This window comes from Netta rufina (genome assembly GCF_964035555.1).
Source record: "Netta rufina genome assembly, chromosome: 9".
In the NCBI taxonomy this organism is placed as follows: Eukaryota; Metazoa; Chordata; class Aves; order Anseriformes; family Anatidae; genus Netta; species Netta rufina.
This window is the reverse complement of record NC_140132.1, coordinates 17,960,203-18,103,464: the sequence shown is the minus strand read 5'-3', so window position 1 is coordinate 18,103,464 and position 143,262 is coordinate 17,960,203. Positions and strand designations below refer to the sequence as shown.

The window sequence follows — 143,262 nt, the reverse complement described above, 5'->3', positions numbered from 1 at the left end:
CTCGGCTCGGCGGCGGCCGGGCCGAACGGGGCCGAGTGGAACCGAACGGGGCCGAGCGGAGCCGAACGGAGCCGAAAAGAGCCGAGCGCAGCCGCGGCCATGCAGGCCTTCCTGAAGGGCCCCTCCGCCATCAGCACCAAGCCCCCGGCCGCCAGGGACAGGGGCGCGGCGGGGAGCAGCGGCGAGGGCAAGAAGCCCCGGCCCGTGCCCTGGGTGGAGAAATAGTAAGGGAGAAATAGTAAGGGCCGGGGGGGACCCGGGGTGACGCCTCAAGGGCTCTCTCTCCTCAGGAGAAGGCTTTTGGGTCGAAAAGTGGCAAAATATTGCCCTGAAACACGGTTGGGATTCTAAGAATGAGCTCTGGCCGCTGTTCACGGTCGGCAGAGACAAACGGCTTCCTGAGAGGAGGCAGGGCAGGGGCACCGGGCGGGTTTCCTGTCAGGGATTTTGGCCCCAGCTGTAATTCTTTGGTATCAGTGTCATCGGAAAGGGAAATGGCTGTTTTGTGTGCTTTTTTTTCCCTCTATTCCATCTTTTCTTTCTGTTCCATAACGAATTGCGTTTCGTGTCTCTGTATTCAGTCGCCCCAAAAACGTGGATGAAGTCGCCTTCCAGGATGAAGTGGTCGCTGTGCTGAAAAAGTCCTTGGAAGGCGCCGATGTGAGTGCGGTGATAACGGCTGCCACGGCATAGAAACCAGCCAGTGCTGAGGAAAACTGCCTGCCCTTCGCTGGTGGGGCAGTGATAACGCTTCCAGACTAGCCAAGGGACTTCCTGGTATTGTGTTGGGAGCAGTGTCGTGTTTCGGATGTTCCCAGTCTCCAGGTCTCACTGTAAAGTTCTCAGCTTTACATTGCAGTTTGGAATTTTTCTGCAAAAGCTTAATTGGAAAACATCCTGGTAATAATTTCGAGTCTGGAGGAGCCTTTGTTTTCTAGACACTGTTATTCAGCCAGTACTCCAGACGTTCCTGAGTTTTCAGAGTTCTATGGAGGAAGCCTTTTGCTTGCATTGAACTCTGATGCACAATATGCACTTGTAGCCTCTGCTATTCAAAAGTTTTACCTTGAGACAATTTGCTCTGCAATTCTGGTTTGACTAGTTTGAGACTGTTTGATCCGAAAATGTTCATTTAATCAGAATGTGCAAAGACTTAAGTGCTTTGTGTTGGAGTGTAGGGAGCTAAAGTGAGCTGTTATGAAAAACAGGGGAAGACTTTTATGATTTGTTTAGTTCATGCCTCCAGATTTAATTTACTTCAGGAATGTTGTTGTAACGTGACCTTGTCACATGATGTTGTAGTGTTAGAAATACAGGTTTCAGCAGCAACACTTCTGTGTTTTAGTATCTGTAGGTCTGGTAATTAGTAAGGAACTATTGACAGCTAGAGAGAGCTGAGGTACTCCCACCTATTCTGTCTGGACCTATCTGTCTTGTACCATCACTTAGGTGATGGGTTGTCAAGTTCTATTTTGAGCAGCAGCTATTTAAAACCATGCAGCTTCTGGATCAGCCGTGTTTCTCAGATGATGAACCTTGTGCTGACTTTTTGCCTCCTGAGTTGAAAAAGACAAATTATAACTTGTCTGTAAGGTGCTTACAGGCTTTGTATTTCACCATAGCTACCCAAACTCTGCAAGTCATTTGAGAAAAAAGTCATGCAAGTAGTTCAAAATATTTGATGCTTTTAAAATGTAGATATTTTTGTTAGTTCTTGAAAGATCTCATTATGTCAGAAGCAAAAGTTTAATTTAAGGAATGAAGTGCCTGACACTTGTTTCAGGAGTTCTCACTGACTTCGGAGATCTGTTGAAATCAAAGAAACAGCTGTGACAAAACACATGACACAAACTTACAGCATTGTTTAAACTTTATTGTTGGAACTGGAGAGGCAGTTCTATACTAAGTGTCTTGTAAGTATTTGTGAGCCTTGGTTTGGGAGCTTCTAAATAGGGCACGTCTTCTAAAAACCATGACGTATCTCTCTTATAAATTGGAAAGACCAGAGTCCAGGTGATTTTGAAATGGAGAAATTGATTTCTGCCTGCCAGGACTGTTGATTTAATGTTGCTTTTTGCAAAGAAACTGACATGTTACAGTACTCTTTAACTTTCAGTTACTTGATTATATCTTACAGAGAAGAGAGTTAGGGGTAGGATTACGATTCCAATTTATATCCTCACTTGTACTGAAATTTCTAGAAAAGGACTTGGCGTTTATGCTATATGTAGTAACTGCCATAAATGTGGTGATGCCTGCAGGTATCCTGCTTATCCATTTTTTCAAGCTTGCTGGGGGTAACAGATCAGGTTACCGTCTGTTAAAAATACTACCTCAGTTACATGAAGGATTAGGCTGTGCTTGTTGAAAAAGCAGTGTAAATACTGGTGATAACTTCAGTGAGAAGTGAGCATAAAAGGGGTTGAAACAGTAATAAAGTATGGATTTAATGAAATTAGGAAGCATAGATTCTTATTAAAGCTTCTTACCTGCTAACGCATGTTTTGTGATTTAGCACAGAGGCATGAAACTAGGAGTGCTGCAAACACACAGCTCCACAAAACATCTACTCTTACAGTATGCTAACCTAACATAGTTGGTGAATTATCAGCTGTCACTTAGTAAGCATTTCTTCACAGAAATCCTTAAAAAGACACAGGGAGGCAATAATATTGTGGTGTCTAATTAAACTTGGAAAAAAACATGTGTTAATGTTGAATACTGTTTACTTATTAACCAGGGAACCAACTAACAAACGATCAGCAGATAGAGGGCAAAACTTGTAATGGTTTTATTTACTATAAAATACTGAAATTCTACTGCTCATACTTTTCCAGTGCCTACACAGTTGCATCTGTTCTGTGTCTTATCTTAGTTGCTAAAATGGAATACTGTTGCCAAAAAGGCCTGTCTCTTTTATTTTCTGACTGTGGATCATGTGCTCCTGCAGTTCTTGCTGCTCTTTAGATATCTTTGGTTTTGCTGTTCCAATTCTGTCTGCATTGCTTGCTATATCAAGCATAAAATTCTTTAATCTAACTTTAGTTGACTATTAAAAAGTAGAACGCTTATTAGGGGATGAAAATAAATCAGACAGAGATGCTTGTCTTTTTACTGTTGTTTGGAGGGGACTCATGGATTCTTGTTCTAAGAATGTAGAACTGGAACATCTACTGTCAAAGGCAGCTGTTCTAAAATGCAACTGGATAAGTGATAAGAGGGACTACATGGAATACTAGTATAGAAAGTTATTACTCTTATGCTTCTTGTTTTCATCCAAATTTTAGTCGTGACTAATTTGCAGAAATTTGGTTTTACGCCAACTTAGTTCTCTGTCCCTGTTGTTGCACTGATATATTTATGGAGATCAGTGATGCTCCCTCTCAGCTCTTGTTTTGCTGAGCTAACTTTTAAAAAAGTAATTTGTTATAAATAAGCCCTCCATTCTTCTGGTCACCTTTCCCAATTTAGATTCATCATCCTTGACTGAGGATGACCTGAACTGTATGTGGCTTTCTAGGTGGAGTCTTGCTAGCCCCTTGTTAGTATTAATAATTGTGCATTTGTATTGAAAGTGAACTTCTTAGGACTGCTGTGTTACAGTGGTCAGGAACACAGGAACACTTCCCTGACTGACAGACAAAACCAAGGCAGCTTTTATTTTATTTCCAGCTGAAGAATTCCAGACATCTAGCAGATACTTTTATTTAACTGTCTCTCAAATTGTGAGCTTTTATGCTTTGTGCTTTTAACTGTTATTCTATAATTCTTACTACAGTCTTTGCTGTGCTTCTTTCATCTACCCGTGTTGGTATGTTTTGATAATGCATTCCTGGTTTTCATGCTAAGGTTATTAATGAAAATATTCAAGAGACCAGTTAACCTAATCTCTTTGAGAAATGCCACTGGTTTCCTCCTTTGAAAAATTCTTGGGTGGATGTAGAAAACTATTTGCCAGTGCTATGCATTCCTGTCAGGTTTTGCAAGCATCTCTCTGATTACTCTCAGGATATGTCTGCATTGTGCTCACTGCAATATTGTGCTGACATTCACAACCTACCTTGTACTTATTGCAGTGGAGTTAAGGCAGCAGAGAATGCTCTGAATGGCTAGCAAAGGCACAGCTGAGAAGGTATGAGGTAGTTAACCTATGACACATTTCATTGCAGCTGCACTGCTGGTAGCATGCAGACTGTCTGAAGGGCATCCTTGGATAAATTTGCATGTCACTGCAGTCATATCTATAACAGTGAGTTCTGTAGGCTTTAGTAATCTTGGACTTGACCTGGAGGCAATATATCAAAATAAAATATGACTTCAAAGTGTCTATTTTGATAGAAGGTGTGATGGTGCCACCAAATAACAGCTTGTTCGTGCAGTCTTATAAACAGCAACTGTTTATCCTCCTTTAGAGCACCGCGGGCAGTGACCTAGAATTTGATATTGTTTTGCAGGAGGAGTGTATAGTTTCTATCAGGTGCTCAGATTTTCAGTAGGTTTTCCTGTTTTGTTTTGTGGTTTTTTTTTGTTTTTTTTTAATGCTGCCTTGCTGTTCCAGCTTCCCAATTTGTTGTTCTATGGCCCACCTGGAACTGGAAAGACTTCCACTATTTTAGCAGCTGCCAGAGAACTCTATGGGTAAGCTGGAATTGAAGTTCTTTGGTATAAGCAACTATCATGTGTCTTCTAATTGTGTGCCTGTGGTTGTTGCCTTTTCTTATGTAACTTCTGGAAACTTTCTCATACTTTTAAATTCTTTTTCAGGAATAGCTTCATGTTCTAGTTCAGGTCTAAAATGAAATATATTTCTTGTTTGACCCTCATAAATCCCTGATTGCTGTTACCAACAACGCTACCTTGAGGCTAGCAGCCATGTAACCCTGTGTCTTTGTAACTATGTGTTCCTAGCAGAAAAGAGCAGCAAAATAAATGGCTTGTGCATGCCTTACTGAACTTTGTAAAGGAATTCCAATTTTGATAGTATATTCAGTAAGCTGTTAGCTAAACACAGATCTTGAGGCACTTCACAAAATGTCTGTGTCATAATCTTTCTGTTATGCACCATTAAGTAATATCAGACTGAAATTTAGTATGTTATAGTTGTACATTCTCTCTGTGTACATTCACCAACTGAATTCTAACATCTGCATGGATTTGAGTAGTGCCTTCAGAGTAGGCAATAAGCAAAAAATGGATGAGAAGGTGGTTTGATGGTGTGATCTCATCTGATGTTGACTCTGGTACCTTTTCCCTCCCTTGTCTTTAATATTTGTCTCATGTAGTTTTTTGGAGAGGATAACTTCTAGCCAACTCCATGTTCTGTACCCATCTGAATTCTAGGAATTTAAATTCCCCTGTATTTAATTTTTATTTTTAAATCAGAGGTGCTACTACTACTTCTATTATATTTTGTAGATATTTACTTTCTGGTAGTGTTGCAGTGGCAGACCACTGCCAGTTACCACATCTGGGGATTTAACTGTTTACTCTACATTGCTAACAGCTTATAAGCAGAAGGGCACATAATATAGTGCTCTGAGCTTACAAACCCAGCTTCCTACTTTTTCCTTGCAACAGGTGTAATTTTATGCTTTGTTGTTTTCTTCAGTGTGGGAGTCAATTGTAGAAATAGCTAGTGGAAATTCATACCTAACATTTAATTATCTCAACTGTATTTCAACAAAGCATGTTTTTCAGTAATGCTAGCAAAAATAATACCTGCAGTTCAGAAAGGCCCTCTGGCCTATATACTTTATAACATACCATTACAAGCATTAACAGCTAATATGTTGTAATAACAATTTTGCAGTCCTGAATTATTCCGACAAAGAGTCCTCGAGTTAAATGCCTCCGATGAGCGTGGAATACAAGTGATCCGGGAAAAAGTGAAGGCTTTTGCTCAGCTAACAGCATCTGGAAGTCGTTCAGAGTAAGTGCTGAATCCAGGCTGGATCTGTTGGATGGACTTTCTTGCTTAGGACAAAGTATGTGATTATAAAATTAACCTAAATAATAACAATTCTAATACAAAAGATGGGTCAGCACTGGTCTGAAGTTTGTAACAAATGCAGTGCTTTGGCTAGGCTTTGAGTTCATGTTGTTTCATATTGAGAGTTTGAGTAACTTTTACTAGTGCTGTTAATGTTACACAGGCAAACAAACTGAGCCTTCTGGAATTACTGATATGTTGTTGTCTTTGCAAAGGTTGTCTGACAACCACAGAAAATTTTCTTTGGGTAAGTTGTGGTGGAAGTTACTTCTCTTGTACCTCTAGTTCCGTAGAATCATTGAACAGCTTGCGTTGGAAGGGACCTTAAAGATAATCTTGTTCCAATCCTCTGCCTTGCACAGTGACACTTCCCACTAGACCAGGTTGCAGCTAAGATTGCTCAGTTTGCAGCATCTCGTGCAAGATGGGTGCTACTTTATAAGATGCTGAAGAGTCTGGTATTAGGTGAGAAGCCCTGTAAAGGGAAAGTCGTGTGTGGTAAAAAATGGATTGAGGAAAGTATCAAGAAGAAACTGCATGCCAGGACTACATGGCAAGAGATAGTCTTGTGTCCTGAAATTAGGCTGTTGTAATGTTCTTTGAAGTTCAGGTAAGCAGGAAGCCTGAAAAAAAGAAGTGCTGTGTTATTAGAAGAAATTTAAAGCATGAGTACATATTTTAGAGGAATTCTGCAGTGTTCAGGTACCAGTCTTTCTATGGGAACTCAGTTTGCTTTCCTTGCCCTTTACAAATACTAGTCCTTTAACTAAAAAAGATCATAAATATTTGAATGTTTGAATTTGTTCTATTTGTTATGTAAAAATATTGAGTAACATGTGACTCACCATTTGCAGTGATATTTTTAACTTGATCTAAAGAATGCACGTCTCCTTGTCTTTCAGTGGCAAGGCTTGTCCTCCTTTTAAGATTGTAATCCTGGATGAAGCAGACTCTATGACTTCAGCAGCCCAGGCAGCCTTAAGACGCACAATGGAAAAAGAATCTAAAACAACACGTTTCTGCCTTATTTGTAACTACATCAGCAGGTATGTGAAGAACCTGTTACTTTTTTCGGACTTGTTGCTCTTCCTGTTCAGTGCTTCTTTTTATTTTGTTTAGGTTTCTACTTTTGGTTTTTAGTGTTGCAGTCTTAAGGTTATGTTACCCTTGCCTATTGCAATAACTTCATCTGTATGAATGTGGCTGTGTAATCATTTGGCAAGCACTTATTTTTCTTTCTTTCAGAATAATTGAACCTTTAACGTCTCGATGCTCCAAATTCCGCTTCAAACCTTTGTCAGACAAAATCCAGCAGCAGAGGCTATTGGACGTTTCTGAGAAGGAAAATGTGAAAATCAGTAGTGAGGTACCTGAGTGGCTGCCAAGTAATTTTATTGCTTAATCCGGTGCATAATTGCATTGCAGTGAAAGGGACTAAGTCAGCATACTTTTCCAGACTTTTCAATTGCTCTATATACAGTATATAAAATCATTTGGATAATATTCTCCTTACGCAGGTGGGGATGAAATTGTAAAAGTCTTCCTAAAATCAGAGAAATATCTACTGGAGCAAATTAGAGAATAACTGTAGGGCTTTTTGTTCTGAACTCAGTGTACTTGCATTAAATCAGTATTTTGTTCTGAAATTGCCAGCACGTATATTGCAGCACTTGCAACTTTATATAATTCATAATGTATCCAGTGCTCATTCTTCCTGGATTACATTTCCAGCTGACCCAAGATTTGGTTATCACCGTGAGGTTTTAAGGCTGGTAGACATATAATGACAAAATAGGTATGCTATTAGAGAATTTTTATTCCTTTGTATTGTTCAAGTACAAAAGAAAGTTCAGAACTTGTACTTCAGCATATAAAAAGAGGCTGAGATAGAACTTGGTGTAATTTACTCCACTGAATATAACTTTGCCCCCATCTGAATCCACTGCCTCACTCGTCAGAGAGTAACTTAAAAGCTATGTGGGTAATACAAGTTACCACAGTTACAATACAAATACAAGTGTGGGTAAAATGGTGTGGATCATAGCACAGTTGTGCACTGCTGTCCCAAGTCTCATTTCAGCTATGAGACCAAGTAACTTGAGAACTGTTCGGTGACACATTTGTAACGTGAAATCCTAGTCCTGAGAGCTGCGGTTTGCATTAGACCTGAGGTAGCATTTATATTAGCAGAAAGGTTGCATTGTAACTTGGGCATTGTGTCTGTCTCTGACCATCTGCTTCAGGCATTACCTGATGTTCTAAAATCAGTTTGCTGAGAAAGTTGTGCTTTCACTGGTAGTTAAAATCCAGTATACACATTGCATTTTCTCACATTCTCTTTTAGGCAGTCTCTTACCTTGTTAAAGTGTCAGAAGGGGACTTGAGAAAAGCCATTACTTTTCTTCAAAGTGCCACTCGCTTAATGGGAGGGAAGGAGATCACAGAGAACATAGTCACTGAAATTGCTGGGGTAAGTAATGCTTTACAGCCTCTCCTGTAACAAGTCTGAAAAGTGTTTGTGTACTAAGTATAGTTGCTACCTTTATCTGCCTTTGGTCAAGGTTTGATTACAAATAAATGGTTTTATGCTTGTTACCATTGCTAGTAGGGTACTAACACAGTCTCACAGGTTTTTAAAGACTGATGGAGCTGAGGAACTGGACAAGTAAATGGGCTTTAGGGAAGGACATTCTTCCCTTGAAGGTGTTACCGTCACAGCCAATTTTAAGTGTTGAAAGGTTTTCACTTGAATGGAGTGGAAATAGAGGCAATTGCTACAGTCCATGTTTCATAAAGAAGCTTTGAAATCAAACTGTCCACAGACACTCAACTGACAGGAACGATGATGAGTAGAGGGGTGAGAATTTCAGCAGTACTTCCCTGCTCTGAGCTAAACAATGGCATCTGTCAACTTTTTTTTCTTCTGATCTATTGACTGATCTTGTTGCATTGGGTGCCTTTTTTTTAAATTATGTCCCTGGTTTTATCACTGCAGAGAAAATTAATTTGCTGTTTTGCTTAGGCACAGCATGGCACAGAAAGCATTGCCTATTTAAATTAATTCCTCCAGTTAGTGTCCCAAATAAGTGATAGTGAATTTTGATTTGTGAATGTGACTTCTACAATTCACTGTCATAATATAGCTCTTTAATATCACCAATGTAAGACAAATATTAAAGCCTAACTCTCAGTTGTATTAAAAAAAAAAAAAAAAAAAAAAAAGCTGGTCTGTCTTAGTCTCTTGAGAGTGGTTCCCGTCGTTGAGGAATGAAATACTGATTTGACTTCAGTTGTGACTGACTTTTAAGTATACAAAGTTGAAAGTAAGCAATGTAATTTGTTACAGATCATCCCTAAAGAAACAATGGATGGACTGCTGTCTGCCTGCCAGAGCGGTTCATTCGAGAGACTGGAAACAGTGGCAAAGGTACAGTCCCCTTAGTGCTTCAGCCTGAGAGTTTTTCTAGGTCACTGCCCTGTGGATTGTTTGTTACTGCGTTGCAGCTGAGGAACACGTGGCCTCAGGTCAGTTGGGAGGCCCCTTTCACTAAGCCTGTCTTTTGCCAGTCAGTCGGTATGCTGCTGATCTTTCCCTTCTGAGGGAGAGTTATGAAAGCTACAAGTAAGATTTGCTACCAGTGTGACTGATTTTCTCCTGAGCTATACTGCTGTCATGTGGAGATGTTACACTGAAATAAGCTGAGAATTACTAGTGAGACACTTAGCACAGAACATTAAAATTGCATCTTCTGGTCTCAGGACTAGTCACCTTCTTAGTTACACAGAGACCGTGTTAGATGAGAAGGGTCTGCATGAAACTGTAAAAGGGCATGGGTGTATCTTGTGCACTAGATTGCATTTTTTTATTTTCATAAATTTCTGTCTACTTAAATGGCTTCATGGAATACTCTCCCCAATATTTACTGTTACTGGGCACTACTGATTAAGAAAATGAACAAACCCCAGCTATTTTTAATTTGCCACGGTTTTTATTTTTATTATAAAAGTTTGGCCTTGCAGTGCTCTGTATGTCTGTAACTAGTCACTACCAGATGAAGAAGATAAATCACAGTTGGCTGCACTTTAAAATGTGAAGGCTGTGAAGCTGCGCCACGTGATTCTGTGGATGCTAAGCTTTCCTAATTTTAGAGTGAGATTGGGCAGGTTCACTGGAGGTGGCTAACTGCTTAAAATGTCTCTAGCTAACAAAATCCCTCAGACATAAATTGTCAGAAGCTGGGAGAATATTGAGGCAAACTTACTGCTGTATGTCTGCCATGTTCTCCTGGTCTTCCCTAGGTGCTTGCTTTGGGTCACTATCAGGCTGGACTTTATGGAAACCACCGATTTGCCCTCTAACACTCAGAGTTCCATAAAAGGTTCCAGGACGGTCTTTCAGTTTAGACAGAATTTTTCAGATTGTTTTTCCTCGTTGTGGTGTTTCTGCTGCTGAATTCCTTCCCTTTTCTTCTACCCTGCCACAGAACCTCATAAATGAAGGGTATGCTGTCGGTCAGCTTGTAAACCAGCTTCATGATATTGTTGTGGAGAGCGACGATTTCAGTGACAAGCAAAAATCTATCATAGTTGAGAAGCTTGCAGTAAGTCTGTAGCTTGAGTTCTCTTTAATAATTTATCTTTTCCAGTCTCCATTGGTTAATTTATTTTCTTTCTCTCTGTACTTTACTCTGGTTTTTCATTCTATTTCCTGTTATAATTTAAATTTCTCAATTTCTGTTCTGAGAAACTTCCTGAGAAGGAACTGAGATCTAGTCAAACTAAATGATTTGCCATATTATTCTAATGATACTCAAGCAGGTTTGTGGGTGGGCTTTTTTTGATACAAATGGGGAGGGAAAATTAAGATGGGTGTATGAGTGCTGGAGAGGCTGGTGCTGATTAAACAGCTGCAAACTTTTGTGATGTGGTGAGCTGTCTCACTCCTGTGGTATGAGACAGCGGGCTCCAGCAGCACCATTTTTAAAGGGTTTTAACTTCTCTCCATCTGCAGGAAGTGGACAAATGCCTGGCAGACGGTGCTGATGAATACTTGCAGTTGATGAGTCTCTGTGCCCTCGTGATGCAGCAGCTGACACAGAACATCTAAACCTAACTCCTCCAGCAGGAGCTGGCAGCAGCTTGGAGCTGTTTCAGGGGTGGCTGTACTTCTGGTAGCAGGGCCCCATGTACCCTTTTTGTATAGTTTTTGCAATAAAATTACTGCTCAGCAGATGAAAATGCTCATGCTGGAGTACTTTTGTTTTCATGTAAGTTCATAAATGACAGGTTTAGTCACTTCCTAGTGAAAGGGTAGGTCAGTGGTAGGCACGCTGGGGTGTAGTGGTACTTTGTCAAAGCCAGGAATCTGCCTCCAGCCCTTTATGCTCAGCACTTAGGTTACTGTACAGAAATCCCAGGTCCCTTGCAACTACAAGAGCTGAAGCCCTCCCATTTAAGAGGAAATCCAGGCCCCAAGCACTGACATACATTCACTCCCTTAGTAAGCAACACCCCCCTCCCCCAAGAACCATTTACAATTTAAGTGAATATAGAAGTATTTTATTGAACATTCAAACTTCATTAAGACATGTGCAATATGGCAAATTTTACTGGGTTTAACCCTAACTAAGACAATAGTATGATTGCTTGCTTGCTGGGGCTTAGCAACAGGGTCCAGATCACACTTACCACTAATTAAATACTTTATTGAATAAATACATATCAAACAAATGCATTTTAATGCTCTTATAAAAGTTTAGATTTTGAAAGGCCTTTCCAATTCAATCTGAAGTATAAGTACATACAATAAAGGAAGGTAGGCTAGTTTAACATAATTGGCTGATTTTATACAGCACTTATATCTTTTAGTCCATAAGTAAATTATTAAATGATAAAGAACATCTAATACAACCACTTCTATGGAACTAGGAAATAAATTTCTAATAAAGAAAAAATTTACAGACCCCATGACTTTCCACCCAACCCCAACAGTCTAACCCTAAAGTGGATAAAGCCAGTGGCTTTCCCCACAAGAGCTCACGACAAAAAGTCGCTTCGCTTATCAAAAATCTGTATTTCTGATCCGTTATGAGCATTGAGACAAGATTCAATATATCCCCAAAGAAAGAAGCACAATGCACGTTGTGAATCGCCTATTCAGCAACAGCGAGCACTGCATTCAAACCATCTCCTCCCCAGGGATTAAATGAGATCAGCCACATTCATGGGCATCTCCTCCACTGTAGTATTGTAGAATGTCTCAATGTCTCGCAGAATCCTCTTGTCCTCTTCAGTGACAAAATTTATAGCCACGCCTTTCCTGCCAAAGCGACCACCTCGGCCAATTCTGCAGAGAACAGAGAACACATTTACACACAAGTTAACTACTCAATTCACTTTTTAAATACTTTAAGTGATCCACTCATTAACTGCTGATCTTTTATCTGCCAGCGGCCAGTTACGCCGTGTACACGACTAGCTGCTAACCATTGTCACATCTGGTTAAGAAAAACTAGCAGTTAGTGCCAACAGTACAGAAGAAGTGTCCATCCTATGGAGAGTAGCAGAGCAGAAAAGGTTACTCTTTTGGCTGCAAAATAAGATCTTTATTTAATGGTTGGTACTGTGGTATGAAGCCCTATCTGTCTCCCTCCCCTCCGTGAGGATTAAAACCCCATACCACATGCATCCAGTCCCAAGCACATGGCATATAAAGGTAACATCTTCCAAAAAGATCAGGCTGTTCCTGCATTAATCCAATTGCATCCAGTAGCATGGAACAGCACATGATTTCTCAATTAAAATTCTGTAAAACTGTTTCCAGTGGGAAAACTTAGTATTTTTGTACAAACAAGCTCACTGTTTGGAAACACAAAAGGCTGTCAAACACTATCGATTACAATTTAGTTACACCCACCATCAGTTCTACCTTCCTGCAACTGCACAACGCAGCACCTAGTCATTACGAGCTAAACACACAAAAATGGCTCACAAAACTTAGCAAATAATCATGACAAAAGAAATATATAAATACCGACTCGCTCTTTATTCAAACTGTGCCGCTTACGAATCCACGTCCTAAATTACGTCAACGCCGTTTCTGAGCACCATCTTGTGTCATCAACTGCTGCTATCGACTCCTGTATTTTTTTACATCAAGTAACAAAGCACAGTTTACTTAATTTAGGGACAGTCACTAAAGGCAGTTAACTAAACCTAGGGAAAAAAAACGCAGTTGCTACCAGAAGACACACACCACAGAGGAAAGAATGCCACTGTGAAAGGAGCCACCAAGAGCAAACAAGGCACATACAACACGAACACAGACTTCAAGGAATGAAGACAGTTTTGTACTGCTAGTTTGAAAGCATTAAGGGCCAGTGACTGAGCAGCAGCACCTGAAGATTAGCTGGGACCTACAGAGCCAGCTAACAACCCTGCTTTCAAGATGCTATGCCAGTAATAACTTCCAATAATAGCTTCTGTCATCACACTCTGCAACCTAGAGAAAAATGTAGTTCAGCAGCTGGCAGTTTCCCTAGATCTCAGCAATGCGTGGTTTAGCCACTGCTGAACACTTTAACCATCTAAGTTTTCCCACTGCTTTTTTTTTTTAATTGTCTGAAAGTTCTGCTCCTCCCTCATTTCAGGACCATATTTATGCAAGTCAGGGCTTTTTGTTAAGCCAAAGAGTTTACTTTCTGCTAGTTTTTGTTGTTAGCAGTTACTATATACATGGATGGATAACACTCCCATCAACAAAAATGACTAACAGTGAAATAGGTGAGGCTCTGTGCTGATTTCTGTTGAGAACACGGCACTCGGTGTAATATACTGACTAGAGGGCAGAGTGAACTAACCTGTGAATGTAGTTTTCACGATTGGTCGGCAGGTCATAATTTATAACCAAAGAAACTTGCTGCACATCAATGCCACGAGCCTGGAAAGCAATATGGAAGCTTTAATGATTGTCACAGACCTTTGGTTGCATTTTTTGTATCTCCTGATTTTGTTGACTAATTTGTTAGTGACGAACTACAACTGTGTAGTCCATAGTGGAGCATAGTCTTTACTCTTCCAAAAGGCTCCAAATAGTTCAGGCTACAAGAACCTTCACCGAGTTACGAAGCTTTTGGCACCAGATTAAAACAAGGGCATGTTCACTAAGAGATGGTACTCACCAGCAAGTCAGTAGTGATCAAGACACGGCTTGATCCTGATCTAAACTCTCTCATGATAACATCCCGCTCCTTCTGGTCCATGTCACCATGCTGTAGAGTTAAAGAGTTGAAATTATTACAGTTCTAGTTATTACAGTTCTAGTATTCCAGACTAGACTATGCTCTCTGAACAAAAGGATGTATGAAACCCAGCGTCCCTACCTGCTGTGGGAACGAAGCAGGTAGGGATAGAAGGAAACATTTTTTTTTTTAGCAGGGGGAACGATAATACAGCACCACACAGCTATATCATAACTTTTCCTGCTTTAACTTAAGCGTAGCTCATTATGGATCGTTGTATGTACACATCATTGCAGAAGTTATGTGTAAGTATCAATTCTTACCAGAGCTGAGACAGTGAAGTCTCTGGCATGCATTTTCTCTGTAAGCCAGTCCACTTTTCTCCTTGTATTCAGGAAGATAACAGCCTGTGTAATGGTCAGGGTCTCATACAGATCACAGAGAGTATCCAGCTTCCACTCCTGAACAGAACAAAAATAACAGGAATAAAAACTGAGGTCATGGTCAAATTAGGACACGCCCTAACATGCATTTATAATTAACATAACCAGAGAAACTGGAGGAATACTTGTGGTAAAGTTTCTGCATGAACTGTTGCACCAAATCTTAGGACACAGGACACTGGACATTAAGAAAGAGGTCCACCCTAGTCGTTTTCGATCCAGTGCATCGTTTTTCTTCTTCTTGCATGTACTCTACTAGCATTATTGCAGAAACCAAAGCTGAGCCTCAGTTTCTGCAATTTTAGCACAGTGCTTTAACAAGAAGGTAGGAAAAAAAATCAAGTTTAACTCTCCTAACCAGAAGCACAACTCATACCAACCTCTCTTTCAACATTAATGTAGAATTGCTTGATACCCTCCAGTGTCAGTTCTTCCTTCTTCACCAGAATACGAATGGGATCTCTCATGAACTTTTTGGTCACTTCCAACACATCCATTGGCATCGTAGCCGACAGCAGCACAACCTAGAGAACATTTACTCCATGTCAGCATGTACAACAGGTATTAGTTTCAGGTTCATCACCCTCAGAACATTGAAATCAACCTTTAAATCAGTGACTATCATCACCATTATCTTAAAACACAGGTCCTGACCTTCTGCAAAGCCAAGGCAGACAGGACAGCATACAACAGCTTTAATTTAGACAAGGACAGAAACTAAGTTGTCAGTTACTTGTGACCAAGTCTGAAGCCACCATTTCAATCATGCCTTTTTTTTTTTTTTTTTACCTGGATGTTTGTGCTCAATTTCTGGAAAATCTCGTAAATTTGATCCTTAAATCCTCGGCTCAACATTTCATCAGCTTCATCCAGAACAAACATTTTGATCCATTTAGGTGCTAAGAAAAAAAGTAGAACATTGCATGAAGTTTCAAGAATACATTAAGTACTTTTGCTAATGTTACTCTCCCTTGGGACTGGGTAGTCCCATACCATCTGTCTATGGTGACAGCAAATCCATTACTTCAACTCTTTCCAGAGGTGAAATTTACACTAATGATTTCTCATCAAAAGCAAAGTTCAACTCATACTTACAAAGGTAGCGTCTGTTTAACATATCAAACACACGCCCCGGAGTTCCAACCACAATGTGTGGAGCTTCAGCCTGAAGCTTCTGCATTTCATTGCGAACATTTGTGCCACCAATACAAGCATGGCATGTTGCTCCCATATAGTCTCCAAGGGCCAGAATTACCTTTTGAATCTAGGAGATAAAAGCCATCCATTAGCAACAGCTACTGCTACCATCAGTCCTTTATCACTGTTGCTTATGGACTATGGGCTAGACAAGGATTACACATCACTAATGACTACAGAAGACTTGCTACTGATTTTGCCCAACTGCTTGTTAAATATTTAAATTGGTCTTCAGGTCACCCTTACTAGTTAGTTAACAAGCAACTCTCTTCCTAGCTCAGTAGATGCATGGAAGGCCTGCAAAGCAAACTCGGACTTTGTACTGTGAATACATCCATGTAAATGACTTGCAGGAAGCTCCTACGGAGTGTAGAAGCGTGCTGCTATATGCCAGGCTTTTAAGTCTCATCTCACGAATGTCTTCAGAGTAAAAGACTGACTGTACCATCAGTCAGAGGATAAAAGCCAGCATTACTGATTTATATTAGTGCTAAAAATAAAGTATCCTACAAGCTTTGTTCAGGCACTTCCACTTACTAAAATAGAACACTAAGCCTTGAGGGTGAAGTAAGCATGCAATGTAACATTAAGTTGAAAAGACATCACGGATTACAAGAACAAAAAAGTGACTACATGCGCACTGCAGTTTCCACGTTGCACAACTGCACGCAAGTTCAAATAGCTTCCAAAGTCTTGGTTTCCACTCAGAACACTGTACTTGAGTAAGGTGTTTTTGTTTTTTTTTTTTTTGGTTTTTTTTTTGAGATGCTCCCTCAGAACTACACGCAGCATAGGGGCTGATTCCTTCAACTCTGCCCCAGCACACCCTCCATATGCAGCGCAATTTGACTTTTTAAGCAGGCAGAGAACTTATGGGACAGAAGCCAGTTTCATTTCCCCATTACTCAACATAAAGAGGGTTCTGAATGGATATTGCTTACAGCCCCTTAAGAAGTCGGTTTATCGTCTCACAGTTGTGAAACCTGAAACCTATGCAACACACAAGTAGCTTTTGTTTTTTAGCTACACTATCAATACCTGTTGAGCCAGTTCTCTGGTAGGGGCCAATACTAGTGCTTGGGTCTCCTTGAGATCAATCTCCAACTGCTGCAGGATGGAAATAGCAAATGTGGCTGTCTTGCCAGTACCTGACTGAGCTTGAGCAATCACATCATACCCTAAAAAAAGTAGGATACACATTTACTGATCCCACATAGGCCATTCATATTTTGTTTTATTGTATTCCTTTTGAAATAAGTGATCAGCATTAAAAAGTTCTCTCCATTTCAGGTCAGCCCCGAAAGATGGTGTACCATCATCTCACTTGTTCAATAAAGATTAACAACAGGCATCAATATAAAAAACTATTAACATATGCTTTTTTTTTTTTTAATATTTCCCTTGTTATCTGATATTAGTAATAGCACATGAACTGTTTGCATACCTTTGATGCATGGAATAATAGCTCTCTGCTGAATAGCTGAAGGCTTTTCAAAACCATAAGCATAAATGCCCCTTAGAAGGGATTCTTTTAAATTCATATCATCAAAATTGTCAACAATCTCATTCCAATTGCTCTGCAATGAAGAAAAAAATATGTTATTGCATGCACCATCCCTCCGCATCAGCGCTCAAGTCCTTCCACGAGGTCATGTGCTCACCTCAATGACACCATCGGGCTCCATTCCCTCGGGGCCGCCATGGTCTCTGCCAGGGAAGAGAACAAGCGGTTGGTTAGCACAACATGCAGAAGAGAAGGGAGCTCACCCCCTGGGCTGCCAAGAGCTGCATCCACACGCCGGACCCCGTGACAGATCATTCCAGCAGGTGCTCTGATGCTCTGCCAACGGCCTAAGCCTGCTGCTCTCCCCACCACCCGCGATCCACAGCTCACCTCCCGCAGCCCGTAACGTGATACGAGACAATCCGGGACGATCCGAGCCCTCGCACCCCGCCGCATTTCAGGCTGGTGTGGGGAGGGGTGCAGCGAAGCCAGGCCCCCGCCCGCCCCCCTTTGCAGCGCCCCCCTCCCGAGGCAGCCGCGCGGGGAAATGGCGGCGCCGCAGCGCCGGGCGGGAGCGGGGGGGGGGGCCCTGCGGTTCTTCCCCCCCCTCCTCCCGCGTCACCAAGTCTCGCGAGAGCTCCACCCCTGGGGTTGCGCAAAGCGGGCGGAGGAAGGCGCCGGGCGAGCGCCCAGAGGGCCGCACCCCCCCCCCTTCCCTTTCGTCTTTTCCCTCCCTCTGAGGGAAAAAAATGGTCTCGCCCGCCGCAGGGCCCTCAGGGTTTGGGGCGAGCCCATGGCAGAATCACGGGAGGGGTGGCGTTTATTAATAAAAAAAAAAGGAAGAAAAAGCGTAACAAAGCGCTCCTCTGTTGTGATTATAAGGCGGCGCGGTTAGGTTAAAGGAAATAAAAATAGCCCTTTTTCGGGATGTGTGGTTGCTAAGGAAATCTACAGCGAGAACGCGAACCCTGAGGGAAAGAACTAGATCCCTCGTGAAGTCAGGGGGAGGCGGGATGGAAGCGTCTAGAAGCTGTGGGGGCAGGGCACCGGGCGCCGTCTCGCCGCAGAGCGCTCGTTGGAGCGCCCCCCTCAACGATCCCCTGCGTTTCTTCCCCCCCTGCGCCTCCGCTCTGGCCATGGAGCTTCCTGACAGGGGAAAAAAAAGGCTCGGGGCCTCTGCCCGCCGCGCCATACCTGCTATAGTCCGCGGAGCCGCCTGACATGTTCCGATCACGAGCGCTGTCCTCAACTGAAAAGGCAAAGCTTCCGCGGCGGCCGCTTTATATACCCGCCCCGCGGCCGGACTCGTTGCGCCTCGCTCTGCGCATGGATATACGCCTCACGCCGCAGCCAAAACCCCACGAATCCCCCCCAAACTGAGGCCCCTTCGCTAGAGATCCCCCTGAACGCGCTGCCTGAGGTGCTCCGAGGGGGTCCTTGAGCCCCGCGGAGCCGCGAAGCCGGCAGAGGCAGGGACTACTTTTTCTCCCCCTCTCCTCAGAGCGCGGCAGGATATTGCAGCAGTGGTGGGGTGACGGCGCCGCACTCCTTCCTCCCGCTCCGCCTCCCCCCCCCCCTTCGCACGGGGTTTCCCATCTCGGCCCCTGCTGCAGCGCCGAAAAGCGGGGGGGGGGCGCGGAGCCGGGCTGAGGGGCGGCGAGCGGGGCCGGTGCGGTTCCTCACCACTGCGGTGTTATTTTTAAATAAAAACCATAATAGCCATGATAAAAAACGTGTCTTTTTTTTTTTTTTTTTGTAAATCTGCATGGAAATGGGCGTGATGCGGGGGTGGGGGGCTTTCTTGGGCTCTCTTCTTGCTCCCCACGCACAGAAGCGCCCCCCGCCCACACCGTTGTGCCAAGAGAGCCCCAAATTCTCCCTTTTCGCCCGCTGAGGGGTGGTGGTGGTGGGGATGGGGTGAGGTTGGGTGGGGGCCTCGCCGCAGGATGGGGGCAGCGCCGGGGGGAGCGGGAGCTGCGGCGGGAAGGGCCGGGAGGTGAGGAAGGCAAAATGGTGGCGCTGAGGTAACGTGAGGCAGGGCGGCGGGGCCTCCTCTGCCGGGCTCTGAGGGGATAAATCCATCCCGGGGGGTTAAAAGTGGATTATATATATATTTTTTTAAATGGGATGAAGGCTTCTTTGGTGAGTATTTGTGGGGATTGAGCTGGATGGGTCCACAGGGCACTGCTCGAAATGCGGCACAGCGACCCGCAGCCATTCCCCACATAGCCTTGCCCCTGAAAAACTTGTCAAGAGTTGGAGGTCAGCACAACCCAAAGGAAGGCAGCGAGGAAAATATCCCTCTGCTAACTGGTTCGATGGAATCAGGGATCCTGCCCATTGCTTCCGTACTGTTTTAACGGAAAAAAATAGGTTTCAATACACTTACCAGGTTCTGCGATAATATGTTCATTGATATTTCTAATGTAGGCAAATAAAGTAAGTTGTAAGCAATAATTTGTACCAACTGTAATGGGTTTTACATGAGTCACTTCTAGAATTCGTTTCCATAGTGATTATATATGAACAAATGGAGTCGGTGCTTGAAAAACTCGACCCCTTTCCTTGTCTAGAACATTGTAAATTGTCTAGAAATGTCTAGAATATCTGTAAAGATAATCTCCGAGAGACTAAATTACATTAGCTCTTCCCATGGTAGCATCAGCTGGGGCAACATTATCTGTAAAAATAACACCGCACTTGCCAATATCCAAGCGAAATTATATAAACGCAGCTTTGCTGTTGACCCACCATAAAAATCGCAAGTTTTGCCCCTCTCACACTGGACGGAAAGGACTGAGGGATGTAAAGGACTGAGGATATTGCTTGGTTTTGCAATTGTGGCAGCCCCGTGACAGTGGCTGGAGACCTTCCTACATGACAGCAGTTTGCCTGGCCCCATAAACGTCTGGTTGTAAAAGCACCAGGATGGGCTGCAGAAAGGGCCCGAAAAACTTAGGGCTAGCACAGTTAAATTTCCCATTAAAAATGACTTTCAGTCTACACTGAAGAACTAATACTACTGAGTATTTTTATTAAGAACTCAGCAGTTATTAAAAAACCCGTAGAATGTAGATACTTTAAAATATTTTATTAGGCCTTACTTTCTTTGCAAAACTGAGTGAAAAAGATTTATTGGCATCTGGGAAACTTAGGAAGGCAATCCATCATCTTCCACAGATTTTAAATGCCTTTTTAATAAACATTTAAACCATCATCTCAGATACCTGATTTATCTTTTCCTGTAGACAAATTAGCATCAGATTACTTCAGATTAGTTACGTATTCAAACCACTTTGAACATTCTGTTTTGACAGAAGTTAATTTTAAAATAACAAGGTTTTCACAGCTTTCTTTAAGGACAATTATGGAAAATTAAGGATAAACTCTGATTTGCTACAAGTCTTGTTTTATTCCACTTGACATTAGGTGTGGTCTCCAAACTTCATCCCATTTGAAAATAAAATGAAGAAAATGGTTTTTGACCATTAGCTTCAATCAAGGGACACATTTTAAAATTGTTTTTGTTATTTAATATCTGTAGTAACAGCATCTGGGAGTCTCTCAATCCAGTGCCAAGATTTCTTTATTCAATAATTCATATGAATGTTCAACATGAAATTCATATGAATGTTCAACATCAGCAAGTATGGAGAAAGGAATCCAGTGTTTCCTCTAGTGAAAATCATTGACTCATTTCACGAAATGAAAAGAGGAAGGACTTCTGTTTCATTAACTTCAGATAAGCAAAGCTGAACCTGTCCTCTTTGTGTGAGACACTACAGTAAAAATCCAGGATTAACAGACCTGGTCTAACTGTACCAAAGGAAAATTTTTGGACATTGTATACTCTTAAAGGCTGTGTTCCTGAACACACTGTTTGAGAAATACCTCTTTGATTATAGTAGGGCAAACAGCCAATTTGCTTGTGATCTCGTATCTAGTTTGTGTATTTTTAGCCTGGTGGTAGCCATGCTCTGCCTGGGTTCTAACCATGAAGTGTCATAAATGTGTCCGAAGGTCAGATTTTGTCACTGACAAAATCTTGGATTGATGCTGGGATTTGTCGTATCCCTTGGCGTTAATTTTATTAAGCTTTCTAGAACAGTCTCAATTGAAAGCTTGCTCCTCAAGGACCAGGTTCATGTTATCATCAGGCAGAAGTGATACCAAAAAGATGCTAGTTTAGTCTGTGCTACTATTATTAGGATCCATGGCCACATTTATGCTTGCACACTTCAGTAGAAGACAAAAAACAATCTTGGTGAATCATGAGATCTTTGGTGGGAATGAGCATAATAATTATGCATTTATTAATATGGGGTAACAGATGGACTAGCTGGTTTAGCAGCTGGGTTTCCAGTCATTATTCATGCAGATCGAAGTAAAGAGTGATGTATCTAAAGACAGCAGTAGGAGTCAACACCTCCTGAAACTGAGCTCTAGTTGAGCAGTCCCTGCTCGTCAGTGTTCTGGCAAAGACAATGTCGCAGTTTGCATTAGGAAATTTCAGAAATCTCCTTTTAGAAATCTCATACCATGATCTGAGCATACCATGAAACTGCCATGTATTTCACGGGAAACGTGGAAGACCCCAAGTTCCTCTCCTGCACTGAACTCTAGTCGTTGCTAGAGTTCATACCATGTATTTCGTGATTCCCACAACTAGTGGGGCAGAGAAAGTGACTGTGGACAGAGTTTATTCAGTGTAGGCTGTGCTGAGGATCAAGATGACTTGTTAGGGTGTTGTTAGCAAGAAGTAATGTTTTTCAATTCATCATTCCCAAAGGATCCTGCCTAAACAAAAGCATGCTTCCTCGGATGTAGGAGTGGATAACAGAGATTCTGGAAAGTCTCCAGTGGAGAGAGAAGGTTTGAATTCCAGGAGACCCGTGCTTGTTATTTAACTGCAGTCACAGGGCTTTATTAATGCTAACTTGTGCGTATTTTTCCGTCATTCCACTGAAATTACAATCTGAACAAATTAAATAACAGCAGTTTATAAGATGCAGTGATTTTAATGTTCTGAAAAAGGCCTGGTTTGTATTCTTTAGTATCTTGGGGTAATTTGAAATCCCCATTTTGGTGACGTTAGCACATTAGGCTGCTAGGTTTGCTTTGTCATCCTTTTAAAAAGTCATTTTACAACTTTGTTCTGTTCTGACAGATATTTCTATTCTTTGTAGCTGTAATCAGACTTTTGTTGTGAAATCTCCAGGATGCCCATGCCGAGTGAATTGAAAGTACTTCCAGACACGGAATTTTCTCTCCTAGTCAAAGCTTTCGGCCAATAAGGAACACTGTCAAAAACACTTAACTGAATTAGGAGCCAAGCACTATGGAAAGCCAGTGGGATTTAGGCAGCTTTAGTCCATTTATCTGTCCCACCCAGAGGACGCTGGGTGGCCAGGACCTTTTGCTGACCAGCTGACTCAGTTGTCTGCAACGTGCGCACGGCGGTTTGTGGCTTGTGTTCCCTAATTGCTTCAAGCACAAGTCTCCAAGGGGTGTTCCTGCTTCGGATTTGTATGCTTTGTTTCTTATCCTCAGTCCTCTCGTTGCCAGTAATGTTACTGAGTATTCCCAACTCAAATACTTGAAACAGAAAAATAGATTTTTCTATGTTTTTCTCAGTCATTCAGGCCTCTGCATGCTGTGAAATGTGATGTTCATAGTTCCAGGTCTTGAATTCTGTTCTTGAGCAAGTGATTACATTATTCCTTACTGTTGTTAAGGCTTGTAGTCATGCCCGGGACGTGGCATCAGCTTAACTCTGTTCTCTGGTTATGTAGAGGACTCCCAGGGTGACCACAAGCATGGCATTCTAGCAATAAAATTGAACAGGTAATATTTATTAGGGACTTCCCGTTGACTTTTATTGGAACGAGAAGTTTGCACTTCATTTTTTTCCTCTGTAAAGTGCAGTGACAGTATTTGCCTCAGAGGTTACATGTGGGCAAACGTTTGAAAAATGTGGAGATAGGTAACGGGAAGAGGCTCACACAGTCTTTGATAGAAGCTGCGTGCATTCTTTCGGGGTAAAGTTTGTTCTTTCTCCTGCAAAAGCAAAGAAAGCTAGACAGATTAACAGGTGGCAGCTGCTGATAACCTCCTGGCAGAGTCCTGTGGTTACATTTGTTTTTTAAGGCAATTGGAAGGCGTCTGCACTACCATGAAATAGTGCGTGTCATATACTTCTGTGAGACAGTCTGCAAACAGAACTGTTTTAATTTCTGAGGAAAAGGTAAATTTAACAATATGTGTTTTTATAAAGAAAACATATTTTCTTCTGCTACTGGTAAACCATCCATGTAAATTATTTATTCTCATGGTTCAATGTGGAATCCACTGATGATGCTTGAGATTTTTAATCTCTGAGCTGATCTCTGCCATTTCACTTTTGAAACACCCACTACAGGCTGAGCGATGCTCTGTATTTAATTCTGAGTACCTTTCCTCATCGATTTAAAACCCAACACAAAACAGAGTGCTTTTTATGTTCTTACAAGGAGGAACTAATGCATGCAAGCTAAGAGAAAAACTCCAAAATGCCCAAGCAGTTCCTTGATTTTACAGGGCTATATTCCCAGGATCAGAATTTGTAGGTAGACGTCCGCGTGCTCTGTGCCCTGTTTAATGAAGTCGTCATATGACTCTCTTTCCCCATGCTGATTTCTGCCTTGAAACATCAGGCACGCTGCTCTTCAGAAGGATGGCACCGTGCTGCAAATTACAAGGGCCCATCTCAGATCCGTGACAGCAAAATGGCTAGGTGGGGAGCTGATACAGCATCGCACAGAAAGCTGTGCTGTGAGCATCTTACAGCCTTTTGTTGTCAGAATATTTAAAATGCGTACATCTTTGAACAGCAAGAGCAAGATATCACAGAAATCACTTCGTTATTATTTAACAGAAGCCCTTTCTGTTCATACCCAGCCCTGTGTGTTTGCTGAAGTCTCTGTCTCCTTCTGTAGCAGAGCATTTTAACCTCCAAAATGGAGCATTTTGCAGTCTGTAGAGCTTGTTACAACATGTAAACGTTAACAACAAAGATAAATAGACTGTCATTAATAAAATGAGCTATGTAGTTAGAGGTAGGGCCTCAAGGCAAACCTTTATTTCGACAAACTGATAGTTTTCTACAGAGCTTTAATGTTTTTAAGAAAATGGAACCTATGCATTTCTGCAGGTAACCATAGCTCAGATTCCCTGAGCTTTATTTCTGTCAGCAGTACTGGATTAATATGGAATTGTAGATGAGTAGTTTCAGCTTTGTGCCCTTATTTCATCTGCCTTTAAAATGAGAATTATAATCTCCTGTTTTAGAAGTATCCCTTAGACTGTAAACTGTTTAAGGCTGAGGCAGATTGCTCTGTGTGCTGTGCTTCAGCCCTACAGCGCAGTCATTCTGGGTGGGGAGCTGAGGTTCCACCCGGCTGAAAGTTTAAAAAAAATAAGTTAAACATTGATATTTGTTTATTCAATTTTGTTTTGTTAATCCTTCTGAGATTTTCTGGAAGACAAGTGTAAATATTCCAAGGTCTTTAACAATATTACAGATGCATGGTATTGTCATAATTGCATCTGAAATGTGTGCCTAGGAGGGTAAGGTTGCCAAGCGGGCTGCCAAGGAACTATCTAGTAACTTTTCCACTCTGTTCTGTGCGGTTTCTTTGTAGGGTTGTGAAGCATCTGTAGGCCAGTCCTTAATTCTAGTTGTTTGTGCTGTAACCCATTGCAGAATGCTATTACATTTTATTTTGTGTGCTGATTGAATACCACCAGATACAGCAAAAATCAACATGTAAGGTGCAATTCATTCTTTTATTTTCAGGCTGTGCCCAAGAACAGCTGCCCAGATTCTCCCAGGATCCACGGATGCAGGCACAGGCAGGATGCAGGTGATCACGTTATTTTAGCTCGGAATTACTGTGGTGTTTCTTGTACTAATCCAGGGCATGCAGTTCAGCATTTCTGTCACAGCCGTTGGCAGTGACCAGAAACCTTTGTTCTTTGCACAGCAGGAGACAGAAAGGAGAGCTCATGTTGAATTACAGAAATATATTGATTTCTTTATTCCTTGCGTGTCTGAAAAGTGATTAAGTTATAATTTACTAGCATTTTGTAATAAGAAAAGAAAATACAAGTGCTGCTATTCAAAGTCATTTTATCTTGTGCTAGATACTTTAAGAGCTTTTGGCAATAATTGTTTCTGAGTCTTATGCAGTTGTTTGTTTTTTTTTTCTAACATATTCAGCCTTTATTTGTAGCACATTTTGCTGATTAATTTAAAAGAGAGAAAGTTAGGAAAATCCTAATTTCAAAGCAAGTGGATGTTATAGCTATTCCATAACCACTCAGTTACTGGTGCTTTTAATTTGCTTGCTCGTTTGTCTTCTGTAGCTTGTGTTAACCATTTCCAAATATATTCTCGTATATACTTTTACATGGATTGCAAGACTACAGGATCTTGCATAACATTATTCCTTTTGCTTTAGCAGGGATTTAACAAGCAAACCAATGATTTTCATTTATGTGTTATTAATAAAAAAAGACTCAGTTACAAAATATTTACAGCATTCTGGACTTCATTTGGATAAAATGTTTTGTGTTTTTTAAACTTAGATTTTTTTCTCTTTTTTTTTTCACAATTCTGTCAAAAAAAAGCTGAGTATCACAGAGATGAATTTACATAGCTTATCTTTATTACACAAAAGGAGTTGTCTGGTTTCCTTTACTATTATTCATTTGCATTGAATTCAGCTCTTTGAGGAATACAACTTTGTACCCTTGGGAACATATTTTTTCTAAAATCAATCAGATCAGAATTGTGTTTGTTAATTTACCTCACATTGGAATTGTCTTTGTTAATTTAGTGGCCAAAACAAACTGCATATCTTTATGCAGAAGGAGAGAGAGAGAGAAAAGTGAGAAGCATCAAGGACTGCTGCCTCAGAGCTGCTGTTGCCATAGAGCTACTAACGAGAAAAAAACTGCAGCATGGATTTCTTCTGCTGCTGAAGGTAAGATGAGGGCACAGCAAAGGCTGTAGGAGGGAGGGGGAAGGGAGGCAGAGGGAGGGAGAAGAGGAAGAAAGTCTGCGTCCTTGCTGTCTAAAAAAGGAAATTCAGTTTCAGTGTACATGAGCAGAACTGCTGGTGCAGAAGAACAAAGCTATCTCAGTTGTTTAGGGTAGCAAGAGTGATGAGCAAGCAAGCGCATTCCCTTGCTTTCAGGAGGAAATGCTGCAAAGAAAGGAGAGAGGAGTGATTATCAGTTAGAAAATACTGCTGCTTCAAGATACCTGCTTTTTGACACTGCTTTGGCATTAATATTGTTCCCCTGGGTAAAGACAGCCGTAAAAAAAATAAAAATCAGGTAGATAAGGAAGAAGAAAAACTAGTGCTGAAAAATTTCAGCATACACTTAGGAATTCTCTCTGTATTAAAACATGTCAGTTGTTACATTCAGCTGTGCAGTACTGTGAGGCCTTTCAAAGTGCAAGTGCAATTATATTTTCTAAGGTGAGATTCTTATGATAAATTGATATTTTATCAATCTTTAATTCTGAATGCAGAACTGACACCAGACCTGCTTTCTGTGGAAACTTTTGAACAGGGTGAGATATGTAGGCCAAGACTCTCCATGCTTTCTCTAGAATTATCTACAAAACACTCATCCCAAAAGCTGCTGCTGCTGTTTCTACATTTGTTTAGCCTGTCACATCTTGCAGCTTTTTGCTTTCATTTTAGTGTTCATTCTCTCAGTCTCTTTCTGAGATAACTTAACCAATGTGCCCTGCCCAGCAAACCCTGCACACCTGCCATGTTTGCATAGCAGGACCTTAGAGGGATACTAAAGGCAGCAATAACACTGAGTGTCTCAGTTATGTTGAAAATAGTATGTTGATATTGCTCAGCCAACTGATTGCTGTATTACTGGGTATGCTTGGATACAGCAGCCTTTCCTTTGCAATTTTTTATTTTTGTACTTATTGCCACTTATCAAATGTTTGACCATTTCTCCTGGAATTTTGTTTGAAGGTTGAGTTAGAGTGAATTTCTCTGATAGCAGCCTGTTAGCTTGATCAAGATTCATCAGTTCAGGTTGTAAATAAATAAAAGTACAATTGGGATTCTGAATTTTGTTAGCAGTACAGTATCTCACTGTGAAATTGTTATTCCTTGAGATTATAGCATTTATACATGGCATTTCTCAGCTGTGAATGACACTAGGATAGCTATATTGATCATGAATACATCAGTTGCCATTTCAAAGGTATGTCATGAGGAATTGGATGTGTAAGTGTATTTTTTTTGGAGTCAGACTCATTTTGTGAGTCACACTCATTTTGTCAGTGTCATAAGCTGCAGACAGCTTATCTGCAGTCTTTGGAACCATTCTTTTTACTTACTGTAGTCCCCACTGCAGTCAGTGGTTGATGACATCCTGTTCAGTTTTGCATAGGTCTCTTGAGCCAGCACACAAAAGTCAAGGCTTAATCCATGATTGTGGTAATCCAGGTGACAAGGGTTTAGTCATCTTCTGCTCCAAACAGTTGCTCATATCTTATATCTGGAGTGAATAATTTTGTATATGTCTGAGTTCCACAGAGCATTAGGCTCTGCATTTCAGGAAAGTTCACTCACCTTGTGGACCAAATCAGTTTGGGTTCTTCAGAGATCTGAGATGATGCTTCAGCCAAGTATGACCCCATATAATAACCCTGTGTGTTGGGTAACTATTCAAGAAGGAATGGATGATCCTTATACAGATAAAATTTAGTTGTTGTAGATAAATATTAGTGGAAAGTTATTGTTGCAGTCTTAGATCAACTTAATGTAGGTTGCGTTGGCAAAAACAGGTAGCCAGAAGCAGTCATGTTGCTAATTGACAGATTATTCTCATATGTTGCAGGTAATTATTTCTTGCACATAGTTTGTATATTTATTGCCACCATCAACTGGAACCAAAGTACGTATTTACACTGAAAAAGAGAAGAGCTACAGCAGCGCTGCTACACACATGTTGTGGCTGATCAGCTGTGTCCAGTGTGCAAAACGAAGCGCAGGTGCATTACAACTGCCTTCTTGAAGCTACTCCTGTGCTAGACAATGTAAACTACAACTAACCAATCTATCAGCTCTAGAGGAAGTTTCAAAGTCTTCTTGGTTGTCTTTTGGTAGAAAAGGGACTTTATCTAAAGGTAACCCAAACAAAGGGTTGTTTATAAGTCTGTTAATCTGTCTGCACATTTGTACGGAACTCTGAGGAAAAAGGAGATCTTGTACTTTGTGCTTGTTTTTCTGCTTCTTCAATTTGGTTTATTTTGTGGGAATGGTCAAGAGAAGAAGGAAGTATGACAAAACATTGCCCAGAACACTCTAATTTCTGTATTTGAGCCAGGAAAAAAAAGCAATTAAGCCACTAGTGCCTCTGTGATTATTGCCAGGGCCTGCACCAGTTCCCAAAACATTTCTAAATGCATGAGCTGTTTTTGAGGGTTAATGCTGCCCATAATCACCTTTTTCTGTTGTGCAAGGAGGTCCTGCACTATTCGGTGTCCAACTCCCTTTCAAGTAATAGTGTTTCTACACCAAAGGCACTAGCTGAGCGCTCCAAGGCTTGATTTTTAGACATGCTGAGCACTTACAAAGCTATTTGAAGTTAATGGGAGTACTGGTTTCTCAGCACAATTTAAAATTAGGCCTATGTGCTTAAACAAGATTTTTCAGTTTGGGGGAATTCAGACTGATTATTTAAACAGTCTTATGACAGCTAGACACCTTCTGGAACTGATTCTTCTTTTTCTTTATGGAACATTTTGTCAATACTGGATTGATTCCTGGGAAGTTGTGTTATGTTGCATTATATCCCTTGATTATTGTTATTACTATTTTTGGTAAACATTACTACTACTTTAGTTAATACACAGCTAGTGGAACAGCTGGCACATAGGAATGAAGTGAATTCAGATATAGTAGATTTACTTTTCTGTGATGCTTTATGGGATTAATCTTTTTTTCCTGTTAAGTTGAATGGCAACTTTGAATTCACTTCTGCTGAAATGCTTAAGGGTTAGAGAGAAATAATGTTCCTTTATCATTTAAATTTCTTTACATGTCTCTGGTGGATTTTTCAAGGTACTGAACAGTAGTGTTTTGGGCATGTAAATAAAAATATTTCTTTAACTGTGCTATGGATCCCATGTTTTGTTGATGGCCATTACATTTCAGTAGTACTCCATTGTTATCTACCCCAACTGTTTGTTTTTTTCCTGTGGTAGTCCAAGTTTAATTTAAAAATGCCCTCCCTGGGTAAAAGGTATACCCTCACTCGTTCCCTGCCTGACTCAGTTTTGTTTGTTCACTCCCTTGTTTTTTGTTCACACAACTATTGTTTCATTTCAAGGGAAGTGGTGTACTAGGTCTCCCTTAATGAGTGTTTGCAGTGGAACATGGAGGGTCATCCACCGTATTTGTACAGTGACATCTCATAAAAGATGTTTTGGGTATCAGTTTTACAACAAATGTACTTCTTTTGCATGCATCTGGATTCTGTCAGGAATTCTTTGTGACTCACTTTGAACTGAAACAGCAAGGTTGGTAGTTCACGGTGTGAAACCATCAGTTTAATATCTGGTCTTGAAATCACAGCTCAGCAATGTGTGATCTGGTATTCGTGGCAGAATGGATCACAAGATCAGGTTTCTGTGATCTGTTATTACATACTGAGACGAGTTACTCCTTTAGAGCTTATGTTTGAGTTTTCACTGAGCAGCAGATTGAAACCAGTTCAGTAGCAGCAGTAATTTTAGTATTCATTGTAGCAAGATGCCTTACCCAATTAGGAAAACTTCCACTCTTTCCTCCTTAAAGCAGCCTTCCGCTTACTTTAGAATGCAGTAGAAACATTGCTATTAATTACATTTTACCAAGACAACTTTGCTTAAAGCATAATTAAAGCTGGGGAAGCTGAATTATACAAATCTCGTTTTTGTAAACACGGCAGAATCTAGAGTTGTGTGTGAGTAGCTGGTTGTGGAACTGAAAATATCTGTCTCCATATATATATATATATGTATATTTTAAGAATACTTGAGGAATCTGAACTTCAGATTTGGTATGGCTCTGTCTATACATCAGTGACCATGTCATGTTGCCATTCCTAATTGTCTACCCACTTGGACCCATTTTATCCTCAGAGCTGTAATTTCTGAACTGGGAGCAATTATCTTGCTGGCTGGGAGACTTAAGAAAAAAATGAAAGAAGTAGGTTCTTACATCTCATCACATTCCAGTATTCACTGTTAATTCCCACAATTTTCTATTGTTAGGTGCCTGCACATCTCTCTCCCCTGGCTAGTTACACGATGGGAACATAGCATTAGAGGATGACTGGAATTGCAGATTGTGATTAAAAGGTCACGTCTGAATTGTAGCAAAACCCCAGCAGGCCACTGAAAGTAAAGCTGGGATTTTTTCTTGTTGGTTAAAATACGTATTTTTGTCTCATTGCCGCAGATGGAATGAACAAGAGAGAAGAGAGTAGCAAAATGGCCATCAGGTGGCTCTGGTTCTCAGCAGTATCACAAACAGACTTAATTCAGACATATTTTCACACCCTAGACTCCCATGTCCAGTTGTTTATATCAGGCACAATGCGTTTTTTCTGATGCAGGACTAGCTGTTATTTTTAATTTTTATATTCATGAAATTACAGCACAATTCATACACCTTGCAGACGATAAGTGACTGGCGAGCTTTTTATGCGCATTTGATTGAGCTTAATGTTTAATCCTGGTAGCACAGATGTGGTGTTTGATTTGCAGTGTTACTAACACAGAAGAGACGCTGAATGTTGAGCCGTTCCTGGCAAGCACAAAACCCTAATTTGGGGATCGCATTTGGGGATCAGGGGCTTTACTGCAGCAGAAAATCTGCCATCTGCTGGCCGAGGAGAAAAGCACTTGTTAAGCGTTGGAGTGCACTGGATGAAGAGAGCTCCAGTGACAGCAACAGTAGGAGAAACTGGTAGTTTTGCAGAGCTTCTCAGCAGCAGGTCTGAAACAAGCCGGGTCAGTAATTTTCTGACAGCATATTTTTCCATTAGAAAGTACTGTTCTGTCACAATTGAAACCTTCTGTGGGAGCATGTCAGTGAGAATTGGAATGTTCCATCCTCAAACTGTCAGAACATACTGTTTCAAAATGTTTAGACTTGTGCACTGATTTTAGTCCAGAATGATTTTTTTTTTTCAAGTAATGATTTTTGTACGTTATAAAAACAAGAAGTCAAAATTGAAGCTGACTTCTTTGTATTAAACATTAATGAAACCTCTCGTTATCACTATGCTAAATTCAAGGCAGTGAAGAGTCCAGGTTTATATTATCCTGCTCTGGCCACTCAATCTCTGCTTCACGACTTGTGGCCATGTATCCATGGCTCAGCAGAGAGAATATGCCAAGGCTCTGTCTTCTCATTCTTAAAGAAAAACTGTTCAGAACTTACACTCTTTTTAATAGTATAGCATATGCAAAGAATTCTCATTTATCGCCAGAATTATCCTAGTCAATATTCAAGAAAAAAAAGAATAAACCAACATAACTCTAAAGACTTTCCTTTCTATAATTCTATAAATTTAGTACTTGTCATATGCTAAAAGAAAAAAAGATAGACTTTGCTTTTTATGCTGCAAGGAAAGGAATGAATGAAAAAATTGCAGGATTAGATTAGCAATAGATCTTGGAGTTCGTAAGCGTTTCTGATCATATATCACCTGTCTTGACAGATAATTCTCTAAGATATACCTATATGGTGGCCAATTAAACTGTATTAAACAAAAGTTTAGATGTAACCAGACTGAATTTATATTCAGAATGACATTTTTTAATTATGACTATCATGACTTCTTAAAGACCATTTTAGTGTGGCTTTTAATGCAATTAATTAGAGAAAAAAAAATTGCTTGTGCAAAATCATACTGATACTTCCTCAATGAAGTATCGGCATTCAGTATTAGCAGATAGGCAGAGTTCTGCTCACAGTGTGGTTACCTACCACGTGAGCTAGGGAAATAACACGTCTGTTTACATCTGGAAGAACCAGGCCCAGGAGAGGGGAAGTGTGTTTACAATGTCAGGGAACATTTAGATGCAGAAAGTATGAGTTCTGTTCTGTGATTTGTAGGGGTCTGCCCTGTCATGATTAGAAATACCCTCCTGCAGAAGACTTTTTGCCTTTTTTTTCCCCTTTTGCTTTTAGCTCCAGTTTCCAGTTACCATTTGTAGCACCTGACCTTTTCAATAACTTTTTGTGTGACTGTGTAGTGTTTCTAACTGGTGAACTGATCTGGCATTAAATCATTTCTCTGTCTATTTATTGTGGGGTGATTTTTTCAGCTGAGTAATTGGATCCATACATAGTGAAAATGCATTTTAATTTGCTGGAAATATTTGCTTTTTAGTTAATGCATTCCACCAAAATCTCAGACTTTGATAGATATTCAGAGACTGGGCTGAATTTTCTATTCTAAATTAAGCACACCCACAGTGGAAGAAGGTAGACAAATTTTAGATAACTGAAGTGTTTGTGGTTCTGCCATCTGATCTGTAATGTTTGTGCACCTCTGCCACCTGAAAATTGCACTCAGCAGCGCTGTGCAGTTAACATACTATGCACAGAGAATAACAGAACGGCTTTATTGCGGATTCTCTCAGCTTTCCCCATTACCTTATTCAGCAGAACAGCCTGCTAGTGATGGACTGCTGGCAATATTACTTTGATTCAAGAAACTGACAGGTGAAACAGGCTCCTTTATTTTATTTTGTTTTTTAAAAGATACACTTCAGGAAATCAGAGAAATATTATTTCAGATATCTAAGAAAGGCATCCTGGCACTACGTTGGCTTGCTTTTGTTTCGCACATACTGAGATTTTTCATGTAGTTTCCAAATTTTTTGAGTAATTGTTTTAAACCTAATATAGTGAGAAGTGATGCAGTGGTTGACTGTGTGCTTCCAGCAACGTGAGGCAGGCGAGATAGTCGTGGTTGTAACTTCTACAGCAGCAGGCTGTTGACTTGCCTGGTCCCTTTGCTAGACTGGTTCTGAATCATTGGTGCCATGCCTGATTTATGTTTTTGTCAAATATGCAAAAGATATGCAAACTCAAAGTACTTATATATGGTCTTAGGTCCCCAGAAGTGCTGGTGACCTACTTGAGTATCTTAGCTAAAAGAACAGGAGCTTTTGCCTCTTAGATCTTATAAATCTCAAAAGGCAATAATTTTCTGTTTTTCTCTGTATCCCTTCTAGAGAGGATCCACCGATACTTGAACTATGGTAAAGCATCTGAAAGATCAAAGCTCGTCTCTTCATTTTGGGGAGGTGCTGAAATTTCTATTGTAGGACTGATATTATCTACAGCAGAAGGCAAGAGATCCTCATTTGTGAATTCTCGGGGAAAGCTAGAAGGAAGTGATGGGTCCATAATTGTTTTCCAGGGGGTTCCAGGACATCTGGGGAGAGGAGATTCCGGGCGATCTGGCAACCCATCAAGAAGATCTACTGGTTCTGCAGGAGTACCAGTTTCCTTTCTTGTAACCTCTGAGTTAACCAGCTCTGATGCTGTTTCAGCATTGAGTGATGGGAAGGTTTCCTTTTGATTAAAAACCCTTTCACTGGATTCCTCAGAAGATTCAGATTTGGGATGTTTATGCTTACCATTTTTACTGTTTTTTCGATGCTTGCACCCGTGGCTGCTTCTGTGCCCACAGTCAGTTTCCTGCCTGTGCCTTCTGGCAGACTCATCATCCTTTTTAAACCCATGCCCGTGTTTATGCCTGTGTTTATGCCCATGTTTATGGCCGTGTTCACCTTCACCTTCTTGCTGCTCTCCATCATCTTTTGTTACTTTGCCAGGTGCTTGACTTTCTTCTTCATTTCTATCAGATGATGGAGCTTGACCCATCTGTGGTAGCGCAGCAAAGCTTCGGAAAGGAGTGAATCCTGGAGGTCTTCGTAGAAGTGTACTCTGAAAAACATTGCAGTATCAGCTGTGTTCGTTACATGAACAAGAGCAAGAGCTTCAGACTTGGGGAATTTCTTGGGGAAAGACTGAATGCCTGGTGAAAACATGAGTTTTGTTTCTGAAACAAAGTGTCTGATCCTTACTTATCTAACTGCAAATCAGGGTTGTTTAGTAGGAGCTAAATTTGAAAGATGTTAAGGCTACAATATTTTAATGGAAACAAAAGAGAGCCATTTATTAGTTGATATATAATGAATGAATAGATAGTGATGAAGGTTCTGAGCAGAGTGAAGTTGCTGAATATGAATGCAGGTTAATTAGGTTCACTTTATTCAGTATGTCTTCTTGATCAGGGAGCATGGGGATCCCCGGATTTATTTAAAAACAAACAAAAACCTGCAATCAAATACATTTTTGGCAATGAATTACAAATAATAATTAAAAGAAGTTGATGGGGCTTAATACTTCAGAACTTAAGTGATAATGCATAGGAGCAGTCAACGGACAATGTTCTCACTGCTCTGTTGCCTTTTTTTGTATTCCTGTAATCACTGTGTTGTCCACTGTCTCACGTTACAGCAAAACTGACTTTGATGTCACAAGCTGCTGAGGTTAGGGGGTGAGAGGGAAAGTGTGGCATTGCTGAGGTCTTTAAAGGAACAATGAATTCCTTTATTTTTGGTACAAAGTAGGGGATCATTTGGCATGGGGAAATACTTTAAAGTCTTTGTTCTATTCTCTTCATTACCAATTATCATAAGTAATCATACCATTGGCTGGCCTTCAGAGCAGTTAACCTTGGCAGAGGTTTTATTCTCCCATGGGACCACATAAATTTGTGCATCACAGTACAATAGTGGCTGTTGACAAAACAAAAAAAAATCTTAAGGCGACAACAGAAAAGAGGAGTGCACACAAAAATATTAATTTTTAATAATACTTTTAAATACTAGAAATTTTACTTGGATACCAATGAAATCTGTCTTACTGATGGAGAGGTCTGTATTGAGACAGAAAACTGCTTAGCTTTTTGAGGTTATAGGATGCATCAGCTTTGGATTGGAGATTGGATCTTAAAAGACTGGGTTGTTCATGCCCAGCACTTTTGGAGCATTATTTAATCTTCAAGATATTCCTAAAAAATATTGTTTGGTGATCATATTACCTCTACTAAAATTTCAGGAAATTGGGGAGGAGGAAGGAGAAGCAATTTTTTTTTCTAGGTAATGCCAGCTGTACTAACAGTTTTAACTCTCGGAGGTAAGCACTGTTCATATGGTGGGAAAAAGAAGTGGAAATAAGGCTTTTCTTTCTCAAATAGCTCCTGCACCAATGCTTTCCAGGCCCATCAACATTACTTTCCATTGTCTGGAACAGATTTTCAAATTATCAGCAGCACATACTCCAGAAGCATAATTCCTTTGTGCACCAGTAACGCTAAAATCTCCAGCTTTCCTCAGCTGAAAGTGCCATAGGTTCAGGAGCACTGCAGTCATTTCTTACTGCAATAGCCTCCTTTCTTTGATTCTTTAGTATCATAATAAAGTCCCTTTTGCTTTACAATGAGCACTACAATACTGCAGTTGGAGTGACTCAGTTTAAGCTTCATGTTTTACTGCCATTGTCACTGGTTTGGAGTTAACAAACACCCGAAGGTATCCTTGTTGAAGCAAAAATTTACTGGGAGAGGTAACAGAAATCAGGATCAGATGCAAGTTTACTTCGTGTGCTTACCAGTTCCTGTGCAAATGAATTTGTCCATTAGGAACATTACAATTGGCAACATCCTCATTACTTACACTGTTGGTTGTGGCTTCACAGTTTTCATGAAGCTTTTCAAACTCATTCTTTGAACAGTTTGTCTTCTGGACTCTAAATATTAGATGGTAGATTTGTCCTGCAACCACCTGAAAAATCAGCAAGAAGGCTTTCTGTGGTAAAGGCATTTTTATTGAAAAGGGTTCAGAGAAAAGATGGCTTTCTACAAGCTTATACTACTTGTAGTCTATACGACCTGACCCCTGGGACAACATATGTTAAGAACGATATTAAAATATTTGACAGCAAACCTGTCTGCTTCTAATCAACTCATGTATTTATTCCAGTTCCCATTCTCAGAAATTCCAGCATAGTAACTGTAGGAGGGAGAGAGAGGTCAGAATATCGGGCCCACAGTTTTGGCTTTGTTTTATTGGATGCCTGTCGTAATTTATTAATAACAAATGAAATCATTAGAGACACTACTGCGGGGAGCCAAATATGATGTAAGAAGAGTTGAATGTTAGTAAAATGAAGTGCGTGGTGAATAGGCTCAGTTGAATATAAATGCTTTTGCCAAATGAATTAAGGAGAGAAACCTCATTGTTTGAAGAGTGTGCCTGGTACAAGCTGTCTTAGTATTTTTACACAGCCTGAGATAATGTATCTTGCTTTAGAGACAGCAGGAGAAACATGAAATTGTCTTTTTAAGTCCCTTTTTAAAAATTATGTGTGTTAATATTGATCATGATGTGAAACATGAGAAGGAAAAATGTTTAAATGATGAAAAGGCAGAATTGTTATTAGTAAGATAAGTTATTTGGAAAAACTTATGTAGGCTTCTAGTGCATTCTCCAGTGGTACTGCTCATGCTCATGACAAGATCTTAAGAAAGTATTTTCTGAACTTCTTCACTGTTTTATCTTCAATTCTTTCCTAAACTTCTATTTTGATATGTTTGGACAGTAAAGTAGGCAAACAGAAATGCTGACCAGTATTATCCTCTTGGTATCTTGTTGTTTAGCTGCATTTATCTGTGTATCTCGTTATGCACAGATGTTTTCTTGTGAGCCTAGTTGGAGTATTATTAGCAGCAGAATTAGTGTATGAAATAACAGATTTATGAGGGGAATTGGGAAGCCCCATTTCTTGGAGCTTATAGCTACTGTAGATGATGCCTAAAATAACATACAGAGTATTGGTGTTGTGGATCAAGTGAGTAGTTTTGCCTAATAAATCTTTTCTACTTTTAAAAAGTCTATGGAATGTCACAAAGGCTGATTAAAAGGGGTACTGATACAGAAATCTGATAGGCAGCAATTATGTTTAAAGAAAAAAAATCAAGGACTGGAGATGTTTCAATCCAAGCCAAGGTGGATTAAATTTCACCAGAAAAAGTGTGTAGATCCCTCAGTTACCACGCATATCAAAATATAAAGATAAACAGTATTTGAAATTGAAATATTAACATTAGCTAACACTCAGCTCAGACCAGTAACACTGCCGGGTCTGTTCTTCATTTCTGTGGCATATGGAGAATCAGTTCTAAAAGGAAGAGTGACTCCCAACCTGCACTGTTGCTGATTCTATTACTCCAGCTTTATAGTAGAAGTCATCGTTGGTCTCTGAGTTATACTTCTCCATAGAAACCTTCAGCAGTTCCTTCAGTTCTGGACTGTCATTGGGGATAGCCCTTGGACAACCAGCACAAATGAGAGTGGGAGGATTTACCATGTCTTCAGCTGCAAGAAACCAACAGATTTCAAATCTAAGGAACAGAAGTTTCAACATAAATAGATGTAGGCTGGGAAAAACAGTTATTCTTAAACCCCTGCCTTCTGGCAAACTTCAGATTTGAGTCTATCAAATTAAGCCAAAATAGATTTGCGTTTTATATGGTCAACATTATTATATCTTGGCTATCTCAAAAAGCACATAGTGTCACATTGGATACGTAACAGAAAAACAAGAATTGTGTTTACTGACTGCAAATAGCTAGCAAATAAAGGCAGGGAATAGCTACACGTATGGAAGAACCTGAAGCAGGGAAAACAAGTGGTGCATGATACTGGCAATTAATGGGTGCGTTGAAGAATATCATTATAATTTATGGGAGAAAAGCAAACCAATGGGTAATGGGTGAGAATGCAGCACTTCCTGCATAGAGTAACACTGTACTCCCTGTTCTAAAGCCCTGAAGCTGTCACAATCTGTGTCCAAATAGATGGCTACAGGAAAAAGTGACAGTAAGAAACCATCTGGGGGTTTGATTGTAATGAACTTAAAATTCGAAGTATCTTACTTACCGGGGGAAAAGAAGACAACCTCTAATGTACGAAATTTAAGTAAAACTATGCAGTATGGAACAAATAATGGTAGTATCGATAGCTGAATTACCAATTTTGGACAATATCCTAATGTCCCCAGCTCCTTTGCCTTTCAAAAGAATACATTAGAACTCTTCGGAAGGTTAGATGGAGTTACTTATTTAATGTGATTTTAACTTGGTTGTGTCTGTGATAGAGAAGGAATTAATTTTTGTAGGAAGTAATACTCTGAGTTTGTATCTGCTAATCTGTAAATGAGAGTCAGCAGCCAGCTCCATGTCATAGCAATAGGGCAGTACAGAAATGATAAAATAAAACTTTCATTTGCATATGGGATAGTTGTAGGAAGTCAAAAACATTCCATGGTAATACTTCATTAAGAGGCGGTGCCATTTTATCTCAGACTAATTGCTTTCTCTTGTTATTATCTGTTCTTATCACTTGCATTTTTATCTTTTTTATGACTGAAAAACAATGAAATTGTAGAACTCTCAGAACTGATAGCACCAATTACATACCTGGAAACTTGCACTGGCTTGCAACGTCTACAATCTCTGCCTGAATGCTTTCATAAGCTTTGGCATCACATTTACCTATACGCTGGAATAACATTAAAAAAAAGGTCCTTATTATTTAGAAATAATGAACAAGCTCACATCCTAATAGCTTCTTGCTAACGAAGTCAAGCATACTGCTGATAAATCCTTCCTTCGATATCCTGGAAGCAAGCAGCCTGACAGACGATTTGCAAAGCCAATAAATGGTCAGGGTTTAAAAAGACCGCTCAGAGAAAATAAAACCATAAAGGAGAAGCTGAAGAAACTATTTGTATGTATTCCAAAGAAAGGGAGAGGTTTACAAACCAGAATCCTGTTTTGTGGAGAACTCACTGGAATTTGTCTCAAACTGTAAAAACCAAAAGGAATATTACACAACTATTAAATCAAACACTACCGAGTTTCTGGGTCTGCTTGTATTCATCCCAGTGCTCTAAGGGAATTGTGGTAGATGATGTGCTTAAGATTGCCGTGGTATTTTTTTTATTTAACTGGAAGAAAAAAAATGTGATCCTGTTCTTTTTTACATGTCATAAACCCATAAAACTTATGTCTGTACCCTTCAAATTATTTGAAATTAGAATAAGGAAAGAATTAAGGGGCATGAATACATCAAAGGGAGTCGGGTTTATTGTTGTAGACAAGGGTTGTATTTTGTAGATTTGTCAAAGTTCTTCAAAAGGATCGACAAAAGTGGGTAGAGACCTGCCTTGTTGATAATGTATGCTTATGTTTTCAGAGAAGTTTCAACGAAATCTCTTATCAAAGACTCTAAAGGAAAGAAATTAACTGTAGAATAAGAGGAAAGGCCCTTGCAAGGATAAATAACCAGTTAAAATACATAAAACAGCATAGGGCTAACGATCAGTCTCACAGAGAAAGGAATTTAAGAGCTGGGTGGCACAGGGGTTTGATCTGGCAGAAGGAAATTAATGTAGAGAAATGTAAAGTGGCGCACATGGAGAAACCCATCCTAACACCATGCTAGGCACTGAGCTGCCTGTTGTGATTCAGGATCTTAGGGCTAAGATACTTGAAAATGTCATCCATGCAAATGTCTGCCTTGTAGTTTATAGACAGTTACCTATAAACCTGGATTTAATCTTCATTAGCTAAGTAAGGCTGTAAATACATATAAATAAGTATTTGAGTCAGAGCTCAACCATTATTTTTTAAGATATTTTTGTGATAAACAGGTTTTGAAGATTACTTACGCCTTGAGAAATGGTTTTGCACTCTGTAGTTAACTCCTGAAATTGTGCCTTGGAGCAATTTGTCTCCTTAATTTCATATTTGATTACGTAATTCCATCCAGCTACCACCTGGAACAGATATTTAGGAGATATGTGTTATGTAAACTAATACAAACTCAGAAGTTAAACTATGAAATTCAATCAGCAAAGAAAACAACTCCACCCTTTTAGAATCACATCAAGCCATACAGTGATCATGGCAAATACAAACCCAAAAAGTGTTGTCCTTGTGATACAGGAAGTAAACGAAGTCATGTAGTAATTAGAAATGCAGTTTATGTTCAGATCCTGCTTCTGGCAAGCCTGCAGCCTTGTAATGCATGGTTCCATGCACTTTCTTCCCAAGAATCTGTTCCTTATTACTCCCAGTGACGGGGAGTTGCTCTAGATGGATGACTGCTCTAATGCAGCTTGGCAGTTCCCATGTTCCTGAGTAGGTGACATAGTAAAATAGTACGTGCATAATGTAACTTTACACTGCTGGCACCGTTTGTTATTGAGTGTCCTGCATTTGTCATCTACTTGTAATTCTGTCTGCTTTGGGCTTTCTCCCCTTTTCCTTTTTTTTGTCCAGATTTTTGACCTCTTTCCATTTTCTCTTCAGGAAGCAGTTCTGTTTCCCTCACTGTGGCTATTGATCCTCACCCATGAAATGTCTCCATGTCACAGTGTTGTGTCAGGTAGTATTGGATTAAAAAAAGGGAAATAAGAATCAAATATAGGTGCTTTCCATCACAGATCAGTTAAAGTAGAGGGCTCTGACTAGTCTCTGTTGGCCAGAAATTACTTGATAGCTTAATTTCCAGCTGCTGAATTGCAGTCTCTGTGACATTTGGTCATATGGCTTAAGTGTTGTGTAAGCTTGTCTTTCAGCTAAGAGGATCATTGCCATCAGTAAATAAAGGGAGAACTGTGAATTAAATCATGGGTCAAATTGACATGAGACTAGAAGATGCTTTTTGGCTAAGCAAATATGTACACCTTCAAAGAAAATGGTTTGTAGCTGGTGTCAGGTTATTATAAGCTAGTTAAAAAACAAATTAGAGGCTTTGCTTTCCAGCAACATCACACCAAGAGAGTCTTTCATGGGGAAATAACTGTTGCATGGCATACTAGATAACAAGGAATTTCTGCAACCTGAGCATTCACTTCTTGCAAAGCAGATATTCCTCTGTGCAGAAATCTTTCAGCCAGTGACATGCTGACTTCTTGTTTTTTCACAGACATTTTTTCCTTTATTTGGTTTAGCTATCCTGTAGTGGATATCAGCTACTGACATACAGATCCTATTGTATTGCCAAAATGTAGGCACCTGCTACTCTTTGAGAGGCTGTAGAGGATTTGAGACATCTGCACAGGCTGGCATAGCCCCTAGGAGAGGCCTGTTCCTGCTGGAGCTTCAGGGAGAAGGCAAGAGGAATACTCGAGAACATCTGAGATGACACAAGATGCCTGTGTCAGCACTGAGTAAAAACAAACTGGTGCTGAACACTGGTTAATTGCAGCTGCAGAGAAAGTGTTTAAAATCAGTTTGTAAAGTTGACAACTCTGGAAATTCAGTAGGTTAACAGTTCTAGATTTCTTACAAATGGAGTTATTTACATGGTCTACACTCTATGTGCGTTCCATTCACTTCTGTTAAGAAATGTAAAGCACCTTAAAATCAGAAATGAATACATAAAACAAACAAAATACCTTTTTTCTTTTTTCTTTTTTCTTTTTTTTTTTTTTTAACATGTAGAGAAAAGTCCCGTACAGACCTGTCTTTTAGCTTCCTTGATTTCCACAAGTTTAAAGAGGCTGACTTCATTGCTGTGCTTGTTGAATTTCTGAATGGCTCGCTTCAGAATTTCTGATACTTGTAAGGTGTCGCTCGCTATATCATTAAAGCATCCAAGACAAACAGCCTGAGAATGCGTTACCTTGGGTGGAACTGGAAAAGAAAGAAACCAAAAACATGCAGGGCTTCATGTAAAGAAGCCTCAGGTTTTAATTTTTCATGTCTGGGAACGAAAGAGAAGGTTCAATGAGCAAGAGTCTTTCCTGCTTTTAATAAGAGCTATCAGCAAAACCCAGATTTCAGTTCCAGGACCTGCAAAGACATTCACTGTATTTAGATGCTTGCTTCTTATTTGGATCCATCAGCGAACTTAATTCAGAGGAGTAAATGAGTTCAGGAGCCATGAGATCTCTGAAGGACCTTCCAGGTAGTTTTGGCACCACCAAGGAGGGGTCATCCCTCATCCAACTCGGGAAGAAATCAGTGGAGGTCACAACTAAAAGAGATGTTCTTCAGGTCCTTCAGAGCTCACCTACTGTGTGCAGCTGCTTCCTCTGCTCACAATATTTCAGGAGGAGGATTTGGACAAGAGCATTTTGGCTCAGCCATGTGAACTGCCCTGACTTTGAGCTTCTTAGGGACTGTAGATGTTTGTTGCCTGAACTCTCCCTGCTAGTCACTTTGGCTGCCAGTTACCACTTCGTGTTACCCTCAGGCTTAACCAACTTGGTTGTCGATAGGCAAGTTTGATGGGGATTCTGTTTCCTTCTACTAATCCTATTAACTCTCTTTCCTTTCTGGTAATCATGGATTGGATTTTCATAAATTAATTTTATAGTTCAGTACATAAATTAATTTCATGATTCAGTGAGCTTGGGAATCAAAGTGGGACATTGTGTGGTCTCTGTGGAATTGAAATAAAGTTTGTGTGCCTGATCCTTGGCTGGCAAAAAATGGCTTTAATGCAGTTATGCCAGCTCGGAACCAGCCAGGGAACCAGTCCAGGGTCAGTATATATATGTTACAGAAAAATTATGCTGTTTTCAGGGAGTAATCACCAAGAAGATAATACAACAGTACACCCAGTTCTAAAAGGACTACGCTCTCAACATTTTTACACATTTTTATAAAAGCTGAGCAAATGTATATGTTTTTTTCAGTTGCTATAATGTGGTAACAAGATGAGCTTCTTATGCTGAATCTGTGATTATTTTTTTTTTAATAAATCATACATGATTTTTTAGCTTACTAAAAGATCCAAATGCTAATTTCCCATGCAGTCTGTGAGATTCATGCACCTTTTGTTGGCAACTAGATGTCACCATTGCCCTACAAATGTATTTGAAACCAAGTGGCCTTTATGCAGTAGTAGAGCATGGAGTTAGTGTGTACTGCGGTTCCTAGAAAGACACTGATTGTAGTTACAGACGTGGTAGCTTTAAACAAGTTAATAAGGAACAAAAACCAGAGATAACCTGCCAAACATTTCAGAAGTCACGGTAAATATTTTTGTAGTTAATATGTACTTAGCTCAATGCTACCAGTTAGATGGATATTTTAAAACTAGTTTGGATTTGTCTTACACGAATGCTAGTTATAGATACATAAAGATCTCAGTTGCAAAGCTTTCAAACAACGTGACTTGCTTTTGATAAATAAAATTACTCTGTGAACATAATAGTCATATATGAATGTCTCATAGGCAAGAAATGTAGTACTTGTTAAGGTCTAAAATATACCACAGTTTCTCTCTTACTTGTTTCCATTCCTACTGGATTTTATTATTTATTAAATAAAAAATGCAGTTGGGACTAGATTATTTTTTAAGGTAAGATTTAACAGAAATGAAATCGTCACTTTTAGTTTGGAGAAAATTAAGATACAGTTCTGTCATAATTGTTTCCCTATTCATTTCTGGTCCAATTTCATACTTGAATAAGTAAGGACAGAAATTTGAAGTGTGATAAGAGGTATCTAATCTCTAGGTTACTGATGTGCTTTTTGGTCTAAAGCAAATTAATCCAACTTGGTATAATTCTGATGTTTAAAGCAACTTACTACACACCCAAATGCCACTTTAGATCACCAGGTAATGAGGTTGTCTCCATAGACAGAAGAAGTTACCTCTGCTTCGCTGACTTAGCTTATACATGCATACAAGTGAAGTGAAATTGTTACCTTTAACATGTAGTTGCTTATGCAAGATGATTTATGAGTGTCTGAACAGAATGATGAGGAGCTCCTATCTTGAAGATTTCCTGAAAGCCTCAGTACGATGTTTTCCCCGTTCTTATTTGTCAAAGTACTTTTTGAATGCTGTCCCCAAACAATTACGTACCTGGAACAATTTGGCAATCTTGCGAAACATTACTTGTTCCTTCAACATTATTAATGTGAACTTGAGCTGTGCATTCTCCTGTTTTCTGCAAATACATATGACAACATTTGTCTTAAGATTGCTTGATGAAGAAAAATACTGTGCTATATATTTCTCTAGCTGTTGAGCAAAGCTGACAGTTGCAAGTTCAGTTTGGGAAACAAGTTGATATGTACATTTGTAGTTATGTCAAATTTGCTGTTTTGTTCCTGGTAAAGGATCTGTTTTGTTGTTTGTGAGGAGAGCAGAGGATGAACTGAGCACGTAATTTGGAAGATAGCTTTGTATCATGGTTGATGCATGTTAATAAACGAAGAATTTACAGTCAGCATAAAGGAAGTGAACACATCCTCATAAATAAATCTAGGTAAATACATAATTTAAGGAATTTCCTCTCTGCTGATACAATATATACAACAATGATTGTGACGTTCCACATGGATTCACATGCTGTGGTCACTCTCAGCCCTTTCTTTGCATGTGTACAGCGTGACATAGCAGTGACCTGCTGGCTATGTGTAGCGTTCCTGCACGCTACGTGGGCCTGACTGCACCTCCTCTCTAGGTGCTCTGCAGTAGCATGAGCCAGACAGGCTTTGCACTGCTCTCTGGTAAATGTTCTGCCACAGTGGCTTCCATATCAGTGGTTTTGTTGGTGCCAATATGAAGACAGTTTGGTTATGCAAGTTTGCATCAGACACAAACACCAGAGAGTTTGACAGCCCTCACACTCTCGTTGTGCAAGTATTTTCTGTTGGATTTATTGTGAACCTTCATTCTGAAGCTCTGAAATGATCCCTTCTGCTGATATTTAGGATTTCAATGGTAAACTCACAAATATTAGTGGTTAACTTCAGGGTTGTAAACAGTTCTGTACTTTAGTCCTATCAGCTCTCAAAAGCCACAGAGCTACTGAAGTTTAATTCTATATTATTTCCCAGGAGACTGCAGTCCTGGCCATTACACTGATGCTTCTCTACAGAGAACCTTTAAAAAGTTTAGACACTTACTGCTTCTGCAGATGCTTTGTAATCACAATCCTGCCAGGGTTTGTTCTCCTCAGCGGCACAAGTGGTCTCTTGTATTCGATACTTCACGTGGAGTTGTTTGTCAGGACCTACCTGGATGAAAACAATATACAAGTCATCATTTGCACGGTGATAAATCTGGACATCAGTGAAAAGATAAGAGCTTTAAGGGGTAAATACTATCCTATCCTGGCAATGCCCAGCCTGCCTTCACATCAGGGTACTTCACATCAGGTAACAGGGTACTGATGCTGCCCTTCCAAACTGGGGGAAAGGGGCAAGGGGGGGCTCCAGAGCCAGCCTTTGGCTGTACTTGCAGTTTTTCTATAGGCATTAAAGGCTGAGCTGCTCTTAGGGGTGGTCTCAGGAATTCCATAAGATGAAATACAGACAAACTGTTCAGTAAAGTTTGGCCTGATCAGTGGAAGCGTTTCTGATGTTGGTAAATAAGTAGGGGGCATTTTCTCCTCGCCATAAACAGAGCAGGGAATTGCCTACAGGGAACGTTAACACACTGCAATATTTGTGGTTCTTCCTTCAGAGGACATACAAAGCCAGAAGTTCCTAGTAATTTACTGCCACTAAAAATGCTCTGCTAGCGTACTATTTCAAACACAGGCAATTGCTGTACTTTAATATTAATTCTCCTAGCAGTATCATTTAAGGATAATGAAGCGGTACCAAGAAAGAGAAGCTGAGTTGACATGGGTGGAGTATTTACACTGATGTAGGTGAAGACAGAACTATATTTTGTGTTCTTTCAGTTCCTGTTGTGTATTGCTACACCTCTGTAGTATACCTAAGTAGAGGTATGCGATGTGATGGCTGCAGGCTGTAAAACAGGATGAAAGGGTCTCTAAAAATATAATGGACTTAATCCTCAGCAGGTGTAAACTGACATTTATGGAGCTGCATCAGATTATACTGTCTGGGATGTGGATTTAAAGAGCCAAATTGTGTTGTCTGTTACAGTTTTCTAAACCTGGAATAAATCAGTTCAGTGAATAAATGAAACACGTGAGAAAAGACATTGTTTCTGCATGTTATTTGTTGTTGGTTTATTTCATTATTATTATGAACAGTTATGTCTTTAACTGGGGCAGGTTCAGTCTTCCACCAGTCAGCTTTTATGTTTTATTACCTTATCAATAATGAATGTACATGAATATGTAATAACCAGCTATTTAATTAATGCATTCAAGATTGTGAGACTAGCAATGAGTAAAATCTATACCCTTTTTAGAAAAGAATGTACAATATGAAGAAAGCTCTCTTGTAGATTCCTTTTCTCTGTTTTTTCTTAACATCACAGTCTGATCAGTGATTCAAAGTAATAATTCGTTTCCACCTCACATCTTTTAAGAAAAGGCAATATATTGGGAGAAGGAAAGATGAATAATACTTGCAATAAATATGTATTCTTAAACATAGAACGTTATTTAAGGTAAAATACTGAAAATAACTTCTGTCCTTTGGAGGAGGAAGCGGTGTTATAGCCCTACTAGAAGGAAGCAAGAAAGAAGTTGGTGTTACAGCTGTGATATAAAGATGTTTGCATTTGGCTGCCTTTATGCATGTAGTTCTGTGATAACAGTGGGATTATTCATTTGTTTAATATTAATTATACTAAGGGCTTGACAGACTTTAGTCTTTGTCACTACAGGCTATGATCTCCCCACTTTGAAAACAGTGAAACCAGAGGATAGGTGCCAAGAGGTGTGGGTGGTTTCCTGTAAGGCATTTAGCAATTCATGTCCCCTTTCTGAGGTCAACTTCTATCTGGGTAAAAAAAAAAGTGCCTTGTGACTCTGGAGTGCAAAATATTCTTTCTGACACTGGGTTTCTTGTGTTTTGCATCTGAAAATCCAATTCAGTAGAAAAAATGCTAATGTTGTTTTCGAGTAAAGTAATGCTTGTCATTATTATGGTAATACCATTTTTGTATGCCTCTCAGAGGTAAATACTCTTTGTTAGATTAACTCTGTACAGAAGGACTCCAGGCAAAAGATCATGTTTCGTTCTTTTTTTCTTCTGTAATTTTAGCTGTCACCCTGTTTGACTAAAATATCACCTAGTGCCTTTAGATACATCTGACTTAGAACTAGTATCAATCAAATATCACAAACAATGTATTCACAGTACTGCTGAGCTTTATCAGGTCATTCTTTCTTTTCTTTTTTTTTTTTTTTTTAAATGCATGACACTAGCAATTCAAGATAACATCCAGGTTTTTTTAATAACCACTGATCTGAAGAACCTTACTGATGATAGAGAGAGGTAAGATTCCCAAAGAAAGGAAAAAACTGAATGGACAAGTAAGATGCATTTTATTAGTAGTATAAGTTTCCTATTATCTAGTCCTTGCATTAATAAGCAATTCACCAGCACCACCGCTCCATTGATAAGAACATCCCTGCTTGTCATGGTGACAAATATCTCACCATGCAAGCCATTTCTTTTATTTTTTTAAACTTTTTTTGCAAGACATTTTGCTGTCACACTTGCTATATTTTGTGAATAAGACGGAACAAATCTGATTAAGAGCGCATAAACAATTCCAACATGTTTTTTTTTTGTGAAGTCTACTTACTGTTCTCTTGGCTTCCATCACCATGTACAGAGCAAATTGATTACCAGAAGTGCTGTCTCCATTATATTTCTTCAGTGCTGTGTCAACAGCTTCGAAGACATCAGGGTTATCACAGTCCAAAAACTCAAATGGAAGAGGGGTGGCTCTGCTAGAAAGAAAACTACAGCAGAGTGCTAGCACAATGAAAGGTTTCATAACTGGACAAAAAAAAGGCCCCCTGAATGAGAAGGCTTGTTAAAAAGCAAATGGAAAAGGAATGCCTGACAAGGATTTAGTTACCTCTTCTATTTTTCAGGACCAATAGCAAAGTAAACAGAACGAGCAGTTGCTGGGGTTGGTTAGTTCTCATCGTGCCCTGTTTATACTGCAAATAAACTTCTGAGTTTCTCTAAACAAACTTTGTGTGGGCACCAGAATGACACCAAGGTTATCCACCTGCCATCAAGATAACAGCTAACTGGCTGCAGCTGGACGCGGGTTTAGACTGAGCACAATGACCCCTGAGCAAAGGAGAAAGCAGTGTTTGTGGCTTTCTGGCCTTTATTTTAACACCAAAACTGCTACTTGCAAAGAGCTTTAGGGGGCTTACATAAAACACCCAAGAAGGTCGCAAAGGTAATGAAGTTCTAGTTCTAGACAACAGCACTGTAAATTTTATAGGTGTTCAATGCTCAGACTGAAATAGTTCTGAGAAGTCAGAACATAACTGAAAAAAAAAGTCTTTGGACAGATGCACATCATTAAAGGTCACAAAACTCTTCAACAGCGGCTGATAACCCTCATCCTTCACCCTGCTTTTGGAAGTGACTGTCTTTGCCGTCATGTGGAGGCTACCACTGGACCATGGTTTAGTCAGTCTTCGTAATGTTTTGTTATCATTACCGGTGGGAAAATGATGCCCAAGAACAAGGGCTTAAGGGCTTAATACGTTGCCTGTATTAGGCAGAGCCAGAATTAGAGCTGGCTGGGAACATCTGGCATTTGTTGGCAGTGAAGAGCCCAGATAGCTCTGCTTTGAATCTGTGCACATTTTGGGAATGCCTCAGATCCTGCGTTCTACCTGGGTCTCACTAGAAGTTTGGGTTAAAGAAATTGTGCTTCAGAGACCTTGCGGATGAGCTATGCCAGAAATAAGGGTGTTTGTGGGTGTTTGTACATTATAACGCGTTTATAGAAAAATAGATGGACTTTACTCAGTTACACAAAATGCTCTCCCCATTTTGTTTCTTTTTCTGCAATGTACCTCTCACTCTTTATTTTACTTCATGCTATTAACAAGCTATTTTGAAGAGCAAAATTTTTGGTTTGTTTGTTTTAATTAGCCCCATGTTCTTGCCTGTGATATAGCAGATCTGAACTAACTCTTTGGGGTCCCAGGAACGTCTGAATAGTCTTTATCTTGATGGGGGCTTCAGTATAAAGAGATGTCAGTACCCTTTCTTCCTGCTTCTCCCAACTCAGTTTCCAGTGGAAATATTCAATGATAAAGAAGACATTCACCCGAAAGAGTTACCTGCTTCTGCTTTTCCCCTCCCCTGAGAGCAATTATGAACTGTTTGAAAGGGCTGTCCTTGAATGCAGCATTTCTGATATCTCTACCAGCAACTGCAGTACCGAAAGCACCTGTGCAGGCCACTCTGCAGTGTTACGACACAAGTCATTAACTAGTCTCAACCCTTTCCTAGATAACCTGGTAACCCAGCTACAATTAGTCAATTTATGCTAGACTGTGCCTCATGGGTGCTGACTGTGCAGCTAAACAGCCCCAGTGACAAGAGACAATTGTCAAGAAACAATGCTTACATGATTTTATTTTCTTTAGATCTTCAGAAAGTGTGAATGAATGTAGTACCATGGATCTTTTTATTTTTAATGGTAGGTGGTCAGATGTCCTCAGAGAAGTACATTATAATGAGAAATTATGAGGCAATGAAGATAAGTAGTTTTCAGTGTTAGTGAATTTTCTTTGACAGAACTAAAGGAGCATCATTCGCAGGTGAGATTGGAACCCAAGCACATTCTATCGAACCTCTCAGTTACAGGGGAGTCTGAGATATCTGGGATCAAGAAGCAGGTTGAAATGCTTGGATTAATCATTATTTTCAGCGCGTCTCCTCCTTGCACGTTGTATTCTTTTCCCCCTTCACCACATGCTATTTTCATTCATTGTACACCTGTCATTGGCCCTACAGCCCTCAAGTCAGGAACTTTCTCTGGGGTCACGGAGAAGAAGTTTGTGCTATGGAGCTATATGGAAACAAAGGCAAAATTTGGGGAAGATCAAGTTTGGGTTTTCCTGGGCATGACTCTGATTGTGAATGGTGATCTGGAAAATCTATAATTTTTGGCATCTTCTCAAGATGTGGGTCAGTGAAGGAAGTACCTTCATCGGTACTGGGGGATTGAGGGCCCAGGTGGGATAGCTCAGGAAATTTTGCACTGGGAGCTGTGAGAGAATCCTGCGTGCTTAGAACTGGAATGCGATAGAGAGCTCCTGTTACCTGGAAGGGGAAGTACTTTCCTGGTGGGCCTGTCCTGTTGCAGTGATGTCTGTGGTGATGGGGATGAGGATGGTGTCCTAGAGGAGGACAGTGTGGTCCGTGATGGTGAGGAGGATGTGGGTGATGTGGCCCATGATGATGGGGATGACCGTGTGGTCCACGGTGGTGAGGAGGATGTGGGTGATGTGGTCCATCAGGAGGGGGAGGAGGAGAACCATGTGGTCCATGGTGGTGAGGAGGATGTGGGTGATGTGGCCCGTGATGATGGGGAGGACCGTGTGGTCCATGGTGAGGAGGAGGATGTGGGTGATGTGGTCCATGAGGAGGAGGACAGTGGGGTCCATGATGGGGAGGAAGACCATGGGAAGGACCATGTTGTTCATCATCGGGAGAAGGAGAAGGGGACTGCTCTGTTTCATCTTGGGGAAGAGAACTACGTTGTTCATCATAGGGAGAAGGGGTACGACCTAGTTCCTCTTGAGGAGGAGGTGGAGGACCGTGGTGTGGTGGGCGAGGGCGGTTATGTCGTCTACCATGGTAGGGAGGAGATTCTTCGTGGCTGTCTTCCTGTTCTCCGTAGAAACCATGGCTATGCTCAGCGTCTTCAGGTTTGGATTGAAAATGTGGTGGGCGTCTGTCCCTGTGGCGATGTCTGTGACCAAAATGATGGTGGGGATGTCTGTGTGGCCCACCCGGGCGTGAGTGTCCGCATCTATGTCCATGGTGAAGCTGCTGTTTATAAAAACACCAGGGAGAGATTCATTAAGTGAGATGTTAAGAGAAGAGAAGAAAGTGGTGACAGAGAGGTGGGAGTTAATAGGTTTACATTTACAGTTCCAGTGATTTGTAAGGAAAAGAAAAGCTGCATTTTTTTCAGGATATACGAGAAGGAGTAGATGATAAAATGCTGAATTACTGGAAAGCATCTGGAAATACTATACCATAACAAAATGGAATGATCTAACCAACTGAGCAAAATCTGTAATGGATCAAAGCAAAATAAAAACCACACTGGATTAGCTGTTGTAATATACACTGCAATACCAACTATAGAATCACAGAATCATTTAGCTTGGACAAGACCTCTAAGATCGAGTCCAACTGTTAACCCAGCACTGCCAAGCTCACCGCTGAAGCATGTCCCCGAGCACCACAGCTACACGTCCTTTGAATACCTGCAGGGATGGTGATTCAACCACTTCCCTGGGCAGCCTGTTCCAAAGCCTCACAACCCTTTCAGTGAAGGAATTTTTCCTAATATCCACCCTAAACCTCCCCTGGCACAACCTGAGGCCGTTTCCTCATCTTATCACCTGGTGCTTGGGAGAAGAGACTGAACACAGAACACATATAACAAAGATCATTTCCCCTCCTCGTGCTTTCTAAAATTCCCTTTGAACTTGTAAATCTCTACTCACTTTAACTAAGGAGTATGATTAGAGTGAAGACACTTTCAGAGGAAGCAGTGGGGACAGCTCGATGCTAATTAATCCTCTGATTGACCTAGTAGTCAAAAGCCAGTCCGTCCTCGCATGCTGCATCACACCCGGGGAGTAATAACGGGGCATAAACAACCTTTGCAACCTTTCTTCTGTCAGGCTGGACTGAGGCTGCAATAGCCTGCATTAGGAAATAGCCAGAGACGTTTCAGTAATTCAGTACATACCCAGGGATGGTAGAGTTCACAGCTTATATCTGTTCTGTCGGGAGCATCTGAATCACTGGCGATTCGTGCCTTGCAGAATCCCTTTTGCTGAGCAAAACAAAAGAAAAAACAATGCCCATCTGGGTTCAGGTGATGGAGATAATAGAAGCCACTGAAAGGTCAATGTTTTAAAAGTTATGCTACTTCCTTTGATACCTAAGTATGTTTATATAACTTAGATCCTGAGCTTTCTGGCCAATGATACTTGATACAAATGAATAAAATATATTTAATTTTTGAGTGTTCTCGTCTGTGAAGACCACTTCCTCATATGCATCTAGAGGGCTGCCACACTCTCCAGCTTTCTTCTCTTTTGATGTCTGTAAAAATTAGTCATCTACTAATATCTACACAGGCTGATTTTTGTTCTTTTCTGTCAAACATCTGTTCAGACTGGGCTACTCAGTAACTTTGCTCAAAGTCCTCAAAACCAGACACTGCATAGCTATGCTGTTTGAGATGAAGCTCAATGTAGAGCTTTTTTTCTGTATTTATTTCTGAGAAGTAATTTATTGTAATCTTTTAGCATTACTTCCCTTAGCATCCCATTTGCAGTGACTGTCCAGTCATCATGCATAGAACTGCTCATGTGGAAAGAGCACAGAACTCAGGAAACGATAACAAACGTTGTCATTACAGAAATATCACAATCATTACTATCAATGATAGAAAATAATCTGTGTATGCGTTCTCTAGCAGCTGCTTTATCTTAGTACATGCTAGGGCCATTAGTAGCCTATTATGACCAGTGATTACAAATGGTAATAATGTTTTACACACACAACAGTGGTGTCAGCACTGAGAACAGAATTCAGAACCTCTGGCTATCTGGCTTGTGCTTCATTCTAGTGAGCTTTTAGTTCTGCCACCAATTTATTCACAATCCTTTCCAGTCTTCTGGAGTATAAGGAACCAGAGATTGAAATGGATCTACATAAAAACCCTGTCAGCTCTGCAAGTTTTATTTTTTCCATATTTTTATTCCATTCCTTCCATTTCATTTCTGTGGAATAATTTATTTTGGTTTGTTGCTGCTGCCTAGTACTTTATTTGCTGCTGACTATTATTGTAAAGGGAAGGTTGGGTGAAGAGAGTACTTTGATAATTATCTGTAGATAGGCCTGAATTATTCCACCCTATGTTCCCCTGCAGCAGAGGAGAAAAAAGTAATCCTGGGCTCACTGGGATGGCACAGTACATATATCTCATTCAAAATCTATGAGTCATGTTAGTATAAATGTTTTTTATGAAGATCGCATGAATAATTTGCTAGGGGAATGGACACAATTTGAAGGTGAAAGCCAGATCCAAAGAGAAGACCTGAGCTCTAGATCTGAAATATGCAACTCCAGTTACATTTGGATTTGAGATTGGCTCCTTAGAGAAGAAGGAGTACCTGTGACATTGGGATCTGCACTTTGATATGCTGGATTCTGAATTTTGAGTTTGGGTGCATGCTTACAGGAAATGTTTGGAATCATTGTGATAAGATCTTCCTGGTGTTACCCCTTCCATCATTTTTCATTCAAAAACTTTACTCACAGCATGCCAGTTATCCAGAATGTCACAATCCAGTGGCTCCTGTGTCTGTTGCACATCTTTGGAACAGTTGGTCTCTTTTACAGAGAATCCTAAAGTGAGAACTTCATTGGAGTCAGTCTGAAACAGAAGTCAAAGAAAAAGTGTGACAGGTGGTTTTTCTTTTTTCTGTAATTGAAAAAGCAACTATACTCTATACTCATCAAAATCCTGCCTACATCATGCATTCACTACCTGTGCTGTTCAAAAGTTCGTACACACATGCATATTCAGTAAGGAAAATGGATTCGATTATTTATACCTCGCTTTCCTCACTCATTTATAGGAGTTCCAGGAGATGGTTGCTTTGCTTCTTTGTCTGGCATGTGGGTATTATAAAATCTCTTACAGCCTGTGTTTTTAGGAAGTAGAGCCCTTAGAGTCTTCTCCCTAAATTGAACAGCTGCTCCAATGAAAATGGCAACCACCCCCTTCCAGAGATGGAAGTGCATAGTACTACAGTGCTGATGTTAATTTGGGATGAAATTCTGCCAGTTTCTTTGAGGTTGTTGCTTTCTCTAATGTCAGCAGCATTATTCATAGAGAAGGCATTGCTCCATACGAACAGAAGGCCTTTGTGATCCTGCTAGAATCCATGAAGAGATGCTTCACTTTAAGTTTCAACTGCAGTAGTAGTTTATTTCAAGTCTGCATTGAAGATGTCCATAGCATGCATGCACTCAAGTTTCACTGGTTTAACTGAATTTTTACAAGTAGTTGCACATACTCTGTGGTATACTTTTTAATCAAACTTCATAGTTTCTAGGTGGTACACAGTCTACTGAAATCTAGTGGTACAGTAGGGATTCTCACTGTAGCTAAAGACAGAGAAGTATGAAGACAAATTAAAACAAAATGGCTTGGGAGAAATCCTGGAATCCAGGCAAATAGAAAACAGCCATGGGCTGAGTGCAAGGAGGGATACGTCCTGCATGGGACAACAGTGCAGAACACTGTTAAGGTTCCGTGCAAAGTTTCTGCAGGGAGGTGGGATTGGCACGCTGTAATTTGGGCAGGTTCTGGGAACAACATGTATTATGGAAGGGGCCGTGGGACCTCATAACAGAGGTGTCCTGAACTGATACACTTGTACAGAACGATCCTGTGCTGTTTAAGTGAAGGTCTCCGGTATCTACCAGCAAGAAATAATGGTGGTGCAAGAGTTAGGTTTCTAAACAACCAAAAGGTAAGCCTTTGTGTCAACATCACTCAGAGATGGAGGAGTTACTTACCAGAGCCAGTAGTTCCCAGGAGTTACAGCACAGAGACACATTTACCTCCAGTCCTTCAGAGCTCTCAGAGTGCTGCTCTGTTCTGCAGCAGCCAAAATTATTCTGAATGTGTTCCACTTAGTGTTGCACCCGCGTGCTAAATATTCTAATAGTAAAAAGTTATCTGGCTTCGTCTGCCAGGATGTATGGCTGTGATAACGCACATGACTGTACATCTTGATGAACTACGGTTTGTAGTAAATAAACTCTTGTATGTTAGAATATGTTAGGTAAATAGGCATGCAAAATTAAAAATAAATAATAATATAAAAAAAAATGCACCCAAGGAAGGCAGGCATTTGGAATGCCATCCCACTGCCATGGTTTTCAGCAGATGAGAAATCTTTTTGCTTTCACATGCCTAAATTAAGTTGATAAGACTTTGCAGAAGTAGGACCTTCAATTTTAAGCAGATTACTTATGCTGAGAGGTTACATGCAGTATTTCTGATCCTAAAAGGACTTGAGTTCTGGGCCTATGTTTTTGGATCTGCTCCCAAAATGTCATTTGTAAGTAGTTCGAGGACAAAATGCCACTTACCGTTTTTAAAACCTTTTCAACTTTGAGGACACTGAAGTAGTTTGTGTGGTTGCTCTCGCTGTTGAATTTTTTCAGGGCCTTTGCAGCCATATCTTTATGTTGCTCGGTGACTTCTAAGACTTCACCTTTTACAAGACAGTCTTTGCACTGTATTAAATTGGGAGGAACTATAAAAAGAGAGAAGTTAGTCATGTTGCAATAGATACTCTAGGGAGTAAAATCTGTGTATGTATCTTTGATGTGACCTCATAAGAAGAAGTTGAAATACCAAGTGTTTCCTTGGAGGTGAAATACCTATCTCTCATGCTACAAATACAGGTTTCTCCTGTCATGTGAAAAAAAGACTACTGTGAAAATATATATTCTTATACACCTTCTAGCTCAGCTTTAGAATTTAACCCTGAAATGGGCATTCTTTCCAAGTTAATTTTTTTCTGATGCTCATTGTCAAGTTTTGGTGGGCTGGAGTGATGATACCATCTGACACCAATAAAGTCAGTTTAGAAGAGCTGGGTACTCTTAATTCTATTACTCATTCTTAACATACCATTGGAATTATCTACAATCTGAATTGTAAACAGATGAGATTGGTTTGTGGTGTGTGTTAGCTTCCAACAGTGGTTATTTTACCTGGACTTAGTGTACAATTAAATCCATGTAGTTGAGGTTTCTTCAACAGCTGGCTCGTATGCATGATAATCTTACATTGCCCGAAGTCCTGAGGGGGGAAAAAGAATATATGACCATAATGTTATTTTCATTGGATTTAATTGGATATAGTTGATTGTAGAAATGATGCCTCCTCCTAATGTTCAGCATTTCTAAGAATAACAGATGTGGTTGTTAATGGAATGTTTAATCTAGTACCATTCAAAGATTGTGTTTAGGTACAAGTCTCCAACAAAAGACTTTATTTTAATTTTCAGTTTGCCTGACTGAGGAGACCAGGGAAAACTAATAGAGCCTTCTCAGTCACTCTAAGACTTATTTACAGTGAGATAATAGTAGCTAGCAGGGGAACTTAGGATACTCAAAGGTTATATAAATCTTTATCAAAGAGTGGATGAACCTTTTCTCACATTCATTTTCTCTTAATAAAAAGAGTAAATGACATCTTTTCTCTTCTCTCCTCATGGTCTTCCTGCTTTGTCCTGTGTGGTAGTATCACCACTCTCCTATTTAAATAAAGTTTGCACAGGTAGCTCCCAGCCCAGACTGCATCATTGTACTGAAACAAATAAGGGCAAGGACTGCTACGTACCCTGTGTGTACTGACGCTGCCCGTCTTTTACATTGTCATGCCACAAACACTACAACATACAACTGACTAAGTATAACACAGGCATTTCTGGCTTATAAACTAGGAATAAGAGTTTAAAAAAATAATTTCTATTGCCTTTTAGTTGTTAGCAATTTATTCTCAAGTTCTGTTACCAGCAGTGGAAGAATGGAGTATAGCTCCTGTAAGACAACTAATTAAAAACAGTTGTGCTTTATTTGATGAGTCACCCCTTTTCCAAACCTTTAGCTGATGTTTTACAACTCTAGAATCCAATAGATGTTATTTTATAGTGAGCCATATTAAAGCCTAGTCTTCACTTAAAGATGTATTAGCACGTGAATTTCTGGGCAGTTCAGGTGAAGATCAAATTAATGCAATATTGACGTATGAGTCTGCCTGGGTGCTGTTACTTGCCATGGAATAGACGTCACCATATTCACAAGACTCCCAATGTCTTCCAGATATTACAGGGCATTCAGTTTCCAGCACATCCAAAGTTAAGAAAAGAACTGATGAATTTCTCTGGAAGAGAAGTACAGATAAAAAAATACATATATATTATAATAAATATATATTATATGTATACACACAGGAAGCTTGGTCTGAAAGAAACTTTTTAATAAGTAGGTAAATTTCATCTTTAATGTAGCTTCCCCAGTTCTGTATTGAACTTTTTTTCTGAGCTGAAAAGGGTAGAATCATAGAACGGTTTAGGCAGGAAGGGATCTTTGGAGGTCATCTTGTGCAGCCACTCATTCAAGGCAAAGCTAGGTTCAAAATTAGATGAAAGTTAGATCAACCTTGTCCAGCTGAGTTCGATATATCATCAAGACAGATGTTCTACAGCCTCTCTGGGCAGTTCCAGTACTTAACTGTTTGCTCTCTGATTTTTTGTGTGGCCTTATATCAAGTCAGAATTTCCCTTCATGCAGCTTATGGCTGTTACCTCTTAACCTTCTGTAGAGAACCTATGAGAAGAGTCTGTTTCTAACCTGGTGTCCATCACGTGTGGAAAATGTTAACGATGAAGAGTTTTCCTTCCCTCCTGATTTTTACATTGAGCACATTGGTCTATTAGCAAACCTGTTGTCTAGACAGCCTGTTTTACAACTACATCCACTTCAGATGACCTTAGTGACCAGATGCCGCTTCAGAATTTTGTTTCCTGCCCTGTTTATTCAGGGAGCGATACAACAAAACTGAAATATCTCTGTAAAGTCAGGAACCTTAGCTCTGAAATTCTTCTAGTATGTTTTATTTCTGGAGCAAGTAGGATAGGGAATAATGATTTGACTGCCAGGGTAATGGAATGTGATATTAAGAATTAACTGTGGTCCACAGAAACAGTATGGTATTTGTCTGCGGGGAAAGGAATCTCAATTCACATTTGGAATGAATTATGTAAACTTCAAGCAACCCCTGTATGGACATTCAGAATGAAAACAGACATATTTCATTTTATCATTTAGATAAAATGATGCAAAGCCCTTCACAGTGAATAAGTGTCCTCAGGTTTTATGAAATTTCATCCATTCAGATTCCTCTTTCAGAGTGTTTCTGTATAAACAAGACTTTGGGAAAGAATTCCAGCAGTCTAGTGTAATATTCTTATTAGTGAGTATCCACCACTGTCATGTTAAGCATTAGTTTTGCAGTGTGCATATGGCTTAGCAATGTCTCTATTTTAAAATTAAAGGCTAGGTGATTTGCACAAAGACACGTGTGGCAGAACCAGGAAACCAGAACCGTAGCTCTCCTGGCACCTGTCCTGCCTGCTAGCCACATGATTGTTCTCTCATAAGGGAGAATATTTTATTGTATAAATGAGCATCACTATTTTATTTTATAAATCCCAATAATTTGTGATTTCTCTATGCTGGAGAAGACTGTTTGCATCCTAGATGAGCTCTTCAATCATCTGGCTATTGCATGAAAATCAATTAGTATCACTCCCCATATCCTAGTCTTTCAAAAACAGAATGTTCTGATTTTTTTTTTTTGAAAATGTACCTGAAAACTTGTAGTCTCTTTTTGAGCTTCTTCTCCTCTTAACAGGCAGTTAATTTTAAACAGCTCCATCAAAACTAGCTTTTTTTTTTTTTTTTTTTGGTTGCCGTAGTGAAGTGTGTAATATAGCTCATGAACACTGCAGATGTGCAGATTGTTGTTGACAACCCAAGCAGTTAAAAGGTAGCCAAGTGTACCAGTAAATTTGCGTTTCCTTGATCTCTTTTATCTAATAGCTAAAGAAATTGTGTGTTCTGTTGCTTTTTTGGCTATTGATTTGCTTTGGCATTTAGGCAGGCAATGATTGAGAAAAGCTCATGTATGCTCTCTAGGAAATAGCAATAGGAAGGAACCTATGAAGTGGGAAATGAATGACTGATGTAGGCTCTCTATCCAGCCGTTCCCCTTTTTGCAGAGTGGTATTTTCATCTCCTCTGTCTTCCTCAACTTTTCTCCATTCTCTGCAGTTACCCAGCAATCTCCAAAATTAAGATCAAAACAAAATACCTGTCATGAAGTATACATTGATCTAATTCATGTTAAACATTCACAGATTGAAGAAACCCTCTGAGTATAAATTATGAACGTAACATTTGAGACCTGACAACAGAGCAGACAGATTAATTTCCAGTATTATATAAAGCTGTTCAGAGCATCTCCTATGCTAACATCTGGTCAGCCAAGGAAATAGAGGGCAGTCAGCGTCCTTTGAAATCAAGCTTACACACAATAAATCATGCACAAATTAATACTGTGATAGCATAAATCACAGCTGATTCATTGAATTACATCAGCATTGCTCTGTTAAAAACAATAATTATCAGCTTTTAATGATCTGTCTCATTATTTTAAAATCACCATCCTGTATAAATCAGCTTTTTAATTGATACTTACTATACGTAGCTCGTGTGCATCAGCAACACGGAACAAACCGAAAACATAACCTTCTCTGCGATGTCTGTTGACCAAATCCAGGGCCACTCCTGCATCTGCTTCGACGGTCTTGCAGTCTGTAGGTGTAAGGCTTGTTTTGGTTTGGGCATTATAGCACTGCAGTAGTGTTAGGAAAAAAAATGAAGTTAGATACAGCATTTTGTTTGTGGTGTTAGGTCACCACTGCCCGTGCCCTGATAAAGCCAGTTGTCTGCTTTACATCGGAGTGGTCTGCAGAAGTTGTAAATGAATGCTAAAAGGGCATGGTTTTATATAAATTTAAGTGTTGTGTCACAAGGCTATTACCTTGGCCCTGGATTAATGTTTACAAACAGTAAGTAAATGATTACATAGTGATTGAGCAGATTTTGAGAAAAGTAGTCCTTACAGTGCTTTCTGGACCATTCATCAAAGGGAGTATGTTTGTGATTCTTTAAGCAGGCATTGTGCAATTGTGTTTTACTATGAAGAATATTTAGCTTCTAACAACACGCTGATGAGCCTCTAAGTAGGATGGTCTAGTTTATGTGTGCAGGTATTATGCAATCTTGGTTTCTTGTTTACTATGAAAATAGCTGAAATACAAATACGCTGAGATATTTGTGGTCATATTATGGCTATATCCGTATCCTTGTTGTTGCAGGTCCTTAATGAGGAGAGAACCAGTGAAAGGGAAACAAGAAAGTCACTCACATTTGGAGAAGGGTTGTAGCCCAATGTGCCCTTGCAAGCAGGTGGTCTATAGCTTCTATGTAAGTACCTGCTACTCCTCCAGGTTGGGAAAATTTTGAGCAGATTTTCATCAGCTTTACATCTTTTCAGAACAGCACACAGAATAGGATTGACTGGCTTAATACCAACACAATTGAGGCATGACATGAAGTGATATAAATCTAACTTTGCACTCAGTCTAAGTAGTTTTATGTGCTCTTTGGCTGTAGTAGCTTTCAAAAGACTTACTTAGGGAATTGCTGATTTTTTAGTATTTATTAAAACGATTCAGTGCATAGTAATATTCATAGCTTTCGCAGGATATCTCAGTATTCTCTACAAAGCAGAAAGGAGAAGATATTGTCTTGTTTTATTCAAAATGTTTTATTTAGGATAGCTCAAGACTTTCTTAAATGGCAGTAATGATACTGTCAGGGAGTGGCTAAGGTTTCAGTACAAAATTCAACCTCTGAATAAGAAAATACAAAAAGTCAACGTGAGCCCAAAATGACAAAGTCAGATTCAGATCAATTTTCCAAATCCAGATTGGTGTAAGAAGCTGATTGGATCAGCTTCTTACAGAAAAAGGTGCTACCTGCATAATTGACTTGGGTTTACATGTTTGACTTTGAAGGTTTTTTTTTGACTTATTTTTGTGAAAAACGCTAAGAAATATTGTGGGCAATCACACTTAACCCTCATTAAATTAATTCTTATTCAATGAAAGCCAACTTTTAGCATGTCTGTCATCTGAGAAATCACATTCAAAAATGCCCAGAGCCAAAGCAGTGGCATTCTTTTATAGTTAGTTTGGAATTCACTTAATAGTTCTCTGGTAGTATATAAGCCAAATGTGGTATCTTATAATATGATGGTGATGTGCACCTAACACTGGTGTGAATCAGTTTAAAACAGATAAAAATAGTATATCTCTATGTAGTAGTAGTAAACTTCCTGAACTCTTTGCCACAGAACGATGTGGAGACAAACAATATCAGCAGGGTCAGAACTGGTTTAGAAAAGTTCATGGACACACTTCCCACACATGGACAGCAGGTCCATGCTCCAACAGCATGGACCAAAAAAGTTCCAAAAGTTCTTGGAAAGCTGGTACAAGAGGATACTAGGTCTAAGCAGAGAAGTACTCTGTAAAATCCCTAGTACAATGATTTGGATACTAGAAAAGTAGAAGGGGAATGGATTGCAGAAGGGGGGCAGGCTTATATGCTTCTCCTAACCATAATCATTTTGCCACAGTGAGAGAGGAATAGTGGGTTGGATCAACCACTCTTCTGATGCAGTAGGGTATTTCTTCTGTTTATGTCTTTATAATGTTTCATTATAATAATTCAGAATTTCTTCTGGAGGGTTGGAAAAAAAAGGTGAAATAAATGCTGTGTAAATAATCAAAGACATGTAAAATACATCTCATCAGTTAAAAATAATATTCACATCATTACTGTGTTCCAAATCCCACCCCCATTCATTACTTACAATGCTGTTTAATTTTTCAAATGGGCAGTCATATTGAAGAAAGGCATCAAATTAGGTAATTTATAACATAATTCCCTGAGTCATCTATTGTTTAAAGATTGTTTGTTCTTTTTTTCCTCTTCTTGTTCTGTGCTGTTCACTGTGACACCAATCATTTTCTTGACAGGGGCTCATGTATTTTTTATGGATGAAATAGAAACACTATGAACAAACAGTAGAAAATGTACAATTCTTGCAAAATTAACTGCAGAAGTAAAAGTAAGATTATGTTCAAACTATGTAGTTTTGTCCTTGATTTCTTTGGGAAATAAATAGGATTAATTATGAGGTTATATAATAAAATACAATGTAATATGTATCGTATAATAATATGAATTGTATAATAAGATGATGTGATATATTATAATGTTATATATAATATTTATATAGTTATAATAATAGTAATTATAAGAGATTGACCTATAAGGTAATAAGAAAAAACACTAGCTTTTAATGCTAAACAGTGTGGAAGTCCTATTCCCTGTTTATACACCGTTATGTAGAATGTAACTGTGTAAGGGCCCTGAGAGCATCCCTATCCCACAAGTTTGGCTGCTGGGGATCAGGGTCAGCGCAGCGAGAACACAGCCGGGGCTGTTCCAAAGAGAACTGAGAACTCCAAAGATGAAGATTGTGATAAGCAATTTATTTATTTAAAGATGTTACATAAGTGGGAAGACCACGTAGCCACTTTGTGGCAGGTGGTTAAGGGGACTGGCTCCTGCCTAGACATTGGCAGGCTTTCTAGTCAGCAAAGGATGTAGGATGGAGTTTTTCTCCTTTGCTTCTCCTGGGCATGATTCTGAGAGAGAAAGTTCTTCGGGGAAGGGGAGAATAATTGGTGCAGTGACTGGTTTCGTCAAGTCTGGTTTGTCTCCTTGAGTCTTTTCTCCATCAGGGGCTGGCAGACTGGACGTAGATCCTACAGCCGTAGGTGGAACTGGCTTTCTATTTTCATGTTCTTTTTGACTTTCAGGTAGGTTATAGGGAGAGATGTCCTCAGTTGAAGGAGGAAGAATTTTAACCCAGCCCACTGTTTTTTCTAGATGTAAGGAGAAAGGATTGGTTTCTGAAGGGGAAGCTAGTTGTTGATTCTGACTGGATTCTCCAGGTTGCTGGTTAGTTTGTTGGTTTTCTTCTTCAGTGACAGGATCCTGAAAAACAGGCAATAAACATCACTTATATTGAAGCTGTTACAATTTTTTTTTTTTTCAGATATGAAGGTCACCCTTCATACTAAGGATCTGCTGCATTTCCAGTCTTCAGAGACCAGCTGCAGAACAGAGGCTCCAAGGATAGACCGATGGAACTACCTCTTATGAATCCTGGGTAACTGCACAGTTATTACACTTTGTATTCCCTTTGCTATTTATTACGATTTCTTTGTTGAGTGTTCTGAACACAGCCTGTGTGATTGACTCTACACTTATTCTCTTACCTTTTTATCCACCTAGCAACAGTCTGCTTTATCACAAGAGAGATTTCTTCCTGATTTGGCCTTTTCACTTTCTCAAAGCCCATATCTTTGTGAATAAGAAAACTTAAAAATGGCTGGGCTTTCAAGAGTTCGATTCTTGTTTTCCAAAGGAGTGTTAGTCTTACAATATTAAGATTAGATTAAGAAATACCTGAGGACTGTAGATTTCACAAGATACTGTGACAGATTGTTTGTCTTCCAAGTCGCTGTTTACTACAGAGCCTTTGCAGAAACCCATTTTCTGGAAGAAGAAAATGCAAGTATTATTTTCACATTGTAGCACTGATATTGAGCTCTTATCTTGTAAAATAGATGATTAAGAAAGGCTGAGTAGTTATAGCTTCTACATGTATTTGAAGGGATAAGCAGCTTGGGCACTTTTATTTTGGGATTGGCAAGCTTACGAAGAAAGGCAGCATTTGAAAAAGGCTTTATGTTTGCAAAGGAGGGCTAGGTAGCACAAGAGTAAAAATAAGCTGGCTACTTAAGATCCAACTACAACAGCATGCTTAAGTTGTGCGCTAGCAAAATATCCCCATTTAGGCAAGGTGTAATAGAACATAATGATATTTCTTAGGCAAAAACAATTTCAAATCATACAAGTGGAAGAATCCATGACAAGATGTTTCTTCTAACAACTATATATTTGCTGGGCTGTAGGTAACATGTCTGGGATCTCAGTTGAGATGGGACTTGAAATAGAATCTCTTGTCAGCATGTCCATTTAGTCTTCAGTTTCTCTTATGTTTGTTTGTTTGTTTGTTTATTTATTTATTTATTTTCTGTTGTTCCTAAATGTTTTCCCTAGCTAACTCAATTGTAGTGTGGAGAGGCTCTTTATACATTGCTTGCAATTCTTTGTCTGTATCAGTTTATTTGGAAGAAAGCCTTAAGAATGTTTCTTTTGTAAAGCTACCCACCCTTTTCTGGACAGTGTTTTTTGTTTGTTTGTTTTTTCTTTGTTCATGGACTTCTAGCTAAGAATTTGAAGCTTTTACTGAAATGTTTTTTCTATTCTAAAGTAATTTGTATACATGCAAGCTGAAGCTACAACCCATAGAAAGACCTGTGGGGTGTGATTCTTGTCAGCAGAGAACCAAAGCAACAGGACAAGTATTTGCCAAGGAACCATATTATCTGAAAAACAGTTGTGTATACTTACAGCTAATTCGGATGAAAGAGGCTTGCACTTGGAGATGTCAGCAATCGAGTCACTTTTGGAGCAGGATGTCTCCTGAATTACAAACTCTACAAAATATGCTGGACCGTTGACCCACTGTTAATAAGAAACCAGTGGAAATTAGCCCTTGTGCATCTGTCAAGAAGGAGAAAAAGTCCTACAGCCCTTGAAATGGATGTAAAACTCCTGCTAAGTGTGGAAGGAGCAGGTTATATTTGGGATATTGTTGTTAGCTGTATTACAGGAGAATGATTTTTGCCAGTGCTACTTTATTGCCTGGTTATTTTTTACTTCTTACATATGCCCAATCCTAATGACTCACTTTAGCTATAGTTCAAACAAGTTTGGTTTTCATAAGAAGTATGCACCCACATAGAAGTATATATCCAGAGACTCGGTTCAGTATCTTGTTGATCATTTCAGGCTGCTTTAATGAAGATCACTTTTTCCACACCTGAAATATAGGTACCCCTGGGTTTGAAAATGGGAGCAATGAAATACTGCACTGTAATACTACCTAACCGTTTGAGACAGAGTGAAATCCACCTTGCTATCTATACATAATGAGTTTTAGAGAGACTGGATATTACTGTAGTAAACAGTATTTAGCCAGGTGATCACTAATTCTCTGTTAGCCTAAAATTAATTTTCAACCATGCTTTAACTCATTTAGTGTATCACAGGTATGTGTTAGAAGGAGTGACTGTGCTTTATTAAGTACTTTCTAATTGGGAGTCATTAATTCAATGGAAAAAAGAGCTCACAGTGAAGCTTTGCTAAACTTTGGAACACAAATCTGTATCTTCAGCTTTGTGAAAAAGCTGTTCTTTTTGCGACAGATGGAGTCAGAGTCTTAGATTAATGCAGATTTCCCAGAATTCTCCGTGGGAGTAATCTCTGTACTAAACATATACAACCTCTACACAGTCTGTGAAACATAACAAATCATAGGAAGTATAAGAGGTTTCATACTTCCTGAAGGTTAATGCAGGTCATATGAGCTTTGGCTTACCTGCATTGAAGCTCTTGTGACATTGAGGACAGAGAAATAATGAGTTCGTTCACTCTCTTCATTGAACTTGCCAAGGCTTTGAACAGCAGCCTCCAAATATTTGGGCTCAGTTGGACAGTCATCAACTGGGCAGTCAGGACATACTGCCCAAATATATCTGGGTGGAACTTTTTATTTAAACAAAACAATGTCATTAAGGAGAAGAACCATAGAGCATGTTGACAGTGTAGGTCACTCCAAACACATCTGTGCCCCCAACCCAGCCCGCTTACCCTCCAGTCTCCTGGAGTAACGATATGTGGTTGGATTCATTCTACACTTTTGAATCTTTATTAATGTGCAGACCCATAAAAATGTTGTGATGCAGGCAGAGACACTGCATAAAAAAAGCTGAGCCTATTGACAGTAAGAACAGGCTTGCTGTTCTAGCCTGCCCTTCGCAAACCCATAAAAATGTTTTTTGGACCAGAGGGTAAAAGCCCACATAGAAGCTCTGCAGGGTTTCCCAGAGCTGAAAACAGTTATTCTCTGCACTGCTTTGTGCTGCAGGACTGCACTGGTCTTATGATCACTGACCTGAGAAAATTAGGTCGGTTGAAAGCTAATGGAAATGCTGTGCTGCCATAATCACAATTAAAATTTAAACTATTGCTATATGGCAAACTATTTTTCTAGTCCTTTTTTAAAGTGATCATATTAAATAAAGATGTACCTGGCTGTAGAACGCACTCGTAAGTATTCAGATGAGCAATTTTTCTTGACTGATTAATGTAGATAATTGCTTTACATTGACCATAAACCTAAAGCAATATAAACACGTAGAAACAATAAATATTGCAGCCCTTGCAATGATCATCTAGTACCCAGACAGCAAGCGGTTAGTTTTCTTCTTATAGTCATGAAATTATTTTCAAAAAGAAAGTTGTGTTATTACTCAAATGGGAATGGAGCACATTTCTCTTCTGAATAACCCCATTAGAAATAAAAGCCCAGGTCTTCCCCTGGTGTCAGCATAATTCTGAGTAATCCTGGTGCAGTGCTTGACTGCAGGAGGGCTATGCAGAGCCACTCTTCTGGCAGCTGAGAGCTGCCCAAGTGCCACAGAGTGCTTTTCTAGGCAGCCCCCCGCACCAGTAGCTGGGTCAACATACTGAACCCAGACAACCTAAAGCTGGAGACCAGTCCAGAGTGTCTGGAACCAGTCACCTGTCTTCCAGCTTTCCCCTTTTCCCTGTGAAGCAAGAAAGAGTGAAGCTAAACCAGCTTGTGGCACAATAATGCCACCCCTGCACACCAAATAACTCTGATTTTATGACAAAAAAAAATGATGGCCTATTAATATCCACTGTGTCTTTGTGTTTGAAAACGTGTGTCCTCCAAGTGCTTCTTAAATATTGCCATATGTATAATCAAGGCCTCTCGGACATATATTTCTAGGCTTCATAGAAGCCATTTTGACCATATGTTCTTTGCGCCCTTTGCTGCTGAAAGTGCTGTAAGTGGAAGTGAGCTGAATTATTTTGTTCTTCCATTTTATTTATTTTTTTTATAGTTTAAAAATGGTAACTGACTTTAGAAGCAGTCTAGGACAATTTAATTACATCAACTTTTTTTTTCTTTTTTTTTTTTTTTCTTTTTCCATATGCAAGGCATCTTCTAGGACAATTTAATTACATCAACTTTTTTTCTCTTTTTTTTTTTTTTTCTTTTTCCATATGCAAGGCATCTTCTAGTCAACCTCCATTCTTTAAGTTTATTTTTCACTTGTTCAGGATCATTTTGGTCACTGGTAGCAAAAGTCTTGTATCAGTTTCTTTCTTCACAACTTATTTTGCTGGGCTTTCTGCTTTCTCCTCTTTCTAGTACTATTTTTACAAAGTTATTGGAATAAAAGTAGAATTAAGGTAAACAAAAATCACGTTATATGAAGGTGAGTTTCTTTTATTCCCTTCTTGACAGTCTGTTGTTAAAAGAAGCTATTAACAGTTTTGCTGTAAAAAGTAAACCATAGTGTCCTATCATAGCTATTTAGATATATCTGCTTATTAGTTCTGGTCAAAAGGTAACTTTCAATTCTCGTTTTATAAAATATATCTTACCATTCTAAAAAGAGGTTAGATAGTACAAAGGAAAACTCTGAACCTTAAAAATGGGTTTTCTAACTAAGCTCTGCTGCCTACTAAAAGTGCTTGTGCAGGGATTTTCTTGTCGTCAGTACTACCTGAGTAATTCTCATACCTGGGATTAAATATGAAATAAAATTCTTACAGTTTTATGAGCAGGCCTGGCTGTGCAGTCCTTCCACAATTTTTTGCTGAGTACATGGCATTCGGTATCTACTACATCCAAAATGAGGTACAAGACAGAACCAGTGATCTCCTGAGCACAAAAAAAGAAAGGGTCATATCCCAGTTTTGTACAGAATGAGGTAAGAAGAAATCAAAGGGAGAGTTGGAAAAACACAAAACACACAGGTTAGGCACACAAAAATCTTGAGAACTGTACAATGTGTGGGACAAATTCTCAATAGACGCAAATCAGGAGTGTCAGGTCCTGTGAGAATGGGCTTGGTCACACCTGAAAGAACAAACAGTCTTTTAGAGTCAGTTTATCCCTCTGATTCTCATACCAACCAGAATCCAAGAACAAGAACTAAATGTGGTGATGATTTCATTGTCAACTGCATTATTACGATTAGATTGGAAAGGCAGGTTAGTTTGCCTTCATTAAGAATACGGCAATAATTACTACAAATAATAATAAACTACTGACATGGAACATTCCCAGTAGGCATTAGAAATAGAAAACTCTTATTTTTTAGAGTAGTGTCTTCTTCAAGTATGAATGCTTTGCACTGCAAAGAGACAATGACTGTGATGATGCAGATGATCTGAATGTTCTCTCAGATACCAGAAAGTGCTATGAGGCACCTTGCATATACACATGGATGTTCCAGACTCAAATCTTCAGTCCAGTGATTGTGATCTGAACCAGCGCTTAAGTGCATTGAAACCTTTATTCAGTTCAATGCAGCACAGGTGCAAAAAGCAATTAGGGCTTAAGATCTGGGCAAACATGTTTCCATGGGGAGGGGACAAGGAAAGATTAAAAGTACACCACAATATATATAGCAATTACATGATCTAGTACTGAGGAATAAAATGCTACATGGTGCAACTCCTAGTTCAGCTTATTAGGATCATGTTTTATTTTCTGCAGTGGAAAGCTGGAAAGTGACCAGCTGTCATTTATACATCTAAAGAACGTACATGTGAGTGTTACGTGCATGTTCAGACTGAGACTATCTCTTTGTTAAAGAGGGGGATAAAACAAAATAAATGAGAGGAGTATTCATTCATTTGCGGTTGATTTCACCAGTTTATGGAGAAAAGAAAACACTTGACGGGGTAAGAGCCTTGTAGAAGTCTGGGGTTTGTATCCATCCCATTTTGACTTCAGTTTTGATTTCTTTTTGACAGTCTAAAAGTCTTGAAAAGATCAAAAGCTATTTAGGCAAAGAGTGAAGCTGAGGTGCAGCAGCACTGTGTACAGTTGCATGGCAGTATCCCCACACCTGGCTGTATAGGTCCTTCTCTGGAAGGAAGAAACCATAATTTTCTGTTTACATACAGTGCACCTAAGTGCCATGATCTTGGTCTCCTTACCACGATCATGGTCTCCTTAAGGTGATAGCTAATATAGGTTAAATTGGTAAACCTAAAGGAAGACTGATAAAAAAGTCATTGCCATTTACTGAAAGTGTAATTATTTTTGAGTACTGCAGCATTCATTTCAAGATGTAACTTTAAATATATCCTCTACGAGGAAAAAACAAACATACAAACAAACAAAAAAACATTATTAAGGCTATCCTACATTAGCAATGAGAAAGTAATAGCCAAGAAAAGTGGTGTCTTTAAGGAGTCCCAAAGTTGGGATTGGTGACTTGAGCTTTCAGATTGGTCTTTTGGGTAGTCTGGAGGCAAAAGCACGCAGGTCACATTAAAGAAATGTTCTTACAATCAAATATGTTTGACGTTAGATGGATTTACTCCAGTGAATCATGAAGACTGATTGAAAAGCTTGGTGATTGTGGAAGTATTAAATGCAGCCAGGGTGGACCAAACTGTATTTCCTGTTTCCTGTAGCTCTCTTGTTTAATACCAGCTCTAATATGCTGGTTTAATATGCTGGTTATTATGAGGTTATTATAAAATCTACACATCTTTTTGTCTACCTGCTTCAGTATGTATCATCCTCTACTGGGGAAAGGATAATTTGGGGTTTATTCAGAGCTCAGCAGTTCTCTGGAGGTTTCATTATCCTTATTTTAATTTTCATAAAAAGACTGTTATGCAAGGGCCTTTTGATTTCTGCTTAGTATTGAATAAAAACTTATGTCGTCTCTGCATTGACAAAAAGATCCCTTCTGATACTGCTGATGCTAGTATTGCCGCCGCCACGTGTGCTGGGAAGCCTTGGAGCCAGAAGAGATTTGGCAGCAGCGCAGCGTTGCCTTTGTGGCGGGGAGTTCTGGTGCAAGGGAGAGAAATGGAGCATTCTGGCGTGATTTGTAATTTTGGTTAAGTGTCTGTCATTGAAGTTAGTCATGAGTATCTTGTATGAAAGAAAAGCTCTGTCCTACTTACATATAAGTTAATAGCAGATGGCTTATTAGTTTCAATTAGAGCAAAACTGAACCACAAGTTGCTTAAGGGCAGATTAGAATTCGAAGTCATTTTGAAAATGCTTTTATCCTAAGTAAAAAAAAAAAAAAAACGACTGATAAAAAAAAAGAAAAAAAAGATTTCTTGTTTTTTTTTGAGGGGCATAGAAGGTTGCATAAAGTTGTTACTCTCCGTAATTATCCCTGACATAGCTGACTGCTTATTAGGTATTGTGTTCAGCTGCAGCAAAAATGTGACAAAGGGCTTAGATTGTCTAGTGTGCTATTACACAGTGTCTCGAAACACCTAATTTGTAGGATAAGCATATTAGATGAAAAAATAAGAATAAGAGTAAATTAAACTCCCATGGAAACAAAGAACAAGCTAGGCCCTAAGGAGGTAAGTTAAGACTCTAGGGAATTAAGTAACAGACCAAATAGACAAATAAGGCACAGAGCTGTCTTGTGCTGAGATAGCCTTGGCACAGGTGAAGGGAGAAGCAAGGAGACGAGTCAAGTGGTTTGCAGCATGGCTGCACCCAGCATGCTGCAGCCTCGGTGGCCATAGGGTTGTTCTAATTACTGTCAGTAGCAAATAACCCCGATAGGGCACCTTTAGCTAGGGGCTGGCATGACAGACTGAGTTCTGGCCACGTGCTGGGCTCCCCTGTTGGTACGCCCTTGGTGCTAGGGCTGGTGAGGTGCCCAGCTCTGTGGCTGGTGGTGTGGCTGCTGGGCCAACTCACGGGGAGTTGTCCTACGTGGCAAAAACTCTCCAGAGACCTGATCCACTTGCTTTGTTCTGTCACCTGAGCAAAGCAAGAGGGAGAACAGAGAGCAAGGTGTGTATCTTTAGCTGTGAGATCGCGCATTGCTGGAGGCCACAGCATGTCTGCAGAAACCATGTCCTTGTGAGAGCAGCAGGATGTAGCATCATGTCCTTACCAGTACAGATCTTTAAGCATCTGGCAGTAAGCCTCAGTTTCTTTTAGGGTTCAGAACTCTTTGCCCTTCGGATAAGTTTACCAGAAGGGAGCAAGCATGGCAGGGAATGTTATCGGTGTGCTTGCACGGTGCCTTACGAGTTTGTGCCTTTGTCTCAGGTTGTCCCTTGCTAATGCCATTCAGCTTTTGTAACATTAATTAGTAATAAACTAAGTGCGCATAGGGAAAAAAGATATTTGAGGCTATGAGAGTGATATTCCACAGGTATTCCCTTTTTAATTTTTGTACTTGAGCTAGTTCTGAATTTCTTCTGTGGAGTGAGTCGTCATTTAGAAAACTGTGAAAGAATTCCCTGGTCCCAAGCTGGATGCGTTGTGGTGGAGTTCAGCTGCCTGGAAAGGTAAAACCACCACAGCCTGTTAGTGCTCACATCCTTTGTGCAAAATGTGCAGTGACCGGATAGCCTTTGCACTCCAACTGCACACAGCAGTGGGAGGAGGTGTGGGAGGAAGGTGAATATGAAACTAAATCGGAGTAATGGTGTTTCATACCGAATTTGAACCAATGCCTGGAGCTATACCAGGGGCAGGCAGCAGAGAATCATGCCTGAGCTTTGCTCTCTAATTGCCCACAGCGGTGATGAAATTGTTTCTAGTCATCTGTGCATAAAGTTGGCATCGCCCCTGGAGTCCTGTGAAGGTAAATTTACATTTGCCTTTTGAAATATTTCCTAGTTCAAATACATACTGCTAGGGAATGGTGATAGACGAAGGGCTCTTCAGGACAGAAACAGATAGAGAGCAAGCAAATAACTCACCTGAGGATGTTCTCTGACACTGAAGATCCGATAGAGGCGGAGGATGTAGCCCTCTCTTCGGTCAGCATTGATCTGGCGAAGGGCCAGATCTGCTGCCTCCTCTACTGCGGTGTCATCACAGGTGGGGGACAGCAATGCGCTTGGCACTCTTCTGGCAGGAGGAGAGGCAGCCCAGGAGCAAAGCCCCTGTATGCCGAAGAGCACTGAAATAAATAAAAACATTCTTCTTGGGAAACCGGTGCAGCAGATCAGAACGGTAGGCTGGGATGGAGGAGCTGAGACCTGTGTGAAATAGCAGAGTTTTGTAACAGAGCCCCGTCCCTTTATAAACCTGGGTCCCTCTTTGTTACTGACCATCACCTTTAAACCTACAGAGACAACTGCAAACACTAAGTCAATGATTACAAAGTTTCATGAAAGTGTTGTAGCTGCCTATGAGACCAGAGAGCACTTTCTCCTTTGGGCTTTACATCTCTAATTTAGACTATGTTGGGCAGACCATATAACTTTAACCTCATCACAAAGCACAAGAATATACACAAAAAACTGCTTTCTTAAGCAGCCAGTATTGCTTAAATAAACCTACACTGAGGACAGCTCTGGCTCAAGCTCTGTTATGTCAAAAATCCAGTTTTTCTCCCAAGTAAGATGATGACAAAGATCTTGCTGATTTGAATGGAAACAGGATAAGGGCAGGGAACTGACTGATTTTACACCTTCGGTAGTTTAATTGCATATAGAGTTCCCCACCAGTTTTAGCACGCTGCTGCATTTTTGTGGCCTGAAAACAAAAATTAATGATGAAGAATTGTCTGAAGCTATATGCAGAGAGAGGAGAGGAAGGTGGCTTGTAAAAAAGTTACAGACCTGGGGCTGATTATGCTAGTCTCAAAGCCAAAGGTCCAGGGGAAGATCTAACATGAAAAAAAAAAAAAAAAGAAAAAGAAAAAGAAAAAACTTTTTAAAGAAGAGGGAGTGTGTAATTTAAACTAGAGGGAGAACTTCATTTGATGTCATGTAACTAGTGCCTTCCTTCTTATGCCATCTCTCCCTCTTTTTTTTTTTTTTTTTTTTTTGCCTGTAAATTATTCTTTTTGTACCTTGAATCAAGAAAATGTACATCCAGTTGTTTGCAGTTCATATCACCCTGCAGAGCTCTGCCAGATTTAGTCCAGAAATTTCTCTGTGAACTGTGGTTTCTTTTCCCTAACTGTGTCTTGGCTAGATGATATAGGACCTTAGCTTTCTAGCTCAAGGAGAAGAGTCCTGCCTCCTTAATATTTAGCTCCCTGGCATCTCTCCTCTGACCACTGCCACAGCCTACTCCAGTTTAAATCGTAGGAAGCCACAGGAGAACCATAAGCCTGTGGCTAGGGGCCTGAGGAGCAAAGAAAATTGGTCAGCAATGTCACCGTTTTAATTATTTTAGCACTGCTCAGTGCCCTGCTTCCATTCCTTTTCAGCAGCATTAAATAAAACCGTCCTGACGTGGCTGAGGGCAGCAGCTCGGGGGGAAGCCTCTCCCTGGCTTAGCGGCTGCCCCCGTCGTGTCACACAGCGCCCGCTCAGCTCTGCAGCTTTATTGCTTCCTCAAACTTCTCCCCTCGCTGCTGAATTTGGAGGTTGATTTGCTAGCTAAGAGACTGCTCTGCGGCCACTTGGTTCTCCAGTGATTTGCTGAGTATGAATGAAAAAGGGTCACGGAAAATGCTGTCCGGAGAGAATTCGGTTTGAAATGCCAGCGGTGGGCCTCGTGGCCAACCTGCCAGGAGCTCCGTGCGTGAGAGGGGTGGGAATAGCTGTGCAAATCTCACCTCTTACCTTGAAGATCTGGAGAAATGACAGCTACCATTATTTGGGGAGTATCCCAGTAAAAGTCGGTGGTGTTCTACAGAGGGACAGTCCTGCAGTATTTCACCTTGAAAGATCACCAGAGGCTGAGAAGCCATTTCCCTGGTCCTCGTTTTTGGTCACAGGAGGCTTTGTGATCACAGGGATTTCCTTGGATAACACCACGAAGCTTTAGGTTTGAGGGTTGTACCCACACTGAGTGAGGAAGGAGGCGTGCTAGTGAAGGACAAAATTATCTCTGTTTAACACTATTGTAAAGATTTCTTATTACATTTATATATTGTTGGTACTACAGAAAATTTCACGCTTTTAACTCATCGATGCTCAAAGGATGTTCCTCTGTGAGATAGCAAAAGCTGCCACAGGGAATGTCTGTAGAAAGCCAAGTGGGGTTTTACATACAGCCAGGAAGACCTGCAACAGCACCGGGGCTGAAACTCTTCTAGGAAGGCTTTGGTTGGTGACAGAGAGAGAAAACTCAGATAGGGACACAGGGCTGCGAGACTGAGCCACCGCAAGTGTCACCAGCTGCTTTTCAGGCTGAGGGTGAGGGCTGATGTACGGACTGTATCCCGGAGGGAAGGGACACAGGAGATGAATGTTGAGAAACGCTGCTGTAGCCATAGTAGAGGAACAGCAGAAGCAGCAATGCAGACGCACTCACATTGTTCCTTGTGCCTGGGAATGCTTCCCCTGCGGCTACAGCATAATAACTCATTTTCTTTATCCTTACAGTACATGGCATTTCTATGGAGATGGGTGCCAGTTAGTACTGGCTGTGTCGGTGCCTCTCATAATGAGGAATTGTTATCCCTGACTCTGTTCTTTGTGCTCTTCCTCCCACTGGAAAGGAAAAAAATTCTCTGTTCAAGTAGCTGACCTCGAAACATGGACACAGCTGGGAAATCTGAGCATGTCCGGGCAAAGCAGCATATGAAGTACATATGCTTCAGCAAAACAGAGTTTGAAAAAGCTGAAAAGCATTGTCAGTCAGTGAAGCAGACCTGACAAAACTATTCATGCTGCATTTCAAGAAAGGAGTCGTTTGAATTTTATGTATTGCCATTTAATAGTGCTCCCTGCCCAGCAAATCTATTACTAAATACTGAATCCGTTACTGAGGTCCAGGTGCATGAACACAGGGCTGTGCTTCGGGAAGGCAAACTGACTGCTTCAAAACAGTTCTGGAAAATGTGTCTGTAAGAGGGAAGTGTTAAGGGGAAAAATGACGTGCAGTTACTAACTGGAATCACAAGAAAGTACAGAGCAATTCTACTATTTATTTATTTTTATGTTTTAGGAAAAAAGCAAGTAGCTATGCCAGGTGTAAGTGAACATCTGTGAAGCATGGAGGCTGCAGGTGCTCTGCTACATATCCTCGCTTTGTGTGGTTGGAAATTGCAAAAAGAAAATGCAGCGTTCCTTGAGTTCAGAGATCCCCACAGGCAGGGATCCCTTTTATAAACTTGCTGCTTCTGGTAACAGATAAAGAATTTACTAAGTCTGGAAAATGCTGTCTGGTATAGCGTAGCGCCGACTCCATTATATATAAGACAATTTGTACGGTTTAGTTAAGGTGAATCCCAGCTTTAAAAATCCTAGCTAGATTTCCTAAAGCTAGGAAAACTTTGTTCCAGGGAAGTTAGAAACCCAGTCTTGTGTATCTGAAGTCGCAGTAATTCAGATCTGAATTTACACTAATGCAGATAGTAGTAGCCATTTCTTTACATCCTGCACTGTGTCTTCTGCAGCGGGGCTGGGGAGGCCACCCACCTTCCCACTGCAGAAATTTTATGCAGCTCAGTACCGGCACTTTTAAAATAAATGGCTGGGCGCTGAACATATGGGAGGCACGGCTTCACAAAGAAGCAAGAAGTCCCTGGGCACCTGCCTGGCAAGTAACTTCTGCAATTGCCTGCAACACTCATCCTGCGAGAACTCAGCTCTTCCTCAAACAGGAGAGCTGCTGCCTTACAGGGGAGATCTTGTTGGCAGGATGCCGCCATCCCATTATGCTGTGGCTCAGAGTCGGGGCTGATTTTCCCTTTTTTCCCCTCCACACACCCAGGTGAGCACTGATACATGCATAACGCTTTTCCTTTCCCCACTGACACAGCAGAGCGGAAGCTTTCCATATCAGAACCTGTTGCACTGTCACGAAGAACAAATGTTAGTTGTGTTGCTTACTGAATGCTGGAAGGTTGTAACTAAGAGAATAGACTAGGTTATTTGAAGCAGTTCGGAAATGACATGTGTTCCTCAGGTTTTGCTGCCTGCATGGTAATTATCTTGTAGCAAGTGCTGTTCCTGGTTAAAGATTCATGACTGTCTCTGAGACTGCTCCCCTGGGCCTGCACAATTCCAGTCTGGTAAAGATCCTTCTGGCCCCTGTGTCTTTTTACTTCTCTACCAAGAATAGATTTGGGCTGTAACACGTGAGAAATACAGGGAAGATCTGACTGCTAGGACAATGGTAAATTGCCATCACTGTCTGGGTCCTATTACACGAGTCGCGTGTCTGTAGTGTATTTTTATTCCTTTGAGCTGGTTTTCCCTCAGAGGCACACAAGGCGTACAGTGCCCCAGGATCGTATTGTGCCTGTGTATCTGCTGCAGGACAGAGAAGACGCATGTGCGTGGTTGGGAGTATCGATGCTTTCAGCCTGTGCAGCAATGAATGTGTTCTGATTCTTTGTTCTTTTTGTAGGCATCGACGCTCTTATTATTCTTTATGTCATATCCAAAATTATTGAGGTTTTTCTGGTGGGTACTAAAAGGAGGTACATGCTAGGAAACACTACAGGTGGAAGGGAAAAATACATTTTTTTCCTGCCACTTCTTTAGTGCTGTTGGTGTGTGATCAAAAGAAAGGACTGACCTGATTTTCTGCAGCGCTCAGCACCCACACATCCCAGGGAAGCTGATGAGGAATGCAGGAGCTTACTGTTTTTGAAATCAGGCCCAGAATATGACTCATAATGCCATGAAGGAGATACTTGACAACTAAATGAAAAAATATACAGGAGAAGGTACCAAAGCACTTTTGTTGAACATTTTATTGTGAAGTAATCTTTCAGCTGGTGTTTCTATCACAAAGCTACAACTGTTGTATAGCTCTTCCAACAGTTTCATTGAAACAATTTTTGCTGTATTTTACCTAGAGCATCCCTGTATGTAGAGAAAACAACTGCTGTATGTTTCAGTCCCCTACATTTTGTAGCAGGCCTTTGAAAGATCCTGGCCTCGGCTCTGTTCTCTGGAGGGTGAAACTCAGTGGGGCCCAGAGTCAAGTTCTCAGCTATTTGCACTTGGTGTTGTGCTCCGTGTGTTGATGCTGCTGCTGCACGCCAATCCTTCAGTTAGCTGTCTTGCCATGGCTGTAACACAGCCTATATCTTGAAATAGCGAACCTTGCCAGGGCATGGAGGAGGAGGCAGCGCAAAGCCAACTGGGCGAGGTACTTTATCATGCTGAGCAACCTCTGGAGCTGCTCTCTTTGCTACAGATTTTGCTGAAAGCGCAAAAGACGGAAACTCTGAAGAGCTGGATTCGGATGCAACAGGGCTGTGGTGGGAAACTCTGAGGTTATGGTTAGTGAAGCCTTGTCCAGGGCTGGGTACCAGTCCTGCTGATGTGTCTTGGCCTGGGTGAGAGAAGGTAACTCCAGGCTGGAAAAGAAAAACAGTTTGTGTGTGTGTTACAGTTATTGCATGTACAGTAACTGTGTAGGTTACTTAGGATTTATCTTTAGGATTTTACTTTAGGATTTTATTGATCTACAGGCAATCGATACCTTACTAGGTACCCTTCTCCTAACTAGACACTGACTCCCAGCCCAGGTACAAAATGTTTCTGACCATCAGGAAAGTTTTGATTTGGTTTGAACATACACACACACACACACACACACGCACACAGGAAACCAGAAACACATTTTTAGTATCATCAAATTCTGTGCTTATGTGAACGTTCACTGTGATATATGCGGCTAGTGAAACACTCAAACCGAGCTGCTCCTATAACCTGTATTCTTTCTTTCATATATCTTCTAGACAGTTAATTACTGTTGTGTTTCCAAGAGCATTGGCCTGTAGGAAGTACTCAATGACCAGTTAACTCTTCTCAAACCAATTGCAGGGTATAATACCCGGAGGTCTTTAAAAGACGTTTAGGTATAGAGCTTAGTGATATGGTTTAGTGGAGGACTTGCTAGTGTTAGGTCAGAGGTTGGACTAGGTGATCTTGGAGGTCTCTTCCAACCTAGATGATTCTGTGAGACCGCTCAAGTCCTGTGCACACAGGTTTCTCACTTGCCATAGCAGTGCAGCTCAGGGTCCCTGGATTCAGTCAGGTCTAAGGACCTGAGCAGCAAAAGCTTCCAGTTATTTGATCTACCACAGTTGCTCTTTTATTTTTTATATCTCTCTGCTCCTTCCACTTAGCTGAACAAAATTTGGTTCCCTTTGCCTTACTGGACACGTGAAGCTCCCAAATAGTTAGGAAAAGAAACCACGTTAAGCATGAATGACAGAGGTGACACAATTCTAGCACAGAAATCAATAGGACAACCAGAAGTCACCTTATCTTATTTTTTAGGATACAAAGTTAAACTGTTAAGTTATTGCAGATAGCTGATGCAGTCTACAGTGAAAGAGGTAAGCTCAGGACAGCTGCTTCAAACAGTCCTGGTAGGCGAGAATGCTTTGGAAAGGACGGGAGTATCCAGAGGTTTGGTACCTGGTGTCCATACAGCTCGCAGTCTACTCGGAGGTCCTCTTTGGGCCGTGTTACCATTGCTGCTCTGCAGAAACCGAAATTCTGGCAAAGCATAATAGAGCCAAGAGAAAATAGTGAGAAAATAGAGGAGACCTGCATGACAGTTTTTAATTTCAGTACATTTAGGAATAGCTATACCTCATGCTTTATCTGAGCAGTAAAGCGCTTGCTTTTTAGCATGTTGGACACAAAAGCCAAACTGTTCAAATGTGTAACCACCAAATAAGGGAAACTCCTGTATTCTTTTAGAATAAGACTGTGTGTCTGGATATGAGGGAGGGAAGGAATATGTAGGAATCTGGGTAAACTGTTCCCATCCACTGAATCTGGCTAGGACACTTTTGTTTCATCAGAAACAAACAAACAAAAAAGAATTTTAGCATGATTAAGTGTATAGTATAGTTCTCAAGAACCTATGCATGAAACCAAAGCATACGGACAGCACTTTAATTGCAGGAAGATAAAACAGTCTGCTCTTTTGTTTTGTGTTTGTGTAGTGCCCACTACAAAGGAGCTTGATTTTCTCAGGTGCACTTATTAAGAAAAGTCAATGATAATATATATACGTGCTGATTATTAAAAATATTTTGTGTTAAGGGTGCTGTCATCCTCAACCCTTTTTGAAATACATTCAAATGCATTAGGATTCAACCCAGATACATCAGAGGGAAGAGAAAGGTGTGATATATCTTTAGAAAGCAGGTATTGAAAAGCGCATCATAGTGGTATACAACTCTTGCACTTTCTTTCATTCTCACAAAGGTCTATTCCTGTACAAGTGCAAGTGCATCACAGCATGCCTCTTTTCTACCTCTGAGCTGGCGAGATCAGGATGGATGTGCTGGCATACTTACAGACTGATCCTCAGGAAGCAGTTGACAAGCCTCCAGATTAGCTTTAGCCTCTTCTGCTGTGCAGTTTGTGGCAGCCACAGCAAACTCAACAGAGACCACGTGCACTGGCTGATCCTGATAAAACAGGAAGAATGTTTAACTGACTTTGCAGTGTTTGCAACTGCAGAGCTGCTGGGGAAAGATAAAAGGCAAATGTTGTGACTTCTAGCTCCGCATCTCCCACAGAAGTCGAAGGGAATCCTGTGGCTAAGATGACACAAAATGCTTGGGAAATCAAGAGCAATTCAGTAGGGCAATTCAAAGCAAATTCAGATCTGTTTGCAAACATAACTAGTTACCACTGCTCAAGCGCCATGGAAGAAATGCTCTATTTTCATGGAAGGGCAGACTCAGTTCTAGCAATTACCTGTATTTTGGCTCTTCCAATCTCAAGGAGTCTGAGGTAGGCATCAGGAGTTTTGCTGTTGTGGTCATTGAGGGCAGCAGTTACAGCTGCCAACACCTCGGTGTTGTTGAGACTCGCAAGGAGCGGGCAGTCAGGGCAGAGCTGCAGAACATCTTCACCTGAGTCTGCAGTAGGAACAGATTATGTTTCAATCTCATCAGAGGTTGCTTTGAAAGACAGTACAGACCTATGCAGTGACGCAAAACGCTGTTTGTTTCACCATCTGTCCCAAATTATAGCACAAGGATTTTTTTTTCAGCACAAACTATAGATGGCAGTATTTCACACGACTTTTGCTTTTCAAGTCCTGAAGTCTTCATGCAAGCAAAAGTCTTGTGGGCTTCAATAGCGTATTTCAAATGCTCTTACTCAGGTTTTAATCATTTTTCTTTCTGGCAAACTATCCATGGCACAATGAAAAGATGCCACAGGTCACACAAGAAACAGTGGAAAAAATAAAGTGTTTTAATTTATTGGAATTGTGTTTCCAAGAGTGTGTTTCATTCACTCACCAGTTTTAAAAACATTCCTGAAAACATCAAATACCCAGCAAAGAGCTCTCACGCAGAGCATGCAGAGCAGATTCCACTTTCCCATGGCAATATTGAAAACGCCAGATTTAGTAAATAAGGGGAATCTGGCAAAGGGGTTCTGAAAATCAACAAACTCGAGCAAATTCAGACTAACAAGGAATCAAATTCTTGAGGAAAAGCCTCAGTGCTTCAGTGCCATCCATCTCTAGGTCAAATCTGGGAAGTGCTCCCGAGGTAGTCTTAGCATATCTTAGCTGTTAAAGGGGAGCTAAGAGAGGGGGCCAGGTTTGTAGGTAAGTGAAATCATAAAAGCGACTTCCAGAGCAGCTGGACTTAGAAATCCATTTTTGTTTTTCTTTTATGCTATATTTATACACAGTACTTGCCAGTGTTTTAGAATCAGAGGGGCTAGTGAACTGTGACAACTGCTATAGCAATGCTCCAGCCTCTAGATTCAAACACAAAGACCCAAATCTTTACCTGCATGCGAGTGGCATTTACTAGCAAGTACAGACAGCTTTCCATTCAAGTTCTGCAGTTTAACATCACAGTCACCCTCAACTGCCTAGAGAGAGACAAAAATCAAAGGGTTACATTGTACAGATAGATAGGAATTTCTGAAAAAGGCAACGATTGCTATATTCAAAAGAACAGGTCCTGGCTGAGTGTTCCTGCAGAATCAGCCTGATTGCAAAGACCTTGGCAGGCCTGTCCTGATGTCTGTGATTTTGTAAAAGGCAGACCCGGGCAGCAAAATTCAGATCCTAATCTGGATCTCAGAAGTATCAGAAGTGCTGCGGTATCTAGGTTATAGACGTTTAGTTCGTGTTCCTCTCTCATAAAGAGCAGAGAATATGAATCCTTATGAATTAAGACCTTCTGCAGAGCTGTTTGATAACACTCGCGCTGTAATCTCGGCTGGTCAGTGGCCATGGTAACAGCACTGTGCTGCCTTGTGTGAGCTGGCTCGCATGCAGCATCCAGCAGGGGAGGAGATGTCAAAGGCAAAGCTGGGAAGAGGGAACAGTTAGTTACCTCCCCCAGCATGGAAAATGGGATCCAAGCCCTGGTGAATACAGGGGTGGATTTAGTCATGAGCTCTGCGAATTGGGCCCCGTTCTAGAAACAGGAGGCTTAAATTGTCAATTGCTCACTCTGCTTTCTGCTTAGGAAGCAAAGCTGCCTGTAGTCAGACAACACTTCCAGTGCTTTGCTTAGGGAAAGCTTTTCACAGCTGGATCACACTTGCATAAGAACAAAATATCTGAGGCCAGTAAATTCCAGCAGAGCATTGCTGTGAGGGCAAAGCCCTGGCTGAAGGGAATAGCTCTGCTGCAGTCACTGGTGGCTAGACTTGATGTAATTTCCCTAGTTAACACCCCACATGTAGCCAAGGGAAGGTTGTGTTTGCACCTTATGATCTAACTGATCATAACTGGCCTCTAGCATCAACACACTCAGCTTGTACTTTCGCACCAAGGTAGTAAGGCTTTGGATACTCACGTGTTCTGCGAAGCTCCTTACTGTGCAATTTGCAAGAGGTGTAGGGCTAAGAATGGGACACGTGGTCTCCAATAAGTCAAGTTCAAGAAACAGTATCTCATTATTTGGCCCCTGGGAGAAAAAAAGGAAGAAAAGTGGTATTTAAAGTGGTATTTACTTCTCAAAACATCACCAGAGTTCTTCCCTGGGGCTGAGCTGTGGTCTCTTGCTGACTGTTGTTGAGTAGCTCCAGGTATATGCTGGAGTGCCTGAATAGGTCCTTACTGTATAACTTCATAACTAACAAAAGCTGGTTTTTAAACTGTAGTGAGTCAAGATAGTCCCACTGACATCCCACTGATTTTTTTACCAGCTAAAGAGCTGATCCGTAATTTTTGGAAAGTCCAGTTTACATATAGGGGGTCAGCTCTCATAAGTTAACTTGATTTTATTTTGTTGGGTAGTTTTAAAAAATCAATAGCTGGTTTTGTTGATGAAAAAAATCTGTATTTATAACCCGGTACCAGGTAAACTCCACACACTGGTGCACATTGGCCTGTCCCATTGGAATTACACTGAATTCCAGCCTCAATATTCATGTTGTTATGGACTGAAGGATCTTTTATGGTTGTTCCTGAACATTTTCAACTCTAATGTAAGACATGTGAATGGCAGGGCAGCAATGAGGCTCCATAGCACTGAAATTGACTCTGAGGTTTGAGTCAGGAGTGATTCCTTTTAATCCAATGAAGTTATTTTAGAGTAAAAGTATTAAATGGGAGCAAAGCAGTGTCACCAGTGTTTTTGTGTAAGTAACCGTGGGGACACTTCTAATCTCATTAATGACTGCTTCATTCTCTTGTAAATGACATCTTCTCTCTCATGTCAGGTAGCAAACAGCCCTGGGGTTTCATTCTTGTTAATAATTGCAGCCCTTTCCAATGTTTTGAGAAAATCAAGGATTCTAAATGTGTGCATGCATTGTATTCATGACCATTTCTACAGCCTTTCTAGATGGCTAGAATGATGTGAGTAGATCTTAGTGGAAATGAGACTGCAAACCACAGTTGCTTTCATTCAGCTTCCTTGTCAGCTCAATGGGATATTAGGTAAAATTCATACCTACTGCAAAATCCCTAATAGCATGGAGTTACGGTAGGTATGCATTTAGCCAATAAATATTACCTGCATCATGAGAATTATCCACACAGTTTCTCTCCAGATTAGCTGCTGGGCTCATGAATCAGCACTGTGAGTGATCTGCCCTAGCAGGCGTGCTGCGTTCGTGAACTGAGCCCTTTCTAGCATTGTACCAAAATAACTTAACGTTTCTCTCCCCCCCTCTGTTCTGCTCTTTGAGAGATGCATTCCAGTGACCTGAATTCTCAACTGCTACAAGGTGGCATTGCACCATTTAAATCAATAGAGCCCTGCTGATTCCCTGCAGGTGAGGATCTGGCCCTTGGCAGGGCTCGTTGGTCATTTCCAAGCGTTCCCAGTTTAACTCAGGGCTCAGCCTGCAATCTCCTCACTTACCTGCGGCAGCACGCGGACTTTCTCGATTCTGTTCAAGGCAAACTTGTATCCGTGGTGGCTGTGGGCATTAATGTAATTCACAGCTACTTCAGCTGCTGCTTCCGATTCTGGGTCATCGCAGCCCAAGGGAGGCGGGGAAGCTGTGGGTACAGCTCTGTGAGTTGGAAGCTGAACAAGCAGTATTAAAGCTAGTAGTGCCTTCATGGCACCCAGAGAAAATCGATCCCTCTCCGAAGTAAAGGTCTAAGTATACTGTTCAGATGGTGGCTAGGTAGCTGGAACCGGGGTCTCATTTATATAGTACATACCACAGACTTTGCATGAGTGCATGTCTGATATTTGTCCCGGTTCCAAGAATGCATTGCAAACAACAAAAGAGAAAAGTAAATGTTAGGACATCAGTCTGACTGATTAATATTGGCCAAAGTAAATTTTATCAGGTAGGACATTGCGAAGTCTGCTAAAAAGAAGAAAGCATCAGCAAAAAATTAAGATAATTTTTACATGCTCCTCTAGCAACTAAGTACAGTACATGCAAGAGAAAGAGGATCCCTACTGTTAAATGTGGAGAGATGCTAGGGCTGATTAAGCTTTGTGGTAAACAAGGACACATTTTGTTAGGGATCAGATCTCACCAGACACCAGTGTAAACTGGCAGATCAGAACCATGATAAATGAGAAAACAGGATTTGAATTGGTTCTAAGGATCACATTCAGAAGCGAATTTAATTATATAGCAGCTTTTGTCACTGAATTCATTTGGAATAGGAAATGAGATGTAGCTTCTAAATCTTTTGCATCAGCTCTTTATTTCTCTGATTAATCTGAATATTCCCAGTAATTCCTGTTCAGATATTCAGATTTTATTCTGCAATGCAGGTGTTTTGGAGAAATTTTCATGGAATATGTTGTACAGATTTGAGGATTTGATATAAGATCCAAAAGGGCACAAAATTGTTTTTAAGAACTTAGATCAAAATTAGCTGCTTAAATCTAGACATGTGTGCCAAAAAAAATCCCCATCCAGTTAGGCACGTATTATTATGGTTTTGCATTGCTCAGCTGACCTAAACAAAACAAAGTTTGTTTTCCATCTAAGGTCATTTGAGTGCTATGAGCTGGATACTGCAGTCCCTAAATCCCCAAGTTTTAGTGTGCCAGGTGAACTCTGAGCATACCTAAGGCACCCCGATAGAGGGTTCAAAACCGAGAAGGCCATGGTGGCTCTCCATAACCATTTAAGAGTAAAAGCTGTCTTCTAGCAAGTAGGAAATGAGGTACAAATCTGCCACATCCTAAATTGTGCCTGGACTTCCAGAATGTGGATTAGCTTTACTCTGGAGCAGCCACCTCACCTGACTTTCAAATATGGCAATGAAAATGCAAGAGTTATGTATAGAAAGAGAGTGAAAGGGAGACGTGTGAGGCTGCTGGTAGAGATTCTGTGATTCAGCCAGCAAGCAGCTTAGCAGGGCTGGACCCCTCCTTTATATTTAGTTTCACAGTGTCTGTGTGTACAAAACAACGACTGGAAAACAACAATGGTCCGTGGAGCAGAATATAGCTTCGAGGATGTGTTCAGCATTTATGGTCTTTAATTAAAGCTTAGTATTTTTCTCTAGATAGACTCTAGCTAGAAAGACTTTAGCTCAATCCGGAGAAAAGTTCTTTTCCTGTGGGGATTTTGGCATGGGTTTCTTTGATCCATTTTATGGTGGTGATCAGACTGAGAATTGTGAAGGTCCCCTCTGGCTTTAAAGTGTCTGAACCTCTGTTGTCATTTTCAAGGAGTTCGGGAATTAGCTGCAAATTCGAGATGAATAGGAGGACTTCAGCACATTTAGAAGTTTTCACTTTTGATAAATATTTCTCAGCTTGTATGATAGTGTGACAGGGACTAAAAGACAAAAGGTGAAAAAAAAGTCGAGTCATGTCTCTTTCTACTAGAATTTGGAAACGTTGAAAACAGCATAAGTAGGAATGGTTCTGTCGGACAAATGAAGTGATGAAGGAGATCTAGAAGAGATTAAAAAGGTGAAATTATTTCCTTCAGCTGCAAAGATGGAATGATTTCCTTCTTTTATGTGTGGGATGAGGTGAGTTCTGGATAGTAGGATTTGCATATTGAAGAGATTCCTGGGGAAAAGAAAGTCTCTTTCTATCTCTTGCAGGAAAAAAAAAAAATACTCTGAGCATGACTGATTTCTTCCCTTCACAACACCTGATTTCAAAATCAGGTGTTGTTTGGCATTTGTTCTATTGTGTGGATGATCATTTGTCTTCTTGACTTTGACCTGGAACACTTAAACGATGAAGCTTTTGTGTCTCAAAATCACCCTTTGAGTGTTTGTTGTGGGTATCTTTTGAATCATGATAAATGTATTTAGAAGTTAGCGTTTTACACTGTATTTTTAACCCATAGTTCAATTTCTAACCTGTGAATCCTTAAATTCTGTCTTTCCATGTTTTCCTATGAGGCATTGAGGTAAATTTCCAACAGGTGCAGACTGAAATTGGTTTTCACCTAAGTGACATATAATTACAACTGTGAAGGACTTGGACCATGATTTATAAATTAAATATTGTCATTGCTCAGTTTCTTAGGTTACATCTGCTCCGTTTCAGAGTTGCAAATACTGTAGGATATATTACATTTCTGTAATCAAGCTCTAGGTATTCCTAAACACATTATATAAATCAGCTCAGACAACTTCAGGGTCCATTTTCAAAGAACAACTTTAAAACCTCAAATAGCAAACAGAATTTATTATCTTGTTTCTTCCCTCTTCCTTGTCACTCACATTCTGTATTCCATTTACCAAGCAGGATAAAAGGGAAATACTTTGGAGTCCACTGAACCTCATCGCAGTTTCTCTGGAGGCTTCCTCAAGACCTTTCCCTCTCAGTGACTGTCTGAACTTTCTTCTTTGGCATGCTGAGGATCAGAAATGTGCCTGCATGCCTATTAATGTTCAGTGCAATGCAGGGGGTTTGCAGCTAGCACTTTTTTGGGGGGACTTGTGATATGTGTGAGGAAGTGGGTATTTGTTTTTTTACGTTTGGAAATGGCGTCTGAAAATGCAATCAGGTAGTCTGGCTACAGGTGATACAACAAAGGAGCCTTTTGCTATTTGAATACAGACTAGCACAGATTTGCCTGATTATCCCCTTCTGGAAGGGAGATTGTTGATGTCAGTTCCCTTGCAGGCCTGTGTCCCATCACAGCTGGCCCTTTTTAGACACCCTCCCTCAAGAGGCAATAATTGCAGAAGCAACTTCTCTTTGAGTTCAGCATGGATCTATTCTTTCATGTCTGGAGCATAGCGAAAAGTTGGCCTTTTGTAGTGGCTATGAACAGTTCTTCCAGCCCAAGAAAGTGAGCTGACTTCCACAGGCTCCTGGACAGAAGGTCGCATCTTGGCCCCGCTGAGGTGAACAAGCCTTTCACATCAGCAGTGTTAGACTTTGGCCCTAGTGAAATTAGGTTGCATGGGAGACTTGACAGGGCTTCACTGTGATGGAAATAGAACGAGCTGGCTTTACTGCCCTTGTTATATAAAATACAGTATTGATTCCATGCTCAAGAGTTGAGGCTCCACTGAATCTCAGTTCTTAATAATTCATATAAACTGCAATGGAAAGGTGAGTTGATGGTATTGTGGTTTTTTTTCTTTCCCCTTTTTTTTTTGGTTGGATGCTTAGAACAACTAGTGATGATTGGAAGCTCGCTGCCCCTGCTCAGTGTCATCTGGAAAAAAAGCAAAGAATTGCTTCCACAAGATGTCAACTTGGCACCTTTCTGAGCATCAAATTCAAACAAATTAAACAAGCAAACAGATAAATATAATCTTTTTAAGGCTTCAGATCAAAGTTAAACACTTGTGGGGATTTCTGAGGCTCTTTTTTTTTTTTTTTTTTTTTTTTTTTCAAATTACTGAAACATCATTTTTTTGGTACAGCAGACAGAACTGGTCCAGTTCTCTGCACCACATCAAAAGATGCATTTCTGAGCAGTCAGGCATTGTACAGTACTGCAAAACTTAATCACCTCTTGCTTTACACTTGATTAAGCACATTACTTTTGGATCATCGAGTTCACAAGATATTGGAACATTAGGGTTGTCTCCTGTATGGCCATCACCTACAGAAACCTGCACATAAGGCAAGAAAACATCTGCAGGGAAGATGTTACAGAGTTAAAGTCACTGCTCTTGTCGAGGCAGCTTTTATTGTCTTTTTTAATGACAGCGTATTCAGCATTTGAAAATAAAATGCATGAAAACCTACAGAAATTTCTTGCTGTGAGAAGTAAAATGTGCAGCAGTGGTATCTAATTTGAGAGCTCCTAGTTTTTGGTGCCCACCCAGAGATTCCTTTTCACTGAACTTTGCTGATCTTGATTTGTTTATCTCTCTCTTAACTATGAAATGGAAATAATAGCTATTTCCCACATTACTCCTGTGTTCTGAAATAACTCCCTGGTTTTGGTAAAATGTTTCAGTATTGCTGGGTAAAAAGATCTATTCAAAACATTAGAGGAATTCAAAAGTCAGGCTAACTAGATGCCATTCAGTAAAAGTTTACAGATTCATGGAATACTGGAGCTGTAGCAGGACTGAGAGGGTTGAAATTGGGTTTTCCAGAAATAGTTCTGATTGTTTGAGATAAACGTTATTTGCTGGAGTTTCCTTTCAAAAACTGTATTGCTTTTTTGAAAGAGCATGAAAAGTTGTTGAGAATTCTGAAATTTTTACTGGAATGAAAGTTCTAATTTTTGACCAGCTCTCCCAGACAAAGCCAACCAAATCTATTTCTGTTCTGTTCTGTCTTGTTCTATTTTGCTCTTCTATTGTCTGTGCCACTGAAATACTTGAGTGCCTTCCAGAAGTACATCAAGTGACATAACTAGCATTTGTTACATGAGAGTCTATTCTCCTTTTCTTCCCAGTGGGAAGCTTATATAAGATGTTTTGTCTTAGCGAAGTTTTTGATTGATTTAAATTTTCCTCTCCATTTCCGCATTTTCTCTGCTGTGTGTTTTGATGTTGCAGCCAGTAACAACAGCAGTTTTCTGAGACAAGGGTTTTCAAGTCTCTTGTATGACTTTTACCCTATGTTATGCTATGCTGATATGCAAGTCTGCCGTTAATTTTTATACTTTTTATCTTTTTATCAAGGTCAGAGTTATTTATGTTGCCATGCAACTCTTAACGACGGGGTACTTTTGCTTCAGTAGGGATGTCATGGTTCTCTCAGTTTCAGGCCTGTGCAATGTGACGGCTGTGGGAAAGTTTGCTGGAGATGGATAGGAGGCAACTGTGAAATCAGAGATTAGCAGTTACTGAAGTTTTTCATTTGGCTTTATATTCCTGTGCTGGTTTGGGTTTCCAGCTTCTGCGGGTGCTCACCTTGATCAGTGCCTCATAGCAAATAAAGCAAGATACCTGGGAAGAGGCTGTGGAGCTGAACAGCAGGAGCCAAGAGTGGATCTGGTGGCAGAAACAGAATATTTCTCTCTGAGTAAACAGACGCCCTGTGGTCAGACCGACCTCTTCTTGTCTCAGCGATAAGCATGCCAACCTAAGTGAATTTAAACTCCACTTACCATGAGAACCAGTGGCAGTCCTGGCGTTAGCAGGGTGTCCACAGACACACAGCCCAAGTTTAAAGAGGCAAATTGAAACACGCGACATTAATTTCTTCTACTTACAGGAACATTAGAAGAAGTAAATTCACAATTGGTCTGGAGACTGTCATGTCCTATGATGCTGGTAGTCTCTTTGATGGAAAACTCCATGTGATAACTCCACAGGTTACCTTCCCTTGCTGAGTTAAATCCTGAAATTTAGTAGCAAGTGTTAGGGAAACCTGCTGTGCTCTTGGATTCCCACATGCTCAGCTGCAATGACATATTTTTGATGTGAGAAACCAAGTTCACTCTTGGCATTGTAAGTGAGTGCTTTTTGCACTGAGTTTGGGAGGAAAAGCTGTACATTCATTCTTATGCTGTGGCAGTCTTTAGCTTGCTATTTGTTAGACAAAGGAGGGCTGCCTCTAAGAACATGAAATTGTTACTTCCCTATACCGAGCTACTGGTTTGGAAACACTGCGTGTGTCTCCTTGTGGGGGCTCGCTGGCATAAGTGAGAGGAGGGTCCATGCACTTACAGGACTGGGGAGAGGCGGGTGGGAGGGTGGCAAACTGCTATGTTTTCTCACCTTGGAACACTCCTTCGGGGGCATGACAAACACAATCAATATCTCAGCGAGGTTTACATAATTCTGACAAGCAAAAGAGTGTTGGTTTTTTTTGTTGTTGTTGTTGTTTTTTTTTTTTTTTTTAAATTAAAGTTATTTATTTTTAGTGAGGCATGTGATCAGGAAATTTTTTGTTGTTGTTGTTTTTTTTTGCTGCTGTGTGTCCATGTCATCCATTTATTCACTCTTCTGCAGCCTTCCAGCCACAAAGCTAAAAAGCTAGGACTAGGAGAGCAAACGTAATGTGGACATTTTAATTTAATAGCATGGAGGCAGTATATTACAACTTCTCGTGCAATAGGGGAAGTGGGTCTTTCAGAGTCAGTGCAATTTGAAATAAATTATGTAGACATTTCTTAAGGATGTGAAATTTTCCATGTTAGACATAAAGTACGGATAACTTTTGTGACAGCAAAGTAGTTAAACTTACAGCTTTCCTAGCTGAATTTATACATCAGTTTCACAGCAGACCTGGACTCTAAGCTGTCAAAAGCAATAAGCATGAGGTGCTCTGAACAGACACAGGTGCCCAGGTGACCTTCTCCTTAGTGCCTAGAAGAAAGGGAGATGTGAATGTAAGCATCACGGGCTGATTAAAAACAACATCCAGTGTCACGTTTGTATAAAGAGGTGAACATCAACACCTTTTCCTGATACACTTGTGAATTTGTTAAGTCTTGTAATGGCAAAGGAGAGCGAGCTGTAGCTTTGTTTACATTCAGCCCAGAGATCCTGAACCTAACGGTGTTAAATTCTACCAGTTACAACATGTGCTGTAACTGGCCAGTGCAGAACACCACTTTTGTTCTCACCCACAGGTAAAAATAACCCTCAGAGCCACGTTGGTGAGGCTACACCATTTTTTGGTGGGCATCTCAGCCTTTGTCTCTGGCATATCCCCTCTGCTTGGAATTCTCTACCATTGTCAGCGCTCGCCTCTTGAATTGCCATATAGCCCTGCAAGGTCTTGAGAATCAGGTACTCAGGACAGGCTCAGGGAAATGCCAGCACAGACGGACAGATGCGTTACATGTGCTATGGAGAGCTAAAGCACTGTTGCAAGGAACTGCTGGAGACTCTTTGTACACAGAGAAGCAAATAATTGGTATTCCCTGTTCTGTAATCAAAAGCCATTCTTGGCCGGGGGAGATCCCTACAACAACATTCTTGCCTCCCCCTGAGAGAAGGAAGCCAATGATTATTCCGTTACCCTTCATTATCATTCGGTGTGGTATAAACTGGCCAGGACTTGAACTCTCAAGTGCCCAGGAGGGCCAGTACATGAATATACCTTGTGTCAGCAGAGGCCATTTCAAATAATACAGATGATGACAGATTGATGTTGGTAGCTCATTAGGCAAAGCACTGACCGAGACATCAAATTCCTTTCAGCAAGAGTACGGCTAGACTGTTTGCTGTTGTGTATTAATGGAGAGACACATTTTTCTTCTTTGATTTCTCTTGCTTCCTTCTTCCCACGTTTGCGTCAGACAGTGCTGGCTATCAGATCTGTCATCATGCTTGACTTTCCTAATGCGAACAGCTGTGCCAGAAGAACCTAGGTGTAAAGCTAAACCAAATCTGTAGATGCGGTATAGAGAGAACATTTCAACAAAAGACCTATGTTCACAAGCCTCCTGTGGCATACAGATTTTAATGTAACACTTGGCTTCTAGCTCGTCCAGATCCAATAGCACAATCTTCCTACCGACGCCTGGAAAGATAGAGAACAGATCTGTGAAGCAGTGTAAGGTGTATTTAGGTTGCCACCTCCTTGATATGCTGCTGACTTCTGCACTTGTGGATTACGCTTTCACACTTCTGGAACATGCCTTATCCCTTGTGGCTAAGCTGGCATTCTGTGGGCCAGAGCTGGCTCTCTGCCTCTTCCTGAGGAAGACGAGGAACAATTCTCTAAGCAGAAAACACTGTCACAGTCCTCTGCTTACCTGTCACAGTCCAGCAGAGCTAGCCAGGTGACTTCTGCCAGCACCTTCCTCCCCAGTGATCCGTCTGTCTGTGCGCCCCAGCAGAGTGCAGTGGGCAACTTGCTGAAGAGATGAGAGAGAGGCCCAAAATCTAGCGGGGGAAGGAAACCCAAGACCATCCTTGGTATTTGTGCCCAGCAAGGCTGAAATACTGTGTTGTCTGGGGGCCAAGTAAGGGCAAATATGTCTGAGCCTTGTTGGCCACGTGGCTACCCCCAAAGGGCTGGTGCTGATGCCAGAAGAGAGGAGTCCACAGCTGCTGAAAGGGATCAGAAAGCTGAGATGGACACCCAAAGGAAGAAATCAAAGCAAGGAAAGAAGGAGGGGAATACTCAGCAACTGAAAAGATTCCAGGGTGAGAATGGATGCTAAAATATCTGGGACTCAGATAGCTGGCTGCTGCAAAGAGCTTATTAGCCCACATGGATGCCAGACGGTTGATCCAGCCTCATTGTACAGCATCATCTCTGGAGGTTCTTTGCAGCCCTGCAGTTCTATGGCTTTGTGATTTGATAAGTAATCTTACAATACACTGGGTACTTTATCCTCACAGCCGATATTATACTCAGTGCTTTTCATATCCAAAATGGTTTTACAAAGTGTATCTGAGTAACTGTCCCTTGGAGGCAGGAAGAGACAAACATTGCATTTATACAAAATATAATCTTGGAATAAACACCATTGCCATTTTAGTATGGTAAATGCCATAAATGGACCTGATTGCTACAGTATAAAAATGATCTCTTGCAGTGAATATGCATTTTTCCTTCTTTACTGTAGTTTGTAGTTATATCCATGTCTTTCAGCTGTGGTCTATGGTATACCTGGACAGTAAATTGCAAGACCAGAGAGGAACTGCTTTAATAGAAGTAACTTTAAGTAGTGTCAGTGAGAAATGACGCTATGGCACAGTAGTCAGACATTTCCCACGTTTGAGTGTTGTGCTAGGCATCTTAACTGAAAAGATTATTGTTAACATTATGTCTAATGTTGCTAATCTGATAGTTCACGTACCTTTTATTGATTTTGTTTGAATTGAGTTTGTAACTGTTGATTTGGTCTTAATTTATATAACCAGTGGCCAAATGCACTGTTTTCTCAGTAATTCTTGCGTTACAGAGAGCTAGATGCAATGACAGTAACTGAGTCTGGCAGTCTACCATCTGGGTACACACTAATAAAATAATCATCTGCATAATTTTGGAATTCATTGCAGATACTGGGGGAAAAATGTATTGGGTTTGATCTCAAATTGCAGACAGCCCATTAGAATAATAATGATACAAATAATTTCCCCTAAAATCCTGGAATGGTCTCTGGTGGGATTTGTTTTACATGCATCATGAAGCTGCCTATGTTAACTTTGCTTTGATATCAAAGGTAAATAGAGGGTGAATGATTAAATAATTTCTATTCAGTTTTGCTGAAAGTAAAGTTTCACTCAGTGTAAAATGAACAATTTTGGCTCTTTATTATAACAGTAATGTGGGGGGCAGGGTCCTTTTTCTTGCATCACTAATTGATAAACTAAATTAGGGCCTACAGACTTCAGCCACAATTGGGTCCCATTGTTAGGATTGATATATGTTTGTAAGGAGAAGACAGCTCACTTTCCAAGGAGTATATGCTCCTTGGCCTTTTCTGCATTCTGAAATCAACTGTAACTCACCTCAAAGCTGCCCCAAATGAAGCCAGGAAAATTAATAATTGCTTAAGGAGCACGTCTCTGCCAGAAGGTGTGTTTGGCTCCAACTCATCAGTACTATACTTTATTCGGGAGTGACTTCCCCTATTCAAGTCAAAGGACCCTTTCTGCAGCTGGAGGGCCCCCCCCCCATTAGGTTATTTCCTAAGTAACTATTTCCATTCTCAATTGCCACTCTGTCTCCATCCAGTTTATCTTTACCTAAAACCCTGGAGGGGGTGCAGCAGTGTTTGTCGAAGAAGTGTTGGAGCAATGAGCCAGACTGCTTGGTATCATTGGTAGAGTGAGACAGGGACTGAAGAACTACATACAGGTTTGATCTCAAACACCACACGTTGAAACTTCCCATCCACTGAAGTCTGTGAAAAGAATTATGGGAGTGGAAAGTAGGAAAGCCCATTAAATTCCACTGAAATTAAGTAAGCTGGAAGAGCTTTTAGAAAGGCCAGCCCAGAAGTGATGTAGTTTTTGGTTTGTTTGTTTGCTTTTTAATATTAAAACAACTATTTCTTACTTATTGACAGGGTTATTGAGCCTGTCCCCTCAAATTAAGGACAATGTGAGGTAGTTACCCCTAAAGATTGCACTCAGGTTTTTGGCTTTTGGATTTACAGAGAGGGCTTGAGTTAGGAAACCAGTCTGGCCATGTTGGAAGGGGCAACTGAATGGAAAATTATCAAAGGCAAAACATACCAAGGCAGTGTTAAATAGACTTGCAGAATATGGGAGGCTTGTGGTAGGAGAGACGGAAGGGCAAGCAGCTTTTCCCAGAGTAGATGTTCGAGTTTGCTGTGTAACAAAGGACAAAGAAATCTGACCTGAAATGGAAGGAGAAAGGCATCCATGGTGTTGAAGAGAAGCTACTAGGGCAGAAGAACCTGAGCCTACAAACAAAAATGCTTCTGGGTAGTTAGGAACTAGGGGAGGTGCTGTGTATGGGGTTAGGCACGTAGTACCTGTAGACAAACTCTATGCTTATAATTTTTAGTGTTTAAAAAGCTGTGCGAAACCCATACCAGTCACATGTCCCAGACAGGCATATTGTGAATTCAGGGCTTTGTACCATCAGTGAGGTGGTGAACGTGTTGTGAGAGGACTGAGGAGATGGGGCTGGTAGCAGGTATTTAGCAATGGGCTCCACAGCTGCCACTGCGAGGTGTTCTGCAGCCACTGCTCCGTGCCTGCGGACTGATGCCAGGAACCATGCCTAACGCTTCCCACTCGCAGCAAGCTCAGGGCAGCCTGGCAGGTGTCCATCAGAGGTGCTCAACCACATCTGTGACGCTGTGACAGGTTGGGGAAAGCAGGGCAGGCACGGAGAACGGAGCAGGCACAATTCCCACGTCTGCCCCTAAGGCATGGCTTGACGTTGCTGGTCGGCTGATGTAGGGGAGGTCCCATCCCCTGTTCCTAGCCACGGCCTCTCACCCTTCCCTGGCATTCGTCCGTCATTCATCTTGCCATGCGGTGAAGTGATGCAGGGAGCCGTGCCAGCAGCACATGAATCATTCATTATGGTAAGGTTAGTGCTTTGGCAGACCAAATCCATGAGTTGGGCTCACAGAGGTCCAGTGAGCAGCTCTGCTGGCACAAGGGAAATGACAGCGGCCAGCTGGAACCTGGATAATCTACCCACTGAGTCACCGAATCATAAAAATTCGTTTGGAAGGGGTCTCTGGAGATCATCAGGGCAAAGCGCCGACTTGAAGCAAGGATATCACCAGCACTACAATGGTGGTTGGAAGCACCAGCTCTTCTCAACTTGAGTTTCTTTGCGTGTGAAGCAGGGGAAGCTGAGGGACTGTTCGGTGATGTATCCGGAGACCTGTGGGTGAAAATACTGCCTTAGCGTGAAGAACTTCTAAGACCATGCAATAATGTTGGCTGCTAAGCGTTGGAATTGTGTTTTCCCTGGCCTTCGTATAAGTTTTGTGATATATGGACTAATGTGTTAGGTGCAAGGCTGAATTTGTTTGAGTATTGAGATTTCTAAGCAAGGCCTTTGAAAAAAATACAGTGATGTGTCATTGAAGAAGGGGTGATAAACAGCCCCATATATTCATCTGTGCCTCAGTAGGTTTAACATTAGTGGTTGCCTGGAAGCTGTTCCTAATGGCTGTCATATTTATCTACCTAAACACAGTGATGTCAGAAAAGAGGGACCTTCTTTGCTCCTTTATAGTAGCCGTTTCAGACTGGAGCAGTTATAACCAGTTCCTTTAAAAAAATATTTACTTTTCATCAGACGTTTACATAACATGTTCTCCAAGGGAACAAATACTGTGTTTCAACATAGTTTGAAACATGAGAGATGGAAAAGAAGTTAATGAACAACATTTAAGTCAACATCAAAGCGCTTTCTTTCTCTAGTAAATACCCAGACCATCACATTATGATGCAATAACAAGAAGTTCATGGTCAGCCTCTTTCAGCTCACTCTTTAGTACGTTTTTGGGACCACGTGCAAAAATCCTGAACTGCCCATGAAAGAGTTAACTGGAGTCAGGGAGCATTAATGCATACATACACCTTCAGCTGACCCCCATCTTCTTTGAGAGGTTCAGGGAAGACTTATGTTAAGATATTATAAATTATTTTTTATTTTTATTTTGTTTTAATTTGTATTTATTATTTATATTTTATTATTTTTATTATTATAAATACATAAGAAGGGAGAGCCCTAGAAGCCCCTCCAGAGGAGGGAAGAGCCTGGTGAAAAATACTGTGGGATTCTTGTGAAAAAAAGACTGCCAGGCTGGCAAGAAGACAAAGGGTTGGAAAGGAAGAAGTACTATAAGGCTGAGGACACTTCTTGTATCCTCAGCCCATGGCATGGGTCTTGCCTTGGAGTGTTGGGGAAGCAACAAAGCTTGTTTTCCTGTCTGGGGATGAGGATCTGCCCCTACAAATCTGTAGTCTTTGAATCACAACTGGCTGGTGTGAGGACACTTCACTAGCTGAGCAGACCTGAGGCTGAGTTAAGTAGATGACTGAGTCCTGAGAAGAGCTACATCTTTGTAGACGTGCAGGTGGAGTTTGTGATCCATACATGGACAGTCCCAAGCCATATAAGCCTGCCTTGAGTAGTACACAAACCTTTTGCTGCGGCTTTTCATTTTATCAGAAGCTGTAGCCTTGCTCCAACTGCAGCAGGAATTAGCAGCAAATTGCCTGCATTCTCCTTCCCTGAAGAATATAAAAGCTACTGGCAGAGGTAGAAAAGAAATTACCACAGCAAAATCTGGAGAGCTCTGTGCACTTTCATGGGGGGAAGCAGGATTTGGGGACAAGGTGCTTTTTGACCCAGAACTCCAAGAGACTGAACAAGTGAAATTGTTTATCCCAGGCATATCTAACAAATGGGACATCGGGCTTGTGGTTGGAGAACAGCAAATAAAAATTAACAATATTTAAAAGTACAAACCACAGGGCTGCTGAACTTGTACCAGTAGCATGTAAGGAATAGCATGAGAGAGGGAGGGAAGGGGAACAAGAGGAAAGTGAAATAAAATACAAGTTTTTACCAACATTGGGTCATGTCACACTGTTATTTTTAAGATACTCCATTTTGATAGCCAGAGAAAATGTAGTAGGTGTCCTAGGTTTTAATGAAGTGTTTGATAGCTGCCACATGGGGAATTACTGAAGATGTTACTTATGTGTTACAATTCTGGCTAAATGGCAGACAAAAATATGCTCTACAGGAAGGAATAATACCAGCTTGGAGGAGAGCTAATAGTAAAGTTTCCCGGTTATCTCAGGTTAGTCTTAAAACAGATCCTACTTTAATATATTCATTAATATCTTCAGCACACAGGTAGCGATGCACTTATGCAAGTTGCTTGTAATATTTAGAGGGTACATGAATAAGGAGGATCAGGATATTCTACGTGATGGGCCAGGTGACCTTGAGAATAGGAGTAACAGAAGTGGAATGAAATTTGACAAAGAAAAGAGGAAAGCTGAGCCATGTGGTTGGGGAGTTAGTGCTGTAAGCTCATCAGAAGCATAAATGAAAGTACAAGAAAATGTGGGCATTTGGCCTGATTTTGGGATGATTGGACTGTCAGCAGGAGGCGTCTGAAAAGAAATTCCATGTCTGATGATGTCTTGAGGAGCAGCAGACAGGGAAGTGTGAAGGCTACTGTTGAAGGAACTGGCATGACACCTGCAGCACCATATACTGGCTGCAGCCTAGGTGGGTGTAGGAAAAGGCTTCTAAGATGGACAGAGTCCCTTAGGGTCACTTATGCACAAGCAGACTAGGGAAGTACAGTTGTTTTATTCTCGTGAAATGAAGAAAAGGGTGAGTAAGAGCAAAGAAAGCTTTTTTTTTTTTTTTTCTTTGTGGCATGGTATATCCTTTCAGACATTCTTAGTCACTAAAAGCTGGACAGATTGTACAGTCTGTCTGTCTGAAGCAGAGCAGTTCACCCATGCTTCCTCAGCCCGTGTTTGCGTTGTGCAGTCATCTGGAAGCTCCAGGCACAGGCCTGTCCCTGTAGGCCCAACAACAGCCCTCGTTAGAGCAAAGAGTCCTAATCAGACCCATCTTAAAAAAAAAAAAAAAAAAGGGGAAGAAGAAATTGTGGAGACCGGGAATGGCAATGTGGTGATAATTCCATCTCCCCTGTGTGGGAGGCCGGCGTGCAGTGACTGCAGAGCTGTTAGGTATTTGTCTATGTATCCCTTAAAAAGGAGGGGTGGTAGATGCAGATAAAAAAAAAATCTCGTCGAAGATCTGCCATCACAGATGGAAAAAACAAATGGCTGTAAAGTCATGTGAGTGTATACCCCGTGCAGATCCTATGGCAAGGCAGATTTATGTACTGTGTCAGTAGGGATATGTACCTAAGTGCAATGGCTCCGAGTTGCAGGGGAAGGCAGGCCTGCGGCCTCCATTTTACAGACATGGGCCCGGAGCGACTGCCGGAGTTGGTGCCGTTGTACCAGTTGGCTTTCGGCCCAGTATTTTGGTTTGCTTGACCAACTATCTTTTCACCTTTGCTCACAAACAGCAGCAGATAAAAGTTGGCCGTCTCTGTGCTCTTGCTGGGGACTTAATCCCCAGCACAGGCTCACTTATCGGACCTCTGTACCTGAGGCAGCGTTAATTGGCGCGGATCCACCCGAGCGGAGGTCCCTGGAGCTATGCTGATTTCTACCAGAGAGTGTTCTGACCTAGCCACTCCATTTCTGTATGGAAAAGAGCTAATCAGATGTTTCAGCGAGCTTAAATTAGTGATAAAAGATAACTCTCTGCTCTATTCATGAGCTGGAACCATATTTGTTGTGTGAGTATGTGCTGGGGAGGTGAGAAAGTTGTTCCCAAGACACCGCGATGGATTTATTCCATCTCCCCGGCTCTCTCAGGCCAGGCCGTGTTTTGTCTACACGCCATGTTCACGTGTGAGATCCTGAGTGTCGGTGTCACAACCCCTGCTTAAGTGGCCTCTATTTTTATTAGCCTTACCTTACAAGATAAATAAATAACCTAGAAAGATAAATAAGCGGCAGCACAAAAAGCACAAAACCCACAGATTTGTCAAGGTGCAGTACCGACTCACCAACAGTAGATGGTACTAACACATCTCCGGTAACAGCATTTTTCTGATGGATTTGAAAGGCCAAAAGAGGCTTAGATCTGAATCCGCTAAAAATCATACAAGCCAAAGGCTGTAGAATATCATCTCCTCAACATCAGAGGGTGTTTAGCAGCCCAGTCACGGCCATATGTCAGTCTGTTGAGCTTTGCTGAGTTCTCAGCTGAAAAACGACCATACAGGAGAGTGGCAGGAAGCAGAGCGGTTGTTATGAGACTTTGTGAATTTTAAATCTATTTTCAGGAGTTCATAAAAAATTCTCTCTAGCCTGCACTGGAGAAGCACTCTGAAAAATTATTGCAGAGATATGAAAGGCCAGGGTGGAAGACTTCTGAAATGCAGCAGCATAGGTTTTTACTCCTTGCTTTAACCTTTTTTTTTACCCTAATGATGTCTTCATTCTCGATCTTAATTATCTCTGAAGGAAGTCCTGGTCTTTCTTTCCTATGCATATAGGATCCTGCAAATGTCATAAAGTCACATTGTTTCGCTACACTGGGGAGCCCAGGGAGCATTTCTGCCATCCTCCTGCATGTGATTGACACAGATTTTTGTAACGGGTAGCAGTTCACCTGGACCGGTTTCCATGGTGCCGTTAAGCTGGAAGTGTGGGATCTGGCACTCGTTTGCTCAGAGCCGATGAGGAGTTGAAAGGGATTTTTCCCCTTGACCTCTTTGCTGAAGGTCATTAGTGCTAATCAATTTCCTTATTGGATTTCAAAAAATGAGGTCCTCTTCTTAGCTGTACCCTCTGAAATTTGCAATAAGGGCTGATACAAGAGATCAGCTCTGCAATATGACAATTTCTTTCAGCAGCCACTGAAAGGTAAACCCAATACTTGCTAACCATTATGAACTGCTAGACACCTCTGCTTCTCCAGAGATAAGGTGAACTATGTTCTGTTGCAACCAGCTAGCGACATTCATGCACAGTATAAATAGAAAGGGATGAAAATGCTAAAGAATAGCTTTGGTTTTGGCCAGGAATGGTTTCAGTATAGCTGGCCCAGCCTTTGGGCAGGGAGCTTATATCATATTCTCTCTCATAGCCTGTTTTATAAGTTTAAAGTAACCTTCAACTATTCATTAAAATATGAGACGCATATTTTCTGTGGCAGTGATAGGAACAAAAAGCATATTTTGTTTGCCTGTCTATCACTGTAGGCTAATAAAGCTTTGCACTGTGAAGAGATGCACCATTTATGTGCACAGTAATTGACAGAGATGTGGTAAAAGCCAGTTTGCCAGTGTCTGTTGACTGATGTTTTGAGCATGTTTTTGTATTGTCCTTGAAGTTAAGATTACCGAGCACTTACAGTATTGTGTGCTAGCCATTACATATATCCAGGTACGTGTGGCAAAAAAATCTAGTGCTTAAAATCAAAGCTAGCCATCAGTCCAGATCCCAATGAAACCAATGAAAGGTTCCTGTAGATTGTGGGAGAGGTTGGGCTTTCAGAGTCTGACCAAATATACCATTGCAAATATACCATACAAGGTTGTTTATCCACTTCAGTGGGTGAACAGAGTCAGGCTCTCTGCTTTCTCTGTACATATGCACCCTCTCTTCTGTACCCACACATATGTGTGTGTGTGCGCACATATACAGCTGCAAAAGACAGATCCCTGAAATCTATTCAAAAACATTTTTGAGGTTAGGACTCGTCTTCAAGGAGTTTTGCTTCCTCCTAGAACAGTCAAAATTAATAAACTTTTAGTCTAAGAACATACACCAGGTTTCAGTTTAGCAGTATCTGTCAGAAACAAATGCACTTCGTTAGATTTTTTTTTCCAGATAGCTGTGAAATAAATAATGTAAATATCCTTACTTCCAGACAGGCAAAACATATTAAAGAAATGGTTAAATATACCCGTGAGAGAGCTACCAATCAACACTTTTTTTACTAGTTTTGTTTTGCATTCTTTTCTGACTAGTATATTCATGACCAGCTGTTTTTAGAGCTAGTAAAAATTCTCAAGCTCACATTAGGAAGGGTTTCAGTTACATGATCTGTAGCTACAGTTGTTAGAACACTTGGCATGGCATTTAAAAATGAGAAAATTGTTTTTATTGAGTAAAGCACCAAAGCTCTGAAACAATATTTCACTGGACTTACAGAAAATGTTTTTGAACTTTGCCATTAATGACCAACTGACAGGCAATTTGGTAGGCAGGGAGTTTCCAAACGTGACTTCAAGTAATGCCCATTTAATCTGGGCGAACGTTAGAAATTTCAGTGCACTTATATGGGAAGGACTTGTACCAAATTGCCCTTGACCAGTATTTCCTTATCCGCACTAATGTGCTCGCTCTTCTGTCCCAAGAGTTGCCTTCATATGGCGGTGAAGCATACATGCAACAAAAGCCTCCCTTGTCTTTGTAGGTCACCTTAAATAGCGAGAATAGCAAAGTTTAGTCAAATTCTAGCAATTTTTGCTCTTCAATGTGCACTGGCTAATAACGTTTCTTGTTTCCTGGGCAGAAAGTACCTATCTGGTGTACCATCAGTCTGTCTCTGCCAGGCAGCTTGTGCAAGCCTCTGTCTCCATTACGGAGGGGAGCACAATAAGAAGCGTGTTTGGGCTGTGCTGATAGAGGAACTGGGGCCTATAACGGTGCAGAGGCTTGTTGCTCTCTCAGATTACTTCAGACTCCAGAGAGAAAATAAATACTGAGAGTTAAAAGAATGTATGAAATTCAGAAAGGCTACAGGAAAAACTAGCCTGCCATTCTCCGAGCAGCAAAACTAATGAAATAAGGATGGATGATTTTATCTACCACTGAGATTCATTAGGCAGGATCATTTCAGGATTCCCGAAACCATGAGGAGGGCACAAATGTCGGTGTTGTGTACCACTGCTTCCCCTGGGAGGGGCTGGGGGCTGGAAAAAGGGGGAAGGAGAAGGCAGTAAGGAACCTGCCCAGCTGAGGATGTGTGGGAAGGGTCCCTTGCTCCTTGCCAAAGGACTCTCCTTGCTCTCCTCTCCTTGCTAAATTATCTCTTTGTCCCCTCAGCCCTGGATTTCCATGCTGCCTGCAGCCCCTCTAGCATTGAGCACCCCTTCAGTCCTGAGCATCTGCCCCCCATCCTGCTGCCTGAAACACTGGATGCTCCCAGCCGAGGGCACACCAGCCTCCAAGCACTTCTTGCTGGAGTCCCAAGCCCCATCTCCATCCACAATCCCAGCAATCTGCAGGCACTAGCAGCCTCTCAGGTGGTGCTTGCCCCTGGGTGGGCTGGCAGAGCTCCAACACTAAGGGGCTGGGATGGAGAGGGGCAGCCCTGCAGAGCTCACTGGTGGTGAAGGGAACCTTACTGGCACGTCTCAAATGCCCTGTGATCAAATCCCAGCCACGGTATTTCCTCCTTGAAAATCATTCCTGGTTTTATGTCGTAGTCAACATCTCCAAATGAAAATTAGGAAAATAAAGCCACAGAACCAAAACAGATCGGGGGAAGTAGTGTCAAAGAATCTGGGTGATAGTTTTATTTTTAGGGTGGAGGTGACCATGGCTTTGCATGTGAGCGAGCAGAGGATGCACGATCCATAAGGAAACCAAACACTTGGCCTCACGCTCAGACATCACGCTGTGTCTGCTCTTAACCAATATTGCAGCTAAAGGGATTGAGGAGTCAAATATTGGTAGGGCAGGGTGAGATGTTTTGGTGGTTGTGTAATGAGAATTGTGGCATACTCCTGCCTTTATTTTTTTACACTCAGCTGGAGTGTAACTAACGTCTGTCATGGTACCACTAGTCGAGTTAAATACGCTGGAGTGGAACTGAGGGTGGGGGTGGGTGGGGAATTGGGAGCAGTAATTCGGTCCTACAACCATCACTTCCAGGCTGGAAGCAGGACAGTATGGAGATGTGACAGTTCCCTGACAGTTGCTTTTGTCCTGCCAGAGACAGTTGTAACAATTACGCTTGCACTTAATTACTGCGCTTCGACTGTGGTAGGCTAAAGCATTCAGCAGGATGGGAGGTGTTAAGAAGCAGAATGCATTTTAAATTTAGAAAATCCCCTTGAGAAATATCCTTATTTCACACTTATTATTAGTAAAGCCAGCTTTGGAGAGAAAATCTTTGCTTCCGTGACTGGAACCAGTGTCTTCAGCAAGAAGCAGGTGTATAGAAATCTCTCGTGTGGGGACATCAATATTCCATCTGTTCTGCAAATCTAGGAGCTGCTGAGTCATCTCGAGCCGTGTGTATTTGACATAATTTTTAAAGGTTATCAATACTGAGACACCAAGTGCTTAACTGATATATAAATACAGGTTTTTATCCTACTTCATTTTCCTGTGAGCCTGAATGGAAATACTTGTCTGATCCTGCCACTGTTAAATTCAATGACTAAACTCCTTGTTTGTTCCAGTGGTGGGGGATTCAATGTTGCAGGCTTAAATAATTGAAATAAGTGACCCGTAGTGATACAAGGCACAGATCCAACAGACAGAAGGTCATTTTCTTCTAAAGCTGTTTAAAGGTGTGAATTAAGATGCCTATGAAAAATGCTTAACCATTTCTTCCAGATTCACCCAGGTAGCAAAATACATGCAGAGCAAGCAGAGTCTGTAGCAGGAGGGCTGGAGCAAAAAAAAAAAAAAAAATCACCAGTAACATATTGTGCAGCTCACAGGCTTGGCTGAAGCTGTCAGCACCCAGCAGTTTCTGTTGGGCTGCTCACGGGCTGAGTTCTTGTTTCCTGTACTCGTTGTGCACCTTGTGTGTTAGGCTCCTTTGAAAATTTGGGTACTTGTTTTGCTGCCTAATTGGAAGCAGAAGTCGTTTGAAAACATATTTGCTTTCCCTCCAGGGATGGTACTACCCCAAAATACAGAGTATGCTTTGGCTTAATTTAATAAGTCATAATCTCTTCTCGTATTTTATTGCATTTTAGTGCGAGGTGATTTTTTCCAGAGATGACTCAAAATAATACAAAAGAAACAACCTTGTCCTGTGAACAACACATGAATTATAGCTGATAAAATCAAGATAGTTTGAAGGCTTGCCAGCACAAGGAATGAACTCCCTCAGATTCCTGACTTACAGAGTAATGTTAGCAGCCCCAGATTTCCCTAGTAATTTTGAAGTTTAAAGGAACCTTAAGGACACTCCAAGGAAATCAGTCGAAAGAGAAGGTTTCCTATTAACACAGAAAAGAATCACTGTGAAATGAGGGAAGGAACAAAGTGATTTCTGCCGTCCTGATGAAGACTCGCGGCTTACGATGCTCTTGGACACACTTAACCTGTGCCTTTTGGATGTGGATGTTGTTATGCTCATTGGGAACTGCCATCTCAAGGAAGCGTGTAATGCTGTGTGTAGAAATGTCAGCATAAGCAGAACGAGGTGTTCGCTTGGTTTTCCGAGTTTCTTGCACAGGGGATATTGTAGTGAGGCACCACAGACTGCATTATCTCCCAGCTCCTTGCCAGGTGCTGTTCAAGATGTGAGCTCTGGCTTTTAAAGCCGTTTATGGGTGGAATACAGCATATTGTGCTGGCTCCAGTCTGTGAGCCTTCAGACGGGAGGTATAAATTCAGCGTGTAGCTATAACTGAGCATTCAGAGGTTTGCGTCGTCAATCTCATCTATTTGGTAGCCTGGTGGAGCTGCTGTTTATTTTTATGTTGGAGAGCATCCTTCAGTCAGGCTTTTCTACAAAGAGAAGTGGAACTGATTCAAAGAATGAATATATGGGGTTTTATAATATACTGAACTCATGTTTAAGGATCCCAATAAATTCATAAAAATTCCTCCTATAAAGATCTGTAGAGGAGTCTCTCTATAACCTCAGCAGTTTCTCTGTACCAGAATGCAAAAAATGAACTGATTTCAGTGGGGAGTATCACGTGTGCTGAAACCAGCCCCAGCTCAGTACAGAACAAAATAACGTGTGCAAACACTTCTACATTAAGGATGTGCTTCAAGGTTTTGGATGTAGGTGGGCTTGTGCGTAAAGTGCAACTTGCACTTTGCTAAATAAGCTTAGCTATGAAAGAAAATGGCACAAAGCACGTGAGACTGCCTCAGCAAAGCGCTTTGGTAAGGCTTCAGGAACTTTGTTTCACACTGGCATTTTTTTCTCACAGCACACGTGATGCATGGCCCTGGTATTTCTGGAATGACAAATAATGCTCAAAGCTGCTCTTAGGCCACAGCGGATTATTCATTTCTCTTGATGCCTTGCACAAGAGTTTTCAGAAGCTGTCCACCAGCTCTGAACCTCAGAGCTGCGTGCTCTGTTAGGATTTGTAATCACAGTGCTCCTCTGCCTTGGACTTCAGAGTTATGTTCTTGAATGTTCCCTGCCCATCTACTCTCCGCTGGTGATTTTTTGGTGCTTTATAGAGAAGGGCCTCTCCAAAACTGTAATTCTCAGAAACGAGACACCTTGTGCCACTGGCAATATTTAAAAATGCCTGAAGATCCTATTCTAGATTCCCTTCATAGCCCTGGAATGTTATTTGGCCTCTCAGCAGCTTCAGTTTCTTCACTTGTGAAGGAAGCAGAATTAGATATGGTGCCACAGAAGCACAGAATCACAGACTGGGTTGGGTTGGGTTGGAAGGGACTTTAAAACCACCTAGTCCAGCCCCCTGCCGTGGGCAGGGACACCTCCCACCAGCCCAGTCTGCCCAGGGCCCATCCAGCCTGGCCTTGAACACCTCCAGGGATGGGGCACCCACAGCTTCTCTGGGCAGCCTGTGCCAGGGCCTCACCACCCTCTGAGCAAAGAATTTCCTCCTTCTATCTAATGTAAATCTACAGTCCTTCAGTTTAAAACCATTACCCCTTGCTCTATTGCTACAAGCCCTGGTAAAATGTCTCTCTCCATCTTTCTTGTAATCCCCTTTTAAGTATCAAAAGGCTGCAATAAGGCCTCCCCGGAGCTTTCCATGTTGTAGGCACGCTGTGCAGCTTAATTCAGAGACACAAGCAAGAGGTGCTCTGAGCTCCTGGGGTGCGAAATGCAATTAAACTATGCAATATTAGTAGTGCTGGAGTTTAACTAACAATAACGCTCATTCTAAATATCCTGATCCTCTACTTTATGCAGAACTATCCGAAGGACCATTCACATCACAAAGAAACGTGCCCAGTGTGGTATGGGTGAGGGCTTACCTTCACGAAAATGTTACATTTGGGGACAGAATTCCACTTGGTGGTTAATCTTCAACCTGTGTAAATCTGTGCAAGATCAAGGCTTCTATATCATGAAAATATGAGTTGTCCTTGATTTTTATAAGCCCTACAGATCCATTTATTAGGCATAAAATATATTTAAAAGGAGAAAAGCATAAATGTACATTTCAAAACAGTTACATGTTGCTGGCATATGTTAGTATTATAAATAATTTGGAAAGATTATTTCAGAGGAAAGATTAATCAAAGTTCAGCAGTATCCCGGAGTTAATGATACTCATTACAACCACTGTCTGAAATCAGTATGTACTTTCTGAACTCTTCAAAGGACTGCTCCCTACTCCAAAATACTCAAAGCCTAAGTTGAGGAGAGAGAAACCCCTGAAAAAGAAAAAATGAAAAAAGAAAAAGCTTCTCGGTGTTTTTCAGCTGCTGAGATTGGAATTGGTTGAGGTTGATGGCAGTCTGCTAATGACTCTCTTATCCTTGAGGATTTTTTAAAAAATGAAGACTGCAACGCAAATGAGATGGAGAGATTGCAAAATCTGTGTGGAGGAATCAGTTCCCCGCTGCCACATTCTTAGCCTGAGAAGCACATCGCTACAATCTGAGGCAGACTTTTCGGTTCTCCCCGTGTAAGTGTAATAGTGGTTATTTTAAATGCATGCATCATACTGAAAGGTTGGTGGAATGGATGCTTTCTAGTTCAAGGTCTGCTGCTGAAAACATTTTCTGCTTTATTAGCTTTATGTGTGCTGTGTTGTCTCGCAGCGCTCAGGGGGACTACTCTTGGGTGCCAGGATTTGCAGGATTCAGGCCAGAACAGGAATGTGAGCTTAGTCTCTGAACCGGCACTTGAGGACACGCTGCAGACGTGCAGAAGGCAGCAAAACCACTCTGGGTGCTGTTTGCCCCCTCCTGATGTCACTCGGAGGTTTCCCCTCCAGTCTGCTGCTGTACCACCAGCTCTAACAAATCACTTCGTTCCATCATCTGCACCAACCGGGGCCGTGCTCCCTTAGTTCACTAGCAGTTAATATTAGTGAGTAATTTTCTCTAACAAAGAGAGCCGCTTTTTCACGGGGAAACTCTTTATCAGCCTGGCAGCTTGTGAACTCCTTAGCATTTGATCTGCTGCAGCCAGTGCTCCTGCTGGAATCGATAGCTGTATTGATTGAGGAGCAACCCAAGGGCCGGGGCCTCAGGCTGGGCTAACGCAGCTGAGAGATGAAGTCAGTGATTGAATTGCTTTCAGCAGAGTTAGGAGCCGTCCCCTAAGACAGGAGATTTTCTGCAGACTAGAGATTTTAGATGTCCTCGTATGAACTGCCATGTGTAGACAAGTGACCTCCCAATCAATCTTTGCATCCTAGGACTATGGCTCTCCAAGTTCTCGCTGTGGCTCCATTCCCAAGACTGGCTCGGAGGTGCTGCCTCTCGTGCTTCTGCAGGCATTTTCCCCATTAAGGCTGACTCCCCTCGGCGCAGAGCAGTGCGTTTCAGCTTGCTGTCTGCTCTGGCAGAGAAGCTGTGGAGTGACCGGGCACAGCAGGACCCCAGAGCTACCCCGAGTCATGCTACCAGGGACGTTACAGCCCTTTGCTCCCTTCGCCGTGAAGGAACGTGGCTCTCCTTGCTGCATCTCCACATCTTTTCAGTGCCTGTCCAGTGCTTTCGCCTTTTTGTCTTTCAGAAGTAGCCCGAAAAATGAGCACTGCCAAGCCAGGAGAAACAAAGCGTTAATCGCCACGGTCATCTCAGGGACAATCCAAGCCTGGAGCACTTCAATAGCCGGGCTTCGTAACCTCTCTGCTTGGTGCCAACGTGGCCAGCCTCTGGAGAGCTCACAGACTCATTCATCACCTTGGTTAACCAGCTTTATCTAGCAGCGTGGCTGGGGCCAGTTAAAGCTCCTGGCTTTGGATGAAGCTTCCCTGACCTCCCCTCAGCAGGACAACATCCTTTTTCAATACTGATAAAGGCCTTATTCTGCACACAATTACAGTTTTCCACTGGGTTGTTCTTGACTAACACCAGTGTTAGGAAGACACAGCAGATTTCTGACATGTTTACACGGGTTATTATTTTGTTTTGCTTCTTAAATTGATCCCAATTGATCGATACTTTTCCCATGGCACAGTGAGATTCAAAGCTAGAACTGTGCCTGTCTGTTTACCAATGCTACTTTTGTAGAGGAAGACAATATTGTTTGTTGCAAAGTACATGATATCTACAGGGTACCTAAGGCTTGTCTGTGTGAGAATTAAGCTGATGCAGAAGTTTAAAGTTGGGTGAAAATTTCTGTGTACATACTTATTCTGGTGTATGAGAGGTTTGTCTGAGTTTAGCTTAAAGGGAAAATCAGACTTAATCTTTGGGTATTTTTCTGCCCTGAATAAAAATACTAATTTACTTAACTGCGTTTTCTGACTTAGTTAACTGCGTTTTCTCTGCTCAGGGCTCCAAATTCTGACCTCGTGTGAGGTCCACAGGAAATCTTCAGTTACCTAAGATCAAGTAAGTGCTCTTTTCCTCCACGGGGCTTTTCTTGCCCAAGTGGTTCAGGTCAGCTACTGTGATAAGCTGTGATCAGATACCTGCTTCTGGGTGCAATTGTACTTAAAAAAAAAAAAAAAAAAAAAAAAGTGAGGTTATTGTCTCCCAGGCTTTCCTCCCGTCCCCGACTCCTCCCCGCGGTTTGTTGCTGTCTCCCTGCCAGATGTTATCACATCCCCAGATTGTTTGCAGAGATGTTCAGAGGAGTGCCTTTAAGATGCTTCTACTCAAATCCTCTGGGCTAGCAAAGAGCTCTTACTTAAGCCGTTTTAGGTAAACCTGTCTTGTTTTGATTAATAGGGATTGGGAAAGCTCAGATGATCAGCTCTTAGGGGCTGTGTGTCCTGCTACCTGGTGGCGGGGCAGTGGCAGGTAACTGGAGACAGTAACCACACACAGGTCTGCAGAGACCACCTCTGCCCAGCGTCCCAGAGTGACTCCTCAGCCTCGGTGACACCAGCAATTCTGAGCTGGGACTCCTGGGCTCTGCTCCTGATTCTGCTCTGCAGTCTCCAGCAGCACACTGCCTGCCTGTGCCTCAGTTTCTGCACGAAGGCACCATCATCTTCTCAGCAGGAGGACAGGGAGAGCTAATTATAAAGTGATGTGATCTCCTTGGTGCTGAGTTACAGGCAATCGGTGCTACTTTGGCGCTTCATAACAATTAACTTTCTTTTTGATGTCTTGGGTAAATGAGAAGCAAAATTTGTGTTCACAACGGGAAACTATACTTCAATTTGAAGAATGGTGTTTTCTTCTGATGACTCACTATCAGGGTTGTTGCTCTGTGAAAGGGCCCAGCAAGGAATACTCCTTTCCAGCCCTCAACAGAACAAGCACACAATTCCCAGGAACAATGTGTCAAACTATGTAGCTGTCCATGCGGAGGGCTAAAATCTTTTGTCTAGGTGCCCCTGAAATTCCCTTCAACTTTGTATGGATGGGTACAGTTAACATGAGTTCATTCTTCTGTGTATTCAATTAAAACTCACATCAGCTTCTCAGAGACACCAACAAAAGTAACACTAGAGTAAGCAATAGCAGCCCGAGCTCTTTAGCTGAAATCATTCTGACTTTTATTATTTAGCCCACAGGGTGATGTTAGTTGTTACTATGCAGAAGAAAAAAAAAAAAAGATAAAAAAGGAAAAAAAAAAAAAAGGTTGTAATGTGCTAGCTAAGTTGCTAAGGCTCTAATGTGTATGCAAGACAAATTGTTGATAAAACAACCCTACATGTTGGTGAGAACAGCAGAAAAGGAGTCCCTTCCCAACGTTACTACAAGTTAGGAACATTTTTTTTCATTAAGACAGGCACATAAAGGCACGCTGCAGTATGAAATACCTGTCAGCAATGCCAGCAGGAGGAGTTCCCATCCCCGGGTGACTTGAGTGACACAGCATCATCCCTCGAGTGGCCACCTCTGTCGGCAGCAGGCTGCGGGGCTGAGGTGGGAATGAGCAGTCAGGGGTCATTTCACTGCTGAAGGAGGCAGAGGAGGTAACTACCCAAAGGTGGCTGCTAAAGTGATGCACGGCCGTGCTGCTCCTCACTTTGATGTGCCTTCTCATATCGCTTTGGCTTTGCAGAGCAACCTTGCATGCATGTGGATGTCTGCAGTGTGCATGTGGTCTAAGTGCGTTCCACTGGAACAGCTGGGAGTGCAACACAACTTGTCTGGCTGGAAGAATCTAGAATTGAGCCCTTAAAACAAAAATTAACAACTATCCCTTGGCACTGGCAGAGGGTCAGTGTTCAAAGTGAGTGATTTGGTAAAACTGTTGTAGCACAGGAATTAAAAATCTATTTTAAAGCAGGTATCCTTGCAGAAAATTCCCACTTTTCAAATTATTATAAGATGCTTTCAGCTCTCCCAGGATGATATGATGGATGGCAAGAAAAGCAAATTAAACATACTGAATTTAAGCTGGTTTACTGCTTAACTGTGTCTTTTACTGGGTTTACTGTTTTTTATTTTAAGCTGCAGAAGGGTTATTACCATCTTAAAGCTGTGAGCTCTAGGCTCCAAATCCGTATAACATCATGCAAAAGTAAATGGGACAGTTAACTGACAGACACCGTCTAACTTACTGCTGGAAGCTCACACGAGTTTCTGGCATTACAATCCTGCCTGTGAAGGCACGGGCCAAATCCTGCCGTCACCCGAGGCAAGCACGGTTTGAGCACAGTCCCCCGGGTTACAGGACGTGGTTATAGGGCCAATGCTGTGCACCCAAAGGGCACCTTGGCCTCTGGTGCTCATCTGAGCAGTCGCAGTGTGCCAGCCCCTCATGGCTGAAATTGTTAAAAGGAAAGATGGAGATGGGGGGTGTGGTGGGAGATGGGGTCTCCCGGAGCAGTCTGACCCAAGTCATTCCCCCAAGGGCTGGCTGGGGTTGCAGGACTCCCTCCTGGCAGCCTCCTGACAGTGCATACCATCCACTCTGGCCTCACGGCATCTCTCCCTCCCTCATCTCCCCCATGCCAGGGCTCCTTCATAGAGCGCTGCCAGATGTCTGCTGGCTCCTGCTCCCTCTCTGCTCACTGCTCCGCTTGCCATGCAGCAGGGGCCAGCAGCACCTCGCACCACCTCAAGTGACATTAGTTAATTGTCCTTTTTTCCTCTCCGTGGCTGTCTCCGTGGCCCTGTCATGTGAGTTTGCTGTGGCACCAGGATTCCTCCTTCCCCAGCAGGATGGAGCCACAGGGCAGGACCTGGGGCAGGGAGGACAGTGCAAGAGGCCTTTCCCCTGCTCTGCTTTCCTGACACATTTCTCCCTGCTCCCTGCAAAGGCTCATTTTCTCAGGCTGGTTTCAGAAGCAGTGGGAGATGCCGATGTGAAGCCAGCACTGTGAAAGCACGCTGAAACCTAGCTTAGACTTGGAGCCTGGCCTAGCCAGATCAGCAATAAAATTTTCAAAAAGAAAGAGGAAAAAAGCTATTTCCCATCACAGGAGCAGTGGGGTGTTTTCCATGGGAACAATGATGTTCTGGTTAAGTTCTAAGAACTTTTCTAATTATTAGGCAAAACCAATGCGAAAGCTGATGTCAGCAGGAAGAGCTGATGGGAGGAATTATAATTGTGTCTGGGGCCATATGAAAGCATTATACCATGTCTTGCTCCAGACTTTGCATGACTCATTTTCCTCCTGGTCAGGATCTCGTATTGAAGTGCAGACTGGCAGTTGTCTGGATCTTTCCTAATGCCAAAACTGCTGTTAAGTTGGTTTTGTTAGGGGTTTTTATTTTTATTTTATTTTTTTTCCAGTGCCACTGCGAGAAGTGCCATCAATAGAATGTCTTTGTTGCGGAGGGAGCATCAAGCAAAGCACCACGCTGCATGGGGCAGTAATTGCAACACTTGCTGCTGATTTATTGTCAGCAAGTTCTTTTGTGGAAGGAGTCCTTACTCAGTTCCAGCCATAAAACTCCGCTGGTTTCAGGAGGAATTGTGGCAGCTTGCCACTTCTGAGTGTCTGCCTCTGAGCATTTAGATCTTTGTTGTATGTAGATTTTCTCTAGAAGCCCATTTGCTGCTGAGACCTACGTTAGACATCACAGCTTACAACTGTTCAAAATTGAGGTGTAATTTCCATCTGCAAAGCTGAGGTAACAGTTGTACCCTTCCCTGGATTAGAAAGCTTTTTTTTTAAGAGCAGATCCACCAAGTGATCTACCTCTTTCCTCCCTTTCAGCTCATCGTAGCTCCCCGTGGTGTCACTGGAGAAGCACCAACTCCTTTCAGGTGGAGCTGGACTGGACTCCAGGATGCTCTGAAGAGCCAGTCACTAATTTAAATTTATTGATGTCGTCAACAGGTGGAACAGGTTATAAGACTGTGCAAATCTAAATTTTGTAGGAAGCAACCGAGCAAGCAGTTATGTTAGAGAAAACGGGCGAAACCTGAGAATAATCCGACAGTTGTGTCAAGCACTTCTCGCCACAGCCTTCAAATCAGAGAGAAAAACCTTCAGCTACCTTGTGATCCGTGTCGTTCACGTCCATCTGAGGAGTTCAGTCACCGCACCAGCGGCAGCCGCGTTCATTCACAGCTGCGTGGTGCTTGCTGAATCCTCGTGCTGTCTTTCTGGTGCATAATCTAGAAGGCTTTGTTGTATGTCAAGCCTGCTTAAATGTTCGTGCGCTTCAAATATTCAAATGCTTCTGTCACACCCACAGAGCACTGGCAGAGCTTCTCTGCCTCAAACCTCTCCTGGTCTGCTGTGGGAGAGGCTTGACTTTTTGGCCGTTGTGGGTGTTAAGTGCCTGCTCTGAAGTCTGGGCTCAGCCCTGCTATGAGGTCTCTGTTCACACTTGAGCAAAAATTTTCCCAGCCTCAGACGTGTGGGTATTCAGAACTTCTCAGTTTGTGCATTCAGGGATATGTAATTGCAAAAAAAACCCACCAGCTTCGCACAGGGTTTAAAAACACAAATGCTTTTTAGTTAGTAGAACAAAAATACACAAATATACAAACAAGAAAAAATAAACACCAACAGAATACCTATATTTCCTGCCTCTGTTTCTTTACCATCATGGGCATTACTCGGAGTCCTGTGAGGTGATCAGGTTTTCTTTGCAGTTCTTTTGACCCTGCAGTCTCTTTCAGCTCTGCCTTTTGGCTTGTACCTCAGCTAAACCAGAATATGTGCAGTGCAAAACATTCCCTTCTTCCTTGTCTTCTGCTCCAAATTGTGTGTGTATTGCTGCAAGTCTGTTTCCATTTCCCAAAGACTGATATATCTTGATTTATGGGTTTGGTTTTGATAAGTTTCTCTGCTGCAAACAGCACTCCTCTGTACAAGGGCTGGAAGAAGTGACTCTTCCTGCTCTGTCACATCTTCTGACGATACCTCCTCAAACAGATAAGCCTCTTTCCATCAGTCCTTCCCTTTTTTTTTTTTTTCCGATGCAAATTCATAAAACTGGAATTAAAATTCATCCTGCTGCAGTATGTGGTGGTTTCCCTCTCGACAGTTTTCTGAGTGAGAGCAGCAAGTGTGAAGGTGTTGAAAAGCAGCCTGCGGCGCGCCATGTCAGCTGTACTTCTCTCGCAGGAAACACTGCCGTAGTGAGATCAAAAACTGATATTAGCATGGTGTCCGGGGCAATGCTGCCTGTTCTTTTTGTTCCGTTGGAGAACATGCTATTTTCTTGCTTCGTTGCTTCATCTGTAGCACACTGGCTATGGCAACTGTCATCAGTAAGGGATAGTCTATCATGCTTTTCAGTGGAAAATTGGATTCTTGACAAAATGATTTTGGGGGGAAATCTTCACTTTTTATCAAAAGTCATTCAACAAAAGAGATTTTTTTTTGCCTGAAACTTTTAGTGATTATTCCTTCAGTGCATTGTTGATTTTTACGGGGCGTAAGGACGGATGTGTTAATATTTTCTGTCTGTTTTTACGGCACTGATTCTTGTGGTTCTTCAGAATACCTTTCAAGTGCCAAAGAACGAGCAGAGGGCCAGTATCTATTTCACACTTGTGTCAGGATAAATCCATACTAGCGCCACTGAAGTCAGGGGAGTTTCTCTGTGTGTATGTCAGTCTGTCCGCAGGGCTTCTTGACTGCTGGAGCAGCGGGGGCAGAGCTCCCTCGTGGAGACACGGCTTGTATTGGCAGAAGAGCAGCGAGCCTTTGCCAATATACTTCAAACTAGTTTCTTGTACTGCATAAACTATGTCTGGATGAAAACTGGTTTCTGCTGACATTGCTTTTCTCAGCAGAAGAATATCCATCCTCTGCCCAGGACAGTCAAATGAGCAGGCACGGGGCTCAGGTGCAGAACCTGCTCCTGAAGGCCACCTGGCAGCCCTGTAAAGCCTTTTTTTTTCTCTTGTTGCTCACTTGTGGTAAAACCAGGTAGCACCACGGCCTCCCCGCTGTTCCCCCCAGTGGGTACTTGGGTCAGAGCTGTAAAGGTGAGAGCAGATTCGGGAGGTAAACCAATCCCCCCCGTGCTTTCCCTGTGACTAGCTGGGTTCATCGCCGCAGCCTGCCAGCAGAACAGCCGTCTGTCTGCTGGGGGATAAACCACAAACCCTGGAGGTGCTCCTGGCACCTTCTGAAGTGCAATCTAAGGTGCATGTCAGCACTGATTAAATGGAAGCTTTATAGGAGGCGGTTTGGGCCTTGATTATTTCAGAAGCACCGGTAGGCAGGGAAGTGGATCACTTGAGCTGTCAGCTGGGTGATTTACTGTGACTCCTATAGGGAATAATGAAGGTTGTGATAAACTGCAGTGTAAGAAGCCGGTAAATAACTTTTATGGTGAGACTGTATTTGGAAACACTGAATAACAGCAACTGGTGTCACAGATCTTATTGAAAGGCGCTTTCCAGAGTTAGGTATTTAAATGGACCCGGTGGCTCTAAGCTATGCCCGAGAACTCTGCTGCCATTGATAGGATGACCTTAGGCTTGATTGAAGAAAAGGAAATGCCATCTGTAACATTACATTTTTATTGAGAATATAAAACAATTAACTCATTTGGAGAAGAGGAGGAGATGTGTTTATGTTAATGCTGATTTATTATTTTATGGCTTTTATAGCAAAACAAGACCTCCAAACCGTAGCATCCACTTTTTTTTCAATCTTGGCCTATTTATCATCAGTTCTTTTTATCATGAAGCCCACACAAATGAAGAGAGACATTTATTATGTTCTTTTATTTCACAGTGCATAATTCAAATCTGGAAATGCTGTTTTCCAGAAGAAATACACATTTATTTTTAATACTTTTCTATAATTTTATTTTCAATGCTTTATTTTAAGAAGTCATCACATTTGGATGTTTATTTTTATTGTTTTTAAATTCAGCCAACTCTCTAATGTCGAGAGGAAAAATAAATCTCATGTTCTAGTATTAGGTAGAATTAGATCAATGGATTCTTACTAAAAATTATACATGAGATTCCTTTTATGATTTCACGTGGCTTTCAGCCAACTTTCTTTGCTGCTCTAGCAAAGTTTTCAGAGTAACGAACTGAAGTGACGCTGAAATGCCATTTGCTTTTGGCATGTTAGACCATGGCTGCTATGCAATGGACGGGTGGTTGTACTGAGTGCAATTAGAATTTGGTTTGACGACAAAGTGGAGATAATGGTCCCAGAAATTTCTATGCACAGATCATAGGGACCGCTTCTCTGCTTCCCTGTGCTTTGGTCACTTCGGCAGCGTAGGAAGCTGACATTTTAGTTACTTGGTAGCTGTACTGACTGTGATGCATCACTGTGACATGCTGACAGAGTAAAAATTAGGAAAAATCCTAATTTGTCAAAATTGAAATGATTCATAAAGCAGGATCCTTTCCCACTACTCTTAACTCAGCCAAAGCATGGAGCTGCTTTGTCAGAATGTGCATGACAGGGTATTTTGGCATTTTTGAAAGAGAAATCTTCATGTTTTTATATTAGTTGAAGCTACTTCCCACTGTGAGGTTTCAGAAAATGGAGACCAGAAAAATTAAATGAAAAAGGAAAAAAATAAATAGGAACAAAATGTTTGAAAATAATGACAACCAAGTGCTCTGAGTGACCTAACCTGAATGTTTTGTTCAGCTTCCAGTTTGACAAATTCCCATGTTTTCCTTACCTGACTGCAGCACAGAGAGCAAAGCAATGACAAGGCAGGATCCTTCGATTAGTGCAGAGGTTCCTCTTGCTGTGCAACAAGCATGTGAAATGGGGATGTAGCAACTCATCCCTGAGGACTAGGACTTAGACTGGGGCCCAGGGTGTGTTCTGACCTTTCCAGCAATTTTGTGAAGGAGCAAGTTTTGCTTCTCTATTCCTGCCTTCCTTGAACTACTGCAAATAAAATTTTTTCAGTTGAATTAGCAAAAGGCTTTTCATATGTGCAAGAAGGGATTCAGACAGTGGTAATATATATATAATGTATATAAAAATAGAATAAGAGCAGGTTGAAAAATGGGCAATTGCAGGCCTATTGTTCTTCATTTGTTGCCTTTCTAAGAACTGCCTGGTTTTGGTCTCCTTTGCTGTATCGCTCAGTGGTGCTGGTGCTCTCTGTGGAGCCAGCCCCGTGCCTGACCAGCTGTGAGTTTCTGAGCTCCCTTCTCATCACTAAGCTGGGCGAGGCAGCAGCTTTTGCCTCTGCTCGTACTCAGAGCTGCTAAGTGGATGCAAAATGTCCTGCAGAAAGATGTGCTGCTCCTGCAGTGTGAGCGTATTCGCCAGCCCCAGAAAACCTGTACACAGGTAAAGTGATGTAGTTACCCACTACTCTGGGTTATGCTGTCATTCTGTATTAAGACAAATTAGTGTACTCGGAAGCAATCAGAAGTAATTACTCTTTAAGAAACAATAGGCGTCACTCTGTGGCTTCTATGTGACAGCTAAAGAACTTGGCTTCCTGTGAAAAACCCATACAGCTTAATCTTCTTGTGTCAGATCATATTTCCCTGTCTCCTCTCAGTAAATGTTTACATTGCTGCGGTAAAAGGGGCACTGTGTGATCTTGGCTAACAGGGGACTTGTGTGTTTAGAGATAGTAATGGGATCCAGTATCTTTCAGCCATCACTCTCAAGATGAACGCAAAGAGGGTTTGTAGGTTCAGAATAGCTCCACTGCAGGGGCTCGAGTGGTCCCACTCTTAGGAGGAAATCCCGATTCCACGAACCCAGCTCCTGCTGTTACATGAGCTGACACCGCGACAAAACAATGATGGGAAACAAAATGATAGGAAATGAGCACAGAGTCCTGGCTGTTCTTTTGCTCTCCAGGTAAGACTGTGAATGATGCTTCAACTGGTTCACGTTAGGCATGTAAATATTTGCAATGAATCGTGCTTTTGCCACCCCTACTGCTGCATTTCCATCCCCATCACCTGCCTGTCATTTTCAGATGTTCCCTTAAAAATCAAACCCTTTCTGAGAGCTCCTGTGGGATCTTTGAACTGTTAGAGAAATTCGAAGTCGGTGTGTGAGTAAAGCCCACATTTTACATTCTCTGGGAGGAAACGTGGGATTCATCTCAGTGAAGACGGTGCCAAATAGTGGTAGATTGAGATCCAGGTGAGCTCCACGGTTGTAGTGATTGTCAAGTGTGCTTCTTTCTTAGGTAGCAAAGAGTCTAAACTTCAGATCCTGACAAATGCCATTATCTCCGTACTTCCTTTTTATTAAACAGTTTGCTCTCACCACTGATGCTGCCCACAGAGGGTTGTTTCAGCCTTTTGTAACTTGTATTTGTGGTAGCTTGTGGAAAAGGAAGACTGAGTAACAACAGAGTGGTCCTGTGGTTAAAGCAGCTAGGTAGCGTGTAGGAAGTCTGGGTTCAGCTCCTGGCTTTGTTGTGGATGTGCTCTGTAATTTAATACACAGTTGCTGTTCACCTCAGTTCTCCTCCCATCAGATAGAACCATCAGAAGGTTATTGTGAGGATGCATTCGCTGGTGAGAGATTGAAATATTGCATGTTGTTGGGAATGTGGAGATAAAACAGTGATAAGCCAGTCGCATGCTGTCCGTAATTGGGTTTTGCTGTATCTGTGAGAACTAGCAGTGAGACAAGACATTTAGGGAGAGTCTCTGTCGTCAGACTAAACTTAGTTGACCTTTATTGGTCTCCAGTAGATAGTACAACTCTCAAGAAACTTTGTTTTCCTTGATTTCTTCATAATGAGGGTAGTGTAGCACTGGAATGGCCAAAGAGGCTGCAAAATCTCCATCTTTGGGCATTTTTAAGATGCAGCCAGCCCAAGCCATGGCTGACCCGGTCTGGTGTTGGCAGCAGTCCTGCTTTGAATGGGTTGGTAGGCTGGGGATCTCCAGAGGTCCCCCTCCAACCACTGGTTCTGCGATTCTGTGATTCCAATGATCTTTGTCTTACATGGAAGTACCAGTTATTTTAGGAAATATCTGTATCTTTGCGCAGTCAAAGCAAACAAGATAGCAGTTTATTATCATTTATTACTAGTGCTAAGTGAGTATTCTAAAAAAGGCAAACACTTGCATAGCCTTGTTTTCTGTCTCTCTCAAAGCAAAATTAAGGGTAGACATTATATTTGATATAGTATTCACTATTCAAATTACTTTTTATATTTTATCTATTGGTTATATGTATTACCTAATACTTAATTTGATAACTGCATACTGTTATCACTTCTGTATAGTAATACCAAGACAAAAAATGTTCAAACATTAACTTTACAACCTTATTGCAAAATACAGCTTACATGAGTGACTTACGAGGATACTTGAGGCTGAAATATCTTCTTTACCTACAGACATTTCAAAATAACACATATATGCTCTGCAGAGTTAACAGCTGTTACTATTCCACTAATGGGAGGTATTTACTCTTTCTTATGTAGAAGATAAAGCGTTATGCACTTCTGTCTTAAGCTCAAGGTCCATGTAGTCCTATCTCTATAAAAGAAACCAGCAGAACTTAATTAGTCCTCGCAAAACTCGGAGTGACTTGTGTGTATCCTCCTCTAGCTATTAGCACTAAAAGCTCTCCCATAAAGCACAAAAACTGTAGTGTAGCAATAACATGAGGTTCTCGTTTTATATTTTTATGTTTACTACTTGTTACTATTTCATGTACATGAAATGATATAAAAAGATGGTGTGCATGCATATTTACAAGAGCGCACAATGTAATGAATTCTGCATGTTCTATTAATGAGCTCTTAAATCTGGGTTTTGTCTGTGGAGGAAAATCGGTGCGTTTGCATCCGTCATTTTGTCCTGATGCTTATATGAAAAGGGCATGAATGACAAGTGCCAGGAATTAGGGAAATGAATGACACTGGAAGTCAAGATGCTGAGTGGATGTTTGTTTGTCTTAGCTTATTCCTCCTTACACCTTACATCTTATACCGTACATCCACACGAAATACCTGCATTCTCCACTACTACCGTCTTTGTCCTGAAAAGAAATGTAATAACTGTATTACAATGTGTTGTTTTTTTTTTTTCCTTTGATGTTAATCTGATAATTTCTTTTTAAGCACAAAGACTGGCTTGTTACTCTGCAATGCGTGTGCTGGGACAAAGTGGAAGGAACCTCGCCTCGCCCAGCTGTCCCTGCTGGGTACTGATGGGGTGCCTCCGGTGGGTGCGAGAGAAGAGGAGCAATGACAGTGACATTTTGCTGATGTTCTGGGAGCTCCAGAGCTGACTGCATGAGCTGCCATAGCATGAGCTCCAGCACCACAACTCCCAAGTGGATTTCTTTCATCTGTTTCGGGCTGGTAATGCACCACCCGTGGGACCCCGTCATCAGCTCCTAGAACTCAGGCAGTGCCCGCTGCTGGCCTGCGAAGTACCCAACGGAGGGCGTTCTCCTGGGGTATGTAGATCCCCAAGGAGGGAGACAGGGCTGTGAGCAGGGCATATTATGGGATTGAACTGAGATTCAGCCAAGACCAGTCACCTGTGGGTTGCCTTACGTGCTGTGGCTGGGTGCTCTGGCTGGGCTGCAGGAGGCAGCAGTCTCCTCCCTCATACAGCCTGCTGTCAGTGTGGGGCAGGGGAGGACAATATTTGGCAAAGAGGCAGAAGACCACGCAGAGGTACCAAGTCATAGTAGGCTCCATTCTTTTACCATGGGTTCTCCCCCACCCACCTTTTTTTTTTTCAAGGTGAATTCAGTAGACTGATCCCAGTTTCAAGAGGCAGGCAGCAGTGCAGGGTACTATGGCTGCTACAGCAACTTGGGCTGGCTCTGGAAGGATTCCTGAACACAGAAACCCGAGTTATTCTGTTTTTTAAAGGTCCTTGCACCGTGCTTTCTGCCACAACATCCAAAGGCTGTGGTTTCAGCAGCAGAGCTAACAGCTGCCTCGTGTCATTTGCTGTCTTGTTCTCTGCCCAGGCAGGGAGTAGAGCAGCTTGTTTCAGCAGGGACTGTCTGTCTAAATGTGTACTCTGCTCCGTGTTTATGTTGGAAAAAGAAAGATCAAAGCGTGTGCTTTGAGCTAAAAATGGAGGCTGCGTGATGAGGGACCTCATCTCACTCCTGGTCACATACATATGCACATGGATGTCCCTGTACGTGCCCGTGCCCCTCATCACCACTGGAACCCAGGCTGGGAGCCACTGCCCTGAAATCGGGCTGTTCCTTTGGATGGAGATGTCTCTCTGAAAATCAGGCTGTTCCTTTAGATGGCCATCAGAGGTCAGGGCTGCCTTTGCAGGGAAGTAGGCTTAACCTTATCTGTGACTAATTAGTTTTCTGTTTGCAATGAGGAGAGACTCAAGATCAGCTGATGATAGTGAGTCTGTTGAGTCAGAACAAAGCCCTGTCCAGCCTGGTGGCCTGTCTCGGAGAGTGCTGGTACTGGAAGGGTAAGAAAAGAGCACAAAAGGGGACACAAAGACCAGAATACTTTTTCTGATGTGTCTTTCCAGCTTCTGCTACACTGCATGGAGGCAATTCCTGAGCACCACGCTGCATCTGGACTGCCATATTTAATGGCTGTCAGTGGATTCCTTGGATTTATCTAAATTTTTGAACCCATTTATTCCTTTGGACTCTCTAACACTGAAACACTGACCTCCACATTCCACTACCCATTGTGTAAAAAGGGTTGCCTTTTTTTTTTTTTTTTTTTTAAGGCATGCTTTCAGATAATTTTATTGGGTGTTATAAAGATCAAAGAGCAATTATTCCCTGTTTGCTTTCTCCATTCAGCTCCTTGTTAAATATCTCAATCACATCCAAGTTGAGCTGTCTGATAAGCAATCAAGTCCTTGCCTGTGACACCCCTTCAGTTTTAGGAGCCATTTGCTACCTCTGATGCTCTTGCTGCCTCTCTTAACTCTACCTCTTTGAGATGGCATGACCAGAATCACATGCACTGCTCGAGACATGGGCTCACCAGGGACTGACAAAATTGCAGAGTGATGTTTTCCATTTTGTTGTCTCTTCCTTTCCCATTTGTCCTTAGCATTGTGCGGGAGTTAACAAGCAGCTCTATTGTTAGAAAAGCCTACAGGGAGAGCCTCACAGGCTCCTCCTGGAGGAAGGATGCGGGTAACAGGACATGATTTATCTGTTTAATTTATGTTGGACTGTTTGATTTTGCAAAATTAACTTCCTCCCTGAAGAAGGATGTCAGATGAAATTTTCAGTTGAAAGGTGCAAGGGGAGAGCGAGAGATTAGCGTTCATAGCAGTGCAAAGCTGCATGCTTTGATCCTTCTTCATCCTTGCTGCTCTGCTCCACTGTGTATCTTGCCTACAGGACAAAGTTTGGGGGCAGGACTGGGGAGACTGCCTTATCCTGAAACTGCCAGCCAGATTGTTTCCCTTGGATCAGGCCCTATCTCGGCAGTTATGTCCTTGGCTTTTCACATGCAAAAGAAGCACTTTATTAAAAGAAACTGAATACTTCCCAGAGTCTGACGGCTTGCATTTTGAACTATCACCCCTAACAAGGGACCTTAAAACTGACCCCAAGACGTTAATTTAACCATTACAATTCCATTAGTCTAATTTGTCATGAAACATCTTTAACTAATTACCTGCATTTGTAAGTTAGTCCACATGTCATGAGATAAGAAGTCAAGCGTAGTCATAGGTCACTGCTCTCGGCTGCCATCACATAACACAGACCCTAGATGAAAGGGAATTTAGACTTGATAGGAGGAATCTAAATGACAGCTCCTCAGTCAGTAAAGGCAGTCGTGGCTGTAATGTAAAAATTGGACCACTGTTTTAGAAGGGGCGTTTTGGAAAGGAGGGGGCATGCCCTCATTAGCAGAATTAGGGCTAGGCAGACAGAGAGCATAATGTGTTCCCTACGAGCATTTGTCTTGAAGGTGGCAATTTGATAAATACAGGTCCCCACTAAAACCATTTGCTAAATGTGGTAGACAATAGTATCAAACATTTACGGCTGAATTTAGAACTGTCCCTTTTCAAAGAGACCTGATTATGTCCTAAATGTTGCTTTAAAAAGCTCATTTGGGAGCTGCTGTTGGTTTCCTTACATGACAAATGCCGAAACAGAGGGAAAGACCAATTAGGAGTCTGATTAAAGGTTGCTCAAGCCTTTCATTGAGTATTATGTTTGGATTCAGCTCCCTATTACTCGTTGGAAATCTGCCCGTGAGTTTATAGCGGGAGCTCCAATGTGCTGCGTGCCACAAACACTTCTCTCGCTCAGATTTAGGCAACCGTAAACTTCCCCTCATTTCTCTTGTTCCTGTGCCCATAACGTTCCCCTAGAGACCAGATGAAGAGAAGGATATGGTATATGATTAAAGCAAGACAAAGTGTTTGGAAAATTCTCTCACTCTTGTTTCTGCTCCCTTTTACACCAAGAGAGGGGGGTGCAGAGGGAGGTGGTTGAGAGAGGGTCCCCCTGCCAGCATGCCAAGTGTCATTGTCATATTGCTGGCTGCCTGTGCTGGGCATGAGGAGTAATTAAATCCCGGCCTCCCCCACCCCTCCATCCCTTAGCTGATCCTTACAGACAGCAAATGCAATTGAATTCCTCACTTCCATCACTCATTTGATCAATACAAAGGGCCAGGACGACACAGCTCTACCGGTCCGGCCAGCCCTACCTTTGTAGTCCCTAAGTACAGGCTCTGTCCGAGCCATAAATCACAGCTCCTCTAAATTAGAGAGGCTGCCAACACATCAGAGGGCTGGAGCAGGAGCTCCCTGTGATCACAGCAGGGAGGGGAGGATAAGGAAGGCCCTGACCAAGCTGTCTTTGCTCTAGTCAGGAGCTTTATTCAAACAGCAAGGAACGGCGTGGGCCTGGGAGCCTGTGTGCTCCTCTCCCGGGCACCAACCTGCTGCCATGGCTCAGCAGTGCTCTGCTGTTACCTGCTGGCCTCAGGAAAAGCCAAAATCCTCTTTGTGCAGGCTGTAAGGCTGTTGCTGAGATTAGGAGGAAACTTCTGGTGCTTTGTTGCTGCAGACTTTATGCCTTCCTCCAGATGCCTTTCTTAGCATCCCTGTGCCGAGGAGGGGCTGACTGGTTTGTGCCCACCCCTGCCACCAGCCAGCACCGGGTGTGCTCTCTCTGCAGAAAGAAAAAGCGAGTGCCTCGCCAGGCTGTCCCCAGCCCCTGCCACGTGGCAGCAACAGCCCTGCACTTTCACGTGATGTGGAGGTATGAACACCATGGTGCTCCTTCCTCTCTTCTGTTCCCCTGTTACTCTTCTACCAATATTCCTCCAGGTCTTTAAACGTAAATGAATCTTTAGGTCTGCAGATCTTTAGCCTGTCGGTGATGGGCATAAGGTATCTCCCGGGCTGAAATGAAAAATCACAGACAATCCATCCTTTCGATCTCCTGCTTTTATCCTAAGCTGATAAGAGAGGCCCTCCTGTGCTTGTCAGCTTTGCATTCTTGGTGTGTGCTGCATAGCTGGGTATTGCAGATTAAAGGTGAAGAGTTGAACATGGAAAAAAAGCAGGAGTGAAGCAACTGTTTAATGAGATAGAGAGGCTTTCCTCTTGAAAACTGCTTATCCATATCCTGTCTGTTGGTAATTGCCCAGAGTATTTTCTTTATGGAGCATGTTAGCACTGTTTTCACAGTTTAATATATTTTACCCTCTTGCAGGATCATCTTTTCACCTTGGTAGCATTAAATCATTCTTTACACAGATTGTAAAAAAAAAAAAAAAAAAAAAAAAAAAAAAAGTCACCCACCACATTTTTTCAAGCTGTTTAGTTCTGCCCTGTGCATCTTTTGTCTTTTAATTACAAGTGTTCATGTATGCTGAGGAGCCAAAGCTGAGATGGTCTCAATCTGTCTCTAAGTTTAAGCCCATGCAGTTCCATGTTTGGAGACTCTTTTCCACCCAAGCCTGTAACACAACCTCTGAAGTTACAAAACCAGATATTGTGGAACTCACAATGCTAGGATGTGCAATGCTGACACAATCAAACCTTGGAAATATGAGGTTTTGGCAGTTCTTTTGGCTCAGTTATGTCACTGTAGGTCTGTCTGTCTTCCTGCTAGAGTTATTTTCATTTTTTGCAACTTCCTCCACGTGCCTTGCTCTGTTTTTCAGGTCGATCTTTGCCTCCTAGCGCCTTTAAGAGTTTCAGGTGGGACAGCGGCACCACCAGATCCCATGGCTCGCTGATGTTTTCATGTGCCGGGATTCACCTCCAGGAAGAGATCTAAGAAAGCATCATTAAAAATCTGCATAAGCTTATGGGAGCCAGAACATCTGGGAGCAGAAAGTTGACTGGAAAATGGCTCACGTACGTATGCTGCCACTGCCCATACTGCTGTCTTTGTTGGTCCCTGGAGAGGTGCTGGGAGAGTACAACGGTTGCTGACAGTGAAAAGTGAGAGAAGAGAAGGGATGCATTTATCAGGGAAAGATGCAGTCATGACTCTGGCTTGGCATGATAAACAGCATGCGCTGCTCAGAGATCTGATTGCAGACAGGTCAAATTCCCCTGCTCTCTCCCCTGCTTGCTGCTGGATTCCGCTGCGATTGATGCGAAGCAGCCTGGCTCTGTGTCCCCTCTGCGCTGTGGGGCTCGGGAACAGGGACACTTTGGGGTTGGGAAGAGACCAAACTGGGATTTTTCTGATGCCAAAAGTTCCTGATCTCATTGGTATGGATGATGTCAGTGCTTATAGATGTATAAATGATTATTTATCATTCTATGATGATTATAAGGGGTGGAGAAATGGGGGGATCTCGGGTAGGGTCTAGGAGGGGTCTGAGGTGAGGTGGGGGCTTCTGGTATGGCAGAGGCTTGGGAGTGTGCTTGGGAGAAGATGGCAGCACTGTCTTGAAACGCGTTGCCACAGTCTGGAGTAGGTAAGGATGCTGGGTTTAAGATCTAGGACAGAAGAGAGAGAATGTGTCTCACAAGGGATTGAAGGAGCTTATTTTGGGGATATCCAAGCAACTGTCCCTCCCCTGTCCTGTGCACTTGAGTGCACATCACAGTCAGTTTTGCTGATGGAAATGCGGTGGCTTTGTTTTCTGCCCCACCTTCACCTCCTTGCCTCTTTACTTGTCCGCACAGTATCATATATCCTGTGGCATCATATAATTAAAATAGATGATTATGCAGATGCAAATGAATCCCTACAGAAACCTAGCACATGGACAAAACACCACGAGCAAGTTCTAACTGATTATGCAGCTACAGAGAAGATTCTTTTTAAAATTAAATATACTTTTACATTTTTTTCATCTTTTTTAATGCTAACAACGGAACATTTTCCTCTCCAGGTAAAATCTGAAATAGATGAAAGGGAGGAAAGACAGCACAGAGTTACTTGGGGAAGTACAGGCTGTAGGTTTCTGGGCTCCAAAGAGCACAAAATCTTTCCACCCATTTGCAACACCCCTCGCCACTGCATGCAGACTGCAAACCCTCTGTGCATTTGGCTTCCACGTCTGTGATTCCCACTCCCTTTTTTAATATTGTAAATTTTCTTCCCAGACCCCCCAAATATTTTGGCCCTGAAAGTGCGCTGGATTTTTTATTACTGTGGAAACTCCTTCTTTTATTCCATTTCTGCACTGCTGCCTTCAGTTCGTGATTTCTGTTCCTCTGTGGCCTCAGCGAGTGCATACTGCGGCCTGAACAGGGGAGGTTTTCTCTGCAGTTTCAGTGAAACGCAGCTGTGTGTTGCAGGCACAGATAAGGGTGGTGGAGGGACTGCAGCCCTCTCGCTTGCGCCATTTCTTGTTACGTAGTGGAGAAGAGGTGCTGCTTTTTCCTTCTCCATCATCAATCTGCTTTTATTCAGCATTTACAATTGCCAGGATGTGATGCTAACACTACCGATGTTTCCTTGTCCTGAGGCTTGATGGATACATTCAGTGCCCCTGTTAACCTCTCTCCTTTCTCGGTAACACCTTTGTGATGATTTTGCCTTTCCAAGCCACAGTTGATATCACAAGCCTTCACAGCAGTGCATCCAGCCTCTTTTGACTTCTTTCCCAAAGGTGTTGAGTTCTGAAAGGGGAAAACTTGTTGAGGATATTTTCCATTGATATCAGTGGATCCAGAATTTCTTCTTTCTTATCTACAGTGCTGCTCATTCCTTCTCCATTGCTTTCAGCAGGGAGGGGCAGATTCTGCGTACAGAATACAACCATCATTTTTAAGGGAAGTAAGAAAGAAAATAAAGAATCAAAAGCAAAACTATCAACATTTTCTGTCTCAGGATACAAATCCGGTGGAGCTGCCTTGACACTTGTGCTGCCAATTAAAGGACAGCATGTTATGTGAAGAGCAATACAGAGGCTTCTCTAAGAGGGAGCTTGCAGCATAGCAGGAGATGCCACGTCTGTGGGAGAACCAAGGATCAGCTGCTGCCTGAAGCAGAGACTGTGCAGACAGCATCTTTGACAGCATTCCTCAGAGCAACATCCAGAACTCTGGCAGACCATAGCACAACTTTTCTACCTCATTATGTGCTGAGAAACAACTGGTTTGTACTCATTAGACACTAATCAAGGTCACCCCTTTGTTGCTGAATGCTCTTCATTCACTACACTGTTGGCAGGAGGGCTTGCTCTGCTCCTGTGTGCTCAGGAAAGAAAAAAACACACACACAAAATAAAAGGACAAGAAATCCTTTGGTCAACCATCTGTTGGAGCACAGGCTGTGGACACAGTGCAGATACAAACGCCTCGATGCATTTTGCAGGTGTGCCCTGTGACCCATCTTTCCATGGAGGAATTCAGTGGGAAAACAGATTGCACTAGACTGTTCCTGCAACTGCAGTTAATCGCGCCTTTTCTATATTACTGCTACAGGATTAACACAAACATTGCTCCTATTTTCAGGCTTATCAAAGGCAGCAGCACATCTCTCTAATCTCCTATTTCCCTGCTCTCTTTAAAGTGTTGAAATGAATGGAGCGCTGATGAGCAGGGATGTGGTGCCAGCAGGGATGGTGTCATTTAATGCCTCGCTATTTATGCTATTTAATGCCTGTGTGGCTTTATGTGTCCTGAGTGACTTGCTAACCATCTGGCACCCTCCACCCTTTCATAGGGCAGACGGAGGTGTAGACAGCATCTTCATTTGTCTCCAGTCCAGAGTGACCAGCAGCAATAAAGCAGCATAGTTCTGATGTGCCCGTTTCAGCATAGCCTGCACCTGCTGCCGCTGAAGGATGAAGCTTGGCGGTTGTGGTCTGGCGATCCTCGCTACCAGGCAGTTTGGATGTGGATGAACTATAGGCACACACCTATATTTCTCTTGAATCGGTTGGCACGTGCAACCTGAATTTTATTTCTGGCTGTGAAAGGCCCAACACTGTCTGATCCACAGGAGCACCTGTTTGTACAGAGTTAACTCGTGAAAAGCTTTTTGGGGAGCTGGAATCAGCAGAATTGTATGTATCACATCAGCTTCTTGTCCTAAGAGCCCTACAGCTGGATTTACAGTGCCATTGAATCACAGCCTGAATCTTTAGCTTTAGTACTTTCGCTAATCACAAATAGTTGGGTTGTGTCCTCCAACCTACGAGGAAGTGGGCTGAGATCCACCCTACTGTTTTCACACCACTGTCAGCTGGCGTTAACTTTCAGTCATTTCTCTTTTCATGCCAGACTGAAATCAGTGACCTAGAAGTAAAATACTCTGTATTTTGTTAGCAAGCAGTCCCTGGAGTTGTGCAGTCTAAGTGGGCATGTTTTCTCAGCTAGCTCTTTTGTATATCTTGCAATTGTGGCAATTCTACTGTAATTACCACCAGGCCTCTTTAGTAGCAGAATTTATTATTTCCTTTCCACTTTCTCCTATGTATTTCTGCTTGGATCACAGTAAATTAAGGACTTCCTTTAGTATTTGAGGGATCATGATATCCTACTCTAAAGCATTCATTTTCAACGATGACATTCTGAGAGGTTATTTTACAGATTCACTGATATTTTTGCAAGGAGGGCAAACTGGATTCTGTCTGTTTGGCACTTACTGGGCTGTCTGTTAGCGGTACAGCTGTGGGATCTGACCCTGAAAGCGCTGAAGCCTGTGAGAGTATTTGCAGAAGTAAGGACTAGTCATGTGTGGAGCATTTTCACAATCAGCCTTCGTGTTTATTCGGAGCACTTGTGGACAGTGCTGATAGTCTGTGGGGAGGTGCTGGCTGCCCTTTCCAGAGATATTGCTGAAGGTTCGCTTTATTCATCATTTTATGGAAGTCTCCAGTTCACGTTGTGACTTTAATGCAGGCTGTTAATATGAGTAAGTTATATCACCATGGTTTTTTGGCATTCAGATTCAAGGTCAGATCCAGTGGGCCAATTTATGGGAGTATCTAATGAATTGCCAGCATCCCAGGAAGTACACAATTTGAGATTAGAAGCAGCACCATCTTATTACTGTGATAGTCAATTGTGAGTGAAAGTGCAGTGGAAGTAAGGACAGGGTAATGTAACATGTGAGTGGAACAGCACTCAATCCGTGTATTATGGAATTGTCATTCTCTGCCACGGTTCAGCATAAATGGACTAATCTTCAGCTTGAAAATGAGGAGAGCTTGACTGTTAAAGAATAGGTCATTCGGCTTCTGGCAAGTCGAAGATGCTGTAATATTAGCTGTAAGAACTTGTGCATTCTTAGTAGGGAGATAAAAATGATTAAATTGCACTACTTGCTTCTCTGTCTTCTGAAGTAATTCATATTTGGCCCTGGATTCATCTAAGCATTTGCATAATTCCTAGGGCCATTCCTATTCAGAAATGCATTTCAGCTTGTGCTTAAACTTAAGCAAGGGCTGAAGTTCTGTTCGGTTCCTGAGGCCTAAACTTTGCTGAACAAGGTATTGGCCATTAGCTTCAAACATGTCAGGAACTTCTGAGATTGCTGTGATGTAGCAAGGGAAGGTTTGCTGTGCTCGTTGTATTATGGGCTGAATATTCTTTCGTGACTCAGTAAGGTTAGGGGTGAACATCTTGGAGCCCTAGAGAGGATCATTTTCAATAGAGTCCTCTGTTAGAAATCCAAGAGCCAGAGAGCTGGGGTCATGGCTCCCAAGAGTTTTATGGACTCTGCAAAACTGGCAGTCACACTGGCTGCCTTCCTTCCGCTGGGTCCTTCCTCAAAAGGAATGAGTGGAGCCAAGGGGAAGGTTTTGTTGGGCTCCTTGGGACGTGGAGTTCTGCAGGCCAAATTCTGTTCCGAATTATGTTTTATTATTGCAGAGTAACTTAACTTTGGTAGGGCCAAGCCAGGTGGTAGCCATTGTCGATGCAAATTGTAGTACAGTTAAAAATTTTTTGAAAAATTCCAGTATTTCCATATGTATTTCTGTCCGAGCTTGGGAGGAGGGTGGAAAAGAACCTCAAAATGCTGAATTTCTTCTTTTTTTTGTGGGTATGGGGAGCTCAAAACATATTGCCTGGCATTATCAGGCTATTATGTGTCAGTTGAGTTTAGCATCAGAACGTGTCAGCCACTGCAGCTCCACTGCTTCAGGAGGATGTGTGTGGGAACTGGAAATTTTAAACTAGGGTTGACCCCAATCAAAAATGAAATGTTCAGTTACAGCTCTTTAAAGAAAATACAATGAAACAATTGACTTTTTTTTTTTTTTTTTTTTTTTTCCGTTGGAGAAAATCATTTTCAAACATTTGGTAGAAAATCCTCCACAGAATAGACTTATGGCCTGAAGTCTTGTTCACAGTAAAACTGGTGGGAATTTTGCTGTTAACTTTCATGTAGCCAGGATTTCACTGAGGTTTCTGTTGCAGCAGGAGGGATAGTGTGGCCCTTTATCTGGAGGCATTAGTGTAGCTTCAAAGCCTCTTGGCCCACTTAAGAAATAAAAAGCATTCTTATGTATCTCATTGATTTGTCAGAGGTCTTGGTCCACTGAAAGTAACACAGTTTTTGTCTCTATTCCAGGGAGCCACAAGGAACTTAATCTATATTTGTTAAAATGAAGACCTGTAGCATGTTCTTCTAACGCACCAGTAGCAGGAGAAAGGGCAAATGTCCAGGTTGGTGCTCAATTTCGCTGGGCTCTGTTCAGAACATTGCTGTAAAATGTTTGTTCTGTGAAGAGGAATCACCGTGGGTTCCAGATGTAGGTGTTTACAGTGGGACCGTGTTTCTGTTTTAATGTAGTGCTGTGCATCATGCTGTCGCTGTTTGCCTGATCCCTGTGTACGAGATGATTCACCTGCTGCAGAATTTTTCTGTCTGTATAGCAGATTTTATTAACCCCCAGAGAGGCTTATTTGGAAGCTGATTTTCCATCCCAGACTGGGGTCCTGCTATTAACAATCTTTCGTGAGTAAGGAGCGGTTCGTTTCATTGCTTTGTTACCTCTTAACCTGGGACAAGATCGTCAACAGTCATGAGAGAGGGAGGAGAAAGGGCTGGAAGAATCAGAGGAGAGGAGGAAATAAATGCTTCTAAGGGAAAAGGAGTTTTCAGTGAGCAATTATCATCTGGAAATTTGCTAAGAGGCTTTTGCAATGCTTTTTATAAGCAACATTAAATGTAATTTTAGTTAATTCTGGACTTAACCTGCCCACTCATCCTTGGATTTAGGGCTCACTCGAAGCAATTTACCAGTTTTGCACTTCAAGCTAATCTGTACCTGTTTTACCGGCAGGTTTCACTGCACTGAGGACAGTGACACAAAAAAAAGCTGTACTTTTCAGGGAAGAAACGGTTCCTAGGAGGGGCCTAACAGCAGAGTTTGAAAAGCACCGTGTTCCCAAAGAAGGGCCAAGTTTTTCAGAAGGGCTGAACACCAAGCACTCCTGCTGTGACAGATGGCTGAGTATTTCAAAAGATCATGCCATTAAAGCTGGCTGGAAATTGTCTATTCTCTTGTTTTTGACAGGAACTTGGGTTTTCTATTAAAAATAATAATGGTGCAGAATGGGCAGATTTCCTTTCAGCATTCTATTTTTATGTGAGCGTTTTAATTGTTTTGGTCAGGGAAACTCTCCCTCCCATGGTACATTCCTCTGCAGCTTGCTGTGCTTGGAGAGACATGTGGTAGCAGCCCTGCAGAGAGGGACTTGGGGGTACTGATGGATGAAAAGCTCGACAAAAGCTGGCAACGTGTGCTTGCAGCCCAGAAAGGCAACCATGTTCTGGGCTGCTTCAGAAGTATAGCTAGCAGATCGAGGGAGGTGATTCTCCTTCTCTGCTCTTGTGAGGCCCTACCTGGAGTGCTGCATTCAGCTCTGGGGCCCCCAGTAGGAGAGAGGCACAAACGTGTCGGAAAGATGGGGAGGGACTCTTTGTCATGGGGTGTGGTGAGAGGACAAGGAAGAATGCCTTTAAACTAAAGAAGGGTAGGTTTAGATACATAAGGAAGAAATTCTTCACTCAGAGGGTGGCAAGGCACTGGAACAAGTTCCCCAGAGAAGCTGTGGGTGCCCCATCCCTGAAATGTTGAAGGCCAGGCTGGATGGGGCTTTGAGTAACTTGGACTGGTGGGAGGTGTCCCTGCCCATGGCAGGGGGTTGGAATGAGATGAGCTTTAAGGTCCTTTCCAACCCAAGCCATTCGGTGATAAATGTTTCTGAAAGTCTGATCACCTGTTCTGGTACCTCAGTGGCAAAAAGCTTTTCTGAAGCTCTAGCCAAACACAAGTACACCGTGATGTGGTGGACAGAACATCACAGTGTGCTACTTGCCATTCAGGTTTTCTTGGTTCAGTTCCCATTTCAGTTTTCCAGAGTGGGATAGGGTTTGAAATATTCAGTTTGGAATCCTGAGCACATGAACTTCAGTGGGTGAATGCCCGTACTTGTGGCTGTTCACATTCAGGACTGGGTGTGCTCAGCCCTCTGGAAGGGCAGCTGTGTTTTTATGTAGCTGTGCACTCAGAAGATGTGTCTGGCAACTTGAAACCATTTCTCAAAATCTGTGCTTTAAGATTTCCTTGGTATAACTTTCTGATCTGTAAACTGGAAGTAATTTTCTATCCTCAGCAAAGGACTTATAAATACCAGTGTTTATGCATGCAACTTTGGAGAAGCAGAAATACAAAAAAATCCTTCTTTTCCATCGAATGTCTTGGAGCTCTTTTAAACTGCTAATTAATTGAGCAATCATAATGATACACCCGTGGGGATGAAGGGGGAGGAATAATTTACAGGTGGGTGAAATGAGGCATGAATGACTTCCTAGCCTTACCTGTGCCATGCCGTTAGTCTGTGTCAGATCCAGACAAATACCTTCTGTCCTGTCTCCTTTTTCATCTGTGATAAGTGGCTGGGAACATCAGCTTCCTCCCCCATTCCTCTTCTTCTGCAGAAGACTTGTTTCCTTATCACCATTCTGCTGTTTCATTGTGAGCACGAGGAGTCCATGTGGCCCATCTTTTGGAGGGAGCAGGCTTAGAAGCTGGGACATTTTAAATCCCAAGTGCCAACCACTGGGTGGGACACAGCCGAAGCTCCACAGCATGGGAGAAAGGGAGTCAAAAAAAAAAACCACTCCAGGTGTTCTTAGCACAACCACACATCCTGCCCTGTCTCCCTCCTCCTGACTTTACGTGCAGCTGGATTATGATGTGCCATCCTCTGCACATCTCCCATGGTGATTCAGGTTCTATCCGTGCTGCACTGAGCAAAGTGCCTGAGGAATACCTGACCTGACTCTGAAATGGCAGCTGATCTCCAAGGAGAACACTTTGTTGTCCTCTCTCTCCTGTCTGTATCCTTGTGTCTGAGGTCAGTAGACTTCTGTACAGAAAACAGTGTGAATCTTCAGGAATATGTAGAATAAATGAGCACAGGGATGAAAATTTGTGGGAAGGGCAGGGTAAAATACTGCTTAGGCAAAGACCTGTCACACAATTTCACCTACAGTTTGGCTGCGGATCCTGCTTAAATTTAGTTCTTAAACACAGCTGTGAAGCTCATGAAGATGCCACGTTGGTTGCTCACCAAGCAGCATTTATATCCTCCTGGGAAGGTAATAAAAACAGCAATAGTGAGCAGCAATTCTAACACAGGCTGGTTTGCCTCATTCTTCTGGCTGCTCCTTGTCATGCTCCTGCAACTCAAGTCATTAAGTTCTTCTTCTAGCCAACCTGGGTGCGGACTACATCTACCCTGTCAGTTATTCTTATGTGTAGAGGAAGAGAAAAATACTGATATAATTTACTGGTCTCTGTAACACAAGGTTTTTTTATTTAACTGACAGGGCTTATGGTTACCTTTAGCCATAGCTTTTTGAATAGTTTTTTGCTGGACAGCAGTGATAAGCCCTTCAGGAAAAAAACAGTGGTAAGTGGTGGCTCGTGATATACATTTTGTACTCTTTTCTGTAGCAGTGTTTGCTATTCTATTTCAGTTGATGTATTGTGTAAAAAAAAATCTGGTAAAGCTGCTATCCCGTATGTGGTGAATAGAAGTCTATTGATTTCTAGCTTTCCTACTTGCATTTTACAGACCCCTACCGCATCTGGGACCAGAGCTTGAAAAGCCCTCTTTACTGAAATGGATTGTCTTCTGCAGGTCATTGACACTCTATATTCTGCATTATCTAAATTAGGCAGTCTCTGGTATTCTCTGATCTAATCCCAAAAGTAAAGGGTGTGCGTTACGTGCAGATGTAATGCTTACACATAAATTTCCCATTGAGCAGTTATTGGAAAAGGAGATGAAAGCAGGTAGAGCTTGACCCTGCAGTTCGGTGCCCATGCTGTCAGGGACGCAGTGTCTGCTAACAGCTGGCTTTTCTGCACCTCGGCAGGTGATGGAGTTCCCACTAGTTCAGGAGTCCACTGCCAATGGTTATCGCATGCTGTTCTGAGAATTCCCATCCGTCAAAAGAGTCTCATAAATAATTTAGAGGAAAGCAATTAGCACACACAGCTGTAGCTGTTTGCAAAGTCACAGTCATACCTGCCAGGGCAATCTGGAAATGGAAATTGCAAAACCATGTTTTAAAGTAGCTAGAACAGTCTAGCTAGGAGGTAGGGTTGGTGGGTAGTTGTTGATGAATAAGGAATAATTGCACTTCCATGTCTTTCTGTGAGTAATGAAATCCAGGATGGAGAACTTTAAATATTTTTTTTTCATACTGGAGAAGGGATCAAAGGGATGCATAGTTTGAAAAACTCCATCAGTCTCCTTATCTTTCCGGAGGCTCTGCAACTCACTCAGCTTCAGAGTGAAGGGGATAAGTTTTATTAGAGACTTGAACTTGCATTTTGAAGGCTTCAGCTAGTTAATGCTAGTTTATATGTACAGACTGTCCAGGAAGGATAGGCAGGAGGAAAAGGAAGGAGATATAGCTTGAAATTTCTCATCTGAGTATGCTTGCCTTGACAGATTGATGGGAATAAATTTTGAGAACTTCTGAGTAATGATAAAAGGCAGAGGAACCTGCCCTTCAAGAATCCCAAGCAACTACAGGGAAGGTGTGAAGACAAAGGTTTGTTTGTGCAGGTGAGCCATGGGAAGAGGATATCCATATTTAATCTAAAGATGGCAACAGGCTGGGGAGGGCGTATGGAAATGCATTTTAGGATAGGGTTAGAAATCAAAATCATCATGATCCCTGAACGCTTTTACATCCTTCCATGTGGTTAGGATGCTGTCTGCCTGGCTTCAAATAAATCAAAGACATAGAATGAACTGATGTCTGATCTTCTGCTGCATCTCTTGAAATGTGCAGATCAAATGATGCCCACCTCTATGAGATGATAGTTTCCAAGGTGGAGTGGCCTCTAGATTGGGTTGAAGCATTTCCCTTTTACTTGTGACTTCAACTCAGAAAATGGAGAGATGTCTGAATAACAAATTTGTCATAACAAACATTTTCTGTAAGTGCCAAGTCTCCTACTAAATTGCTTACATTTTCTTTCCATGGAGTAATTTTTGAATAGAGATAAGTCAGCTATTTTGTTTGTCAGTACTAATTTGAAAAAGCTAAGTTCATTATGCTTCAAAAGCCTTAGATATAACAGACCAGCTCCAGATGACATTGCATCAGTGTCTTGATGCGACACTGAGAAAGATGGATATCCTTGTGGATTTCCATTTGAACTCCCCATTTCATCTTACTCTCTCCCAGTTGTTTAAAATTCTTTCAGGCTAAGAAAAATGCATAAACACAATTCCATTCCACTGATCTTAAAATATGCAGGAAGGTCCCTGTAGCGCTTTTCTTCCTCATTGGAGATGGTCTCAGCTTCTTCAGCCTCTCCTGATAATGAAGATTTTCAGTGACAGTAATGTCCCCATTCCTGTCCTACACTGCATGTTCTTCATCCTTCTTCATGGATGATTCCAGTGCTGCAATGACTGTAGCTATATACTGCTTTAGAAAGTGTTTAGCAATAACAGTAATGGTATCGTTTGGGGAAGCTGATAATCAAATTTCTGCTGCAGGAGGTTTTTGCCTCTTGTTCCTTCAAGTTCTAAGAAATTCAGTAACAGCTTTGTCCTGTTTCTAATTTATTCCTTATTCCATTTCACTCTTGTTTCTGATGAAACAACCCCTCACAATCTGATATGAGTGAAAGGCAACACAGCATCAAAAGAAATGCTTGGCTGCCAAGCAAAAGACAAAATGTACCAGTGGGGTGCTGTGCATCAGCACTGCTTCCAGGAGGCAGCCGTCTTCCAGATCTTGCCCTCAGAGAGAACACAACCAAAATGTTTTAATGAAGAATACTGGCAGTTGGCTACAAGAAACCACACTTACTCTTTCTGCAACACCATTTGGACTCGCATCACTTGTGCATGTTAAAGGGTGTTTGGATTCCTGCCCTGCCCTTCCAGCCTTGACCTGCCTACCCTGGCCTCCCGTGGTCCCTGTGCAACTCCAGAGGGGAACTGTTGGGTATTGCTTCCCCCTGCCATGTATATCAACCAAAGCATTCATTTTCCAATGAGCTTTCCAGTTGTATTGGCACAACTTTGGGGTGGTGGGAGAGAGCAGAGATACAGGAGTGAAAAAGAGTGGCTGAAGCCAACAAACTTCCCAGCTGGTTTCGCTGCCTAACTAAACATGTGGAAGTGAACCTGGAACTAGCTTTGAGTTAGCTGAGCAGCAGCCCTGGTGAGCTACAGCGCAGCGCAGTCACCTGCACAGCTTCTGTTTCACAAGTGGGCTCTGCAGCCTGCGCTGGTTTGGTGCCATGACAACATTGCCTGTGGTACCTGCAAGAGCGAGTTTAAATATAGTTTATCCGCGGTCTCAGTGAGCTCTGGTCTGTGCAGTGCAGGCAAACAGCAAGATATAATTACGGAGTATTCAAGTCGGAAGCTAAACACTCTGTTAAGGGCGCCTTTCTTTCACTTGCACAGTCCCTTTTACAGTTATCTCTAGGGCCTGTTGACTTCAATCCACTTGTTTTCAAAACATGCCTGCAGGGCAGGGAAGCAGCCCTGTCCGTGTCCTGTAGAGTGAGATCTGAAAAGCACCAGGTGTGGAAACTTGTTCGCTTTGCAAGCAGCAAGAAAGGTTTGGAGCTTTACTGCTCCCATTTACAGCTCCCACCTGTTTGAGGGCACTCAGAGATCCCCAGCTGAGCTGATGGGCTGTGGCTCTTCATTCTTCAGCACAATGCTGGTGGCCCAAGCTATTCTGACTTGCATGTAAGGTGGACTGGGAACAGAAGTATTTTCTGCCCTCCAGCCTGGACAACAGAGGCAATAGCCTCCAACTGACAAGTGCTGGTGGCTGTTGTGGGATGAAGCAGTGTCCTGAAATGCCAGGTATGGGAGGTTCGGGCTAGGGGGTTGTTGTGGAGCAGTGTTAATGCATGTCATCCTTGATCACTAAGCTTCCTTTCTTCTTCAAGATTATCCTTCCCTCTGGAATCCTTGTCAGTGTTGTAACTATGAAAGTACAGATATTCAAAATTAGAGTAAATGTACAAGTGAAAGTGGTTTTCTACTCTAAAATCTAACTGTATTTACATAATTGGGTTATGGTCACAGAAGAGGAACTGAAAAATTCACCCTGCAATGATAGAAATGTCAGAGATTCCCTCACCCACGCATCGGCCAGAAGTTCCCTTGAATTAATTGTGCAGGCACAGAGCACACACTGAGATTGAAGCCAGCTATGAGGAGTCTGCTCTGAAAAAGCAGTGGTGTTTTTTTGTTGTTGATGGTGGTTGGTTGGTTTTTGTTTGTTTGTTTTAAACCCAGTCACTTTGGAGATCTGAGTCAGAGTTTACTGCATACATTAGGTTGCCAGCCCTTGCGTCGGGGTAACCGGGATGTAGGTGAGATGAGCTGCTGGAAATTTCACAGCCTCTTAAGTAAAGTTTGCACCTATCAAACAGTGATGTGGGATCACAGCCAAGGCCCTCTTGGTGTTTCAAAAATGCCAGTCGGTGTAATACATGGATAGTGACAGAGAGCTTAAGCTTTATTAAGCCACTAATTTGAAGGAAAAGGAAAGACTGCTTTTTGTTAACTGTGAGACAGAAGCCATTGTTTGAATTGTAGGAGATTTGCCTCTGAGATATGCTGAAGTGATCTTTTTTTATCAGGAGCTGCTGTGCACTCGTCCTTGACAGGAAGGGCAAGCTGAGCAAACAGGGCAGAGGACGAGCATGTGAGGTGGCCGCGGGGGAGCCAGCAGCAGGGGCAGAGCTGCTCCGGCTGCTCGAAAATCTCTTCAGCAACTGGGCAGGGGCTGAAAGCACAAAGACAAGATTATGTTGTGAAGATGTTTCCTCACAGAGGAGTCTGGGTTATTTCTGTTTCCGTGTCGCTTCCTTCACACCTCTTGTATTGCTATGATACAGGATTAACATCTAAAAGTCTGGAGAAACTTCAGACTTCCCAGAGCATGGCCCAAGGAGTAGCCAATGCTCTGTTGTCCATAGCTGCATTCAGTTTAGAGTTTGCTTGCTGTGAATGTACCTTTTTTAAAAGCTTTTTTTGCTTTGTTGTAATTTAAGAACAATCCTTCCAATGTCTCTGTTGTCAAGTATGTGCTGAGATGTATGGGTATTTCTGCCAGTATGGTCTTTCCATCGCAACTTGAAGCTATGGAATGTGCAAGAGTGGTCCTTAACTTTATTCCTATTCAGAAGTGGAAAAGGAGGCAGTGACAACAAAGAAAATTTTCATTTTCCTTCTAAAACCCCACCAGTTTGAACAATCTGAGTTTCCTGATGTGGCTGTTTGCATTCTTTTGTGAATTCAGACTGACTGTTAGAAGCCTCCAAATAAAACATGGTTATATGAAGATTTACCTTGGCTGTATTCTTGCTTGGCTACACGACACGCATGGCAGCTAACTGGTTCAGCTCATGCTACATGCCTTTTTCCAGCAGCTGCTTCCTATCCAGGCTCACTGCTGCCCAAATTAGCAAGATTGGTGCTTTAGCTCAAGAAGTAGGAGATTTAGTTCTGGTGTTTGTGTCAGTGATCAATGAAGCCAGGAAGCTGCATTTACAAAGTGTTCAAAGGCCCTTTTATTCTGAGAGAATCAAATCCAGGCTTCTGTTAAATGCAGTAAAGTCTCCCATCATTAAAACATTGAGGCTGCAAGTTTGGCCACAAAAATGTTGCAGTAATGCAGTTGGTATTCAGTCCTTTCTGTCAACATTGCCAAGTCTGCCTTTTATTTATTTATTAATTTTCACAAGTCTCATGTCTTTCATGCATTCCTTAAAGCCTCAGTGTTTACAGCGTGCAGTTTACAGTGTTTACTCATCTGAGAATCTCAGCTTCCAGTTTTTAAAGATCTGCTACTAGCCCTCGTGGACAGGGAGGAAGCAGAAACCTGATAAGACTGATCCTCACAAGCAAAACCAGAAGGCTTGTAAAAGAAGAAAAAAATTAGAAAGTCAAATCACGATTTTTAAGAGGATCTCATGAACTTGGGCTCTCATTTATGTGCCTCAAGTGCCTGAAGTAGACGGTACTAATGATCGCCTGGGTCAGGCCACGACTCGAGTGCAGAGGTGCTATTAGAGAGCCAGAGAACACAGCAGCACTGTGATGGGTTGGGGGAGGAATCTTCTTTCCATTTATTATATTCCTGTTTTACCTTCGCAGCCTGAGTTTTGCATTGTGCACCCAGTTTACTGTGTGTTTCATAAAGGCCAGAGGACTCATCCTGGTGCTCTGAAACTGCTTAGCCCATCTTTGGCTGGATTTACTGTACAGGAAGAGCAAATGGTTGCTTAGGAAAGCACGGTATTTAATGAGAGAGCTGGCCTGGACATTTTTTCAAACAAACAAATAAAAGCCAGCAACTCTCAGTCTGGCACTGACTGTTCTGTTCTGTTTGGTGCGTTACCGCATTGTCTTCCATATCCCTTTTTTTTATTTCTTTGTTATAGAATTTCACAACCCATGGCCTGGATACTGCAATTCCTGGAGGAATGCACAGCATAATGGATACTGCATGATCACAAAATAGTTCACGTTCTACAGACTTTTAGCAAAAATGATGCATCGTGGCTGTTTCCCAATTTTCCCTGCTTCAGTGCTTTTTCTTTTTTTTGGTGAAATTCCTTCAGCTTCTCCTCACAGGGGCTACCCACTGAGAGGAGTGAGAGGAAGTGCAACCTTTCTCCGCCCAGCAACAAAAATGGCTTTGGTGCACTTCCCACTTTCACGACATCTCATAACACAGCACAGCAGCCAAAACAGGCAGTATGTTCTTCCCCGTTCTTCAGGAAGGGGAAGCGGGATGCAGAGATGCGAAGTGCACCACGGCAGGCGCCCAGGGAAGGGGACAAATCCCACTGCCCCCACCACAGCCAGGAAAAGGATCTGTGGTTGCAGGCTGGGTGGTTTTGTCAGGCTGCTAGGGCTGGAGAAGCTACAAGGGAACTCCTAATGTTATGGTGTGGTGGGAGGAACTACAAGAGAGAGAACACATCAAATTATGGTGTGGTGGAAGTTACTACAAGGAAACTCCTGATGTTATGGTGAGGTGGGAAGAACTACAAGAGAGATAACTCCTTGAATTATGGTGTGGTGGGAGTAACTACGAAGGAACTCAACAGTGTGAAACGGTGTGATGGGTGTAACTACAAGGGAATCAAGTTATGGTGCGATGAGAGTTAACTACAGAAGAGCTCTAAGTTTTGGTGTTTTATTTTATTTTTCACAAACACATTGAGGATGACGACCTCAATGATTATTAAGAAAAAAAGGCGACTAAGGCGTCCTGCTGAGGAGGGGGCACCCTGCAGGCCGCGTCCCCCGCCCTCCAGCAGCATCGCCCTCAGCTGCGGGAGGGAGGGAGGCGGCCGCGGCCCCACCTGGGCCCGGGCCCTTCCCGAGGGGCCCTGCCCGGTCCCTCCCGGTCCCCAACCAGCCCCGTTCCTCTTCCCGTTCCCGGCCCCATCGGCCGGGCGCAGGCGCGGTGCTCCCCGGCCGCCCGTGCCCCCCGCCCCGTCGCAGGGCTGACGCGGCGGCGCCGGCGCAGGGCGCTCGGGCCCGGCGGGGCGGAGCGGAGCCAGGAGCCGGGAGCCGAGGCCTTGGTGGCGGAGGCCGGGATGCGGCGGGAGGCACCGGCGGGCAGAGGTGAGGCGAGGCCGGGCTGCGGGGAGCCCAGAGCGGCTCAGCCCCGCTGGGTTCGCGTCGCTGGGGCCGGCCCCGCGGTGCTGGGGGGAGGGAGGCGGAGGCCCGGCAGAGCCCTCGGGGCGCTGGGGGAGGTGGGCGGCTGCGGGACGGGGCTCGGGGTGAGGCTGTTTCATCCCGTAGCGGCCCCTCGGCGGCCCCTGGGCACAGCCCCTGCCCCAGGGCTTCAGGTTCAGCCCTGCCCTCCCCGCCGCCATCGCCTCAGCAAACCCGCTCCGGTCCACAGGCTTGGAGCTGTGAGGAGGAGCCGGTCGCCCTTGGGAGAAGCCTCACCTTCGCTCTTACCTGTCCGTGCATCGCTAAAAATTCATTTTCTTCACCAAGCCCGGGGGAGACGTCTTTAACACTTGCAAAGATGTGCGTGTGTTTTAAGGAAAGGCTCGGGGAAAAAGTCAGGGAGACCCCAGACACGTGCTGGGACCTTGGCTGAAATTCCAGTTCCCGTCCCCTTCACGAGGCTCGGGTGAAAAAGCCTGGTGGATTTATTTCAGCCGCTGCCGTGCTCCTGCTTTGCAGGGGTGTTCAGGAAGGAGAGGACGAGGTTTGAGTGATGTTTCATTAGAATCCACCTGAAAACTGAAGATTAAAAATGTCCTCGTGCCTTGTTTGTGCAAAAGTAACCTTGGACTCTTTAATTTTGCTCTTTCATCATCCTGGGTTTTTGACGGTGTTGCTCTTAAGTGCTACGTTATCTGACATGCGTATCTCCGCTAATCTAGTTTTGCCTAAAGGAGGATGTTGCCATAAATAAACTAAAAAAAAAAATAAAAATCTTACCAGGAATAAATTTAGCAGGTGTGTAGCCAATTGGGTGAGATTGTGGGCTAGTTCCTGAAAGCTGTGGTTCAGGGAAGGGAAGAGACCAAACCAACCGTGAGCACTGAAGCCTTGCGGTGGCTGCCTGTGACAACAGGTCACCAGCTCCATCCACGCCCTGCCCTGCCCCACCGGGAGCTGGTCAGCTTGGACTTTGGCAACGTCCACACAGCCCTGCGTTAATACGTTAGGGTTTGTCAAAGCGTGTTACCCCGGAGCTCGTTTCACCTCTGGGACAAAACTGACTGTTTGGATAGCAGTCACCGAAATGTGCTGAGCGGGTCAGAACAGAAAGCAGGGAGGGGATAGTTCCCGGTGCTGTGAACCTGCATTGCTTCTGCGTGTGGTAACTGAGCCATTTCAGGCTTCCTGACCGTACCAGTTCACTTCTGGCCTCGCCGTGGTTTCGAGGGACGCTCTGCCCAGCTTCCTCTCTCTCTTTCCAGCGCTGGATGCCGGTGGGGGAGGGAGGGCACCTTGCGCAGCTCTCCAGCTCCGGCTGCTCTCCTTGCTGCTTGTCGCCTGTCCTTGAGAGCCTGCCCCACGTCTCCCCGGGGAAAAGCTGGGCTCGCTGAGTGCCTGAAGGAGCCGCAGCCTCCTGTGGCAGCAGGCGGGGCCTGAGTTACTCGTGCCCACGCAAAGCAGCGCGCCCAAGGCTGTTGGCCTTGTTTACCTTACTGATGCTCTTCAAAACAAGCCTACACTTTGAATTGTTGTCTACGCTTTGAATAGCAATACCAGGAGTTAGCGAGCCGGCTGTGACCGAGTTACCTGCTACACGTGCCTCGATCTGGTGCTCGCTGCCACCTACACCCCTTGGAGCTGTGTGCACGGACAGAAGGTTCCCCTGCTCTGCTGCTTCAGGTGGCAGCGAGAAGCCTTTGATTAGAGGGCCGGTAGCAGCAGTGCCTGGGGCTGCCTTTCCTGTTTGTGTTTGTGCCTTTTAGGTAAAACCTGGACTTTCTAAAACTGCCAAGGATTAATTAGTAGTTAAACT

At 42.0% G+C, this 143,262-nt stretch overlaps 6 protein-coding genes across 6 annotated transcripts in view; 1 reads left to right on the top strand and 5 right to left on the bottom strand.

The window, feature by feature from the left end:
* Nucleotides 1–11,153, top strand: part of RFC4 (replication factor C subunit 4) — an 11,168-nt gene extending 15 nt beyond the window's left edge. The window contains exons 1-10 of the mRNA XM_084291803.1: nt 1–224; nt 582–660; nt 4,559–4,638; nt 5,810–5,929; nt 6,892–7,035; nt 7,235–7,355; nt 8,334–8,459; nt 9,336–9,416; nt 10,474–10,590; nt 11,001–11,153. The exon at nt 1–224 is cut by the window's left edge and continues 15 nt beyond it. Coding sequence (XP_084147929.1) covers nt 100–224; nt 582–660; nt 4,559–4,638; nt 5,810–5,929; nt 6,892–7,035; nt 7,235–7,355; nt 8,334–8,459; nt 9,336–9,416; nt 10,474–10,590; nt 11,001–11,096 — 1,089 coding nt within the window. The 5' untranslated portion in view covers nt 1–99 and the 3' untranslated portion in view covers nt 11,097–11,153. The remainder of the gene's footprint in view (nt 225–581; nt 661–4,558; nt 4,639–5,809; nt 5,930–6,891; nt 7,036–7,234; nt 7,356–8,333; nt 8,460–9,335; nt 9,417–10,473; nt 10,591–11,000) is intronic.
* A 379-nt stretch (nt 11,154–11,532) lies between these two features.
* EIF4A2 (eukaryotic translation initiation factor 4A2) lies at nt 11,533–18,643 on the bottom strand. Its single transcript, XM_084292266.1, has 11 exons — nt 18,568–18,643; nt 17,531–17,576; nt 17,314–17,446; nt 16,908–17,047; nt 15,768–15,936; nt 15,462–15,571; nt 15,053–15,196; nt 14,553–14,690; nt 14,170–14,259; nt 13,849–13,928; nt 11,533–12,335 (listed from the first exon to the last, which is right to left on the bottom strand). Exons 1-11 carry the CDS (start codon nt 18,594–18,596, stop codon nt 12,191–12,193), a joined length of 1,224 nt encoding a protein of 407 aa, XP_084148392.1. The 5' UTR covers nt 18,597–18,643; the 3' UTR covers nt 11,533–12,190.
* A 15,067-nt stretch (nt 18,644–33,710) lies between these two features.
* KNG1 (kininogen 1) lies at nt 33,711–48,268 on the bottom strand (the record flags this gene model as incomplete). Its single annotated transcript, XM_084292151.1, has 10 exons — nt 33,711–34,343; nt 35,174–35,263; nt 36,203–36,310; nt 37,731–37,903; nt 39,007–39,088; nt 40,260–40,367; nt 42,059–42,231; nt 44,417–44,501; nt 45,466–45,576; nt 48,074–48,268. 10 exons carry the CDS (start codon nt 48,266–48,268, stop codon nt 33,711–33,713), a joined length of 1,758 nt encoding a protein of 585 aa, XP_084148277.1.
* Nucleotides 48,269–50,292: 2,024 nt separating this feature from the next.
* On the bottom strand, nt 50,293–60,049 carry HRG (histidine rich glycoprotein; the record flags this gene model as incomplete). The annotated part of the gene is made up of 9 exons (XM_084292150.1): nt 50,293–51,048; nt 51,108–51,306; nt 51,703–51,749; nt 52,241–52,327; nt 53,822–53,938; nt 55,669–55,835; nt 56,299–56,386; nt 57,365–57,472; nt 59,852–60,049. 9 exons carry the CDS (start codon nt 60,047–60,049, stop codon nt 50,293–50,295), a joined length of 1,767 nt encoding a protein of 588 aa, XP_084148276.1.
* A 2,810-nt stretch (nt 60,050–62,859) lies between these two features.
* On the bottom strand, nt 62,860–72,453 carry FETUB (fetuin B; the record flags this gene model as incomplete). The annotated part of the gene is made up of 7 exons (XM_084291874.1): nt 62,860–63,288; nt 63,763–63,852; nt 64,774–64,887; nt 65,804–65,970; nt 66,516–66,603; nt 68,072–68,182; nt 72,232–72,453. The coding sequence occupies 7 exons, from the start codon at nt 72,451–72,453 to the stop codon at nt 62,860–62,862; spliced, it is 1,221 nt and encodes a 406-aa protein (XP_084148000.1).
* Nucleotides 72,454–77,471: 5,018 nt separating this feature from the next.
* AHSG (alpha 2-HS glycoprotein) lies at nt 77,472–83,912 on the bottom strand (the record flags this gene model as incomplete). The annotated part of the gene is made up of 7 exons (XM_084291915.1): nt 77,472–77,750; nt 78,820–78,900; nt 79,713–79,826; nt 80,119–80,282; nt 81,171–81,255; nt 82,194–82,304; nt 83,709–83,912. 7 exons carry the CDS (start codon nt 83,910–83,912, stop codon nt 77,472–77,474), a joined length of 1,038 nt encoding a protein of 345 aa, XP_084148041.1.
* Nucleotides 83,913–143,262: the final 59,350 nt, after the last annotated feature.

Excerpts from the sequence above, each read along its gene's own strand:
- EIF4A2 (XM_084292266.1), bottom strand. The coding sequence starts at position 18,596 with ATGTCAGGCGGCTCCGCGGACTATAGCAG. Across the intron at positions 17,048-17,313 it reads TATTATTCCATGCATCAAAG|GGTATGATGTGATTGCTCAA; the intron begins GTATGCAAACAG and ends TACTTTTTTTAG. Across the intron at positions 13,929-14,169 it reads TGATCACTACTGACTTGCTG|GCTCGTGGCATTGATGTGCA; the intron begins GTGAGTACCATC and ends ATTGCTTTCCAG.